Source organism: Heterodontus francisci, chromosome 17 (assembly GCF_036365525.1).
Source record: "Heterodontus francisci isolate sHetFra1 chromosome 17, sHetFra1.hap1, whole genome shotgun sequence".
NCBI classification, from domain to species: Eukaryota; Metazoa; Chordata; class Chondrichthyes; order Heterodontiformes; family Heterodontidae; genus Heterodontus; species Heterodontus francisci.
In genome coordinates, this window is record NC_090387.1 from 33,862,781 (window position 1) to 34,006,959 (window position 144,179).

Below are 144,179 nucleotides of genomic sequence, written 5' to 3' on the forward strand. Positions count from 1 at the left end.
GACATCTGGCAAGTGGGAGGCTTTTAAAAGTGAGATAGGAAGAGTTCAGGGCCGGCAGGTTCCTGTTAGTTGGAAGGGCAAGGCTGGCAAGTTTGGGGAACCTTGGTTGACGAGGGATATTGAGGGTCTGGTCAGGACAAAGAAGGAGGCATATGTCAGGTATAGGCAGCTGGGATCGAGGGAGTCCCTCGAGGAATATAGGGGATGCTGGACTACACTTAAGAAGGAAATTAGGAGGGCGAAAAGGGGCCATGAGATTTCCCTGGCAGATAAGATAAAGGAAAATCTTAAAAGATTCTATAAGTATATTAAGAGTAAAAGGGTAGCTAGGGAGATAGTAGGTCCCCTTAAGGATCAGTGTGGCAGTCTATATGTGGAGCCACGGGAAATGGGCGAGGTCTTAAATGAATATTTCACGTCCATATTTACCGTGGAGAAGGTCATGGAAGCTAGTGAGTTCAAGGGAGGGAACAGCGATATCCTGGAGCATATCAACATTACAAAGGAGGAGGTGTTGGAGGTCTTGAAGCGCATTAAGGTGGATAAATCCCCAGGGCCTGACCAGGTGTATCCTAGGATGCTCTGGGAAGCAAGGGAGGAGATTGCTGGGGCCCTGGCAGAGATGTTTGTATCATCGTTAGCCACGGGTGAGGTACCGGAAGACTGGAGGATAGCTAATATTCTGCCTTTATTTAAGAAGGGCAGCAGGGATAAGCCAGGGAACTACAGGCCGGTGAGCCTTACATCAGTGGTGGGAAAGTTATTGGAAGGGATTCTGAGAGACAGGATTTATATGCATCTGGAAAGGCATGGTCTGATTAAGAATAGTCAGCATGGCTTTGTGCGTGGGAAATCATGTCTCACGAATTTGATTGAGTTTTTCGAGGAGGTGACCAAGAGGATTGATGAGGGCAAGGCAATGGACGTTGTCTACATGGACTTTAGCAAGGCCTTTGACAAGGTCCCACATGGTAGGCTGGTCCAGAAGGTTCAAACACATGATATCCAGGGTGAGCTAGCAAATTGGTACAAAATTGGCTTGGTGATAAGAGGCAGAGGGTGGTAGTGGAGGGTTGGTTTTCAGATTGGAGGCCGGTGACCAGTGGTGTGCCGCAGGGATCGGTGCTGGGCCCTCTGTTGTTTGTCATATATATTAATGACTTGGATGTGAATGTAAGGGGCATGATTAGTAAGTTTGCAGATGACATCAAAATTGGTGGTATATTGGACAGTGAAGAAGGTTGTCTAAGGTTACAACAGGATATAGATCAACTGGGAAAGTGGACAAGGGATTGGCAAATGGAATTTAATGCAGACAAGTGTGAAGTGATGCATTTTGGGAAGTTAAACCAGGGCAGGACATATACAGTGAATGGCAGGGCCCTGGGGAGTGTTGTTGAGCAGAGACACCTTGGGGTGAAAGTACATAGTTCCCTGAAAGTGGCAACACAGGTAGACAGGGTGGTGAAGAAGGGTTATGGCATGCTTGCCTTCGCTGGCTGAGGCATTGAGTACAAGAGTTGGGACATCATGTTACAGTTGTACATAACGTTGGTTAGGCCGCATTTGGAGTACTGTGTGCAGTTCTGGTCGCCGCATTACAGGAAAGATGTGATTAAGCTAGAGAGGGTGCAGAAGAGATTCACAAGGATGTTGCCCGGTTTGGAGGGTTTGAGTTATAAAGAGAGATTGGATAGGCTGGGTCTTTTTTCCCTGGAGTGAAGGAGGCTGAGAGGGGACATGATAGAGGTATAGAAAATTATGAGAGGCATAGATAGGGTAGATAGCCAGAGTCTGTTTCCCATGGTAGGGGTGACTAAAACTAGAGGGCATAGATTTAAGGTGAGAGGGAGGAGGTTTAAAGGGGATCAAAGGGGTAAATTTTTCACACAAAGAATAGTGGGTATCTGGAATGATCTGCCTGAGGAGGTGGTGGAGGCAGGAACAGTAGCGACATTTAAGAGGCATCTGGACAGGTACTTGAATGAGCAAGGCATAGAGGGATATGGAATTAATGCAGGCAGGTGGGATTAGTATAGATAGGCATTATGGTCGGCATGGACGCGGTGGGCCGAAGGGCCTGTTTCTATGCTGTACGATTCTATGACTCTATGACTGTAAGAGGTTCATGCACGTGTGCACCAGATTCCCTGGGAGCTGTCATGAGGATTTTATAATGTGGCAGTCCAACATTCCAGACCTTTTCATTCCAGGAAGCAGACTTAAGTGCTGGCTATTAGGAGACAAGGGATACCCCATCAAACTTGGTTCATGACCCCCTTGAGAAATCCCACCAATGAGGAGTGCTACAACAAAAGCCACATGATCATCAGGTGTGTCATCAAGCAAGCCATCAGCATGTTGAAGATGTGCTTCAGGTGCTTACATAGGTCTGGAGGTGCCCTTCAATACTCACCAAAGAGGGTGTCCTGCACGACATTACGCAGCAGAGAGGATTGCAGGTGAAGAAGGACAAAAGTGCTTATCACTCAACTTTGGATAACGAAAGCATTAATGAACATGAGCTGGAGGAATATGAAGTTGGGGCACCGATCACCAGACCAGCCATAAACATTGCTGCCAGGGATGCCAGGGATGCCCTCATAGCTCAAAAGGTTCAGCTAGTGGTGACTCACAGGAAAATATCACAAGGGTTCTGATGAAGGGTCACTGACCTGAAATGTTAACTCTGCTTCTCTCTCCACAGATGCTGCCAGACCTGCTGAGTATTTCCAGCATTTCTTGTTTTTAATTTCAGATTTCCAGCATCTGCAGTATTTTGCTTTTATTATCTATGAATGGGTCGTTTGTTTTGATTCTAAAATATAGTACGATGAGTACTATAGGAGATAGCATGTTGAAGATGTGCTTCAGGTGCTTACATGGTCTTTATTGATTTTGTTTAGAGAATGGACTCGTGTGTGATGTCTCCCAGATGGAATAGGCTGCTAATAATATTGGTTTGAATGCGCACAATAAGAATGGCACTTTGGGTGACATATGGAAAGATGGCTGGCCATCATGGGAGAGTCCCAAGCATGAGGTATGAAGGCTGATTCTACACCCCTCTGCCTAGAGTAAACAAGATGGTAGTAACCCAAAAATTGTATTGGCTAACTTACCGCTTCATATTTATGTCACTCTGGCCACTGCCAACTTGGTATGATCCCAAGAAAAAGTAGCTGCAGGCTATTTCAGGCAAGAGGCTACTTACAATATGCAAATTGGGATCCTGTACAATGCTATTGGGATCCTGTGAAATTTCAGCTTCACTCATTTGTGCTGGTGAGAGGCCAAACCAGCAATCCCTAAAGGGATCACTAGAAATTTCACACAAAACAGCTTAGAAAATTTTTAATTTTAAAATTGCTGGGACCAGGAGGAGCAGGAGTTCTCCTGTCTGCTGGCAGCCTGGCCAAGGCCCCTTTTGGGATCACTTCCTCCACCATACTCTAACTGACAGCAAGCTCGCTGTAGGAGATGGCTGATTCCATCACCTCCTACAACTCATCTCATGCCCATACCTCACTAGCGTAATGTAAATGAGGCCTAGGGACCCAGAATGGATCGGGCCTCATGCTCGTGAAAACACTCCACCTGCCACCTGCTAATCTCCACTAGCTGCTACAATTGGCTCCATGTTATAAGAGAATTTTGGGTGAGGCACTGGAAAACTGTCAACTGCCATGGACTCTGGCATAAGTTAATTACAGTTAAGAAACCTTACAAGAGTAACTAATTGGGAGGGTACCATTCATTAAAGAAGGAAACCTTGGCATTGGTACAGATTCCATTATTTCCAATGTTACCTGTACTCTAGATTGAGTCTGTAAAGCAAGGTTGGGCCTAGAAAACCACTCCCGACCTTAACTTCCCCTTCCCCACACCCTCTCCCCCGCCCCCAACCCCAGCATGCTAAACTACAAACCTACTCTCCTAGTGTGGTACACTTATTCTATAGGAATGTAATCCTTCAGAATTTAGCAAACTGTGACTGAAATGTGTTTTTTTTTTAGTTTATGGTGCTGCCTCGTACTCTTTACTCCACCATTGCCTTGTTTCCATTCTCTAAAAATAGTTCTTATTGAATTGGGATGCATGGCATCATAAGTTATCTGAAGGTGGAGGCACAAACTTTCTGCTAAATGAGGTACAACATCTGACACTAGAATGATTGAGATCAGGACCAAGGACCAGAGATCAGATTTGAGACTTTCCCGATCTGTGTGGCTCAGTTGTCATTGGGAAGTTTGACTATTATTTTTGATCTGTAAAATGAAGACCTCTATTATCCAGTGGTCAACTCACTATATAATAGTACAACAACTACAACAACATGCATTTATAAAGTGCATTTTACATAGAAAAATGTCCGAAGGCTCTTGACAGAAGAGTAATCAGAAAAAATGGATGCCAGGCCAAACAAGTAAATCACAGAATCACACAATTGTTACAGCACAGATGGTGGCCATTCCATTTGGCCCATCATGTTTGCATTGGCTCTCCGAAGGAACAATTTACCTAGTGCCACTTCCCCACCTTCTCCCCATAGCCCAGCATATTCTTCTTTTTAGATAACAATCCAATTCCCTCTTGAATGCCTTGGTTCAACTTGCCTCCACCACACTCTCTGGCAGTGCATTCCAGAGCCTAACCACTCACTGCGCAAAAAGGTTTTTCCTCATGTTGCTGTTGCTTCTTTTGCTAATTACGTTAAATCTGTGCACTCTTGATCTCGATCCTTCCACAAATGGGAACAGTTATTCCCTATCTACTCTCTACAGACCCTTCATGATTTTGAATACTTCTATCAAATCTTCACTTCTCCAAAGAAAACAGTCCCAACTTCTCCAATCTATCTAAGGATCTGAAGTTCCTCACCCCTTGAACCATTCTCGTGAATCTTTTCTGCATTCTCTCTAATGCCTTCACATCTTTCTAAAGTATGGCAGCCAGGACTGGACACAATAATCCAGTTGAAGCCAAACCAGTGTCCTATACAAGTTTAACATAACTTCCTTGCTTTTCTGCTCTATGCCCCTAATAATAAAGCCTAGGATACTGTATGCTTTATTAACCACTCTCTCAACCTGTCCTGCCATAGTCAATGATTTATGCACATACATACCCAGGTCCCTCTGCTCCTGCACCCCCTTTAGACTTGTACCCTTTATTTTATATTGTCTTTCCGCAATCTTTCTACCAAAATGAATCATTTCACACTTCTCTGCATTAAATTTCATCTGCCACTTGTCCACCAACTTGCCTATGTCCTTTTGAAGTTCTACACTATCCTCCTCACAGTTCACAATGCTTCCAAGTTACATATCATCTGCAAATTTTGACATTGTGCCCTGCACACAAAGGTCTACATCATTAATATATATCAGGAAGAGCAAGAGTCCTAAAACTGACTCCTGGGGAACTCCACGACAAACCTTCCCCCAGTCCATAAAACATTCATTAACCACTACTCTCTGTTTCCTATCACTTAGCCAATTTCATATCCATGTTGCTACTGTCCTTTTTTATTCCATGAGCTATAACTTTCCTCACAAGTCCATTGTAAGGCACTTTATCAAATGCCTTTAAGTCCATGTACACCACATCAACAGCATTACCCTCACCAACCCTCTCTATTACCTCATCAAATGCTCCAGAAAGTTAGTTAAATATGATTACCCTCACAAATCTGTGCTGGCTTTCCTTAATGAACCCGCATTTTCCCAAGTGACTATTAATTTTGTCCTGCATTATCATTTCTAGAAGCTTCCCCTTACCGAGGTTAAACTGACCAGCCTATAGTTGCTGGGCTTAACTTAACACCCTTTTTTGAATAAAGGTGTAACATTTGTAACTCTTCAGTCCTCTGGCATTACCCCTAAGTCTAAGGAAGACTGGAAAATTATGGCCAGTGCCTCTGCAATTTCCACTGTCACTTCCCTCAATATCCTTGGATACATCTCATTTGGTCCTGGTGCTTGATCAACTTTAAGTACAGACAGACGATCCAATATCTCTTCCTTATCAATTTTAAACTCTTCAATTGTCTGAATTATCTCATCTTTCACCGTGACCTGTGCAGTATCTTCTTCCTTGGTAAAGACAGATGCAAAGTATTCATTTAATACATCAGCCATACCCTCTGGCTCCATGCGTAAATCTCCCTTTTGGTCCCTAATTGGCCCCATTCCTCCTTTTAATATTTATATGTCCATAGAAGACTTTTGGATTCCCTTTTATGTAAGCCACCAGTCTTTTTCCATAATTTTTCTTTGCTTCTCTTATTTGCTTTTTCACTTTCGCTCAGAACCTTCTATATTTAGCCTGATTCTCGGTTGGATTATTCACTGACATCAGCACACTATTTCTTCTTCATCTTAACCTCTTCCGTTATCCAGGGAGCTCTTGATTTGTTTGCCCTACATTTCCCCTTCGTGGGATTATACCTCGACTGTGCCCGAACTCTCTCTTCTTTAAAGGCAGCCCATTGTTCAGTTACTATTTTGCCTGCCAACCTTTGATTCCAATTTATCTGGGTCAGATCCATTCTTACCCCATTGAAGTTGGGAGAGTTGATTAAAGCTTAGTCAAAGAGGTGAACTTGAAGAAGTCTTGATGCAGGAAGGGAGGTGGAAGTGAGAGGGGTTTAGGAAGGGAATCCCAGAGTGTGCAGCCTAAGTGATTAAAAGCACAGCCACAATAGTGAATGAAAGAAAAGAAGGATGCACAAGAGGCCAGGTTCAGAGGACAAGGCGTCTGTGGAGTGGTAGGGATATGGAGAACCAAGTCCTTGAAGACATTTAAAAACAAGGATGATAATTTTAAATTTTGTAGGACCGGGAGCCGATGTAGGTTGACAAGGACAGAGGTGATTACAAGTGGGACTTGATGCATTATAGGATACAGACAGCCATTTTTGATAAGCTGAAATTTAGTGGTTGGCGGATAGGGGACCGGCCAGGACATCATTGGAATAGTTGCGTCTGAAGATGACAAAGACATGGATGAGGTTTTCCACAGCAGAATAGATGAGGAAGGGGCAGAAGTAAGATTGTAGTGGTGGAAACAGATGGTCAGTGATGTTGCAGATATGGAGTCAGAAACTCAACTTGGTGCCGAATAGGAGGGAGAGGCTGCTAATGGTCCAAATCAACCTGAAACAGTGACCAAGAAGGGGATGGAATCAGTGTATAAGAGAATAAATTATTTTTGGTTTCATCATGTTTCAGAACTTCATAAATACTAACTAATAACTGGCTGACCAACACTCAGGTTGGGTTCTGCCAGAATCTCTTGGCTCCTGATCCAGGCAATGGACACAAGCTGAATGGCAGAGAGGTGACATTAGTTAGCCACAACATCAAGGCAGCATTCAACCAAGTAACGCACCAAGGAGTTCAAGCATAACTGTGGTCAATGAGGTTCAAAGAGTAATCCTTCCAGTGGCTGGAAACATACTTGGCACTGGCATGATGGGTTGAATGGCCTGCTTCTACACTGAAGCGTTCTATGATTCTTAAGGAAGATGGTCATGGTTTTCACAGGTTAATCATTACAGTTGTTGGATATTGTGGTTCTTCAGGACTGTGTCAAAACCAGCTGATGCTTAATCAATAACTTTCCCTCAATCACAAGGTCAGGAATGAGGATAGTTGTTGATTCAACACTCTTCAGCTCAGTTAGAACTATTGTGTCGTGAAAATGTGCTATGCCAAAGGATGATTTTTTATTCCACTGGCTGAAAACTTGAATTAAGTTTTAAAAAAGGTAAAAAGGGACAGATAAAAGGTGACTGCTAGCAGCTAAAATGGCCACTGCAATCTCGGTCAAAATACCTTACATTCCAATGCAAGGTGGAGACACAGTGTCTGCTCAGTCCCCAGCCAAAACAATGACCTGGGAATTTTGAGTGAAATACCTGTCCTGTCCCCATTAACAAGATATCAAAGGCAATCACTTCAACAACGAGACCCTGGTTGAGAGAAGGAAATTCCTAGGCATGAACTGATTAAGTTGTAAGAGGTAATACACACTGGGTGATGTTCATGTGACAGGCCCCACCATTTGTGTTTAAGCTCTGCAGGCCAGACAAGCAAGACACTAACCAGAGAAGACCCTAGTGGGGTCCCTCTCTCTCTCTAGTCCACCTTGCAAGCTTCTAACCATAAAAGAAAAGAAAAATACTGCAGATGCTGGAAATCTGAAATAAAAACAGGAAATGCTGGAGCCACTCAGCAGGTCTGGCAGCATCTGTGGAAAGAGAAGTAGAGTTTCCACAGATGCTGTCAGACCTGCTGAGTGGTTCCAGCATTTCTTGTTTTTATTTCAAGCTTCTAACCATGTCTGCTGGCCATTACCACCTAGGCCTAACATTGCTGCAGAGACCCCATGAAGGAAACCAGCTGCATCGCTTTCTACAGGAAAATCCCAAATCGACTGTCCACATCTGTAAGCTGGAAGCCTCAGGACCACTGAGTGCAGCGGAAGACCACCGAGTCACCAAACTCCACTGACTGTATAACCCTTTTTATTGCTCCGGACTCTGATCCAACCAATCTATCCTTCCCTACTCTATAACCTGTGTGTGTGTATGAACCTCAAGTGTGTGTGTGTGTGTGTGTGTGTGTGTGTGTGTGTGAGAGAAAGTTGGAATGTAGTTTATTATTTTACTTAGATTGGTTTAAGTGCAATAAAGCCAACCTCTTTCTTTGTTAAACTCAAGAAAACCTGTCAGATTGGTTCTTTTATGATCATAAAGCGTAAATAGTTAAACACTCACTGAATTGCCGCGTATATCCATTTTAAAAAAAATAAACCCTGTTCTTATTAAACAATGAGAGGGACAAGGAGACCCCTCCTCACCTGATTGTAACAACTCCAGTTAGGAAGCAGACCTAGCCAGCTTACAGCAGAGCTTGGGCAACAGTCAGGTTTGGCCTGACAAGTGACAGACAACATTTGTGCCAGGTAATTTCTAGGCAGCAAGCATACCCAGAGAGAACAGGTCAAACACCTCCATCTGATCTTCAATGGCACCACCATCAGAGTTCTTGGAGGCCATCATTAACCAGAACAGTCATGCCAACAATGTGGCTAGGTCACTCCTGACCACTCAAACTCTCTCCATGATCTAGAAGGCTCAACTCAGGAGTGATAGAATGCACACCTCTAACCTGGACAGGCACAGCCAGAATAACACACAACACTCTACACTAGGTCAAATACAAAGCTTAAATACACTTCAGTAACTGCTATTTGCATCTGTGGTCAGCAACCACGTTTTTCAGACTAATTCTTTCCTGTCCTTAAAACAGAATTACCTTCAAACTTAATTATCTAAAGACAAACTATTACACAAGCAGTTCCCTTAAAATACCTAGGGTTGGATCTTGCTGTAAAAATAAATGGTGAGACTAACAGTGCTCACACTTATTAAAATGTAAATGGAACTTGTGCAAACACAGAAATCCAAAAGCTGCTGTCCGAGATATGACATTCCTCCATAGGCTTCCCAAAAACATCTTGCCATCTGACTAACCATTCAAATACATTGAACAGCATGAAGATCCTGTTCTGACCTTAGAGCTATAGACTAAAGTTGCCATAAAAGGTTAGCACTTGTTCAATTAGAGTGTAAATAGCCTTGTAAAGGCATGATAAATCTTAATTACTGTCAAGCAACCTGTTTGGCACTGAAAATAAACTTTTACAAGTGTTGAGTGTCATTCCTTCAACTTTTAATTATTGTTGGAGATTTTTTTTAAATGTAACTAATTTCTTTAAGCTTTTTCTTTGTCTCTTTTAACTCTTTTTTAATCCAACCTTTCATTCCCTCTCTATTTTGTTTTCTGTAACAGACTTGACATTGCATTCATTATTCTAACTGACTATTCTAGTTCATCAGGAAACCAGAACATCCCATCTCTTCAAATAGTATCAATGCAATCCATTACATGCACCTGAGAGCATAGGCAAGGCACTATTTTTCATCTTATCTGAAAGACAGTACCTCCATGAATATAGTACTCCCTCAGTACTGTACTAAAGTGTCAGCCTAGATTATAGGCTCAAGTCTCTGGTATGGATTTTGAACCTACAGCCTTGACTGCGAGACAGGAGTGCTGCTATAGAATCTAGGTGGACATCCAACCCATAGACATATATCTGTTACAGCCAAATGAAGAAAAGTATTCTGGTAGCAACCTTTTTCTCTGCCCCTGAAGACAGTGACTGATGTTGGAGTATGGTTTCGTTGGTATCAACTGTGTAAGCAGTCATCATTTACATGAGCCCAAGAGAAGTATAGACAGGCTACATAAAGCTATTTTACTGTACAAATGATGACATCTCCATACAGATACACACATGGGGAATAGGACCATGAAAAATGACCAGAAAAATCATGTTAATAAAAAAGACCTTTTGGACAGGAAGACATTGGCCTGGAATTTGCAGTTATAATGATGGCAAAACAGTCAGCAATTGCCACCATCATCACTGTGCAAAACTGATGTCAACTTCTGGCGTCTGCATGTGCACAGTTAAATGTGGAAATCTGGAAGTTGCTGTCAGTGATACCCTTCTCTTCCACAGGGTGCATGCACTTTTGCAGTCTTTGCAGATGCAAGCAACGCAGAATCATTGACTTAATGGGAGCTTGTAACTTTTTTTTAAAACACGCTATTCTCACTGTAAAAACCAATGAAAATGTTAAGCCTTGTTAAGGTATAACTGAATTTTTAATGATGTACTAACTCAATTACTGTTGAACAACTTCTCTCGCCCTGAAAAACTAATTTTACAAGTGGAGTATCATTCCCTTAAAATATTTTACTACTATAATTTTAATTATTTTTAAATGTTTATGATATTCCAGCTTCTACCTTAATCCCGTATATATATCCTAATCTTCATTGCACTCGCTGTTAAATGATTAAAAAGTAATTTATAAATCAGTGCTTTTCACTTCCTGGTTTCCTGTCTATGAGAATTCTACATTTTGATTGGCTGCTGAGCCAGCTTGATGACCTCACTGCTCCTAGATGCGACAGAACCCCTGTAGATGCTGCCAGAATGAAAGCCACATCGAAACAGGGATAATTGAAACCACGAAACCCGTTAAAGCTTTGCGGACAGCTTTCTTCAAGGTCAGCGGTTAGCACTGTCCCTTCACCATTAAACATGTGGATCATTTATTTTTATTCAGTAATATAATGAAAATAACTCCTTAAAATTCTAAAAGCATATTATAAACTGTATATACACACAATCCAAATTCAGGGAAAATCTGTAGAAACAAAGCTCATCTGTTGTATAACATTTATTTTTTAAAAAACCACATACATCACTACTGTAGTCAACATAAAAATCAACTGAAATGGCCATTTAGGAAAGTCATTCCAGCACATTAGACAATTTACAGTTAATTTCAAAGTCACAAAAAAAAGGCAATAGCTTTGATTAGAGATACAGCACTGAAACAGGCCCTTCGGCCCACCGAGTCTGTGCCGAACATCAGCCACCCATTTATACTAATCCTACACTAATCCCATATTTCTACCAAACATCCCCACCTGTCCCTATATTTCCCTACCACCTACTTATACTAGTGACAATTTATAATGGCCAATTTACCTATAAACCTGCAAGTCTTTTGGCTTGTGGGAGGAAACCGGAGCACCCGGAGAAAACCCACGCAAACACAGGGAGAACTTGCTAACTCCACACAGGCAGTACCCGGAATCGAACCCGGGTCCCTGGAGCTGTGAGGCTGCGGTGCTAACCACTGCGCCACTGTGCCGCCCTTTGGTTGTCAGGAATTATTTTTCTTTGAATACTCGTCCATGCTTAATCTTTAAAATGAAAAAGTAGAAAGACTAGCAGAGTTTTGGCCTAACCCCTCACCAGCATTGAAGTATATTGAAGTATGCCTAAAACTGCACTCCACAATACCTAAATTTCTGCATTGTAATTCCCATCATACAAATTATATTCTAAACTAAAGACAACATTTAGTAAAAATTATAAAACTCTATAGTAAGGAAAATACATCTTTACAACCATGAAGAGTGCTGTGCTGAGACTGAGAGCTCGATCATGAACGATGTACAAATGGTTTATTCTTCCAGGATGATATGCAAGTGGCCACAAAGAACTTAATTGCAGGTCAGTGTGAAGTACAGACCTGAATTTAAATCCAAACTGGCCCAAATTTATGGGGTGTAGAGAAAGAGAAAGGAAAGAATCTGTCCATGTTTGAATTGCTTTTGAAGTGTAAATAAAGTGAGATTCATGCCTTCATACATAGATGGGCCTATTTTATGTTTCCAACCAAAAATGCTCATGTGCATTGAAGACTTAGTTTAAGATGGGAATGAGGCGGGGAGAATAAAAAAGAGAAAGTGGATGAAAGAAATGATGCAGATGATCTACAATAACCTGATTTCATGTGCATCAGAGTCTCTAGTACAAGCTTCTTGCTCCCATAAGTGTCTATTTCAGGTTGGAGAATCTAAAATTTGGAGAACCTGAATTTTAGATTCCCAGATGCTGTTCCAAATATATCCCATCTCCTCGCCATTGTATATAATGCTGGAGGTACAACCTGAGAATTTGGATTACAGTACCAATCATTTAAAACTATAGATTAGCAGCACAATCTATATAAAAAGTGTTTGTCTGCTCAAATATGCGTCCACCGCAACGGTTTCCAATCGATATAAAGCTGTACATTAAACAACCATTTCACACAAAATGCAGGATTTCAACTCAGTCAGGCAACTCAAAGGCTACAAAACCAGACTTCAAACGCTTGGTATAAAATAAAAACTTTATTCTTTTGCATTTTAACTACCTAAGGTGTTAGTACATAAAAAGGGGCAATAATAAATTTTTTGTAAAAAAAGTTATGCTTTTCTTAAAAGCTCATACATGAACATTTCCTGAGAATGCAGGTGCTGTCAACTTCAAGCAATCTTGGCCAGTAGCTGTGATAATTTGATTCTACAATGCCTTTAAAAGCAGTGCACACGATTCAACCAAACTCTACACATGGCTGAAATGAATTAAATATTTCAATTTAACATTGTATTGGTAAATCATTCAAAAGCAATATCACTACTTTATAATGTGTTATAGTATTCCTAAATTCTTCACAATATGTCTCTTAGGCAAAGAAAAAAGAAATGCTTCAATTTAGGATTATTTCACTCGTAGGATACTGGAACAGGAAGAAAATCTACTAAGTCTACATCAAACTGAGTAATCTTTGGCTCATTTACACTTTGGGGAAAATTCAACTGCATGAATCATGGACTAATGGAAATAAAGCACTCCAGGTTTTAGAGGCAATTTAGTAACTTGCTTTCAAACTCCGATGCAATATCAGTTGGAATGTAATTTCAGTTTGACCCCACACTGCCACCAAATAATATCCATTCCCCATTATGTGTTCCACTCATTATTAATCACTATAAATGATTAAAAGTAAAGCGAGTCTCTAAATTGGCTGTGTAATGCCATTTTCTCATTCTTCCCCACCGCCATACATCTCAGCAAGTTTCTTGAAGCGTGGGCCCCAGTTGTTCAAGTGGTCATAGTCCTGGTCTAAATCAGAGTTGTTGGACGAGTTCACTGAGCTCAAAGATTCTGCCTCTGAACCGCCACCTTCATAATCAAACACCAAAAGGGAATCATAAGGAGGTGCAGTCGGGTCATTATCAGCCGTCTTCAGGTTCTGTAATGGAGAAAAGCCAAGAAAAAATAAGTACAAATCATATTAGAGGTGCTCTCATTCAAACATACAAAATTCTTACAGGACTTGACAGAGTTGTTGCAGGAAGGATGTTTCCCCTGGCTTGGGGGTCCAGAATCAGGGGACACAGTCTCAGAAGGAGGGGCAGGCCATTTAGGACTGAGATGAGGAAGAATTTGTGAGCTTCCACAGCCCTCTGGGGCAGAGAATTCCAGTCATTAAGTATGTTCATGACTGAGATCAATAGATTTTTACATATTAAAAAGGGTTACAGGGATAGTGGAGGAAAATGGTGCTGAAGATGATCAGCCATGATCTCACTGAATGGTGGAGCAGGCTCGAAGGGCTGAATGGCCTATTCCTTTTCCTATTTATGTTCTTATTGCATTTTTAAAAAAAATTCTGTTGACAAGATTTACAGCCCTGGTTACAGGGTTAAGGTGATCGGAAGCTGATTTAACAAAACTCTTAATTCAATAATTAATTCAGGTCACTGAAAATTCAAATTTCTAGATCTATTTTCCACATATAGGTTGCACTGCATCAATAGATACAAATTCAGATTGAACACTTCAAAAAATGCTGTCCACGTCCACCATATTTTCAAGACTTGGGTTATTTTAATAATGGTTGGCGCCTTACCTCATCAATGAAGTTGCCAATCTCATCTGGGTTTGCAGGGCGTAGCCGATATTGTGGTGCCGAGTATACTGGAGGCACATCATTGCGCATAACCTCAGGTTTTGCATCTAGGCCTCTGTGCAGTTGACTGAGATCATAATCCTGTTAAACAAAAGGAACACGGTTATGGCACAATATTAGAATGGAGATATTTTTGTAGATTGTCTACTTAAAGTGGGAATAATGCATTGTGGGAAGGATTTTCATCTGTGTGCAGTAAATGGGCAGGGCAAGCATGCCAATTGCCTAAAGGGGTCAATGTAGAACCCATATGATTGGCAGTGGGCAAGCTACCAGCATATGACATGCTCCCAATGGGCAGCTCGCTGAATTGGAGGTGAGAAATCAGGTGGTGTGGCTGCTCATCTAGGGACTGAATTAGTAGCTTAAAAAGGGAGTATTTTTCAGCTGAGAAAGACAGGAGCAACACTGTGGAGCAGCAGATATCGTGTGCGAAACCTACAGCAACAACAGTGCAAGCTTTCAATTCCGTTAAGGTGGAAAACCAACAAACAATTGTCAGAACAACATTTATAAGGCTCCAACCAGATTTACCTGCCAATGGTTAAGGATCCCTTTTAATATCACTGGAAAAGGCTGGCACCTGACCTGTACCACTCATAATTGGTAGGTGGCAGCCGGAAATGATGGTAGCCAGATGGGGAAATCCAAAAAATGGCATGGGGGCAGAGGGGGGCTAACTTTTTTTTAATTCATTAGTGGGATGAGAACATTGCTGGCTAGGCCAGCATTTATTGCCCATCCTAATTAAACTTGAGAAGATGGTGATGAGTCTCCTTCTTGGACTGCTGCAATCCATGTGGTGTAGGTACATCCGCAGTGCTGTTGGGAAGGGAGTTCCAGGATTTTGACCCAGCGACAGTGAAGGAATGGCAAAATAGTTCCAAGTCAGGATGGCGTGTTGCTTGGAGGGGAACTTGCAGGTGGTGGCGTTCCCATGTATCTGCTGCCCTTGTCCTTCTATATGGTAGAGGTCATGGGTTTGGAAGATGCTGTCGAAGCAGCCTTGGTGAGTTGCTGCAGTACATCTTGTAGATGGTACATACTGCAGCCACTGTACTCTGGTGGTGGGGAGAGTGAATGTTTAACGTGCTGGATGAGGTGCCAATCAAGTGGGCTGCTTTGTCCTGAGCTTCTTGAGTGTTGTTATAGCTGCACTTATCCAGGCAAGTGGAGAGTATTCCATCACACTCCTGACTTGGACCTTGTAGATGGTGGACAGGCTTTGGGGAATCAGGAAGTGTGTTACTCACTGCAGGATTCCCAGCCTCTGACCTGAGCTTGTAGCCACAGTATTTATGTGGCTGGTCAGTTAAGTTTCTGGTTAATGGGGACACCCAGGATGTTGATGGTCAAGGAATTCAGCGATGGTAATGCCGTTAAACATCAAGGGGAGATGGTTACATTCAGTCTTGTTGGAGATCATCATTGCCTGGCACTTGTGTGACAGAAATGTTACTTGCCACTTATCAACCCAAGCCTGAATGTTCTCCAGGTCTTGCTGCATGCGGGCACGGACTGCTTTAGTATCTGAGGAGTTGCGAATGGTACCGAACATGGTGCAATCATCAGGGAACATCTCCACTTCTAAACTTTTGTTGGAGGGAAGGTCATTATTGAAGCAGCTGAAGGTGATTGGACCTTGGACACTACCCTGAGGAATTCCTGCAATGATCTCCTCTATTTGCAGTTATTCATGAGGAGCCTGATGGGAGCTTTGACTGCCAGGATTTAAGCTCGCCCAAAAATCAGAATGGACACCAAAGTAGTTGTAAGTTGATGGGACTAGCAGCCTCTCCATTTTAGTTCCATTGCCACCCAATTTGAGGAATGCGATGGTAGCAAGTTGAAAAATGACCCTATGTTTTTAAACAGTTTCAATAAAGTTTGAGATTTTACAGTCAAAGCCTGAATTAATTTAGTACCAAAACATATACATATCTGCCCATTTAACTCTTGCCATAAAATTTTATTTACAGTCACTCCCATATTATTGATGTTACATACTCCAAAACTCATGTGCAGCTTTTTGTATAAGAAAAAATGGCTTTTTTGAGAAAGTTTATTAAAGAAAATTGGATTACAAAAGAAACTATAGTGAATGAAAAATCCTTCATCCTAGAATATGAGGTGGCACAGTGGATAGCCCACTATCCCTTCACTTTTCAAATCTGCATTACAAATAACACTATATTGGCAGTCAGAAAAGCATCTGTTGTCTAATTGAAATGGAAGTGTTCACACCTCTCTGATGCATTAGGGATGCAAGTCTAATTTAATGACATTCTACATCCTGTGGTTTTTTTTTTAAGTCATTCTACAGCTGTCATTCAGTGACAAAAATTTGCAATCAATTTCTTCACAGTGGGAAATGGCTGCTTCCACTTATCAGAAACATCATTTCAAAACTACTTATTGGCTTGTGGACTTACTCGGAATTTGGTGTTCAACCAGTTCTATGCATCAATGCTTGTTTTGAGTCTGGATTTTGTTTTTCAAAAAGGTGTAAAGTTACGCAATTGTGCATAGCTTGGTGTATTCAATGATTTCACTTGCACTGTTAAATGACAGTTTCATATCAATTCCTTTGTATTCTTTCCCTCACCTTACTACACTTATACTTATGCATCATCATTGAGTTTTGTTTTTGTGCTTTTCCGGACTTTGATCACCAGCAAAGCTGCAAGTTTATTAGTGATTTATGGCTTATTATTGAATTGACACAATACCTTAGTCAAAACCTTCTGAATGTTCTTTTCATTCAGTCTAGCTCATAGTTAATCTCCCCCTCCATTTATAGATAATGCATTTACATTCTCACAGGGTATAACCATATTACCAGCTTTCATGGTAATATTCACATGTAACAATGTAGTTCTATTTGGAGGAGCACAGGTCAGCTGAGAATAGCAGAGTTCAGCGTCTTAACACGGAGGAATAAAGACAGCCTGGCTAAATGCAACTTTAGAACTAATATAACTATACAGCATAAGATACAAGTGTGTCTTCTGTGGAAAATAGATTCCAGTGTCAATGTGCAGAGTAAACTACTCAATATAGATCCTAGGTTTATAAATTACCTTTGAAAGCATAATTGAACAACTTGCTGTTCTGACACTAACCTGGTCTTCCTCACCACCACCCTCTTCATCATAATAGTAAATGTTGTCCCGAACATCCTCTTCAGGCAGTAGGGGCTCCTTTTTGGCACTTCGCCTCTTTTTTACAAATAGCAGAAGTAGCAGTACCAAGACTGAAAGAAAATTATTTTGTTTTTAACTTATGTATTTTAAGTTCCAAAAACCCAGATCCAGTATGTGCCATCAGAAATACAAAAACTTATATGAGCTTATATGTTCATGAACACAATAATGCTTACAGCAGCCCAATACATGTAGTAACTCTTCTCAGATGAAATCAGTGGCTAATTAGAAGGGCGAGCGAAAGTGCTTGGTTTCTCCATAAAGACCTTTTTTTTAATACAGTGATCAGAATGGACGGTCTTTCACCAAATTTGTCGAACGCTGAATTCCATAAGAGGGTGTCACTTTCACTTTTAAAAAGATCAGGATATATGTACAAAAAAAAAAGCAGCCAATTTTGTACTTACATTACAACAGTCATTACACATCAAAAAATTCTTCATTGGTTGTAAAGTGCTTTGGGATACCCTGAGGTCATGAAAAGTGCTATATAAGTGCAAGTCTTGCTTTTCTTTCTTTCAAACTAAATGAGAACCAAAGTCAGTTGTATTGCTCTGACTGAGATCAGTGTAGACCAGGGACTGCACTTGTGACAATCCGGGTCTGGACGGCTCAGTCATAAGGAAATTTCTTTAAAGTCCTTCTGGCCATCCTTCATAATCAGCACATGTAGCACACAAGGAAAGGTCTCCTCCAAGGCCCTGCGCATACTATGTATAGAACAGCCCCACAGCTGCACATACACCACCTTAATTATTCAGGAATGCATAGTTTGCACACTGTTTAAATTGGCACTTGTGCTAGACAAAGAGCAGAATACTTGCCCTGGACTACAGGAGATCTTGGAGGAAGGGAATTCTCCTCAAACGAGCCAAAAAGCTGTAACTCTGCTGACCACGCCTCAAAATATACAGTTTCATTTGGAGGAGCAACAGTAGGGAACAAAGCTGTGTACCAGTGTTCCCTTCAATAAGGCCATAATCAAATTATATAATGGGAAGTTATAAAAATTCATGCTGATCAATCATGACTTCACTTGAGAGGTCAGATGGGGTGAAAAGGACAACTAAAACACATTACTGGAATCTGGGGTTGCTCTTTTTAGAGCAGAGAATGTTAAGGGAAGATTTAATGATGTTCAATTTCATGGAAGGTTTTCATAGAGTAAATAAAAGGAATCTGCTTCCAGTGACAGGAGGGTTGGTAAACAGAAGACACAGATTTCAGATAATGGGCAAAAAAGAGCGAGGTGAAATCAGGAGAACTTTTTTTCGAAGCAGCGAGTAGTTATGATCTGAAATACATTGCCTGAAAGGGTAGTGGAAGCAGGATCAGCAATAACTTTCAAAAGGGAATTGGATAAATAATGAAGAGGAAAACAATTGCAGGGCTATGCAGAAAGGGCAGGGAAATGAGACTAATTGGATAGCTCTTTCAATTAGCCAGCACAGGCACGATAGGCTGGATAGCCTCGTTCAGTGCTATAGCATTCCGTGATTCTCAGATTCTATACCACCTTCATGCATTAATTTAATAGTAATTGCTCTACATCAATATTCACACGCTACAGCGCTCATGGGGAAAAACTTATTTTCTTTGGGAATCAAACAGTAAGACTAGACTTCAAAATGGAACTGTGTTAAAAAAATTGGAATGCAGATTTTATTAAGTTAACTCCTTAGCTGTAGATTTTGTTTTAAATGCGCGTAAACGATACTCACTCAGCAATGCTAAGATAGCACCCAGAATAGCCAAAATGCCTGAGATTCCAAAAGAGGCACCAGCTATCCTGTTTTTACATCCTCCATTGGCGTCACAGTCGCACACCTGCACCTGCAGCCCTGTGACCTGAGACAGTGCTGGCTGTCCACTGTCCGTTACTTTCAAAGAAACTTCATATGTGCTCGGCTCAATTGCTTTAATCAGTTGTAATATCAAATGATCTGAAAGAAAAGAAAATCTAGAGTTATGTATATTGCTTTATGAATTTTAGTCAGTATAAAAGACACATTAACTTGAGAAGTGCTAAAATACACTTATTAAACAAAAACCATGATGCAGCAATTAACAGCTCATTCCCACTGCCATGCCAATCATCAGTTTTTAACCATCCTGAAAATGGGCACCTGCATACTCACCTGATTCAAAGTAACATCCTGCCTGAAAATGTCAATTGATGTCTTGGGTCATTTTCAGCACACACTCCACCCTATGGTACCAGCATTGTCTGGAGTTCTTTAAAGGAACTGCTGCAGGCCACTCTGGAAACACAGCTCGAAATGTTGAGTACCTGAATAGTCCTCCTGACCTCCGGGTCTGGATGACTCAGTTATAAGGGCATTTCTTTAAAATCCTTTTGTCCATCCTTCATAATGAGCACACCATGGTCCTGTGCATACTATGTATAGAACAGCCCCACAGCTGCACGAACACCATCCTAATTATTCAGGAATGCATAGGGCTGAATTTCACCAGTGGTGAGCTTCAAAGATGGTGGGGCACACGCGATGACATGGAGGGGGCAGGCGCTCTGCCCCTGGCAATGGCGTCCAGCGCCATTGCGCAGGTGCCGGTGCCATTTTTAAAGGGCTTCCAGCCCTTCAATGTCAATTAAATTTTTTAAAGGGAAAGATCAAATTGATTTTTAAAAATTACATGCATGTTTCCAGCCCCTCTCCCATTCCCCCCACAATAACAATACACTCATTCCTTGTCCCCTCACCCCCAAAATACTTACCCCTCCACCAAAGCTCACTAACTTTTAACTTTACCCCTTCCCACCACCCCTCCACCAATCATATTAGTTTGAGCCCCCTCCGCCCTCTCCCCCCTGAAAACTCAACTCCTCCCCCCTCCCCATCAGCAACCAACATGGGATCTCCGCATGGAGATCCGAAGTCATGGGAGTCCTGGCAATCGACCAGAACATTGGAGCAGAATGGCCAGTGGCAGCAGGTAAGGCATTAATTCATTCATTAGCAGCCATTAACATATTTAAATTTTGGCCCCATCGCCAAGCAATGGCGGGGGGGGGGGGGGGCAGGAGGCCTCATCAGCACCAGTAATATGGGGTGGGGCCTTCCTGGTGTCGAGACCCGTGGTGGGCCTCTCAGAGATTTTCCAGGCCCCCCCACCATGACCCCAGACGTTGGGGACTGGTAAAATACAGTTTGAGCACTGCTTAAATCGGCACATGTGCAAGACAAATAGCAGAATACTTGCCCTGGACCTCAGAAGATCTTGGAGGAAAGGAATTCTCCTCAAACAAGTCAACCACTGCAGGGTACCCTACAGTTGCATACCCACCCAAAATCCATTACTACCAGCATGAGTCGCTGGAGGAGAGGCTGGATTTCCCCAATCATCCCAATCACAGAGCTTCCTGTCAGCACCAATTCATTAATCAGAAAGAAACAAGACTCTTAAAAAGGTCGAGACCCCGTGTCAAGGACATCGAGCAGTACAATCCCACCCAATGCCCACAATAAGCTAGCATTTGGTAGTTTTTTAAATTTCATCTCCCAAATCTAGGAGTTTGTGACAGGCAATTAAGTTGCCTTCACAAGCGAAAAGATTACATTCTGTTTCAGATGGTGGAGAAGAAACACAAAGCACCATATTATAAAAATTATTTCCTCGCTTTTTCATTGAAGAGTTGAGCTCAAACTGGAAAGCTTTAGACATTGACAGGTCAGTTCTCCTGATAGCTCAGTGGTAAAAATGTGCTTCCCAGGTATCACAAACTTTGCTTCTCCCCAGGCTGAACTATACAATTTGTACAAAAGCAAAATACAGTGACTGCTGGAAATCAGAAACAAAAGCAGAAAATGCTGGAAATACTCCGATCAGGCCCCATCTGTGGAAAGAGAAACGGAGTTAACGTTTCAGGTCTGTGAGATCTTTCATCAGAACTGGCAAACGTTAGAAATGGTGAAAGAGGGAGGCGGGTGAAGAAGGACAAAAGGAATGGTCTGTGTTAGGGTGGAGGGTAGGAGAAATTAAATGACAAAAGGTTTTATGGTACAAAGCCAAGGGGAGTGGTAAAGGGACAAGAAAAGAAACAAAAGTTGTGTCTGGATGAGGCGTCACCGGCAGGAGAGCAGCTGTCCGAAAACAAATTAAAGGGATTAAGAAAGAAACGACAGGGGCAGGGTGGAATAACCAGCAAAAACAAACAAAAAAACAAAATGGGTGCAGTGGTTATGATCGAAAATTATACAACTCAACGTTGAGTCTGGAAGGCTGTAAAGTGCGCAGTCGAAAGATGAGGTGCTGTTCATTGAGCTTGTGTTAAGCTTCATTGGAACACCGGAGCAGACCAAGAATAGAAAGGTCAGAGTGGGAGCAAGGTAGAGAATAAAAATAATAAGCCACAGGAAGCTCACGGTTGCACTTGTGGATTGAACAGAGATGTTCCGCAAAATGGTCACCCAGTCTGCGTTTAGTCTCCCCAAAGCAGAGACGACTGCATTGTCAGCAGCGAATAAAATATACCAAATTGAAAGTAGTACCAGTAAATCAGAGTTTCACCTGGAAGGCATGTTTGGGGCCCTGGACAGTGAGAAGGGAGGAGGTAAAAGGGCAGGTGTGGCATCTCCTGCACTTACATGGAAAGGTGCCTTAGGGAAGGGGTGAGGTGCTGGGGGTAACTGAGAAGTGGACAAGTGTGTCACGGAGGAAACTATCCCTTTGCAATGCTGAAAGGCGAGGGGAAGGGAAGATGTATTTAGTGGTGGCATCACACTGGAACTGGTGGAAATGGTGGAGGATGATCCGTTGAATACGGAGGCTGGTGGGATGGAAGGCGAGGTCAAGGGGACCACTATCATGGTGCTTGGTGGGAAGGGAAGGGGTGAGAGCAAGAGATAAGTGAAATAGATCATGGCTGAGGGCCCTGTCAACAACAGTGGGCCGGGGTGAGGGTGTGGGGTGGAATCCTTGGTTGAGGAAAAAGAAAGACATATTGGAAACTCTAGTATGGAAGGTTGCATCGCCCGAACAGATGTGACGATGAGAACAGATGAGATGGAAAAACAGAGAATGAAATCAAGTCCTAGCAGGAAGTGGGAAGTGAGGAAGTATAGTCCAGGTAGCTGTGGGAATCCATGGGCTTATAGTTAATATTTGCTGATAGCCTATCCCCAGAAATAGAGACAGAGAAGTTGACGAAGGGAAGGGGAGAGTCAAAGATGGACCACGTGAAGGTGAATGATGGGTGGAAATTGGAAACAATGTCAATGAAATTTCCAGTTCAGGGTAAGAGCAGGAAATGGCACCGATACGTTCATCAATGCACTGAAAGAAGAGGTGAGGGAGGGGGCCAGAATAGGACTGGAACAAAAAATGTTCCACATATCCCACAAAAAGGCAAGCACAGCTAGGACCCAAGCAGGTACCCATGGAAAAACCTTTTACTTGGAGGAAGTGAGTGGAGTTGAGGAGAAGTTGTTCAATGTGAGAACAAGTTCAGCCAGGTGGAGGAGGGTGGGGATGGATGGGGACTAGTTGGGCCTCCATTCAAGAAAGTACTGGAGAGCTCTCTGATCATCCTGGTGGGGATGGAAGTGTAGAAGGAGTGGACGACTGTGGTAAATAGGAGACTGTGAGGGCCAGAAAACAGGAAACTGGTGAAGTAACAGAGGGCATTGGAAAAGTCACGGCTGCAGGTGGGAAGAGACTGGACAAGGGGAGTAAAAATATAGAGTCGAGATAGGAAGAAATCAGTTCAGTGGGGCAGGAACAAGCTGAAACAATGTGTCTACCAGGTCAGTTTTGGTTGTAGATTCTGGGAAGGAGTTAGAAGCGGGGTGTACAGGGTTGAGGAACTAGGAGGTTGGAGGCTGGTGGCTGTGGAGGGAAGATCTCCAGAGGGGATGCTATATAATTTGTAGTACTGTTCAGCCTTGTGTTGAGCTTTAAATGCCGCATCTTTTCCATCACAAAGATGCTTACTTCCAGCTTAACATCACCCATTTCCATCCATGTTGAGCCCCTCTGCTTCTGAAACCCTTATACATGCCTCTGTCACAGTCTCTTCTTGACATTTTCCCAGTGGTCTCCTATTCTCCAATCCCAGCTAATTCAACTTGATCAAAGTTTTGTCACTCATGCATGTCCCAAACCAAGTTGTATTCACTCATTACCCTCTACATTGGCTTCCCAAACTCCAACACATTAAATTTAAAATCCTCAACTAAAACAATTGGGAAAGACGGGAAAAACAGGCAGGAATTTATTTCTTGAATAAGACAGTCCTTTGAAGTGTAAATTGCTTACCTCTGCCTGTACTTTTGACAGTCCAATTAAGTTCAGCTCCATGAACTGGTGTCACAAAGTAAGAGTAGGTGTTGGGGGGGATGTCTTTGTCCACAATGGTTACATTGATTGGGAGTGCATTATGGTTACACACACGATTTAGAACAGCAGTAGCAATGGGTGGATTATCATTGATGTCTTCAAGCTCCAGAAGAAGAGTCCCAGTACCAGTGGCAGATGGAGTCCCTGTGGAGATAAAATAGAATTCTGAATCCTAAAGCAAAGCTTGGTGAAAGTTTATTATTCAACGGAATCAGTCAGTGCCCTTTCATCAGATCGGTATGGATGATGGTAGCCATTCTTAGACCCTAAAGTCTCTATCACTTTATGTTCTGCAGAGAGCCAGCATGGACTCGATGGGCTGAAAGGCCTCCTTCTGTGCCATAATGACTTGATGACTCTCCATCACAGCATCAGATTTATGTCAAATTACTCTAGCGTTGTTGCCTGTACTGCTCTATCCATTCCATGCATGTCAAACAACATTCCAACATCAGCCCTAAATTTGCCTTTTACTACTTTGAGCCTCTGCTTCCTTAACCTACTTTCACAATGTAGAGTAACATTTCAGATTGACATTTCCATATTATTAATTTGGTATATTCCCACATCACTTCTCAGATGCCACCTTCTCAAGGCTGAAAAGCCAAGCTTTTCCTTTCTTATATAGTCATTGTATTAACAAATGTCAAGACCACCACCCACCAAGGGTTCTGAGTTTAAAGAAACAACAGTCAACATGGACCAAAATTCACAATTAAATGGCTTACACCTCTGTGCCATGTGCTTCATAATATCCAGTACACTCTGAAGAGAGACATCAGCAGATATTTAAGGGGATATTTCAGAATACATATTCCAAAGAGAAAGAAAAATTCCAAGGGGAGGACCCATCATCTGTGATTAACTAAAAAAGTTAAAGATAGTATTAAACTTAAAGAAAAAGCATATAATTGCACCAAGATGGGTGGCAGGTCAGATGATTGGACAGAATATAAAAAGCAGCAAAGAACAACTAAAAGATTAATAATTAGGGAAAAATTAGAGTACAAGAAAAGGCTTGCTAGAAATATAAAAACAGATAATGAGAGTTTCTATAGATATTTTTAAAAAAGAGTTAACAAAGTGAGCGTTGGTCCTATAGAAAGTGAGTCTGGGCACTTAATAAGGGAAAATAAAGAGATGGTAAAGGAATTGATCAGATATTTTGCATCATAGAGAATACAAGTAACTTTCCAGAAATAGCTGTAAATCAGGAAATGGAAGGGAGGGAGGAACTCAAGAAAATTACGATCACCATGGAAGGGGCACTGAGAAAATTGTTGGAGCTGTCGGCTGACAAGTCCCCGGATGGACTTCATCCTAGGGTCTTAAAAGAAGTGGCTTGTGAGATAGTCGATGTGTTGGTTTTAATTTTCCAAAATTCCCTTGATTCGGGGAACGTTCCACTATCTTGGAAAATAGCAATGTAACTCCATGATTCAAAAAGGGAGGGAAACAGAAAGCAGGAAACTATTGGCCAGTTAGCTTAACATCTGTCATAGGGAAAATGTTGGAAGCTATTATTAAAGACGTTATAGCAGGGCACTTAGAAAATTCAAGGTAATCAGTTAGAGTCAACACGGCTTTGTGAAAGGGAAATCATGATTAACCAATTTATTGCAGTTCTTTGAAGTAACAAGTGCTGTGGACAAAGGGGAACCGGTGGATGTACTGTACTGAGATTTCCAGAAGGCATTTGAAAAGGTGCCACATCAAAGGTTATTGTGGAAAATAAAAGCTCATGGTATAAGGGGTAACATTTTGGCATGGATAGAAGATTGGCTAGCTAATAGGAAACAGAGTTGACATAAATGGGTCATTTTCTGTTTGGCAAGTGGTGCGCCACAGGGATCTGTGCTGGGGCCTCAACTTTTTAACTTTATATAAATGACTTGGATGAAGGGACTGAAGGTATGGTTGCTAAATTTGCTGATGGCACAAAGATAGGTAGGAAAGTAAGTTGTGAAGAGGACATAAAGAGGCTACAAAGGGATATAGATAGGTTAAGTGAGTGGGCAAAGATCTGGCAAATGGAGTATAATGTGGGAAAATGTGAAATTGTCCATTTTGGCAGCAAAAAAGTTGACTCGCCAACTTTAAGGGCATTTATGTGGTCATTGGATAGACATATGGATGAAAATGGAATAGTGTAGGTCAGATGGTTTCACAGGTCGGCGCAACATCGAGGGCCGAAGGGCCTGTACTGCGCTGTAATGTTCTTCTAAAAGAAGCATATTATCTATATGGTGAGAGATTGCAGAGCTCAGAGCTCGGAGATGCAGAGGGATCTGGGCATCCTAGTGCACGAATCACACAAGGTTAGTATGCAGGTACAGCAAATAATTAGGAAAGCTAATAGAATGTTATTGTTGATTGCAAGGGGGATTGAACACAAAGGTAGGGAGGTTGTGCTTCAGTTATACAGGGCATTGGTGAGACCACATCTGGAATACTGTATACAGTATTGGTCTCCTTACTTAAATGCATTGGAAGCAGTTCAGAGAAGGTTTACTAGACTAATACCTGGAATGGGCGGGTTGTCTTATGAAGAAAGGGTGGACAGACTAGGCTTGTATCGGCTGGAGTTTAGAAGAGTAAGAGGCGACTTGATTGAAACATAAGATTCTGAAGGGACTTGACAGGAGGGATGTAGAAAGGATGTTTCCTCTTGTGGGACTATCTCAAACTAGGGGTCACTGTTTAAAAATAAGGGGTCGCCCATTTAAGACAGAGATGAGGAGAAATTTTTTCTCTGAGGGTTGAGTCTTTGGAACTCTCGACCTCAAAAGGGGGTAGAAGTAGAGTCTTTGAATATTTTTAAGGCAGAGGTAGATAGAATCTTGATAAGCAAGGGGATGAAAGGTTATTGGGGGTAGGCGGGAATGTTGACTTGAGGTTACAATCAGATCAGCCATGATCTTATTGAATGGCGGAGCAGGCTCAAGAGGCCGAGTGGCCTACACCTGCTCCTAATTCGTATGTACGTATGTTCGTATGACTAGTGGTGTTCCAGGTAAGTTCATTACTGGGACCAATCAGGCTGCCATGGCTGCAGTTTAAACCGTTGACATATATTGTTGACTTTTACAAAATTGTTGCCTACCGACAGCTACAAGTTATTCAGAGATTTCAAATGTTATACGTACAATGAAACAACGCTACTGGTCAGTAACCTACATGGGGAGAGTGAGGTTCAACTGACTTCCTAGCTTTCCTGTAAATGAAATGTAAAGTTTGGTTTTCAATGAAGCAGATTACAGCAGCTTAATTACATCTATATTAGCTTAAAGCTGTTGACCTTGGCAAAGAGGAGGAGACATGTGCACATTATTGCCAGGAACTTCCTTGGAGGTTTGAGTAGCCACGGTAACTTTGGCAGAAGATTGGAGGAAAATTTTGAAAAGATGTGTGAAGGGGATTTTTTCCATGCAAGTTGCACTGACTAATCAAAAGAATACCCAGGGTAATTCCCTTGTTCAACATTGTGAATGCTAAAGAACAATAGTAACGTAACCAATGAGAAACACAACAGAATACAACAGCTGCTGGGGAACCCTTCACTCAAAGTTGTAACAGTTTCACTTTGTTTTAATCCTGTTGCTTGCAAGTAAGGTTCTATTATGTATTATTCCAAATGGCTTTGCCCTCAACTTTCTCATTTTTTATCATAAAACCTCAACCTTTAAAGAAAATAAATGGACATCATTTACATTATCTAAATACTATAATTTAAGTCTTGTCACACATTAAACCTATGGCTGGCACAATTTGTCTGAAGCAGGTAAAAACTGTCATGCTTTTCCCATTGGGTCAAATAAGCAATTTAACTGTACTGATTAGCTAGAATATGGATCACAGAAACCAAGGAAACAATCACTTGTAAAATTGCAGAACCAGCTCCATCGGAAGTTCTTTTTCAGAATGGTTCTAGTTGCCTTTTCCATTTATAACCCAGCTCACCACAACGTTTCTAAGCTAAATATAAAGGCCTGGGATTTCCTGCTACAGCCAGCTTTCTTAATGGATCGGAGGTAGACAGGGCTAGAAATACGCTCAGCAATGGCTACACCATGTCCTTGCCTTCTTCCTTTGCGGAGGGTAGATCCGATGCCCTAAAATTCACCAGTTCATGTGAGGACAGGTGCATACTAGTGAAATTAATGTGAGATAAACACAGCATCGACTGCGTTTTCTGTATTTCTCCCCTTACTCAATCCTGGCTAGGGGTCAGATGCGTGTTCTTGGCAATTAGAATTCAATAGCTTGCATTAAAGGTTTAGTGAAATAATTAGCACACTGAGCATAGCCATGCATAGGACAAAACGTTTTTCTTAAATTAAAAAAAAAATTTCATTAAGTACCTCAGCGACTGCCTTCTGCTTCCTGTTGTAAAAACCCCCACCAAATCAGGTTTGCCACAGAAAGCCTTTGTCCCAGTCTAGAATGATTCTTATGGGAGGTTGGTGAACACACGTCCACAAGCAAATTACCGCCTGGCTGAAAATACAGCTAGAATCAAGCGGGTCATCATGGGGTGAATGGAAGTTCCCCCCGCCATCCCCACTCTCCCATATAAGAAAGCCGAGGCCAAAAAGTTGATGATTCCTTAAGTCATTTAAGTTACACATGCATATGAATTTATAGTTTGCCACATTACGACCATACATAAGAACTAGGAGCAGGAGTAGGCCATTCGACCCCCCGAGCCTGCTCCGCCATTTGATAAGATCATGGCTTTTCTGATTGCGACCTCAACTCTACTTTCCCGTCTACCCCCTGTATCCTTTGACTCCTTTATTAGTCAAGAATCTATCTGACTCAGCCTTAAAAATAATCAATGACCCAGCCTCCATTGCTCTCTGGGGAAGAGAATTCCACAGACTAACGACTTTCTGAGAGAAAAAACTTCTCCTCATCTCCATCTTAAATGGGAGACCCCTTAGTTTTAAACTGTGTCACCTAGTTATAATCTCTCTCACAAGGGGAACCATCCTCTCATCATCTACCCCATCAAGACCCCTCAGGATCTTATAGGTTTCAATGATATCACCTCTCATTCTTCTAAACTCTAATGGATATAGGCCCAACTTGTCCTACCCTTCCTCCACTACCACTTCTTTTCACAGCCCTATGCCACTCTGGTGCCCAAGACAAGAGTTCTGCTTCAAATCACAATCGCAGAGTTGGAAATTTTGCCTCAAGGGCCTCAAGTGTTGGGGATTTCCAAACACCTGTGGGCAAGATTGTGTAGGCTCAATGCATCATATTATATTTTCACCCAGGCTGTACCATCACAATTCATTACACATACCATGACAACCAAGCAGGCAATTTAGAAGCAAGGCGAGGTAGAGTGAAACATCAATACAAATTTAATTTCCCAGAGTTTTGTACTGTTTGAACTTTTAAATAAAAATTCTGATCTGAAGGTTTTACTTTTAGAAAGTTTTTTTTTCCTCCATCACTACTGCTACTGTTTGCAGTTGGGCTGGAAGGGAACGTTTACAAGATGCTTTTAAAGAGGGCTCAGACATTATGGTTCAAGTCAGCTGGCCAGGCCAAAGGCACCAGAAGTTGGAGATTCCACAGAAAAAAATCTACAGCACATAAAAATGCATTTTTAACAGAAGAATTTTCATATTACGTGCCAAATTAGCCAAAATAATTCACACTTGTGGCATAACCACTAGAGGACAAAAACTGCAACAGGTCACTGATGAAGGAAACTAGACATGAATTGTGTGGGTTTGCTCACAACAAAAAAAGGCAAGTTGTATTTACCATCATCATAAGCAAGGATTGTTGCAGTATAGATACTGTTCTTAACATATTCCGACTCTCTGTCCATATTATTAACTAGTTTAATGATGCCAGTCTCTGCCTCAATTTCATACCATCGTGCTGGGTCACTTCCTATGCGGTATCTGGAAAACACAGAGCAAAAACATTGACACAACTCGCTTTAAAATCAGAGAAAATGGGTAAATTGTTGTTAAACCCAATATACTTTCATAAAGATCTGCCCTTGTGGAGTAACCAAATACTTCAGCATAGAACTACAATTCCTATAGCAAGCTCTGCATCTGTATAATCATCACATATGTGAAAAAATTATTTGTACTTCTTTTGGGGCAACTTTTTAAAAAAAAGTAGTATTAAACATATGCAAAACATTTTGTTGGTTCAGTGAACCTTTTATACCACCAATTTTGTCTCTAGCACAGTTGGGGTAATGGTGACCCTATTTATCACTATGGCACTTGATACCTTGTCAGGCAATAGGTGGGCAGGAACATACACAATGTATCTGCTCAAGAAAAATGGCAGGCGTTCAAGAACAGCTATGACATTGATTGTCTTTTTAAGTTTACCATTTTTAGCAGGTAATAACAATTAGATAAAAGGCCTATCCTGCAGGGCACTAACAATGTTAAAAACAACGATGAATGACAAAGTGATGCCAAGTTTGTTTTTTTTAAAAAAACATTTCATCATGGTTTGTGAATGGGGGTGGGAGGAGACTGAGGGAGGTAAAGAGTTCCACCGTATAAAGGTTATGGAAAAAGAAAAGATATTGAGAAAGAGAAAGTGCAATTAGTCATCTTCAAACCAGTAGAGATACGGGGAAGCAAACGTGTGCAGAATGATGTATGTACGGTTTAAAGAGAAAAAGTACAGATTATACGAGTATCTATAGAGAGGTGACAATACACAGGAAGATACAAGATGCAAGAGCAATGCAATATATCTTGCCAAAAGCTAATAAAAATACCATAGCCTCTTTCAATTTAAAGAATGATCCAAAAATGTGCATCAATCCCAAATCTCCATTCTGTGTGCATGAATCAGTGTGAACACAAGCACATTGACTAAAGCTGTGATGCAATTCACTGGAATTAAACCTAATGTGTAACTACATGGGTAAGTGCATGAGTCAAAAACAAAGAACCGGATTTTGTGCTCAGCAGCGAAGGGACAGCACTTGCTGCTCATCTCAATAAGAAATGTCGACAAAGACATAGCAGGCGCTAGAGTGTGGATTTCCTCTACTCAGACCTAACTTTGAATTTGGCACTATCTAACTGTGGGGGCAGCAACAGTGCAGGCAGGCTGATCAGCCAATCAGATTGTAAAATTCAGACAGCAAATTGGGAAGTAAAAAGCACAGATTATAATTCACATTTTAATAATTGTACAGAAAACAAAATTAAGATTGTGACATACACATGGGATTAAGGGAGAAACTGAAATATCAAACAAACTTTAAAAAATAAATTAAATTAAAACCATGTAAATTTTAATGTCATTCAGAGGGAATGAGATTCCACACATTTAAAATTAGTTTTTCAGGAGTACTTATGACTTAGTACACCATTAAAAACTCAGTTACTCCTGATTAAACAAGGCTTAACATTTTCATTTCTTTTACAGCGAGAAAAGTGTGTAAAAAGTTGAAGTTCACATCAAATCACTGATTCTGTCCTGATTCCAGCTGTAAAGACTGCAACAGTGGGGAGCAGGGTATCACGGACAACAACTTCCACATTTCCATGTTTAACTACGCATGTGTGGATGCCAAAATTTGCGGTCAGTTTTACAGAGAAACGACGGTGAGCACTGACAATTTTGCCATCATAACAACTGCAAATTCTAAGCCAAAATGTTACATAGCGATTTTACAGGTTTTAGATTCTCAGACGAGAGTGTAGATCTCAACTATCGGCCTTGGCAAAAAATGGGCGGTTGTTAATTGATCACCCATTATATACCACACTCAATTTTCAGCCAATTCGTAACCATCTGTTTTGTGCCACCAGTAAAAGTTAGAATCTACCCTGAGATCTCAACATTTCTAGCAAAAGGGAGCATGTGACCAGGTTAATGTCCTGAATAACTCAAAGTTAACTACTTATATAGCTCCTAGTGGCAAGTGCATCATTCTCCATTGGTAGTTCTACTGAACAGACATAAAACATTTATCTGCAGTACACTTGGAAAGGGGACATTAGTACTAAATTGAAAATGTTCCCAAGAATCCATTTTATACCTAACGGTTTGATGTTGAGCAGTGTCAGGGTCCTTTGCGGTGTATGCAGTTACTGTCCTTCCTATTGGTAGATTCTCAGGCTGCTTGTCAACCTTTTGTTCTGGATCAAATATTGGTGCTTCATTAACATCATTTACATTGATGGTGACTGTAGCAGAAGAGAGTGGCAAGGTTGCGGTGAAAGGTATCTGATTCCTTACTTCAATGATCACCACATGCTGTTTGCTCTTCTCATAATCCAAGGGCTGCATAAAGAAAGACAAAAGTTCAACAAACTCATGCATGCAATATTAAAGAGGCATTATTTCCATGAAAAAGTTTGCAAACAAAAAAAGTTTACTAAAATGCACATGACAATACAAGTCACATTGAGAAGCAATGTGATCTGTACAGTATTAACAAAATGGCATGACTCGATTTTCAAAAGAAAATCTGGCAAGACATATTTTCCCAAGATGTTAGTGCAATTTGACTACAGAACACCACATCTTTGGGGCTCAGTTTCACAACCCAAACATTCTAAATGTATTGTACTCAGTTACAGCCACATGCCACTGCCCCCCTTGATTACTTTAAACAAAACATGCACACCCATGTCCCATTTTTTGTTGTGGAGAGCTCTGGCTGAGTCTTTTCTAACCCTTTGTTGTTTCTTTACAACAAAGAAGTGTTATATTGCTTTTTAGTTCACTACCATACAAATAAAACTGCATCATTGCAGTACCTGAAAGGTTTAACTCCCTCCACCTTTTGACTAAAATATCATTTTGAATACATTTCTATTAATAGCTAACATTCTCAAATAAATCTCTCAGATCATGACTGAAAATACATTGGAGGTTATTTTGGCTGTGCAATAGTGTAAAATGGGTGATAGTGAATTGATTGTTTTACATCTCGACTGATTTTTATTACCATTGTAGGCAATGAAAATAAAAATTCAAGACTTAAAACAAGCTGATTTGCTACTACCCGTTATACGCTATCACTCAAAGTCAAAATCTACCTGACTACCTTCAACCAACTGATACCATGATATGTTAACTGATATGTTAATTTGTTTGTAGAGACCTAAAAGCAAACTTTAACATTTACTGAAACATTGAGTTTTCCCCATACATTACATAAAATTTAATCTATTCCTTTAAACACCTTAAAACTAGGTTTTTAAAATCATCTTGATGATCACAATGAGAAATAAAATCGGATAGTGCCTTTCCTTAATATCTTCCTTGGATTAGTACAAACCCGGTGTTTGACCATAGTATCAATGATCATACCCATGGCCAACAGGATGGGCTGGGTTTTATGGGCCACCCTGAGGCGGACTCTCCCACAGAATCACAATGGGTAGTGGGGCAGAGGGCCCATCACTGCCCCATCGCCAGCCGGTTTTGCCTGGAAACAGGATAGGTTGACCTTCCCGCCCAGAGGCCAGTTGAGGCTCTTAAGTGGTGGATTAACAACCACTTAAGGGCCTGTTACGGCCACTGCGGTGATCTAACCAGCAGCGGAGGGTGTGCCTCAGCCACGCGGGTTTTACAAGGCACCCTCCCTGTGGGCTTGTGAAGGTTGGTGGGGGGGGAGCTGTTCCCTCCTTTGTGGGCAAGCTGTGACCCAAGGAGGACCGACACCCCCCCCCCACCTCCCGCCAAAACCTTCACCTCCATGGACCTCCCTCCCCCGGACTTCACGCCCACCCTCTCACCCCTACCCTGCCGAGGCCCTCTGAACTGGTCTCGCAGGCCCGCCTCACTTACCTAAGATCCGAGGTTCCCTGTGATTGGCTGGCAGCGCTTGGAGGCAGGATGCCCATCTTTAAACAGACAGGGATCCTGGCATGCGACACCTTGGCAACAAAACGACAGAGGATCGCTCCAGGGGACACTAAAAGGCCGAGGTGAGGATCCGCCACCCCCCCCCCCCCCCCAACCTTTTTGGCTCGGCGCTGGGAGCCCCGCCTCCTCCACAAAATCCAGCCCGATATGTGGGAAACCAACTCCGTGGCCCCATCAGTTTGGATCAATTACCAAAAATGCACAATATTTTTAATTATCTGAGACCATAAACATGCCTATAGCAGTTACAAACAGAATTGAATGCCTACCTTAACTATCTTAAGGACTCCATTATTGTTGGCGTCAGTCGTCATAGAGAACTGTTCTCTCTCATTCCCAAATATAATATTGTAATCTGCATTCCAGCCTGGTGTACCAGCCTTATCCTTGTCAGTTACAGAGAGACTTGTTACATCATAGTCTACTTCATTTTCACGAACATCAACAGTAACCTGCAAGTCAGAAAAATATAGTCATTAGGGAAAGCAGATTAGCACAATGCCCCATCTCAAGACCTGGATTCATATTCAGCCTAGGCTGATGGGATGACTACTCCCTTCTTCCAACAGCCTCCATTTCATCTCCAAATGTGTCTTTTCTCTTGAAGCTACTAACAATTTATTGCAGAATTGTTCCACAGGTCCAACTTTTTCACATTTTGCCCAAATGACTGGGAGCCTATTGTCCCTCGACAAGGATTACAAGCAATTCTGATCTTGAACCCATTCACTGCCAGTATGGGTCGCTGGATAATGATCCAGAATATCAGTGATCAGAACTGGGACCTCCTGATCTGTATGGCTTAACATACTAGATGAGGCAGTTAGTCACTAAACCATTGGATGAAGCTGGGTTTGCACAAATTAAGGTTTATCCACACAAGTCCACCGATTTCATAATGTGTACTACATTGACTGGAAACAAAAGTGCATCAATTATCATTCCCAATTCACTACTTTATTCAATTTCAGAATTATTTACAGAAAGACACAATCCATCAAAATTCAGGCAACTGTAAATTTGCAAATGGCTACATGGTAATATGTTAAAACATTGTTCTTTCACCAGTGATCTGGGTTCAAAGTCAGCCCAATTTGATTGGTCTCTATAGACACAAGGTCTCTTTGCCTCTAACCCAAGATTTGCTCGGTGTTGATAGCTCTGCTAGATGACAATCTCATTCACGAGCCGCAGAATAGCAGATGTAGGAAATGGAAAAAAGTTAGTTATGTAGTTGTCGGAGGTGCTTGCCGGAGGCACATTGTTGGACCAGAGTAGTGGGAGCCTTACTCTGAATTGAACAATGTTATAGCTGACCTGAATCTGCTCAATATTAACATTGGGTGCCCAAAAGAGAAAAATTCCATTTCCCAGCAAGGTAAATGTAAATCCTTTACCTTTGTGAACACAAATGACAAAAAGAGAAAATGAATACAATGCATCATCTATTTTAGAACACGATGATTCAAAATCCACCTCAATGAAATAATTTAGAAAGTTTACTTGCATTTCAAATTTAAAGAACCAGTTACCACATTCAGAAAGACATTTTAACTCATTTGATAAGAAAGGTTTACCGATTTTGTCACGAATTCTGGGGCATTATCATTAGTGTCAGTGACAGTGATTATTGCTGTGGCCGTGGTGGTCATACCATCTCCTTCCATATCTGCTGCTTGAACTATAAGCGTATATTGAGCCACTTTCTGTAAAAAATAAGATGGAAGAACATATATATATTAAATGTTGCTTTTGAGTACACTAATGCTCTTGTGGTCAATACAGATTGGTAGGGCCCATTGTTTTGGCACTATAGATGCATTTTGAGGACCAAAATGGCGTCTGATGTGCGTGCGCACACTTCTGCAAATCATGCCAAACACCACCTTGGTAAAGGACGAACAAGAGGCATCCTTTACCCACCTCTGAAGCAGGTGTTATCCATTAGTATATGCAAATAAAGGGCCTAACATCTGTTTCTGGTCCCTATTGCAGTTTTGATTTGCATCAAGGCAGCTATCACCAGTGTTGACTGGATCCAGGTAAACCAATGTTAAACACCATGCAAGTAAGTGATTGCCAAAAACAAACAACTTCACTTCTGAGATGTCCAAACTGACTTAGAATTCCAGACCCCGATCTCCCCCTGGTCCCAGCCCCAACATCCTAGTCCGACCCCATCCCTGACTTCCGAGGTTTGTGATTTTCCTACCCCACCACCAGCTCCCCCCACCCCTCCATCAGTACTCCCGAGATCTGCAATTTGCCTACCAGCTCTGGCAACACTTCTGACCCCACCACTCTTCCTACTTAATCTCCCACCAAACCCCGATCACTGACTCAAAGACCCACTCACTCCTCTTCTAGAACCCTGCAATAACATTGCAGTGCTGGAGAGAGAGAGGATGTTCCAGAAGGGTAAAGGACAGAATCTATTTGACTAGAGCTAAGGAAGAAAAAAGGTGCAATTACATTACTTGGTGTAGTCGATGGCCACCAACTAGTGGGAAAGATGCAGAGGAACAAATTTGCAAGGAAATTACAGAGAGGTGCAACAATTATAGAGCAAATATAATGGGGGACCTTAATTATCTGAATATAGACTGGGATTGTAGCAGTATAAATGGCAGAGAGGGGCAAGAATTCCTGGAGTGAGTTCAGGAAAATTTTCTGCAGCAGCATGTTTCCAGTCCAATGAGAAAGGAGGCACTGCTAGACCCGGTTCTTGGGAATGAGTTGGACCAAGTGGATCAATTGTCAGTAGGGGAACATTTAGGGGATAGTGATCATTGTATCATAAGGTTTAGGTTGGCTATGGAAAAGGACAAGGAACAATCCAGAGGAAGGATAATTAACTTGGGGAAAGCCAACTTCAATGGAGTAAGAGTGGATCTGACCCAGATAAATTGAAATTAAAGGTTGGCAGGCAAAATAGTAACTGAACAATGGGCTGCCTTTAAAGAAGAGATAGTTTGGGCACAGTCAAGGTATAATCCCTCGAAGGGGAAACATAGGGCAAACAAATCCAGAGCTCCCTGGATGACGAAAGGGCTAAAGATTAAGAAGAAAAAGTGTGCTTATGACAGATGTCAGGTGGATAATACAACCAAGAATCAGGCTGAATATAGAAGGCTCAGAGGGGAAGTGAAAAAGCAAAGAGGGAGTATGAAAAGAGACTGGCGACCAACATAAAAGGGAATCCCAAAGTCTTCTACAGGCATATAAATAGTAAAAATGCGGTAAAAGGTGGAATGGGCTGATTAGGGACCAAAAAGGAGATTTATGCACGGACATGGGGAGGCATGGCTGAGGTATGAAATGAATACTTTGCACCTGTCTTTACCAAGGAAGAAAATGCCACCCAGGCCACGGTGATGGAGGAGGTAATTAATACACTAGAAGGATTTAAAATTGATAAGGAGGAGGTATTGGATACTTAAAGTTGATAAGGCACCAAGACCGGATGAGACGCATCCAAGGATACTGAGGGAAGTGAGAGGGAAGGGAAAATTGTGGAAGCACTGGCCATAATTTTCCAGTCTTCCTTAGACTCAGGGTTGGTGCAAGAGGACTGGAGAATTGAAAATGTTACATCCTTGTTCAAAAAGCACCGTAAAGATAAGCCCAGCAACTGCAGGCCAATCAGTTTAATCACAGGGGTGGAGAAGCTTCTAGAAACAATAATTTGGGACAAAATTAACAGTCACTTGGACAAATGTGGGTTAATTAAGGAAAGCCAGCACAGATTTGTTAAGGGAAAATTGTGTTTAACTTGCTGGAGTTTTTTGATGAGGCAACAGAGAGGATTGATGCTGTTGATGTGGTGTACATGGACTTCCAAAAGGCATTTGATAAAGTGTCACCCAACAGACTCATGAGCAAAGTTATAACTCATGGAATAAAAGGAACAGTAGCAACATGGGTTCGCAATTGGCTGAGTGACAGGAAATGGAGAGTAGTGGTTAATGGATGATTTTTGGACTGGAGGAAGGTTTGTAATGGAGTTCCCCAGGGGGTTGGTGTTGGGACCCTTGCTCTTCCTGATATATATTTATGACCTAGATCTTGGTGTACAGGGCGTAATTTCAAAATTTGTGGATGATACGAAACTTGGAAGCACTGAACTGTGAGGAGGATAGTGTAGAACTTCAAAAGGACATAGACAAGTTGGTGGAATGAGCAGACAACTGGCAGATGAAGTTTAATGCAGAAAAGTGTGACGTGATTCATTAATAGTAGGAAGAATGCAGAGAGAGAGAATATAAAATAAAAGGGTACAATTCTAAATGGGGAGCAGGAACAGAGGGACCTGGGAGTATATATGCAAAATCACTGAAGGTGGCAGGATGGGTTGTGAGTGAGGTTAATAAAGCATACAGCATCCTAGGCTTTATTAACAAGGGCATAGAGTACAAAAGCTAAGACATTATGTTATACTTCTTAGAACATTGGTTCGGTGTTAACTGGAGTCCAGTTTTGGGCACCACACTTTAGGAAAAATGTGAAGGCTTAAAGAGAGATTGCAGAAAAGATTCATGAGAATGTTTCAGGGATGAGGAACTTCAGTTGCGTAGATGAATTGGAGAAGTTGGGACTGTTTTCCTTGGAGAAGAGACGGCTGAGAGGAGATTTGATAGAGGTATTCAAAATCATAAAGGGTAGGGACAGAGTAGATAGGGTAAAACTTCCCATTGGTAGAAGGATCAAGAACAAGAGGGCACAGATTTAAGGTAATTGGCAAAAGAAGCAATGGCGACATGAGGAAAAACATTTTCATGCAGCGAGTGGTTAGAATCTGGAATGCACTGCCTGAGTGTGTGGCGGAGGCAGGTTCAATCGAGGCACTCAAGACGGAATTGGATTGTTATCTGAAAAGGAAGAATGTGCAGGGCTACGGGGGACAGTGGGGGACAGGGACTATGTAAATTGTTTCTTCAGAGAGCCAGCACAGACACGATGGGCCAAACGGCCTCCTTCAGTACTGTAACAATTCTGTGAGCGCAATCACTTACCTAGAAATTGGTGCACTAAAGTGCGCAGGCTCCTACCCTAGCACTATCTACATTACAAAAGAAGTTTGAGGCTCCTCAGACATCTCCATTTGAGCATGGGCTGTTAACACTCTGCAGGTAAGGCACCCAAAAATTGGTATGCCTGAATTTCTAAGCCTATAAATTTACAACACAGGAGGCCTTTTGTCCTATTATGTCCATGCTGGCTGTTTGCTAGAGCAATTCTAAACAAATCCAACTCCCATACTCGCTCTCATGGCTCTGTATCTTTCCATTTCAAACTCAATTAATCCAGCTTTCACTTTAAATAGCTAATAGTCTCTCCCTCAACTGCTCCCTGTGACAAAGCATTCTATGTTCCAATAAGGTATGATTCTGTGAGTATAACGATCTACCCAGCAATGTGGAAAATTGCCCAGGTATGTCCTGTACACAAAAAGCAGGACAAATCCAACCTGGCGAATTACCGCCCCATCAGTCTACTCGCAATCAGTAAAGTGACGGAAGGTGTCATCAACAGTGCCATCAAGCAGCACTAGCTTAGAAGTAACCTGCTCAGTGACGCTCAGTTTGGGTTCCGCCAGGGCCACTCAGCTCCTGACCTCATTGCAGCCTTGGTTCAAACATGGACAAAAGAGCTGAACTCAAGAGGTGAGGTGAGAGTAACTGCCCTTAAAAGTGAAAGTGAAAAGTGAAAAACGGAAGCTAGGTTAACTGAACCTTCCGGTGGTCGGGTCAGATCATGCGCGGGAAAAAAAATTAAAGGACTTGGGCCGGGTCGGATGTGGTTCTGTCTGGCTCAGGTTGGGTTTCATTTGCAGGCCTGAGCAGGCCTTTAGCTCAAGCCAGAGATGAGGTATCAACTGCTTTCCTATAGTAAACCATTTGATCCTATATTTTGCTTGGTCCCCAAGAACATGCTTAAAGTTGGGAGATTAGCATATGGGCAAATATATTCCTGCAGCTCTATCCTATATCCTGCAGTACGGTGCACAGGGGAACAGCAACACATTTGCACCACAGTTTTGTGCAGAGCTAATTAACCTTACAAATCTCTAAGCTTTTGTTCGAAATATTATCCTGTTATGGCTGATGAGTTTAAAATTCTGCATCACCTGCAAAAAGGCTTCTAGATGACCAGACAGCATAGGATCTTGGGCTTTAGGAAAAATGATCTAGCTCCTTAAAATTCCTGCAAGCAATACATTTAAGTATGCTATTTAACCTTGAATGGAAGATATAACGGAGGAGGGTAGATCAACAGCAGTGTGGTGCAGTACTACATGCAGATCTTATGGAAGGCAATTCAAACAATGTGGCAAGAAGCCCACAGATGGACTTGTGCATCATAAGAGATGACACAGTGGCCAGTTTTTGTCCTCCCAACAGCCTCATACAATAGTATTAGGTGGCTTTTTGCTACCTCACAAAGGAATTTTTTTCTTCAACCCCTTAATCAACAGATCCTAAAGTATCAGACTGACCCTGGCATTCTTCTTAGATATTCTTTACTCCAGCCAGACAAGAACGAGGAGCTGGTCCCAGAAATATCCAGCTTGGCTGGTAAATTGAACCTATTAATATTCCTGGCAACCTGCTACCATTTAGCTTCCTGTAAACCTTATACTCAGAGGTTGTATAAAGAAAAATTACTGAATTTTGAAATGTGGTAATAGTTCACAAACCCAATTCTCAGACTTGTAATGTGGCATCTCCTAAACTTCTGGTACAGGCTCAACACAGGAGTTCATTAAATATGTACCATCCGTCTACTTTCCTTGATTCCTTAGCCCAGGTTTGAACCTGGGGAAGGACCACAGAGTATGGGATCAGGAGGGTGGGAGGGAAGCACCCATTAAAGAGCCAACATGATGTCCAGACCGTTTTAACTCCAGGGCCTTATTTAAATTTGGCAAACTGAACATCCCAATACCTGAAGCTTGTGGGAATGACACTGCAAAAGGGCAGGAGTAGGAATTTGGGCAACAGGAGGCCACTATTGGGGACCTGAGGGGACTGTCGCTGACATCTGGGTAAGTTGATCTGGTGGGGGGCAGGTGGTGGAGAAAAGCTGGTGCAGAGTAGGCATGAAAAAATTTTGCAATTAAACACTATTTTGGTCTCCTGTTGGTCTTAACCTGCATATGGCCAATTCCAGACTGTGCACGATTCAGTGTTAAAATTGTGTAGGGATCAGAATTACATCATTTGACTTTTGGATATTTATCAAGCACTTGCCTGCCTGTGGTGGGCACCTCCCTGCAACCCAAAATGCAAGGTTAATGTGGTGGCAGGCACAATCTCATAGGGAATGCAGCAAGTAAGAGATTCTGTGTGGTTGCCTCAGTCTTTGGACAAGTACAGCCCTTGGCATAAGGTTTGTAGGTTCATCTACATACTACAAAGGGATCACTAAGACACAGGTTGCTCCGGATTGGGGAGTTAATCAAAATAAGATTTTTTTTGGACATTCAGTAGTCATTCTTCAAATTGAAAGTACATTCAATGTGACATACTCCCATTTTTGTCCCATCTACACTTTTTTGTAGGATGAAGGTCAATCACTTATCTTTAGGACAGCTGATTTGTTGTGCATTATTTGAGCAGCTTTACATGTAGTGAGTTTTCCAAGCACACCTCATCTCTCCCAACTTAAAGTATTTCCAGTGGATTAATGAGTTATAGCAAGGTAATGTTCAAATATTGAAGAGAAAAGGTCACATGATTGCACCTGACAGTCTCATCAAAAGAGCAATCACATGATTTCTATCATGTTCCCCACACCTCCCGAGCACACCTTCAATCGAAGGCTGATTACACCTTAAAGCATTTCACATTTTAGTAACAAATTCTTCAGCCCTACACAACAGGCTTAGCTATTGGTCACTCACCTCCCGGTCAAGTCCAGCTTGCAGCACAGCGATTAATCCAGTTTTTGAACTAATTGTAAACATCATTGGTTGAGGTAGTTGAGGTTCTTGACTCAGAATGGAGTACCCAATTATAGAATTATCATTATCTTTTTCATCTGCGTCTGTGGCTGTTATATTCATGAATGCAGTACCTGCCAAAACAGACATTCATTAACTCACACTGACACTGGTTACAAAGGCCCCGACATATTGATTTCTCCCCAAATCTGGGTAAAATACCAGGTTTATAAATAACTTGCATTTATATAGCACCTTTCATGGCCTCAGTACGTTTCAAAACATTTACAGCTAATCAAGTGCTTTTGAAGTAGTCACTGTTGCAATGTAGGAAACATGGCAGCCAATTTGTGTATAGTCAGCTCCCACAAACAGCAATGTGATAATGACCAGATAATGTGTTTCTTTTTGTAATGTTGATTTGAGGGATAGCATAGGAACATAGGAGCAGGAGTAGGCCATTCAGCCCCTTGAACCTGCTCCACCATTCAACTAGGTCATGGTTGATCTTCTACCTCAACACCATTTGCCCACATTATCCACATATCCCTTGATATCTTTAATATCTAGAAATCTATTGATCTCTGTCTTGAATAAATTCAATAACTGAGCTTCCATAGGCCTCTGGGGTAGAGAAGTCTAAAAGTTCAGCACCCTTTGCGTGAAGAAATTCCTCCTCATCTCAGTCCTAGACAGCCTACCACTTATTCTGGGATGGTGTCCCTTGGTTCTAGAACCATAGAAAAGTTGCAGCACAGAAAGAGGCCATTCAACCTACCGTGTCTGCACCGGCTGGAAAAACTAGCCGCCCAATCTAATCCCACCTTCCAGAACCTGGTCCATGGCCTTGCAGGTTACAGCACTTCAGCTGCATGTCCAAGTACTTTTTAATGTGTTGAGTGCTTCTGTCTCCACCACCTATCCAAGCAGCGAATTCCAGACACCTACCACTCTGCAAAACTTTTTCCTCATGTACTCTCTAATCCTTCTACCAATCACCTATATCTGTGCCCCCTGGTAATTGGCCCCTCCACCAGGGGAATCAGGTCCTTCCTGTCTACTCTATCTAGGCCCCTCATAATTTTGTACACCTCAATTAAGTCACCGCTCAGCCTCCTCTGTTCAGGAAAACAACCCTAGCCTATCCAATCTTTCTTCATAGCTGCAATTATCAAACCCTGGCAACATTTTTGTAAATCTCCTCTGTACTCTCTCCAGAGCAATTATGTCCTTCCTATAATGTGGTGACCAGAACTATACACAATACTCCAGCTGTCTGGTTAACAGGTCTGTAGTTCCTCATTTTCTCTCTCCCTCCATTCTTTCCAATCTGCAAGAACCATTCCAGAATCTATAGAATTCTGGAAGATGACCACAGATGCATCCACTATCTATACAGCCACCTCTTTCAACATTCTGGGATGTAGATCATCAGGTCCAGGGGATTTATCAGCTTTCAGGCCCATTAATTTCTCCAGCACTACTTTTTACTAATATTAATTTCTTTCAGTTCCTCATTCTCACTAGTCCTTTGGTTCTCTAGTATTCCTAGGAGGTTTTTTGTATCTTCCTCTGTGGAGACGGGCACAAAGTATTTGTTTAGTTTCTCTGCCATTTCCTTACTGACATTATAAATTCTCTTGTCTCTGCCTGTAGTGGGCCCACATTTGTCTTTGCTAATCTTTTCCTTTTTATATATCTATAGAAGCTTTTACAATCTGTTTTTATGTTTCTCGTTAGAAAAAAATAGAATATGAAAGTAAACTATCAGTTTCTTGGTCCTCCTTTGCTGAATTTTAAAATGCTCCAATCCTCAGGCTTATTTTTTTGGCAACTTTATAAGCTTCTTCCTTTGATCTAACATAATCTTTAACTTCTCTTGTTAGCCATGGTTGGACTACCTTTCCTGCTGGGTTTTTGTGCCTCAAAAGGAACGTAAATTTGTTGCAAACCATGTATTAATTCTTTAAATGCTAGCCATTACCTGTCTACCATCATACCTTATAATGTAACTTCCCAAACTACTACAGCCATTTTGCCCCTCATACCTTTGTACTTTCCTTTGTTTAGATTTAAGAGCCTAGTTTCAGATTGAACTACATTACTTTCAAACAATGTAAAATTCTATCATATTATGGTCACTCTTCCCTGGAGGCTCCTTTATGAGATTATTAATTAGCCCTTTCGCATTGCACAATACTAGATCTAAAATAGCCCATTCTCCAGTTGCTTCTTCAACATATTGTTCTAGAAAACCATCTCATATACATTCCAGGAATTTGTCCTCTACAGCAGTAATACTAATTAGGTTTACCCAGTCTATATGGAGGTTGACGTTTCCCCATGATTACTGTATTACCCTTGTTACATGCACCTCTAATTTCCCCATTTCTGCCATGCCCTACATTACCATTACTGTTTGGTGGCCTATAAACAACTCCTACCAATGTTTGCTGCCCCTTACTGTTTCTTAGCTCCATCCAAACTGATTCTACATCTTGACCTTCTGATCCAAGATCCTCTCTCAGAAACATACTGACCTCATCCTTTATTAAGAGTGCTACCCCACCTTCTTTTCCTTTTTGCCTGTCCTTCCTAAATGTCAAATACCCTTGGACATCCAGTTCCCAGCATTGGTCACCCTGCAGCCACATCTCTGTAATCGCAATTAGATCATACCTGAAATACTGGCTAGGACACTAGGGATAACTCTTCTTTGAAATAGTGCCATGGGATCTTTTGCATCTACCTGAGAGGGCAGATGGGGTCTCAGTTTAATGTTTTATCAGACAATGCAACTCTCCCTCAGTAATAAACAGGAATTTCAACCTAGAATTTTGTGCTCTGGAGTTGGACTTGAATCCACTAGCCTTCTGAGTCAGAGGTGAATGTGCTACCATTTGAGCCATGCCTGACAAAGGGAGGATAACAAAGACATGTACACTTTTATACATAGTGCCACAGCAACATTCACACAAATCAGTAACATCTCAGCCTGCAGCATTGTCCACACTCCGATCATAACAAACAAGACTGCATTTTACCAAAGATCAGTTAAAGTGCAACTTTAGTGAGGGTACAATAGACAGAGCTCCAAATTCTATTATATGAAGGCAACGTATTTTTAAAAGTCAAATATATATAACAGCACCACGTTAGGCAATTTCAGCCTGGAGAAAGTCATGAGGCTGGATTTTACAGACCTCACTGCTGCAACATTCCCTATCCAGATACGTTTTCATGCTCAGAAGCAAGCTTGTACCCAGAGAAAGCAGAAATCAAGTGACTCGCAGAGCAAAGCTACACTCAACATTCCCTGTGTAAACACTAGAGGTGGGCACTGTGTTTTCTGGAGTGACCCTGATAGTCTTCTGAGTAACATTTGTGGCCCAATGTGCTTTTGAAGATTCAGAACCTCCTTTAGAGTCAAATGCAAGTATTAGGACAGGCAAATGCTTATTTTAAAAGTTATTTTAATTTTCTTCCAAAAACAATTTAGCAGATAACTATAGGCTTGCTGTTGTTTGTAGTCATTCATTTTGATGGAACAATATAGGGATATGGGCATTCATTATGACAGGATGAGATTCTGCAATGGACATCTGCTTCCTTCGCAGTTTCCCCCAAATCAAAGGACAGGATTTTACTGTGCGCATCGGGACCCAGACGGCAGGATGAAATGGGTGTCTCGAGCCTGCACGTAATGCCAGGGGGCCAGCTTAGTAATTTTACTGGAGGTAGCCTCCTAATTGACAACCTCTTGACTCACCGTCCAATTAATACCAGGGGTGGTGGTGGGGGGTGGGGGGCGCGCCCGATGTTGCCAGCCAAATCAGAAGGCTGGCAGCTGTAGAACTTCGGCAGCCCACTGGAAGAAATGTGTCCTGCTGAGGGAAGTCCGGGACTGGGAGGGTGCCCCTTCAGACGGATAAGTAAAAAAAAAATGTTTGAAGGGCTGAGGGCAGAAAGCCTGTTGGAATGGAGGGGTAAGCCACCTGGGGGCTGGGGATGGGGGTGGGGATTGTCCTAAATACAGTCCTTTCAATGGGCTATGGAACCTCTGTCTTCAATGCCTTCACCGACACCCCCCCGCCACAGGAAGGTGGCTTCCATTAAGCTGGCTGCCTTCCCGTGCCGGCACTCCACCACCAGCAAAATGTTTGCGGGCCTGAAGAATCGACCCTAACTGGGTCCACCCTCTGTGGTGCGAGCAGCCAATCTGGGTCCCAGCTTGTCACCTGGAAACATTCCCAGTGGCGCGAATGCATCGGGGAGCCATCCCAACGCAGCTTCCTGTTATTTTACCGGCACTCCTCCCCTTCTGCTCGCACGGCTGGGGGGTGGGGTGGGATTTCTGCCCTAAGACTCAGCACAAGAAATGCCCAGCATCATTCTGTGAAATTCTAAATCAGAAATTAAATGTAATACATTGCACGGAACGTTCAACTCCCGTTAAGATTAACGTATTACAGGACTGGTGTAAATTTTGTACTAGAGTCCTTCTTCATTTACATGGCTACTTGCACACAATGTTCAGCACCATTCGTGACTCCTCAGATACTGAAGCAGTCCGTGTAGAAATGCAGCAAGACCTGGATAATATCCAGGAATGGGCTGATAAGTGGCAAGTAACATTCGCGCCACACAATTGCCAGGCAATGACCATCTCCAACAAGAGAGAATCTAACCATCTCCTCTTGACATTCAATGACCCACTATCAACATCCTGGGGATTAGCATTGACCAGAAACTGAACTGGAGTAGCCATATAAATACTGTGGCTACAAGAGCAGGTCAGAGGCTAGGAATCCTGCGGTGTGTAACTCACCTCCTGACTCCCCAAAGCCTGTCCACCATCTACAAGGCACAAGTCAGGAGTGTGATGGAATGCTCTCCACTTGCCTGAATGGGTGCAGCTCCAACAACACTCAAGAAGCTCGATACCTTCCAGACAAAGCAACATGCTTGATTGACACCCCATCGACAAACATTCACTCCCTCCACCACCAACGCATAGTGGCAGCAGTGTGTACCATCTACAAGATGCACTGCAGCAACACACCAAGGCTCCTTAGACAGCACCTTCCAAACCCGTGACGTCTACCATCTAGAAGGACAAGGGCAGCAGATGCATGGGAACACTACCACCTGCAAGTTCCCCTCCAAGCCACACACCATCCTAACTTGGAACTATATCACTATTCCTTCACAGTGTATGGAAACTTGCTGTGCGCAAGTTGGCTGCATTTCCTACATTGCAACAGTGACTACATTTCAAAAAACTTTACTGGCTGTAAGGTGCTTTGGGTCATTCCAAGTTTGTGAAAGTTGCTATATAAATGCAAGTCTCTCTTTTTTTTTTTTCCAAATACCTGAACTTTGTGGTATTGCCCCATCTGATGCAGAACCATTAGAACACAAGGATAAACTGGCTTATAGAAATAAAATTGCTGGCTTATTACGGATTTAGAAATCGGATCTCAAATAGAAATCATCCACCTTACCTGGTGTAGCTCCTTCTGAAACCTGGCCATAGAATGTTGGAGAGGTAAACTGTGGTTTGTTATCATTCTGATCAATGACTTTGATATATATATCTACTGGGTCTTCAACATTTTCTCCAGCTTCATCTGTTGCAAGAGCGATCAGCTACACAGAAGGAAAGGGAAGAATGGCCATTATAGTAACCATAAAAATATAGCAGACTGAAATACAGATTTGTAAACTTTACCTGGTCAATTAGTAAATCAATTTCTCCTATCCCAGAGACAGTGTTTTAAGTGTTAAGACCGCTGAAGCAAGCAGTTGTTTTTAACCACTAACCTATACTTGTGATGGACTCCTAGGTGATAAAATATTCCTCTTAGTCCTCTTCAGCTGCTTGCAAGATCCCAGTGGCGGCAGGAAGAGACCCTTAATTGGTCGTCAACAGGCCACTTAAGAACCACAATTGGCCTCCAGGCAGGAAAGTTCTTGTTGGCCTATTCCACCCTCAGGAGAATCGGAACTGGGGATCCTGGCATCAGGTTCTGTGGTGGGTGATTGTGCGCTGATTCTCCAGCATCATCCTCCACCCTCCGCCATGAAATCCGGCCCCATAAATGGAGATAGAAGTGCAGCTATGATCTTATTGAATGAAGCAGCGGACTTGAGGGGCCATATGGACTACTCCTGCTCTTATTTATGTTTCCAATATAGAGTTACTATTATACTATACAACTGGAGTCGCAGTATAACATTGAGAATGTTGCTAGAGCTTTATATTTTGACCACCAATCCTATAGATCTCAGAAAAAGCAGCTGGCTTTCCTTTCCCCAAGCCATAACTCTAGCTATGGATGCCCATCAGAAGGGAGCTAATTGCCTAGAGGTCTGGTCAATTTCAATGTTTCAGAAAGCAGTCGCTCTTACCAGTGCTCAGAAAACATTAAAAGGTTTGGCTATAGTTTATAGATCTAATGGACTTCCAAAATACTTCTCATAGTTAGCTTGATATTACATTCCACTGTGCCAAGGCTACATAGCTCAGATAACTTTCCCAAGGGAGTCTTTTGTGCTAAAAAATAAATCTATCAGGGAGGATTAGAAGTAATGAAACTCACCTGATACTCAGCTATTTGTTCTCGGTCTAAAGGTTGATGAACCTTAACAAAACCTTTGGTCTTATCTATGGTAAAAACTCCTTTAGGTGGCTGATCAGCTCCAGGTCCCGAGACAGTATAGTACACTGTAATTTCATTTTGCCGACTGGACTTAATCTGTTAAAAAAAAAACAATTCAATGAGAACTTCACTTTGTAAGCATATCGTTCCAAGTCAGAATAATCGCATGAGTGCTGGCGAGTTTGGAGGGGGTAGGGAAGAGAGAAAATAAAAGCAGGTCATGGTTGATAAAGTGGGGTGGGGGGAAAACAGCGAGGATATCAAGGTTCCCCCTCTCAATTGTTATCCAGCAATTTCAGCTGAAATCATGGACTAGAAATTCGGGAGGGTCCAATTTGGAGGACATGGGGTCCTACCCTGCAGCAGAATGGAGGGGTCCAGAGTTCCTCAGATAGTGGGGAAAAATGGAGGTTTGGGTGTCGGCAGTGTTAGTGATTGAGAGGAGGATTAAATGTGGGGTCATTAGAAGCACTCCTCCTCCTCCTGGCTCCACATTCAGGAAGATTTCTTACCTTCTTTGTTGTAGACAATCCCTAGGGTTGGTTTCCCCGAGTGCAGTCCATATCAGCACTGGCTGCCTCAGGACAAACTCATGTTCAAGCCAGGACCTCAAGCAGGCATCAGGCCCTTTGGATGTGCAAATCAGGGGCCCAACACTTGTTTCAGGCAGGAGTAAAGGATTCTTCTTGTTTGTGCTGTCTTGTTTCAAAGGTAGGGAGAAAAGGTAAAAAAAAAAGGAGGTATAGAAATAGAAATAGGTAAACACCAGCAGTGAAAGAAACTTATAACAGGACTTCCCAGAAAGCAAAGATAAACTCAACTGGTTATATAAATAGACAATAAAAACAAGAAATGCTGGAACCACTCAGCAGGTCTGGCAGCATCTGTGGAAAGAGAAGCAGAGTTAACGTTTCGGGTCAGTGACCCTTCTTCGGAACAAGCAAATATTAGAAATGTCAAAGGTTATAACTGCTGAGTGGTTCCAGCATTTCTTGTTTTTATTTCAGATTTCCAGCGTCCGCAGTATTTTGCTTTTATATAAATAGACAAGTTGCATTAAGAGAAACCATGCATGAGAAAGTGAAATAAATTGATCTCAAAACATCACCGTTCAGTGGTGTATAAAAAAATGCTCATGTTTCCCTTGAAAAATGAAACTTGTGGCTGGATGTCTATGTACTACTGTTTGTACTGTTAAATAATTTCTATAAAGAGTAATTTGTTTCAATACCTAATGTAGAATAAAATGATGGCATAATCATCTGCATCTCTGCCTCTCAACTAAGCTACTCTGAAGTTAAAAAATGTAATTAAAAAAGCAAGCTGTTGTCATACTTGTACTCAAAAAGGGGTATTATATTTACCTTCCAGCTTTTTTTCCCAAATAATTTGTAAAAACAAAAGGAAACTCAGAAATTCCGTTACTGACATTGGCACTGAGAAAAATAAATATATTTTTGTAAAGAACGTTTTGGATTTCTCCATAGAAATAAAATGATCACGTCTTGTGATCTTCTTAGAATGAGAAAATATGGCTACAAAATAAAAAGTGTCATCCTGACACACACCAAAATGTTTCATTTACTTGGACAGTGACATCTTTGGAAAATATCAACTTCAAGCATAGGCTTTTAAGAAACACTAGGTCTCCCTAGTGTAAATCTTAAAGTATGTGGACAAACAGAGAAAAATTTTTAATCCGGTTATTGTGAAAAGTTAGAAATCTTATTTTGAATTCATGGTTGATCAGCTGAAAAGGGAAAAAGTTGACGAAAAATGATTTTTTAAAAAATGTTTTTTGAAAAGTATTTGCAAAGTTTAATTGATTGATCTCCTTTGTTTCATAGCCAGGAGAACATGCCAGTCATTCAGGATTGGTTGTTTGCTTTCATATGTCTTTAGTAATTTCCTATTGATAATTTTTTTCTATAGCTGTTTTCTTGGTTATTTGTACTTTCCTTACTTCTCAGTTCTGAATTGTTATTTGGAGCCTAAACCGACTAGAGATTGAAAGAGTTAAGTAGAAACAAGTTGAGTCTTAGGAAAGCATCTCAGCAGAATAATAGTCAGGTTGAGAAAAGAAACAGACAAGCTGCTAGGGCAAAGGTCAGGATTAAGGAGCGAAGGCTGGAGCTGGGGCCTCGAGGCCACGCAATCAACTGTTTCCGTGGATTGTTGGCGTAATGGGAAAACAAAGAGATAATAGACCCAGGATGGAGTCATCTGGTATGCATATTGATAAGGCTGAGGCTGTATGTCCATTGGAATATGTAATCAATCACCATTGTTTTAATTAAAGTGTATGATCAATCATCGGTTATTTGAACACATTGCGTGACAAAAACAGTATACAAGTGTGTGCTCTTGAATGTAAAGCCAGAGTATCATCTCGGAATACCCGAGGTGGTGCCTCTCCCTTCATAGGCTTGAATAAATCGATTGAACCTGTACCCGAGGTTCGTGTGGTGATTGAGTTGTCCCACAAGAAGATGATAACGCGATGAACACGAAACAGTTACCACCGTACCAAAGCCTTGAAATGGTACAAAGCAACGTCACCTCTATTTTTTTTTCATTGCGCGTGGCCTGTTCATTTCAGTGCACGGTACCTTTAAATTATTTTGTGCCGATGTGCATGCGCTATCTTAAAGGAGACAACTTGCGAACAACCTGTGCAGTCATTTCCAGGTTGCTGCACATGCACACAACTTAGAGGAAACACTGGTATACAGCTACAACTTAAGCACTGTAAAGACAAACCTGTACAACAGTTTTGGGGAATGGTCCTTTGTCATTTTCTGGATGATTGATGGTAGGAATCACCCACTCTCTCTTCTTGCGTCTCAACACAGAGCCAGAATAACGTGGAGGGAACATAATCAGTGTGTTGTCTGACTGACCATCAGCAGAGTCTTTCAGCTAAAACGCAAAATCAGAGGGCATATGATGAATTCACCGTTTGGTTTTTAAGATAATACTATTTCACCCAAAGAAATACTTTAATTTTAAATATTGTAAATTTATTTTACAAAGAATATATGAGAATAAAATATTAGCATTTTGCTGCTTAAGGAATGAAATGCTGCTAAAGTTGGAATGTTCCCATCAGTCTTATATCAGTTCACCAAACCTCATTAAAATTACAATATTTCTAAAACCTCTCTAAACACTGTAGTGGTAAAGTGGTAAGAGTTATTCACAAAAAATAAAAATATTACCTTTTCTCCATTTATTAGGACTTTAATAGTAGCATCCCATTCTTCTTTAGCCTCGTTGCTCGCAGTAATAAAAAAACTGGTTTGGTTTTCTGGCAGCATTGGCTTTTTGACAAGAACCCTTCCATCAGATTGCACTTGGAAACGGAGATCATCCGTATAGAAATTCAGGCCCTTCTGTCCACTGCAGTTAAAGTGAACTATAAAAATCAAAAGAAAAACTAAGTAATTTATCTGACCGAACCTCAAGCCTGCAGTGAATGAATCATTTGAAGGAGACATTTCCATGCTAACGACAGTCAAACTATGAAAGGTTCCATTCTTTAAGGTGGACTTTATACTTCGCCCTCACCCATCACAAGAGATAAATAGGATTCTCTCTATATAAATTATATTATCTCAGTAGAAATGTACAATTGGATCACTTACCTGTCAATGCCCAGGTCAAGCTTCCTGCAGTTTTAAATGCGAGAAGTTTTTGTGGTTTATTTTGCCCCCTCCTCATTTCCTGATGGTAGTGACACTTTACTGGGTTCCAGTTCCAATCACCTAGGACACCCTATAAATCCCCACCCAAATGACCAATAATATTGAGGGAGTGTCAGAGTATCATCAAACAACAAAGGATATTTTACCTGTAAAAGATGATCTTATCCTCTCTTGAAATTTAGACATAGGTGATTAGCAAGGGAAAGCTTGATCAATTTGCAACACTCCAGCTGCCAGTTAGCTGAGATTAACTCATTCAGCAAAGACGAGGAGCTGAGCTGTGAAGCTGAGTATTACAGACTTAAAGAAAACCTTGAATATTAATTTACCTCATTTATCAGTCATTATGTTTTCTAGTTTTTTTGTCTCCCTCATAATTCTCTCTCTAGTCCTTGCCAACCCTTGCTGCCTCCAGTAGCTCAATGATGTGTAATTCACATTTGAGTGTCTTGGCAGTCAGCGTCAGCAGGCTGCTCAACTGCAGGGCGCATCAGAGGCAAGCCTGATCCAATCTTCACCTGATGTCCACACGTGTACTTGCATGAGGGATTGCTATATAGTGATGAGGAGCAGCAACCCAAGGTTCATTGTTGCTCGCATACTTGAGAGGTGCAGAACCCAAATTTGGAGGCCCTACCACCATCCAGGTGGAGATCAGGTAACTCTGTATAGAAAAGATATCGAACTTGGAATCTATCTTTCTGAATGACTTGGCTTATCCAATGAAAATCTATCAGAAAAGCGGACTCTCTTTTCTTTATATTGATGGGACCAAAAGGAATCAGCTTTCTCTAGTACATCCTTGAATTTAGAATTAAAGTCAAAATGCTCAAACTTAATGTACAAGGCACAACTAAAGTAAATTGCAGAAATTGATTTTTTTTAAATAATCGATTTCATGGGATATGGGGGTCACTGGCTAGGCCAGCATTTGTTGACCATCCATAATTTCCCTTGAGAAGGAGGTGGTGAGTTGCCTTCTTGAACTGCTGCAGTCCATGTGGTGTAGGTACACCCACAGTGCTGTTAGGAAAGGAGTTCCAAGATTTTGACCCAGGGACAGTGAAGTCAGGATGGTCTGTGGCTTGGAGGGGAACTTGCAGGTGGTGGTGTTTCCATGCATCTGCTGCCCTTGTCCTCCTAGGTGGTAGAGGTCGTGGCTTTGGAAGGTGCTATTGAAGGAGACGTGATGAGTTGCTGCAGTGTGCCTTGTAGATGGTACACACTGCTGCCACTATGAGTCAGTAGTGGAGCGGATGGAGTGAATGTTTAAGGTGGTGAATGGGGTGCCGATCAAGTGAGCTGCTTTGTCCTAGATAGTGTCGAGCTTCCTGAGAGTTGTTGAAGCTGCACCCATCCAGGCAAGTGGAGCGTATTCCATTACACTCCTGACTTGTGCCTTGTAGATGGAGGCTTTGGGGAGTCAGGAGGTGGATTACTCAGCGCAGGATTCTTAGCCTCTGACCTGCCCTTATAGCCACGGTATTTATGTGGCTGTTCCAGTTCAGTTCCTGATCAATGGTAACGCCCAAGATGTTGATAGTGGGGGATTCAACAACGGTAATGCCATTGAATGTCAAGGAGAGATGGTTAGATTCTCTTGTTGGAGATCGGCATTGCCTTGGACTTGTATGGCATGCATGTTACTTGCCACTTATCAGTCCAAGCCTGAACGTTGTCCAGGTCTATGATATAGCTCTAATGTGGTGTGTAAATTGCTCCCAATCATCAGATAAATAACAGAAAAAAGGGGAAAATAAAAAGATCATATCAAATTGAGTTTTCCTACATTCTTTGGCCTCCTTGTCTCGAGATACAATGGATATGTGCCTAGAGTTGTTCAATGGTTTGTGGAGCACTGCCTGGAGTGGCTATAAAGGCCAATTCTAGAGTGACAGACTCTTACACAGGTGCTGCAGATAAAATTGGTTGTCGGGGCTGTTACACAGTTGGCTCTCTCCTTGCGCTTCTGTCTTTTTTCCTGCCAACAGCTAAGACTCTTTGACTTGCCACTTTTTCGCCCCACCTTTATGGCTGTCTGCCAACTCTGGCAATCACTGGCAACTGACTCCCACAACTTGTGGTCAATGTCACAGGACTTCATGTCACGTTTGTAGACGTCTTTAAAGCGGAGAATGGGTGGCCGGTGGGTCTGATACCAGTGACAAGCTCGCTGTACGTCCTTGGGAATCCTGTCATCTTCCATGGCCAAGCCATCTCAAGCGCCGCTGGCTCTGTAGGGCCTATAGGCTGGGGATGTTAGTCGCCTCGAGGTCTTCTGCGTTGGAGGTACAGTCCTGCCTCCTGATGCCAAGGATTCTCTGGAGGCAGCGAAGATGGAATGAGTTGAGACGTCGCTCTTGCATGACATACGTTGTCCAGGCCTCGCTGCTGTGGAGCAAGGTACTGAGGACACAGGCTTGAAACACTCGGAATTTGTGTTCCGTGTCAGTGCGCTATTTTCCCACAATCTCTTGGCCAGTCTGGACATAGCAGCGGTCGCCTTTCCCATGCGCTTGTAGATTTCTGCATCGAGAGACAGGTTACGAGTGACAGTTGAGCGCTTGAACCACTTCCAGAACGTGGTCGCCGATATCGATGGATGGAGCATTTCTGACATCCTGTCCCATGATGTTCATTTTCTTGAGGCTGATGGTTAGGCCAAATTCATTGCAGGCAGCCGCAATCCTGTCGATAAGTCCCTGCAGACCCTGTTCTGTGTGGGATGTTAATGCAGCATCATCAGCAAAGAGGAGTTCCCTTATGAGGACTTTCCGTACTTTGGTCTTCGCTCTTAGACAGGCAAGGTTGAACAACCTGCCATCTGATCTTGTGTGGAGGAAAATTCCTTCTTAAGACTTGAACACAAGCCTCTATAAACGGTGTCCAAATCACACGCAGCTTCCACAGTGCAGACCGCAACACCGACCACTCCCTGGTGTGCAGCAAAGTTAGACTCAAACCGAAGAAGCTACATCACTCCAAGCCGAAGGGCCGCACGCGCATCAACACTAACAGAATTTCTTATCGACAGCTGTTACACAAGTTTCTAAATTCACTTGAAAAAGCCCTTCAAAACACTCCTGCAGGGGATGCAGAGACGCCATCTATGACTCAGTAATGACCACCTTTGGCAAAAGCGAGAAGCAGAATGCAGACTGGTTTCAATCTCACTTTGAAGATCTGGAACTTGTCATAGCCGCTAAGCGCATTGCACTGTTGAACTACAAGAAAGCCCCCAGCGAGTTAACATCTGTAGCATTTAAAGTAGCCAGAAGCACTGTACAAAGAACAGCCAGGCACTGTGAAAATGACTACTGGCAACACCTATGCAGCTGGCCTCAGACACCGGAACACAGGAATGTATGATGGCATTAAGAGAGCTTTTGGGCCAACCATCAAGAAGATTGCACCCCCCCCACCCAGTCTAAATCAGGGGAAACGGTCACTGACCAATGCAAGCAAATAGACGGCTGGGTGCAGCATTACCTAGAACTGTACTCCAGGGAAAACGCCGTCACTGATACAACCCTCAATGCAACTCAGTCTCTGCATGGATGAGCTGGACGAACAGCCAACAAAATCGGAACTCAGTGATGCCATTGATTCTCTGGCCAGTGGAAAAGCCCCTGGAAAGGACGGCATTACCCCTGAAATAATCAAGCGTGCCAAGCCTGCTATACTCTCAGCACTCCATGAACTGCTTTGCCTGTGCTGGGATGAGGGAGCAGTACCACAGGACATGCACGATGCCAATATCATCACCCTCAACAAGAACAAGGGTAACCGTCGTGACTGCAGTCACTACCATGGAATCTCCCTGCTCAGGGGAAAGTCTTCGCTCGTGTCATTTTAAACAGACTCCAGAAGCTGGCTGAGCGTGTCTACCCTGAGGCACAGTGCGGTTTTCGAGCAGAGAGATCCACCATTGACATGCTGTTCTCCCTTCGCCAGCTACAGGAGAAATGCCGAACAACAGATGCCCCTCTATGTTGCTTTCATAGATCTCACCAAACCCTTTGACCTAGTCAGCAGACGTGGTCTCTTCAGACTACTAGCAAAGATCAGATGTCTACCAAAGCTACTAAGTATCATCACCTCATTCCATGACAATATGAAAGGCACAATTCAACATAGCGGCGCCTCATCAGACCCCTTTCCTATCCTGAGTGGTGTGAAACAGAGCTGTGTTCTCGCACCTACACTGTTTGGGATCTTCTTCTCACTGCTGCTCTCACATGCGTTTTCCTACAAACATCTGAACAATCATGAATATACTTTTCACTGCAGTTTTTGTAAATACACAGGCCCCACTAATTAGGGGTGGGGAACTTGAAGATGGTGGGAAACGAGGAAGTAGAGATAATGAGAGATCCTACTGAAATTGGGGGGGTGGGATTGTGGGTCAGTGCACAGCAGCTGGTTAGCTTGAAGGGCCTAGGGAAACCATGCCTGCTCCACCTGGGCCACAAGCAATGCGATATAAAGCACCTTCCTGATGGATCTGGCAGTTCTCTCCTCCCTTCAGCTTCCGGTTTTCCCAGGCACTTGGAAACCTAACCCGTAAACATTAAATCTCAAAGACTTCTGAAATCTGAGGCACACCATCTCATTAACATACTTAAATTACTGAGCTGCCTCTCAAGAGCAGGATTACTGGCGGGAAATCACCACCCATCCCCCATACTGGAAGTTAACGTGTTCCTGGCGGGTTTTGGTCAGGTTTCACATTTTTTAAGAAGTTAACCCCCACACCCTCCCAACCTGGGGTGTTTAAAATTCCCCTCCAAGATCATTTTAACAATCCAAACCAAAGCATAAATTTTCCTCCTCAGCAGAGTCTCAACTTGTTGCCAAGTGCCAACAAGGAACGTCGCCAGGCCTCCCAACAGATTACAAGTCAGATATTCTTATAACCATTTCTAAACCAGTGTGTAATTACATTTATTTTTTGCCACTCCCTTTGCCTCTTCGAAAATACAATAAGTAATTACAAACATGAATAAATTGGCCATTGCCAGAATGCTCTGTGGATGAACAAATCCATTGAATAGTCCAAGATGTAAATTAGTATATTTGTTTAAAGGCAGGCTTCCAGGTTCCCAGAATTCATTTCAGTTGCCGTAAGCTTTTATCACTTAATGCTTACTGGCTAACACCATACCTCAGAATAATTTACTGTGTCTCCTTTTGAATTATATTGGAGCCACATTAAAGAGCATAACTGTAAATATATATTAAATTTGCCTCGGACTAGTACATTGGACATTTGTTAGCTAGCTTGCTTGCTGTTATGTTATAATAGCTGTGCAAGTTGATCTTCATTGGCAGCAGTTTCAAGACTGGCCTCAAGGACTCAGTTAGAAGTACAAAATTATTCTCAGTGAATAAATAATACAAGCCTTTGTAAATTGGCCATAACAGCCTCCAGAGCTTGCTACCAACAGACTGCTTTGACGACCAGTGCCTCAAGCAACTCAATTTTGAAATCTGAAATTACATTACTTGCTGGAAACAGGAATTTCAAACATGGACTGGAACAGAAAAAAAAATGCAAACTGGAGCTCCCTTTGAACACCCTATCCAAAAGATATCAAAATCACCCTCGGACAAGTCAAATACTGCTTTTAAAAGAAAATCTAAACAGTTAGGATTATAATATATTAAAAAAAGGTTCACAAGAAGATTGTACTATTTAATTGTTTTAAGCACAGTGCAATTGATCCAAATCTTAGAGTTCCGTCGGCCTATGTACCGATTTTAACTCCAGGCCAGTTACAGAATTAAGCTGTGGGTTACTGAGAAACGATACGAAATGCTCAGTGTGAGACAGGACACTGAACTGCACACTACCTTGTACGCAATGTGTGAGATTGATATTAAGATGCTGCCCAAGTAGGTGATTTTGGCGTTAGGCAGTTAATATTGCTCAAGTTATTTGCTTGTCCTGGAGTCACCAGGAGCTGACTGTTCTTTATTTATTAATTTTAACCTGCTCAACTAATCAGATACTAGGTCCCCCACCCAAAACCAGCTGGGTCCTGACATCATCAGGCCATATATCATAGACTTAATGGTCCAGATTTTGTGATCGGAATAAGAGTGAGGCTTTCAGCGCTGACCATTATTATGAAGTAAATCAGACAGCAACCTCTAGCATCCACACATGCACAGTTCAACACGGAAATCAAGAAGCTGTTGTCCGACTTTCCCTGCTCCTCTACAAGCTTCACTGCATTGGTACCTCACAGAGATTCACATTGAAATATGAAGGACGTGAAACTACAGTATTTAACCACTAGATACACCAGAAAATGTTAGGGCTGGTACATTCAGCTGCAACTGCAATAAGTCTTAATTACTACCAAGTAACTTCTCTGACCCTGAAACTTAATTTTATAAGTGCAGCCACCCATTCCTTCAGATTTTAATTATTGTTGGAGATTTTTTTTTAATGTGAAAATAATGTTTAACTTTTTGTCTCATCTCTCTCTCAATTCCATCTTTCTTTCCCCTGATTTATTTTGCTTTTTGTACTTGATCTGACAATGCGCCCTAATAAATACTTCCTGGTTTACACTCTCCGTGCCTCAGTAAGAATTCTGCAATCTAATTGCTTCAAGAGTCTTGCTGTTGCTGTCTTTGCTCACATGTCACAGATCTCCTGTAGAGGGCGCCATGCTGAAAAGAATCTCCAGAAACTACAAGGTTCCACTCAAATGCCCTTGAAAGGTCTATGGGCAGCTGTAGGCATAGTGAAATAAAAACAAAAAATGCTGGAAATACTCAGCAGGTCTGGCAACATCTGTGGAGAGAGAAGCACAGTTAACATTTCAGATCAGTGACCCTTCATCAGAACTGGCAAAGGTTAGAAATGTAATAGGTTTAAAGCAAATAAAGCAGGGGTGGCGCAAAAGATAACACAAGGGACAGTATTGATAGGACAGAGGGCCATAGAGAATAACTGACAAGAAGGTCATGGAGCAAAGGCAAAGGGAGTGTTAATGGTGTGGTGAAAAACAAAGTGTTAATGCAGAGAGGGTGTTAAATGACAGAATAATGAACAGCCCTGGCCAAAAGCACAAACATGCAAAAAGTGGGCAAGCACCATGGTAAAAAAATGAATGATGAAACAAACTAAAATAAAGAAAAAATGAAAAATAAAAAATAAAAATGGGGGGGGGGCCAGTCAAGCTCTGAAATTACTGAACTCAATGTTCAGTCCGGTAGGCCGTAGTGTGCCTAATCGGTAAATGAGATGCTGTTCCTCGAGCTTGCGTTGATGTTCACTGGAACACTGCAGCATGCCCAGGACAGAGATATGGGCATGAGAGGAGGGGGTGTGTTGAAATGGCAAGTGGAAGCTCGGGGTCATGTTTTCGGACTGAGCGAAGGTGTTCCGCAAAGCGGTCACCCAATCTGGGGAGACCAAACACAATGTAGAGACGACCACATTGTGAGCAGCGAATACAGTATACTAAATTGAAAGAAGTACAAGTAAATTGCTGCTTCACCTGAAAGGAGTGTTTGGGGCCTTGGATAGTGAGGAGAGGGGAGGTAAAAAGGCAGGTATTACACCTCCTGTGATTGCATGGGAAGGTGCCATGGGACGGGGACGAGTTGTCAGGGGTAATGGAGAGGAGAGGACCAGGCTGTCGCAGAGGGGACGATCCCTTCAGAATGCTGACAGGGGAGGGGAAGATGCGTTTAGTAGTGGCATCATGCTGGACGTGGCGGAAATGGTGGAGGATGATCCTTTGGATGTGGAGGCTGTTGGGGTGGAAAGTGAGGACTAGAACCCTGTCGCGGTTCTGGGAGGGAGGGAGGGGAAGGGATGAGGATAGAGGTGTGAGATAAAAACAAGAAATGCTGGAAATATTCAGCAGGTCTGGCAGCATCTGTGGAGAGAGAAGCAAAGTTAACTTTCCAGCATTTCTTGATCTTATTTCAGATTTACAACACCCGCAGTATTTTGCCTTTATTATCGCAGAAGCGTGGGAAATGGGCCAGACACAGTTGGGGCCCTATCAACCACAGTGGGGCGGAGGGGGGTGGGGGGAATCCTCGGTTGAGGAAAAATGAAGACACATCAGAAGTGCTGTTGTGGAAGTTTGCACCGATTAGATACGCTACGGCCTATCAGACTGAACATGGAGTTCAATAATTTCAGAGCATGACTGGCCCCCCTTTTTTATTTTTTATTTTCTTTTCTTTTTCATTTTTTCTTTATTTTAGTTTGTTTCATCATTCACTTTTTTACCATGGTGCTTGCCCACTTTTTTCATGTTTGTGCTTTTGGTCATTATTCTGTCATTTAACACCCTCTCTGCACTAATGATTTGTCTTTCACAACACCATTAACACACCCTTTGCCTTTACTGCATGAACTTATTGTCAGTTATTCTCTGTCCTTTCAAAACTGTCCCTTTTGGTTTTTTTTGCACCACCCCTGCTTTATTTGCTTAAAACCTATTACATTTCTAACCTTTGCCAGTTCTGATAAAGGTCACTGACCTGAAACGTTAACTTTGCTTCTCTCTCTACAGATGCTGCCAGACCTGCAGAGTATTTCCACCATTTTTTGTTGCTTTTTCAAATTTCCAGCATTTGCAATATTTTGCTTTTAATGTCGGCATAGTGAACGCTGAGCACCATTCCTTCACCACTGACCACAAAATCCAGGCCATTGTATTAGAACTTCCGTACTTAAGATTTAAAATAGTCTTCAATAACTCTTGATGTGGAATTACCAAATTCAAATACAAAAACACACGTGTTAGACACCTTGCTTTCTAAAGGTTAACATGACTCATTAATTAGAAACATTTGAGCAGCTTTTATCCAAAATGGAACAGTCTCAGTCCCAATTCAATCATTGCCCTCGTCATGCAGACCCCCACCTTCCAAGAATGAGGCATATTAATTTTGTCATATGAACATTGACTTTAAAATGTTACTGGGGTGAAGAAGTGACTTGTTTGAAGCTCATCAGACACTGGGTTGAAAGGATATTTACATACTAAGAGATGCTGCTTGTGGAGACAAAGGGCTATTCCCTGCTCCAATTAACCCAAATGGATTTTGATCACCAGACATTGAAGGTGTAAGGAAGTGCATTCCAAGCCCTGCTATGATGATACAATCCACAGAGCCAAGACTGGTTAAACCAGCTGGTCACATGACTAACTGGCTGAACCAGGTTTTTTGAACTAGCCATAGGACAGTTTGAATTCAGAAGGCACTGTGCAACTGAAGCTGGAACAAGGGAGCCTCTCTCTCTCTCTCTCATTTTCTCCCAAGCCACCGAACCCACGGAAGACACGTAAACCTCGAGAGAAAAGACTCCTACAGCGGAATAAGTTGAAGCGTGAACTGAGCCCCAATGAATTGCAAGACTTAGCAGCAACCAAAGACTCAACATTGAACTTAAAGGACTGTAACTACCAGATATTGCCTCAAACTTTTCCCCTTTATTCCTTCTACTTTTTCTGTCTCTATCTGCACGTGTGTTTATCACGTATGCATGCTAGCGTGGTGACGTCGCATGTTCGTAGTCGTTAACCGGATTAGAGTTTAAGATTAATAAACTTCTACCTTTCTTATTTAAATCTAAGGAAACCTGTTTGATTTCTTTGCCTTACAATTGGAGCAGTGAACAAGGATTCACTAAGGGGGAGCTAAAAACACAGTGTTTTACAATTAAACCCTGTTGCGGTTAAACCAAGCAAAGGCTGAGGGAGAACCCCTAGACCCCTTCTCACCTGGTTGCAACAATCTGTTAGATGAGATTTTAACTTATTCAAACCCATCCACTTAGAGTTAAAATCAGGCCCAATATTTCTAAATCGTTACACAGATCTGTTGAACTACTGTTACCGGAATATAAAGGGCAAGTTGGTATCCATCCTGCTCATTTTCCCTCTGCTAGTGCAGCAAGTTCTCTACAAGTTTTTGAAGAATGTAACCGAGACATTGAGGAATTGGGGAATCTCCAATATATATGCCAAGATTATCTACAAATGTTTAAATATACCATGGTGATATGTGACTTAAATTTTTTTTCCAACTAGACACAATCAATAATGTGCCATTATGTTGTTTATCATGCCATTGCACCAACACTACTTCATGGCAACAGTACTTTGGTTACTTTGCATCTAATATTTATAATAAAAACAAAAAGTGCTGGAAATACTCAGGTCAGACAGCATCTGTGGAGAGAGAAGCAGAGTTACCTTTCAGGTTTGTGAACTGGCAAAGGTTAGAAACATATTAGCTTTTAAGCAAGTGAAGCGGGGTGGGTGGTGGGGAAGAGAGCAAAAGGGAAGGTCTGTGATAGGGCGGGAGAGATTAAATGACAAAGATGTCATGGGACAAAGGCAAAGAGATTGTTAATGGTTGTGATGAAAGACAAAAATATTAGTCCAGAGAGAGTGTTAATGGCAGAATAATGAGCAGCTCCGTCCAAAAGCGCATGAAGAAAGGCCTGGCATGTTCTGAAATTGTTCAACTCAATGTTGAGTCTGCAAGGCTGTAGTGTGCCTAATCAAAAGATTGAAGTGCAGCTTCTCGAGCTAGCATTGACGTTCACTGGAACACTGCAGCAGCCCAAGAACAGAAATGTAGGCATGACAGCAGGGTGGGGTGTTGAACTGCCAAGCAACCAAAAGTTCAAGGTGATGCCTTCGGACTGAGTGGAGGCATTCTGCAAAGTGGTCACCCAATCTATGTTTGGTCTCCCCAATGTAGAGGCGACCACATTGTGAGCAGCGAATACAGTATACTAAATTGAAGGAAGTACAAGTAAATCACTGCTTCACCTGGAACGAGTGTTTGGGGCCTTGGATGGTGAGGAGAGAGGAGGTAAAAGTGCAGGTATTACACCTCCTGTGACTGCATGGGAAGGTGTCGGGGGAGATGAAGGAGTGGACCAGGGTGTCGCGGAGAGCACGATCCCTTCGGAATGCAGTATTTTGCTTTTATCTAACATTTGGATGTTGGCAAAGTCAAAAAGTCATAATATTTAATCAGGTACAGTAAGTACTTGTAAATAGACAGCATTGAATTTGTATGAAGGTGATGCAGTTGATTTGGATTTTTATACATTAGGCTGCTCATTATTAGCACTGACTCTTTCCCAAGAACAGATTTTCCAATTGCATCTGGTCTACTTCTAGATAACAATTATTCTGATTTATCTTTTAGCTACTGAAGGCTTTGGAGGAGGAGGTGATAGTGACGAGAGTTTCACAGAAGTGGTGTACTGGAATTGTTCATCGTACATTTGAACACTGTTCGGCTCACTCGGTTCCCACTTCAACACTACAATACACATACTTAAGGCATATGGAAAATGGAGACCGAGATTGAAACATAATTAGATTTCTGATACAGCAGCCATAGTTTCAGCTACAAAAACAGGAAAAGGAGCAATTCCATTGCAAAATGAGATGATACGCAGTGGACTTAATCACGTCAATCTTAGTTCACAGGTTTAGTTAGTTATGTTGAGTTTCAACGTGAATGGGAGGAGAGATCTGTTAAGTAATGCTTACTGATTTTAAAATGTTTTTCAGGAAATAGAAGAAAATATTAATAGTACATGTGGGCAAGTCAAAAGCAAGATAATTTTTACATCCAAATATTGCATGTGAATGGATTAAAAAGCTACAATTGCATGATTTTGAAAGGCAAGAGAATTCATAATGCACAAGCCATAAGCCCCAACCTCAAAGTAGGTTTTAGAATTATAGAGGTAATTCAAAGAAACTAAGAAAAGAGCGGAACTTCAAAACTTAAAAAGGTGAATGATGCCTTTTTGAAATCTCATCTCATCAAGGGCCACAGAATGAGTACAAAGAGATGACTAACTACAGGAGCGCAATATGACACTCAAACCAAGTCTGAACACAAACAGGGTATGTTGAGAAAACATTGAAAAGACTGCACCTGCAGAGTAACCCTTTGCTAACCTGTAGTTATCCCTCAATTCAGATTTTTTTTTGAAAAAAGTGCACTAATTGAATGCTCCTTCCTGTAAATTCTCCGAGAAAGTTGTAGAAATGCACACGTTGCAAAACAGTAAGATCAGTGGGTCATATGGATATTTACCCAAGAAATGCCAGTAGAAATTCCCTGCCTACACTGTACAACTACATAATAAAAACAGAAAGTGCTGGAAATACTCAGCAGGTCTGGTAGCATCTGTGGAGAGAGAAACAGTTAACGACCTGATCTTTTGTTCTGACTTGTTTTATCAAAATATACCATTTTGCACTGAATACTGTTCATTTACCCATCTTATGCCAAGTAAATTTCCTGTAAAATATGTCATAAAACTCAAGAACACAAGTCATAAATTAATAACAAAGTACAGTAGCCTAGTGGTTATGGTCCTGGACTAACACTAGAGGTCATTAGTAAATAATCATGGCAAGTTGAGCTAGCGTGCACACACAAAAGGTGACTATGAAAGCTGCCAGCTTATTCTAAAACCTCAACTGGCCTGTTCCTGTCCTTCTACCTCAGTGCAGTCTGGCCGACGTGCAACTCTAATTCCATATGACATGTATGACTAGAGATGAGCAGTAAATACTGCATTTCCAGTGTCACCCACATCCCAAAGACAATTTTTTTTGTTTTAAAAAGTTGCGTATCTGATACCCATCCCATGTCACACATTTGTCTCCAAGCCCCTTTTGAATTGCTTCATGGGTTGCAGCTACTTTTGTTCAGCACGGCCTCCCATTCCAGACAACACTTCAGCCTTTATAACATCAAGCTGGCACCGAATCTGCGCCAAGATCGGAACACCAGTATTTCTTTGTGAAACATCAACCTCTGAACGGCTGCTAATTAGATCTATGAAGTAGTCTCGCCGCACACTTGCCCTATAATCAGTCCAAGCACAACAAAAGGTGCTGACAAAATGCCAGTTCCATTCACATTTTACAACAGAAGTTCACACCAAAAGAATTAACTGGTCTCTCTTAACAGCTTCACTGCTGCACTGTATAAAACATTTGGCGGAATAATCATTACAGCTGTTCGTATTGATATGGTGGACTTTCCCTCATACATTTTGTAATTGGTTAAATGAATAGAATGGGCTTTGTACAGATACAGCTGGCCTCGATTCTTAATCCTGAGCAGGAATGCAGCAGCGGGCAGGCATGGCCCATTTTAAACAGCCGACTCTTAAAATCATGTCGGTCAGAGGCAGCCACTGCAGACCAGAGAGAATGGTCCCTGGAACTAAGGTCAGTGAATAGGCAGAATCAAGACACAATGGAGGCCCAAGGTTTCCTTGTGGGGCTTGGAGGAGCACTCTGGCTCCTTCTAGCCCATGAGGAAACTAGAAAGAAAATTACTTTGCTGTGCCTCTTTTAGGCCTGTTCTCAGCAGGTCTGGTCTGGTGGGGAAGCCATTATCGATCCCATTCAGGCCTCAGGTTGAAATCGGAGGCCAGGCCCTGATGATGTTTTTGGAGCCCAATATGCATATTTTAAAGAGGTCGGTGTCCTTGCCATCTACAATTTAGGAAGGCCATACACAGATATGAACTTGTGTTAAACTTGTGTCATTTGTGCAAGGACCAGCAGGCAGGCTAACTACTAGCTTTGTTTCTAAACATTGTGATCCATAACAACAACAACTTATATTTATATAATGCCTTTAATGTAATAGGAGAAGGAGCATTATAAAACGAAATATGACACTGCAAAAAGATCTAACCTATGCAAGTGTTGGAGGTAAACATAGCTATTCTGACAAAATAATTGTAAAACTGCAGTCAGTCAAATCCTGGAAAGGTGTTAAGTCTCCACTTCATTCTACCTCCACTGTCCTCCACTGCCACCCACCCCACCCCCCCCCCCCCCCCCCCACCCCACCCCACCCATCAACTCCTACACTTATCTGGTTTCTGCTAGGTGATGGGAGTTTTAAAAAACCAAGGTAAATTCAACACTGAGAAGGTTGGAAGACAAGGGATAAAGAATGAACAAATATCATCTCCTACAATGGTACATCAGCACTAGGCAGACTTCAACACCACAGAAGTCAAGTGAAGGAAAATGGCACTCTGGCTTTTTCAGCAGTGGCAGCTCAAGGACTCAAAACGGAATATAGGAAACTTCAAACCAACAGGACAAGGTACCCAGCACAAATTTCAAGATTTAAAATGAGTTTCCTAGATTTTCCTTCAATTGAAATGTTTGTTGATTCAGATTATGTAAACCAAGAAGTGGCACAGTGGTTAGCACTGCAGCCTCACAGCTCCAGGGACCCGGGTTCAATTCCGGGTACTGCCTGTGTGGAGTTTGCAAGTTCTCCCTGTGTCTGTGTGGGTTTCCTCCGGGTGCTCCGGTTTCCTCCCGCATGCCAAAGACTTGCAGGTTGATAGGTAAATTGGCCATTAGCAATTGCCCCTAGTATAGGTAGGTGGCAGGGAAAAATATAGGGACAGGTGGGGATGTGGTAGGAGTATGAAATTAGTGTAGGATTAGTATAAATGGGTGGTTGATGGTCGGCACAGACTCGGTGGGCTGAAGGGCCTGTTTCAGTGCTGTATCTCTAAACTAAACTAAAGATTAAAAACAGGTAATTTATTGGTTCTGTTTGTATGGGCGGGGAGAGTCAAAGAAAAGGAATAGTCAACGAAGATAATAAGCAGAAGTTCTAAAATGATGGTCGATCACATCTGAAGAAAAGTTTGCTTAATATTGTTGGAAATGGTTAAAACTGCTATGTGTTTTAAACTATCGTATGATCCCCAATTAAGATTCAGCAAGCAAGAGAAGGTGGGTGGGAGAGAAAGAGTGAGAGCAAGCGAGAAAATTCAGTTATTATTGTGACTGGTGTATCCAGACTAGCAAAAAAAAACACAAAAGCACATGGGGAAATTCATTTATAAAGTGGGCTCTATGTTCTACTGTTGTTAAGAGATACATCAGCTGACAAAACTTTCGCTGTGAACAGAAAGGAATCAATCGAACATATTCATCAGTGAGCAGCTCAACAGGATTACAGCAAAGTCTTTAAAGTTAAATCCTCTCTCCTTTTCTTTCCACATCACAGGCAGGTTATTAAACCTGTAGGCACTGAAACGTATAGGAGAGCAATTATTTTGCCTCACCCTAACTTACAACAACCGAAACTGGTTTTTCAGCCCGAGGCGTTCTGTTTACACAGCATGACATTCCAGCCTGGGCACGCCCAGGATTACAGGAATCTGCAGCAGAAGCCAGCATTTCGTATGCCTAAATGATGAGCTCATTTCACAACCTCAAATCAACCAAAGTCATTTATCATCAGGTGGCAATAGCTAATGGTCAACAGCAAAGTCAGAGTCAATAGTCGGGAATTATTGCTGACTTTCAGTAACCATGCATTAAGGACTGAATGAAGTTTGTCCACTCCAGTAACAAAGTTGTCATTACTGCTGTGTTTTGTTTCATTTACAGGGGGTGGGGGGCAGGGGAAGAAAAAAAAAAAAGAGGCAATAGGGTATTACTTTAATAAATTTCACAACATTTAAACTACCAATGTTTCTTCCACAGGAGAGGGGACACTGGAAAAAAAAAGAGAGAGTAGACTAGGCAAAATAGGCACTGATAATGCCAGTCATTCTTCATCTTCCAATCTCACTGCAAGTTTACTCCAGCTCACAGCTGAAAGCTGAATCGCCAATATCCAAGCCTCAAAACACGCAAGGAGAAGAACACAATTTTCTGTTTTCAACAATGTTTCAATGCATGCAGCTAATGTTATCCCATTCAATTGTTCCCATGCAAATGTTCTCTTTTTTATGAATTCTGAGTTACCCAAGAGAAGTAATGTTAGTGCTGGGGAATTAAACACGACCAATTTTCATGCCAGAATGGGTTCTTCTCTTCCATGCTGGCCAGGAATGATGATCAACTGAGTTTGGTCGAGAGCTCCTATCATACCAGCTTTTGAAAACTGGAAACTTTTTTTTTAAATTAATGGAAACTTTCTAAACTGTAAAATCAGGTTTGCCTTTTCAAACAGAAACTTGTGTTTCCAGCCCCTCATTGACAGACAGTTGCATTTCCTTTCACAACCTCAGAATGTCCAACATCTGTGAAGAAGTGAACTCTTAATTAAGGTTTTGGGTACATTATCAACAGATAAGAAATTATCTAAACTGAAGCCAAAGTCTGAGCTCCTGTTCGATTTTATATTTTTCAAGACATGTCTACTCTGGGCAGGCTTCCCTAGTCCTTTGCATCCTTTTCTAATCTATCTAGAAGTGATGGAGGAGGAGCACTGAGTCTATAGTTATTCTTTAAAAGAGACAGAGGTGGAAAGAAGAAAAATACTCAAAGCGCCCATTTTCCTTGGGAACCTGCCCTGGCTTTCCTCAATGGGAATAGAGTGTACTTGGAGGTATTGAATATGTCCACTGTCTTCTGTTCTTAAATCCACTATGGTGCAAAATTAATTGTACAAATAAAATTTGATACCATCCTTTCTGGTGGCTTCCACCTTCCAAACAGAAATAAACCCTAGGTAAATATTTTAAATGTTGCCAATGGCCCTCAAGTGCTAAAAAGACCAGTTTGACATTTCAATCATTAAGTTTGATCAAGGCTGAAGCTGTTCCCTTGATGACACAACCGTTATAGATTGGTTTAAAAATAATTGTTGCCTCAGGCATCCACTCCATTCAAAAATATTGAACTTCGTTGAAGCAAAGATTTTCCAGGTACTTGATAAAGTTCTGCTATCTACCTCCAACATGCCCCATGCCCATCTCCCCCCCCACCGAAACCATTTCTGATAAATCATCGCTCAGAAACAATGATGTAATGCATCATCTGATATGACAACATTCAAATAAACGAACTTCTTGGAAAAAATATGAATCATATTTGAGAGACACTGCCTCTAGTTAAGAGTTTAAGAGGTTACAAAGGAAGTTGGAGTCTGGAAATAAACTTTCCCTGTCAACTTAATACAAACAACAGCTTTTCATTTTATGGTGTCTTTAATGTAGAAAACTGCCCCTAGACACTTCACAGAAGCATAATCAAAACAAAAAAAATGGACACTAGGACAAAGACCGAGATAATAGGAGGAGTTTTTAAAGCAGGGTTTAAAGGAGCATACGGAGTTGCAAAGATAGTGATTGAGAGGAGATTTCTAGTGCCTGGTGGGTGATGGTACAGCCATTGGGATAGCAAAGGCAGGGAATCTGCAGAAGCATGGGTGGGAGGAATGGAGTGCTCTGGGGGAAGGGAAAAAAGTTACAGAGCCAGTGGAAGGTACAGATATAGGAAGCAATAAAGCCCCCAGGCATTTAAATACAACAATGAAAATTTTAAATGAGGCATTGGAGAACCAGGAGCCAATGTAGGTCAGCAACAACAGGGGTGATGGATGAGCAGGACTTAGTGTGGTACAGGATAGAGAGAGCAAAGTTTGCAGAAGGTGGAAGGTGGGATGCTGACCAGGACAGCAAAGGAAGAGCTGAGTCTGGAGGCGAGAAAAGCATGAATGAGGGTTTCATCAGCAGATAGGGTGAGGTAGGGGTAGAGGCTGGCAATGTTACAGGGGTGCAAGCAAGCGATCTTTGTGATTCAAAGGATATGGGGTTGGGAATTCAGCTCAGGGTCAAGCATGATGCCAAAAGTTTAGTTCAGAGTCAGTGGCGATGTTATGGAGTATGTGGCAGGCAAAGGCAATCGCTTTGACCTTAATGTTCTAACCAGAGAAAACTGCAGCTCACGTAAAATTTGATGTCTGTCAAGCATTCTGCCATCACGGAAGCAGCGGAACAGTTGAGAGAGGTGATGGAGAAGTAGAGCTGGGTGTCATTAGCATACATGTGGAACCTGACCCTCTGTAAATAATGTTGTGAAGGGGCAACATGCAGATAACAGAAAGAGAACAAGGATTAATCTTTGTGGGGCTAGGAGGAAGGAGGTAGCAGAGATAAGAGTGTGTGGGCAGAAAAAGAAGCCATTGCTGGAGATGCTTTAGCTATGACTGGATATGCAATAGTGGAACCTAGTGAGGATAGTCCCACTGAGCTGAACAACAGAGGAAAGGCAGTTTTGAAAAGAGGAAGAACAGTATCTGAGGCCTGAGAGCCATGTAGAATATGGAGTCCAGATTTTAATTCCACTAAATTTGGTGGCTAGAATTAATTACTTAGTACCTAGTGTATTTAGGTAATTCTTCATATGCACAGAATATCCTGGATATATCTGAAAAACAAGCTGATTTTTGGAGGGGCATCTAAGGTGTTCAAATGCAGCCAAACAAGTCAAATAGAAATACTTAAGCAAACATTTTAGATTAATATTGTTCAAGCACAAATTAAATTTAGTTTTGGTTAGTGATTTATCTTTATGGCTGACCAAGTCAACCAAAATGAGAACAGTTTCTATCACCCAATGCTTTTGCTTCCTTTCAGGTACAATGAGTTGCTGTTTGTAGAGACTTAGCTAAAGCTACACAACTAAATAAGACAGGTACTCTTGTTCTTTTGAAATAATTATAAATACCTAAAGCAAAATAGCAATTACATAGCCCTGGCAAAAAGGATAACTGTATTGTGAAAAACAAGGCAAAGCAATCAAGAAAAGACTTTGCACCCTAAAATGGGTACAAAGGGCAACTCAGTGGGCAATATATTAGGGCTGGTGAAACGGAAGAGAATCTGTAACCACGTAAAAAGATTGTAATTACAGGGAAATTTTTCTAATCATTTAACCATTAAACAATGCACTAATGGAACCAGGACACTTTTAGAACAGGAACATGGCTTTTAACATTGAAAAGGCTACAACCTCATTTGACAAATCACATGCCAATTTCAAAAATAGGTCTCTCTCAGACGGAGTAATTCACAAATCTAACCGTTTGCAAAATGAAACTGTAGACAGTTACCACAACAGAGTCTTTTAGTGTTTATGGTATATATTGTCATTTGTGTGGCAGTGTTACATTATATCATGTCATTATCTTAAAAGAAAGTTTTCTTAAAAACTTGAATTCTATTCGTCATACAGAGCAGGAAGATCTCAAGTGTTATTTCTGGTCTATGCTAGTTTAGCTGATTTGAGCCTGGCGGCCTTTATGGTACTAAAATGAGCTTTAGTGCCCCAGGGATATTGAGGAAATCACCCAGGGCTCCCCATATCTGATCTCGACTCTAAACCCAAATGGAAAGTGTAACTGGGCTTAGAGCAAGAATAGGATCAAACTTTATTCCCTATAGCAGAATAACCTGCCAACACTCACTGACTATGTTCAGACATGAAGAACAGAGGGGAGAGAAAGAGAGGAAATAGGGAAAAAGTTATAACAGCTAATTTTCATCTCAAAAGGGAATTTCTTGCTTTAAATAGGTACAAAAGCTTCCATTCACGCAACAAGGCAAAACATGGCAGATTTGTTCTTCTGTTGGGTTTAATGGATAGCATTACAAATGGTACATAAATAATTTGTGCTCAATGGTGAACAGCAATTTCTAAAACCTCCAGTATCCTGAATTTTCCCTGTTTCCACATTCATGAAACATTAGAGTTTAAGGCCAGCTAATTTTCTTTTTCTTTGATACAATTCAGGTGGCAGCAATTCTCACATCGAGGAAGTTGCCTCGTCTGCTCAAGAGTAAATCTGGGTGGGGAGGGTGGACGATGGAGTGTTGGAGTGGGCAATGGAGCGAGGCAATAGTGCCAAATATAGGTGGTCAGGCAAACACTCCTGCTCTTTCTTGTTCCACAGTGATTATTTTAAAATGTAATTTTAAAAGCACTGATCTTTCATGGGCGGGTGCTGAAGATTCCTGGGTGAAGCAGGACTGGCACCTGCTCTGCCAATTGGAAACAATTTTAACAGCAGTTTTTAAATAGATGTTAAGTCCTTAATTAATATATGCAAGGGATAGCTGCTTTAGGCTGCTGCCTGGGACACCTTAAAAAAAGGGCTTATATTTAGCATTGCATGCATCTTACAATCTAAGACGTGCAAATCTGCTCATTGTCGGTAAAACCTGGACTTATAAAGGCCACAGATATTGGCTTCACTGCATGCATAAGGAATGGACTGTGAGCATACTTAAACACAAATACATTCAGTGCGGTGCACATGCGTGTACAGACACACAGATTAAATAAACATGAATAGTCAACTAGCTTTACTGCTAACACCACATCAAGATATCCAAATCAGAACAATGGCTAAAGAGGCTATTGGGCAGGGCACCATTGGATTAATTGTTTCTACAATTTTACAAAGGCTTCAAGATTGCCATAGACTCCACCTTCTGCTTGTGTGCTGAAAGCAACAATTGAGAGTAGGGTCAAAATTATGAGCACTCATTAGTGAATTGTAAATAAATTAAACAAGTACAGACTAACTACAGGTTGTCCTATTTCTCTGAAGGAGGGTGGATCCTATCATTTGGATTGAATCATGGTATTTCTTTCTCCCTGCCACCACCCGCCAGGAGGTAGAAAGAGCCTAGAGCAGAGTTCTTTTGGGTGGAGGAGAGGGAATCAAGGCTACATAAGGGAAAACATACACACACACACGCAATAAGCAAAAGCAACTAAGAGAAAAAAAACAAACAAGGTTATTTTTATTTTATTTGGTTAATCTTCATTTTCCCTTGGAAATAGTACAAACTGTAAAGGATTAACTTATAACAGATACACATTTATTTTTAATTTGGGGAGGGAACAGACTTTATTCCAATTTGTTTCAGGTGATAAAGTAATTCACAACATCGGTGCAGTCAGGTATTTGTAAACAAAAGAAGGTTTTACTAGAATCTTTTTCCTAATGACTGTAGCCCTTAAAATGAATTAGGCAAACAACCTATGTGATGTTCAAGCAATAAATAAACTGTTCTCATTACATTGGTTCTCTTTTGAATTCAGTAAGCCCACTGAACTTCGAAATGACAAACTGCACCCCATATGCTTTTTGTTGTATGTTGTGGGGTGAAAGGCCCATAACATTGATAAAACTTCAAAGAAGAACTTACTTTCTTATTTTTAGCAATTTTAAAACCATAGGATGTTTTTCTTTTTTTCACTAACCCCACATCTACTGAGTGTTATTGCTGGGAAAAGTCTCTAGAATATCTTGTATTAGATGACGAGATAGAATATTCAGCACAGAAACAGGCCATTTGGCCCAACCAGTCCATGCCAGCATTTATGCTCCACTCTAATCTCCTCCCATTCTTCCTCATCTAACTGGATCAACATAATCCTGAATACTCAATATTGTGAGAACTTACTTGAGCAGGTATCTGAGTTATTGGCAGATAAAAATGGCAGTAAATTATTTTATCCAGGCATTCAACAAGCAGATTTGCCTATTGATACTGATGGCATAGTACAATCCATGATGATTACGAAAATGTAACTTGTCCAGCTGAAGTCTCCATTACACTATTAAACGGCACAATGTTGTAGCTTTTGTATTTTTTTCTCTGCACTCGAACGTATGTCATTTGTGCAGAGATATGATTCAAAATAGAAATCAAAAATTGCACAGCATGTTACAGTCATAGCAGAAATACAACAAGGAGACCTTGGTTCTTCTCTTCAGGCAATGAATAAACAGCTTGCCAAACAAACAATTTCTCAAAGTTTTTTTTAAAAGAAAGAAACCAGTCAATACAAAGAAACATACAAATGTTACAACACGGAAGCAAGCCATTCAGCCTAATCAGCCTGCATCGGCTTTTATCCTGCACACGAGCAAATAGTTTTAATCACATTTGCCTGCCCTGTTCCAATAGCTCTTATCTCCTTTTCCACCATCCATCTATGCAATCTAGTCGTTGACATTTGCAAGTTCTCCCTGTGTCTGCGTGGGTTTCCGACCACATCCAAAAGACAGTTTCTGCCTCAACCACTAAACCTTGAAGTGAATTCCACTGCCTCAAAGCTCAGCATGAAATTTCTCTTGCTCACTATTCTAGAACTCTAACAACCTTTAGCTACGGTTCTTCATTCTAGACCATTCAACCATTGAAGCAATCTGGTTCTAACTATCTTGTCCCATAACGTTCATAACTTTAAACATCTCTATCATATTGCCCTGAAATCTGCATTGTTCTAATGCAAAACGCCCCAATTTTTCAAGTCATATTTGTATTTTCTGATACAAGGCTGCATCCTACTGAATAATCTATGTTGTACCCACTTTGAAGCCTCAATATCCTTCTAAAGTGTAGAGTCCAATATTGCACACAGTACTTGACTGAGGTTTAGCAAGGTTTTGTATAGGCTCATTTTTTTTGGCTTTTATGGTCTATGGACTAGTGCCAAAACCTAGAATACCATTCTGTTTCTACAGCCTCCTCAGCTTAAGGTGCTGTCTCTGGTATCCTGTAAACCTGTCCAAGGCATCATCCACCAGTGGATAAAAATATTTAATGGCACAACTCGAAGTGCAGGAAGTTCTTCTGGTGCCTTGATCAACATTCCCATCTCAGTCTACATTATTATTGGTTAACTAGTTATTCATCTTATTTGTCGGATCTTGCTGTGCACCATTGGCTGTCAGGTTTGCTTAGCAAACAGCAACTGCACTTTAAATGTAACTCAGTGGCTATGACGTGCTTTTAACACATATGGAGAGCAATCCTTCTTTCTATAAATGAGGATTACATTAGATCAGATTGGAGTGGAGAATTTATTTTCATTGCTCAATGAAAAGCTAAGTCTGATTGACCAAAAGATACCAGTTGTGATCGCCTCTCTACTGTGTTAACTAATCTCAACCAGAGCAGTGGTACAGGTCATAAAATTGACATCGGTTCTACTTAGTTCAGAGAGGGGGAGCAAAAAAAAAAATCAAGATGTACGTATGGACTTCAGATAATGACAAGGTGTGAGGTTGAAAATAGAGGCGAATAACAAAACAGCAATCTCCAAGAAATTGAGGTTGTGGCCCAGATTATGTAATTGTAAGTGAATTGGTAGAAAGGATTTCTAGAATGGAGCATCTCCTCAAATTCTGTTATCATTAGATATGCATGTGTCATAGGCATGAGTCATGCGAAACTTAATTAATTCACAGATAATCAACCAATACTCAGTCGGTGAGTGACATAAAACAAAAGGAATGCAGAGCAATATGATGTGGCTGGATTCTGTTAATAATGCACAATATATATGAACTAGCTACCATACATTACATCACGAACATTGCTTCTCCAGGAAACAAAGTCCACTTGTTTCTAATGCTAAAAGGCACGGTTGTGGTAAACAGAAAGGAATGATTTTCCTTGTGATGCTGCTCTTCACACCTCCATGCTATTATCCTATTCACAGTGTAAGTGTGAATGTAATAAAAATATACATTCTCGTAAAATAAACAGCAGGTAGGGAGAAAGAGAGAGAACCAAAATGCAGGATTGAGCACATTATGTTGTCATGTGTTCAGAAAATCATTACAGCATTTTGTTGAACTACCCAATTTATGGGTAGGAATGAAACACTTCATCTCACACAAAAAACCCTCTTGACAATGGACCGCTTCATCTTCTCCTTTGTGCTTTATCTATAGACCAATATTACACAGTCATGTGGGTGTTTCAATTATATCTACCCTGACAACACAAGCAAGGCATGAACATAAACCCTGCTAAATATAGATCAAACCTCAGGGGCATGTTCGTACTGTGGCAACTGCTGGAGGGGATAATGGTCCTAAAAAGATCTTTTCTGCTAATTTGGACTTGTACAACTAAAATGTTGTAATGCAAAAACTGTGAATTTGATCAATGTTGCATTAAATCCATGTTGTATTAAATTAAACCATTAATGAGATGGCAGTGCCCTTTTTTCGAATACAAATTTTTAAAAAAAACTTTGGTAGACCTGAGAATGAAAATTATACAGCAATCAGGGGCCTCAAAAAAATTTGTAAAACAAATCTCAACTGAAATGGAAGGACTTCAAGAGTCAGTTCTTCTAAAGCTACTCAATTAATTTCAGTCCAGCATATAGAAAAATACAGCACTTTTATGGAAAGCAACCATTTTAACAGCTCTTTTCACCTACTGGCAAAAATATGTATTGCTGTTGGAGAAGACATTTTCAGGTGAGCTGGACTACGTCGGGAAATTTGGATGGCATCCATTTTGTAAAATTAGATCCAAATCAAACACACACATGGGAGTTCAACAAGCAGGTAAAACACACACAATAATGAATACAACAAACAATCCAGTTCCTTTGAATGAAGTAATGTTAAGAAATTTATAAATTGAAAGGGCAGCTGATTAAAGCACAAGGGAAGTTCTCAGTGTCGTCAGGTGGAACCTACTCAACAAAAGCATTAAAGGCTGGTTAGGGAGTGTTTGGAAGTTGAATCACTAAATGTTCTGGGGCTTTTTTTCCTGAATAAAGTTTCATTTTGTTCATCGGTTATTTTTTTCTGGGGCTGATTTTAAAATTTGCATTTCTCAGAATTAGCTGGTTACACAATGTTAGTAGCAGCTGGTTAGTCAAACATTCTAAATTTGTCATACACTTGAACACCATAGTTGGTTAGAAAACTAAAGAAAAAAAATACAACCAGACAATATCACACAGTCAAGACCCTGGCGACTGACATTAGATCTGACAGATCCAGATAATGTTATCTCAAGAATTGCACACACACCTGCACTCCAATGTCCTTTCACTACACTCGAAACACAAAGAACTGACTGACAAACAGATAAGGCACCCAATCAATTCCCAAAACATTACATTTTCTGGACAAGTGTACAGGGTTTCAGATAGAAAATACGCACCTGTATTCCACAGATACTCCCAAGAGGAAGTTAAATACAAGGGCAGATTTTAGAATCGAAAGTCCGGCCACCGCCCACAGTACAAGAGCAGTAGTCCTTTCCCGTCAACTTATCACAAATTCTGAATGTGAAAGGGAGGACAATTGAGGAAAAAAAGCGATCTCGGCTTCCTCTCCATTCTAGCGCACCTTTTACTTTCAATTCCATCTCCCTGGATAATTCCCCTCCTGCTCCAAGTTATTCCAGGATTACTCCTGATCCCGACTAAACTCTTTTCTGACTCCTTTCCCGTGGTGAATCCCCTGCTCTATTTCCCCATGTTATTCCCCCACGCTGAGATTCAGGTACTTTCCAGCACTCTCACCTCTGCCAATAACTTGTCCCTCCTCCAGTGACTGCACCGTGAAAATGTACGTGTTTTTGTCGAACCCCTGACATCGCGTCGAAGCTTCGCCGCTCCAGAGCTGTGAATTAGGAGAGAGTTAAAACACTAAAGAGAGAGAAATGTGTGTGTTTGCCGTTTTCCTCAGGTTACAAACTCCCGAGCCGAAACCCAAATCCCTTCCACACGCTGTAACCAGGCTAATTCGCGCTCCAAATGAAAGCTCGGCCAATATAAATGTGAGGAGAAAGTGGACCTTTCAGAGCGGGACCGGGGCCACCGCGTGGATCCGGAAATCGCTACAATAAAAGAGCTTCAAAAGGTGTGGGTCAGGCGGGTTGGCAGAATTAAAGTGATGTGTTTAAGGTTAATGCGATGCTGACTCTTAACGAATGAGGCTATTGAGAAGGGGGCTCACCTGGACCAAGAAGACGAGAATTCCCAGATAGAAGCTGAAATTCCTCATTGGAATGGGAGTGAGTTTCCAAAGCGCTACAGCTGCTGATCACTGCTCTCCTGTTTCTGTATTCTGTCTCCTTGTTCCTGCTTCTCTCTGACTTCCCCTTCTCTCGTTTCAATAACTCTTTCAATGTGTAGGTGTTTCTCTCTCTCGCCAGGTGAGTTTCTCATTGGCTGGCGCCCGGATGTTTGTTTCCAATTTTGGCCAAATCTTACCTGGCGACAGGTAAACGGAAACAGCGCCTCAAGGCTTTGCGATCCCAGCCGTTCAGGCTCGTCCAAAAAATTCCCCCACTCCCAGTTTCACTTGAAAGGTGACGGAAATCACACCGCTTCACTGGCGGAAAATTGGGCATCCACGCGAAAGTTTGCAAGTGTTAAACCGTGTGACCACCAAGCTCCTGTAAATCTCATTGCAGCATCTGGATTTCATATCCCAATAAGCAATATGAAGTTGTGGCTGGGGCGGAGCCTGCAGTAATATAGAGCTTTCGGAAGACAAACAGAAAAATCGTCGCCTGTTAAACAAGAAGATCCATTTTCCACAGAGATTACCACCGTTCCTGCGAATTTATACAGTTCCCCAATAACCAGCTTACAAGTTTCAAATGAGCGGGGTTTGTGCGGATTCGAGGCAATTGTACCAACATGTAAGAGAGTTAAGACGAATCGAGTGCCCACTGTAATTTAAAAAGCATTCGATTGTGTATTGTCTGTACATGGACCTAAAGCGATTCTAGCTGATGTAATCTGTGATCTTTTTGAACCAGAATTCCTACTGAGTGGGATATACTCTGCTGAAATGTACGTGTTTCATTTGCCTTCCAATTCTGGCCTCTTCAGCATCCTTTATTTTCATCACTCCACCATGGGCAGCACTTGATTTCCCTCTCTAAACCCCTCCGCCTGTCTTTCCTCCTTTAAGACACTCTTTAAAACCTACTACTTCTTTGACCAAGCTTTTGGCCATCTACCCTCATATCTCCTTGTGTGACTTGGTGTCAAATTTTGTTTTATAATGCTACTGTGAAGCACATTAGGACCATTAATAACGTTAAAGGTGCTACATAAATACAAGTTGTTGTTTGAAATGCAGGAAGTATTGTGTAGAATTCTTGCTTTTCCACCCATCACACTATAACGCACTATTTGGCTACTGTGTCTGTATATATAATCTCTTGCTTTTAGCACATATCTGTCAGTTCAAAATATCAAAAGTTTAAAAAGGAAAAAATGTCTAATTTCTTCCTGGTTTTAATGACCTACAATAGGTTGCCCTGTCCCTGAAGGGCAGAAGCCTAGGATTTATAAATTGCCAATCTACAGAAAATTCTCTCAATTTTATAAATTACCTTAAATTGACCTTCAGATGCATCTATTTAGACCACTTTCCTACTGGGAGTTCCTGGGCAGTGACGTTAAGGAGATAGGCCATGTTAAATATGTTTAAACAATGTGCTGACTACAGCAGTGGGCCAATACCCTGGCAGAGAGGCAGTGGGGAAGGTTAGAACAATCAACTGTATGAGATGGTGAGGAAAATAAAGAGGGATAATGCATCATAGCCACCACATAAAGTATGTAATTGGTTATTTTGACCAGAGCAGTCTTAATCCTGTGGGCAAGATTTTGGGCAGGAAGTGGTGGGATGAGGCTGGAGCTGAGTGGTGATGATGCAATTAAAACTCCTGTGGTCAATTCATGCGTCTGTGAAGATCACAGCCAAGAAATTAGATCATGCCTGAATTGAGGCATGATCCAGGTGCAGCACAGGCTGCATGCAACTAAAGAACCAGGTGGCAGGATCACAGAAAATTGGTCTCTTGGCCTCATTAGTATATTAGTGGTGAGCTGCAAGCACCAGTCATGGATGAAAAATGTGTGCTGCACAAGTTAATTTCTGGGCTTTCTGCTGTGTACTATTTGGAGTGAATTAATAAACATTTTTTTTCAGTGTGTTTACAATTTTACTAGAAATAGTGACCAGAAGAAATCTTCACCCATGTATTTTGATGTCACTACACACTGCAACAAGAGGTATCATACCCCAAAGTATTTCACCATGTGAGAAAAGTAAACCTGAGTCAGTCACTGCATCTGATCCAGAAAAGTGAGAGAAGTGACACTTTTATAGCAATGCTGATTAGAAAGCTAATCACCAGGGCATTGTTTTTCTGTCTTTGCACATTATCTCCTATTTGCTTTTGTCCATATGTTATTTTCTCCTTCATGGTTATCTTTACCCAAAGTTACAACTAAGTTACTCTGAGTTACTTACACAGTGTTGTCATAAAATAGACGCACTTGCCTAAAATAAACCCAAGAATCTTTGCACTGCCAAAAACACCAGTGCTGCACAACAGTTCATTGATTACATTGTGGAGGTAACATAAACATGAAAGTGTGCAGGGGTACCTCGAATTTTAGATTGTTACGACCAGGTGAGAAAGAGGTCTAGGGGTTCGCTTTCAGTCTTCACCTGGTCTTATCGTAACAGGGTTTAATTTTAAACACACCTTGTTTTTTTAGCACCCCCTCTCCCCCACCCCGGTGAATCCTTGTTCACTGCTGTCCAATTATAAGGCAAAGAAATGAGCACAAACAGGCTTTCTTAGGTTTAAAGAAGAAAAGTTTAAATTTATTAAACTTAAACTCTAATTCGGTTAATGCCTATGGATACATGGCGCACCCCACACTAGCATGTATACGCAATACACATATATAGATAGAGACAGAAAGAAAACAGAAGAAATAAAGTGGAAAAATTTGAGTCAATATCTGAAGAGTTTTTGTTACGGTTCTTCGAGCTCACTGTAGAGTCCTTGATTGTAGGTCATTCTTGCTTTTCGTTGGGGTCCAGTACTCTTCTTAAACCTTGTTCACTGTAGGAGACTTTTCTCTCTTGGGGTTCATGTATCTTCAGTGGATGCAGAGGCTTGTGAGAGAGAGAGATGGGAGCAGGCAGACAGGAGAGGCTGTGGCGAGCCAGCCAGGAGAGATCTTCTCAGTCCAGGGGCATTCTGCTTTCTGCCCAAACTGTTTGTACAAATTCAACAAACTCAGGTTGCCCAGCAGTTTAGTCATGTGACTAGCTGGTTTGACCATGTCTGTTTGAGTATTGATCACCATTGATCAGCAGCTGAAGATGACAACTCAAGTCAGAAGCCATATCTGAAGAACTACAACCGGATCGCAACTTTCACATTGGGAGAGCAACGGTGCGAGTAGAGATCGAAGGTGATTTGAGTACACTCCCGAATGTGTCCCAAGCCAGCAAGAAAAATTATCAGTAGTTTCAGCCGCAGAGATCAGTGCAACAACGTGTTTTGACACAGATCCCTTCCCACTGTCACCGCACTGTTGCACCATTAGCCGACCTCAATGCCAGAGCCCCTCCTGCCTACAAGCTCACAAGCCCATGCTGCAACAATACAGCTCAGGGGGTGGCTCCTGCTCAGCTCTGTACTTGTCGCAGCTTGCTGCAACTTTTAAAGCAAGGTTTGCTCCTCGGGGGAAGAAAAGAGCAGAAGGCTTAGGCAAGGCATCCAGATTTCCAGTGATGGACTGGAAAGCATCTGATGTCCCAGGCAAGTTCAAAGAGTTTAAGCAGAGGATTGAACTATGTTTCCTAGACCATGAAGTTGTGGATGCAGAGAAGCAGGCTATAAAAATCAGGATTGCCATAGGAAACAAAGGTCAGCGCAGAATCAATATCTCTGGTTTATCTAATGCTGACCAGAAGGACCCATCAAGGCTACGGGCAACATTAGAAAAACAGCTTAAGATTAAAGTCAATTTCAGAGTAATTCATGCGGTATAGATAGAAAGCCGACGAGAGCTTGGATGGCTTTGTTAACTGATGCAGAGAGAAAGCACGAATGAGACTTCTCTGATACTGGACTCTTGGAACGAATTATTGAGGCCTTCCAGAAAGACATGCTCCAAAAGCCAAAAGGACACAGCGTGGAGAGCATGCTACAGGACAGAGGCAGAGACGAGGCAATTATCGCAGGGGGACGGTGTTTACAAGCCTTAGGGTCTGAAATGCCTGTCAGTACAATATCCAAGGCACCCAGCCAGAACAAGGAATGCAATAACTGCGGGCTCTCCCACCAACTGCGTAGATGGCCAGTATTCGCAGACATGTGCAAGGCATGTGGGCTTCGAGGGCATTGGGCCAAACTTTGCAGAAAGTCCAGCAGCAGGAACACAGGAGAGGCCAGAGCGGGCAGTGCTCACACTGCAGAAGTACGCCATCTAGAGGTGAAGGGAGGCGAGACACTTCCAGGCATCGCCAAAAGCATAGACCCATCCGTGAAATAGGGAACACCTAACCAAAATGGATGAGGTGGATTGAGGTGAAGACACGACAGGTGAACAGCTATTTCACACAGTCACCTTAGTGGAACAGGTCCATTCTGTCAACAAAACGGAAGCTTTTGCAACACTCCAGATCATCTTCCTTGTGTAATGAAAGTTTTTTTTTATTTTTTGAGGACTCGTGCTTTAGAATTGTGGAGATGGATTCATCAGCGAACTAAAGAGATTCCATGGATGTGTTTTTTTTAAAGGACACTTTGGATTTTTTAAAAAACAATTGTAAGAGTCAAGAAGTGCTAAATAAACATCAGAAGCCTTGCTGGTTATTGGAGATGTTTACAGAGAAGCCACATGTCTTGCTTTATGGTGGTCAGGAGGTTTTGACTTTCAGGTTGGGGTGTGGACTGTTTTGAATACTGTTTTGAGTCAGATGGATGTAAGCCTGCGAAGGGAGAAGCACCCAGTACATCTTTTCTCCACCTCTCTGAGAAACCCTACAAAATCCTGTGTGTGATAACTAAAACCCCTGATGCTGCAGTTCTCCTGAGAAGCTTCTGGAAGACTTCCTCTCGACTTCTCCTGAATGAACTGCTTCTGAAAAGATCCCAGTGACCCGTCTATATGTACTCGGATGCCAGATTGTATGCCATCTGGAGCGTCTGATCTTATCCTTTTCTTCAAGAATTAACAGGTACTTTGGCCAAAGCATCTTTATTTTTCCTTTAACTGGTGTGTGTGTGTGCGTGTATGTGTGTGTGTGTGCGTGTGCATGTGTGCACGTGCGTGGGTGTATGCGTGTGTGGTGGGTATGCAGAAGGGAATATATATATTTACTGTCATATTTCCAACTGTGTTAAAGCTTTGCATCTTTATTGACTAAGTCTTGTTTCATAATAAGTTAATACTTTTGATGTTTATTAAAGAAACCTGAGTGGTGGATTTTATTCTGAAATAAAAATGGAGTATATAATTGGCTATATGAGTAACTGGGTGAACATTTAAATATATGTTGTGACCTGTGGTGAAGTGGAACTAGAGAAAGACAGTGCACTCCTCCCGCCTTGGTTATAATGCCTGATAAGGCTGGATGGCATTGAGAGTGAAGTTTGACACAAGTGCAAGTGCCAACACTTTATCTTTCTGCATGGAACAAGGCATGGAAATCTGTGGTCCAACCCACAAGTGTGAAGCTTACGGCATACAATGGCTTGACAATTAAGTGCCTAGATTCCCTAGACCTGGAATGCAGGTTCAAAGAGTCAACATGGTCTACTCAGATGTTACACATGGTGGATGTGTCAGGACCAGCAGTAGCAGGGCTGCCGGCATGCAACAAACTTAACATGGTCACCATCCATTAGCGGACCCAGTCAGAAGACCACAGCAGTCAAAACAGGTCGACACCTATTGGATAGGTACAAAACCTCCAGAGGTTGTACTTGGACTGGTTTCACATGGTTGGGAATTTCAACGGGGACAAAGTCCTACACCTTAAAGAAGGTGCAATGCTATCAATTGACCTGATGCAAAAATGTAGCGTGCACTTTCGAAAAAAGTTAAAGATGGAACTGGATGGAATGGAAAAACAAAGGCAGCGAGGGCAAAATCACAAAGACTGGTGCAGTTCCATCACTACTGCAATCAAGAAGGATGGATCAATTTGATTATTTTTAAACCCAAGGAGACTAACTAAAGCCTTAAAGAGATGTCCTCATAAGATACCAATGCTAGAAGAGGTAAACCCAACGTTTGCTGGAGTGGAACACTTTTCCAAATTAGACGCAAAAAAGCAGCTATCGGTTGGTACACCTGTCAAGAGAGTTGCAAGAGCTAACAATGTTCAGAACTCCTTTTGACAAGTACTGTTTCCTCTGTATACCATTTGGACTGTCAGTCAGCCAGAATATATTTCAACAGCATATGGGCCGAATAATGGAACAGGCCCCAGGCTGTGTGTGTATTGTGGATGACATCGCCGTAGTAGGACGCATGGAAGAAGAGCATGACAGAAACCTACACTTGTTAATGGAGATGACCAGATGCGAAGGTTTGGATTTCAACAGCAAAAAGTGCTGCATTAAGGCAGATCACATAAATTTCTTCAGTGCCATTTACTCAGGCTCAGGTATCTGCCCAGATCCTGGGAAGATCATACATCCAGTCAACGCCAACACAGCAGGACAAAGACAACCTATAGCAATCTTATGGCAGGATGATCACCAACGTGTTGAAACAAGCACCATCAGCTGAGTCTTCAATGCTATGACCCTTGGAAGGCAACAACATTAGAAGTGGATGCATTGCAGAAAGGTCTCAGAGCATGTCTTCTTCAAGATGGAAAGCCTGTCACATTTTTTTCAAAAAGTCTGTTGCCAGCACAAACAAATTACTCCAATATCGAACAAGAAACTCTCGCTCTTGTCTTCGGGATCACCAGGTTCCACACATGCATATTCAAGAAAGAGTTCACAGTTAAGACAGATCATAAGCCTTTGGGTATGATTTAGAGAAAACCACTCAAGATGCACCACCTCGACTCCAGAGGTTGCTCATCAAGATTCAGGGCTACAACTGTGATGTCAGATACAAACCTGGTAGTCAGATGATCCTATCAGACACTCTAAATAGACTGCCCAACCCTATATTGTCTGTGTAAGTTTAGAATGTCTACAACATTGATCTCATATGCTTAGATTAAAACAAGAGAGGAACTCCAGAGGAAAACTTCTCAAGATTCCAAACTCTGAGCTCTATGGCAAATTGTTATAAAAGATTGGCCTGAGACCTTTCAGGAGATCCCTATGGATCTAAGAATGTATTGGTTATATAGAGACAATCAGTATATCCAATCGAGTACTATTCAAAGAACGCCAAGTATTCATCCCAGCGACACTTCAGTCTGACATACTTGGACAGCTCCACCAGGATACATGGAAATAGAAAGAACAAGATGACTCACCCACGAGTCAGTGTTCTGGCCTGGCATCAGCAAGGACATTGACCAGATGGTGAGATCTTGTGATGCGTATCAGGAACAGCAGGCTAGTCCACAAAAAGAGCCTCTCCAACCACATGACATACCATCATCACCATGGACCAAAATAGCAACAAATTTGTGCTCTGTGGGCGGAGAAGACTATCTGCTAGTGACTGACTATCATTCCAAATTTCCTACTGTGCAGAAGCTTTGAGACGCATCAAGTACAGCAGTGGCCAACACTGTTAGTGCCATCTTTAGTCTTTTTGGTGCCCTGGTACGAATGGTGTCCACCCACAATACACTGGAAAACCGTTCCACGATATGCGAAACAACCATGTCACATCATCACCTTGATATCCTTGTTTAACTGATCAAAAAGTGTTTGGAAACTGGGCAAGATATCCAAATTGCGTTATTGCATCTTCGCACATTTCCATTAGACTCCAGATTGCTATCACCTGCTGAGGTTCTGTTTGGTCGACCGGTGAGAACCACACTATCAAATTAACATCTCACCAAATCATCCTAGATCATAGACTGGTTACGTCAGAAACAAGACAAGATGAAAGGCTGGCATGACATGCATGCAGCTGCAGAATTACCGCCACTATACTTTGGCCAGAAGGTGAGGGTCCTACACCAGCAAGAACAGACATGGATCCCAGGAGAGGTGTCCAAGAGCGACGTTCGTATGAGGTGACAACATCAAATGGTGCAGTACTGCAAAGGAATCGATCTCACCTCAGGGGACTCTGCTAGCCATGCACAAGGCGACCAACCACTATCGCCTACACGTACTCCCATATGTTTGAAGATGAAGAGGCAACAAGCAACACACTGACAACTGAGTGACCCTAGAAATAGTGGATGCGTTGGTGGTCATCTTCCAAGATTCTATAGACTCTGGAACAGTTCCTACAGATTGGGGGGTAGCTAATGTAACCCCACTATTTAAAACGGGAGGTAGAGAGAAAGCAGGGAATTAAAGACCAGTCAACCTGACGTCGGTAGTAGGGAAAATTCTAGAGTCCATTATCAAAGATTTTATAGCAGAGCACTTGGAGAACAGTGGTAGAATTGGGCAGAGTCAGCATGGATTTACGAAAGGGAAATCCTGCTTGACAAATCTACTAGAATTCTTCGAGGATGTAACTGGTAGAGTTAATGAGGGGGAGCTAGTGGATGTGGTTTATTTGGACTTTCAGAAGGTTTTCAACAAAGTCCCACGTAAGAGATTAGCATGTAAAATTAAAGCGCATGGGATTGGGGGTAGTGTAATGCGATGGATAGAAAATTGGTTGGCAGACAGGAAACAAAGAGTAGGGATAAATGGGTCTTTTTCCGAATGGCAGGCAGAGACTAGTGGGGTACCGCAGGGATCGGTGCTAGGACCCCAGTTATTCACAATATACATTAATGATTTAGATGAGGGAACGAAATGTAATATCTCCAAATTTGCAGATGACACAAAACTGAGTGGGAGGGTGAGTTGTGAGGAGATGCAGAGAGACTTCAGGGTGATTTGGACAAGTTGAGTGAGTGGGCTAATGCATGGCAGATGCAGTATAATGTGGATAAATGTGAGGTTATCCACTTTGGTAGCAAAAACAGGAAGGCAGATTATTATCTGAACAGCTATACACTGAGAGAGGGGAATATGTTTTCGTACACCGGTCGCTGAAGATAAGCATGCAGGTGCAACAGGCGGTAAAAAAGGCAAATGGTATGTTGGCCTTCATAGCGAGAGGATTCGAGTACAGGAGCAAGGATGTCTTGTTGCAATTATACAGGGCCTTGGTGAGGCCACACCTGGAATATTGTGTGCAGTTTTGGTCTCCTTATCTGAGAAAGGATGTTCTTGCTATAGAGGGAGTGCAGCGAAGGTTTACCAGACTGATTCCTGGGATGGCGGGACTGACATATGAGGAGAGATTGAGTCAGTTAGGATTATATTCGCTGGAGTTCAGAAGAGTGAGGGGGAATCTCATAGAAACCTATAAAATTCTAACAGGACTTGACAGGGTAGATGCAGGAAGGATGTTCCCGATGGTGGGGGAGTCCAGAACCAGGGGTCATAGTCTAAGGATACGGGGTAAACCTTTCAGGACTGAGATGAGGAGAAATTTCTTCACCCGGAGAGTGGTGAGCCTGTGGAATTTGCTACCACAGAAAGCAGTTGAGGCCAAAACATTGTATGTTTTCAAGAAGAAGTTAGATATAGCTCTTGGGTAAAAAGGGATCAAAGGGTATGGGGCGAAAGCGGGAACAGGTTACTGAGTTGGATGATCAGCAATGGTCATAAGGAATGGCGGAGCAGGCTCGAAGGGCCGAATGGCCTACTCCTGCTCCTATTTTCTATGTTTCTAACTGAGGACAATCCTGCCAAACACAATCTTCAGGAGGAGAGGACGGACAGTTCGAGAACACACCCACATGTCCTTGTCACAGGGTCTAAGTGAGTCACCCAACGACCAGTACACTTCCAAACATAGACAACACCTTAAAGTGGAGTGTTCCAAATGTTTTATGTAAGTAGTGTTATAGTCAAATTTCCTATATCTCATAAGGGTGGCTTATTCATATACATATTTATGCTATACTATATGGGGTTGTCATTTAAGGGAAAGGGGATGTTGTGATAGTATAGTTGTTAGTATGTTAAATATAATCATTTCAATATATTTTATGCTAATATGTATGTCATCACAGGAAGTGATGCTACATCATGTGATTCAGCTGTCTAGCATGTGTAAGTTGAAGCAACGGCAAGTCTCCATTAAAGCTCTGCATTCAAGCCTTTATGCCTGCCCTTCAGCTTTGTTTGTATTAGTCTAAAAAGAGATAATACAACACACTATTTGTGTCAATACTTTGAAAGTCTCTACAGCTTACCACATCCCCATATGGAATCAACTATAGCTAGTTGAGTAGGTTAAGAAAAGTCTAGGGGGAGTATCTTCTTATTACAAAATATTCCTTTTACAGAAGAAAATATTAACCTCAATAGAGTTTTAATTGAGAATTTTCTTTTGAAAAATATCAATTCTCTTACTGATATGGGATGGGTGGGGTTCAGGGAATATTTCCTCCATGTGCTATATGTGGTGAAATTGTACACATAGGCATAAAGACCACCTTTACTATTTTGCTACTTGTAGTTAATGGAAGAAACATTCCTCCTGGATACTCTTGAGTTGGATCATCCTCTCCGCTGTACTACTGTAGTAACACTTGACCTCAAGAAATCTTGTCACAGGCTAGTGATGCAGATTTTCCAGTCTGTCAGATGAATTCTCACTCAACACCGGAGTACTGCTTGGCCTACTTTGATGCAGTTCAGACTCTTTCCCAACACCTTTGTTTTGTGTTCTCGACAAAGAGGTGGTTTCTTTACATGGGCTGAGTCTCCCATAAACTAAAATCTGCAGGTCTATACATGCAGTGTGTGAATAAGCATGGCCAGGTTTGAGAATGAGCATATAATATTGCAAAATATTGTTCAAATCAAGAATGGGGCACAAAATACAAACCGACACTTCAATGTAATAGTGAGGTTCTGCATTTTCAGAGTCATACCATTCAAATGAGATATGTAACTGTATTCTGCCTGTTCCAGAATGTTCGCATGACACTATTTCACGAGCAGGAGCTCTCTGGTGTTGTGGCTAGCATTCCCCTCTCAACTAATACCACCAAAACAAATTGACTGATACCTTGTAAGATGGTTGTTGTGAACACTCGCATGAGAGCAATGACCATTAGTTAAAGCAATTTATTGGCTGTGGGATGTTTGATGGAAGAGATTAGCTTCTACATAAATGTAAGTCTAATTTCTTTCACTGAAATGATGAAAAATAATTCAACCACACACCAGTGGATATAGGCTAAAATAGTCAGATTTAAACAGAAGCAAAATCTTACCATAAGATCCTAAATCATTACAATACATCAAAATAACAGAGTTGAATTTCCATAGGGGTTCTCCCACTGCCTGCTGTAATTCTCAAGGAAGAATGGTGGAAACCCTAGGAAAAATGGGGTATATGCTGTTCTTTTGGGTATCAGTGACTGTTCGAAGGCAAAGTTCACCCCCAATAAAACTGGAATGAGTCCAAAACAGGTTAATGTAACATTTTTGAAAGTTATTTCATATCGAACATGATATGCAATAGAATTTTGGGATGAAACAAAAATCATACCATTTCTTAGACTAAGATTTGTCTCTTGCTAGGCCTTCCTGATACAATATTGCATATTTGATCCAAATCTTAATTCAGCTACAGAGTTTGGATCTCCTGTCTGAATAAAACTGAGCAACTAGTGCGTGGTATATGCTTGGAATTTAAAAATGATCTTGGCTTCTTTTCTCCACTACCCACCATCTCCTTCATCCTGTTTCATTTTTTCCTTCTACCCTCACACCTTGAGCCTATTCCCACTATGCTGCTGACTACCCAACTTCCCTTCCTGGCCCCATGCTAGTCAATATTGTAATGGTTCCCTCTCCTCAGGTACTCCCCTCACCCTTTCAAATTTGCCATTATCACCTCTCCTCAAAGAATTCCAGCCTTGATACCTTTGTCCTTCCAAACAATCGTCCCACCTCCAACCTCTTTCCTCTCCAAAACTCTTGAACGTGTTGTCTCCCAAATCTGTGCCTATCTTTCCTGCAACTGTAGCTTGAACCTCTCTAATCAGGTTTCTTCCCCTGCCACAGCACTGAACAGCTCTAACTAAAGTCTCAAATGGTATACTCCCGACCCACCAACAACTCAATTTTAAAATTCTCATCCCTGTGTTCAAATTCCTCCATGGCCTTGTCCCTTGTTATCTCTGTAACCTCCTCCAGCCCTACAACCCACCCAGAATTCTACATTCCTCCAACTTTGGACTGTCCTTAAAATTTACCCCTTTGACCAAGCTTTTAATCACCTGCTCTACCATCTCCTTCTTCAACTCAGTGTCACTCTCTCTTGTTATGCATCTGCAAAGTGCCTTGGGACAATTCCCTACCTTGAAGGCACTATACAAATGCAGGTTGTTATTGTAAGCCTCTCATGTTAGAAACATTTCCTTGATGTAAACAGACTATGACAGATCTCATACTTTGGTGGAAGTGTTAATGTCCGGATGTTTGCCTCTTTCACCAAACATTTCCCTTACTAGGCAACAATTAGAGAAATTAAAATTTCTTTTTCCACTATCTTGTCATTACAAATATTTTTAACATTTCAAAAGAGTTATTCCAAAGTTAATTAGTTTCTGAGCAAAGGTACAGAAGCAAACAAAGAAAACCCATTTAGGGCAGATGTGCAAGCTGTTGACGTCTGATGGCTGCAGGCAGACATTTACATGTACTGCTCACCAATGTCATAGAAGAATAAGATCCTATAGACATAGCTGAACAAAGCCAATTATTAAATCAAGTATACTCTAACTACCTGACATCACACAAAATAAAGAAATCTTCCTATTTATCACAGTCATATATGGTTTTTAATGAAGAAGCAGCTGCAGAATACTTCTCCTCAGTGATATCCTGAGCACTCAGCAAGGAGAGAGATCAATTCTCATGTATCTACATTGGTAAGAAAATTGATACTTCTAAAAAAAAAATCTTTCAAAATTTACTGAGGCTAAAGGAGCTTTTTTAGCCCCGCCTGGAGGGAACAATATGGGTAGGGAAACAATAAGGTGTGGGGGGGGGCGCACATAGGGGTTTGTGTCGTGTTCCCAATGAATTCTGATCCTCCACCATTTTCACTAGCCTGATTTCGGGCATAGGAATGCTGTCCGTCGCAGTGGAACTCGGCCCTAATTTAAATAGCAAAGCTGCACCCCGAAGATGTAATTAGAACATGCGCACCATTTCAATTGCAGGCCTGACTCATGCCTGCACCGTCTCCAACCCACTAGCAAAATTTGGTGTCAGCAAAGTTCCCGACCATAGGTGGCCCAGATAAGTTCTTTTTTAAAAATGTTATGATTCCCTGTGAGCCAGGAGGTCCCAGTGGTGACTTGATCCCCATCAATTTTGATTCCCAGCCTCCAGTTTTGGGTGGGAGTCAGTGTCAGAGCATGTAAGTGAGACCTAGAAGTTAAAATCAGCCCTTAATATTTATTTAAATAGGAAGGTACTTTGATCTTTCTTCCCTTTTAGGAAATGTGAGTTCCCTTAAAATGTTACTGCACTGTAGGCATTTTTATATCAGCATTTATATTTCATTCAGTTTCAGGAGAGCAACATACATGTCCCACTCTCCCATATTTATTTATGCACTGTTGAAAATAAGAAAGTGATTCGATACTGTAGATACAGAAAAGCTAGTTCTTCTGGTGGGCGATCCATAGCAAGGGGACACAACATTATAATTAGGGCTAGCCTATTCAGGAGTGAAATCAGGAAGCACTTTTTCACACAAAGGACAGTAAAAATCCAGAATTCTTTGCCCCCCGAAGAAATGTTCAAGACTGAGATAAATAGATTTTTATTAGGTAAGGGAATCAAGGGATAAGAATCAAAGCTGGGTAAATGGAGTAAAGGTACAATCCTGATCTAATTGAATGGCAGAACAGGCTGAAGCAGCTGCTCCTGTTCCTACAAAAACCTCAAAGCCTGTATTCTTTTTTACCAATATAAGTAACAGTTCTGTTTGGTTCTTAAATATATGCACAAGGAATTTTTTAATACCTAACCACACCATGTGACACTTATTCCTGTTGTTGGAGTCCTTTCTGTGATATATGCAAATTAATCAGTTAGTTTTACAGATTCTGCATTGCTTACAACCTCAAACGATAGGCACTGGAGTTTTGCAACACATGCGATTTGTGACTTCATTCAATAATATAGGAAATTGCAGTGACAGTAATACTGCAAATCTGATATGATGTCAAAGATACTTACTGTCCTTTTCTTAGCCAAGTTTCCATGCATAGCAAAAGACTAGAGTAGAATTTCATGCTGTTGGCAGGGGTCTCGATGCTGGGGGAAGCCAAATCTGTGATCCCCATGTCGCCTCTTGTACGGAAGGCCCACTGAATTAAGTGCCAATCAGGCATTTAACTTGACAGCAGCAGGCCTTCCGTAGATTTTAAGACCCAATCGCCAGAAGTCCCAGCCTTGCAGAGCTGCCAGCCAATCAGACGCCAGCAGCTGCAGCGCCACCGAGGAGCAGCGCTGGAACCAGGCTTAAGGTAGGTCAGGGCGGGAGGGGTCTTGCGGGGTGGGGGTGGGGGTGGGAGGCAGGGGTATCGGCAGCAAGGAGAGACGGGTGGCCCTCAGCGGCCCCCCTCGCCACACCCCCACCCCCCCGCCACTTACCGATGCCAGGTCCCTCATTTAGGCACTAAGTGCCTTTGAACGAGGGACCCACACCCCCCCACAGCTGGGCGCAACCCACATGGTTGTTCGTGCTGTGCTTCCCATGCAGCAATAGGGCTGCCTGCCGCACAGGCAATTGCAGCTGTGTTGGGAAGAGGCCCTTAATTAGGGATTAATTACCCAGTTAAGGGCCTTCCCGCCCCGGACTAAATTTCAGTGGAGGCGGGATGGTGGTAGGGCTCTCCCCCCATCCCGGCCACCATCCCACCTGATTTTATGCTCTCCCCGCCTCCAAACCCTCTGCGGGGAGAACATAAAATTCCACCCAATGTTTAAGGATGTAACTTTACTGATCATTTCAGTGAGTATATAGTCATAGGGAATTTCCTTCTGATCAACTTGTGTAGGTGGTTACCTCAGGCATGAGAACCAGCATTTCGGCATTTGTTTGTGAGTTATTGACACAAAACCAGACAGGAGCATATTTGAATTGATAGAATTTTCCTTGGTACAATTCCAAAAGGGGGAACATTTTGGTACAATAGCATAGTGGTTATGTTACTGGACTAGTAATCCAGAGGCCTTGTCTAATGATCAGGAGATATAAGTTCAAATCCCACCATGGAAGCTGGGGAATTTAAATTTAGTTAATTAAATAAATCTGGAATAAAAAGCTAATATCAGTAATGGTGACGATGTAACCACTGGACTGTTGCAAAAACCCAACTGATTCTCTAATGTCCTTTAGGGGAGGAAATTTGGTGTCCTTAACCCAGTCTGGCCTATATGTAATTCCAGACTCAAAGCAATGTGGTTGATTCTTACCTGCCCTTTGAAATGGCCTAGCCATCCAGACAGACCATCTGGCATGAACCTGGCTACCTAGTTACCAGAGAAGACAAAGGCACACACTGCCCGTCGACCCTGCAAAGTCCTCCTCATTAACATCTGGGGACTTGTGCCAAAATTGGGAGAGCTGTTCCACAGACTTGTCAAGCAACAGACTGACATTGTCATATTCACAGATACATACCTTACAGCCAATGCCCCAGACTCCTCCATCACCATTCTTGTCCTGTCCTAGAGGTGGTGGCACAGTGGTATACAGTTGGTAGGGAGTGGTTCTGGAAGTCAGCAATATTGACTCTGGACCCAATGAAGTCTCATGGCATCAGGTCAAGCATGGACAAGGAACCCTCCTGCTGATTACCACCTACTGCCCTCCCTCAGTACTCCTCCGTGTTGAACACCACTTGGAAGAAGCACTGAAGGTAGCATGGCCACTGAATGTACTGTGGGTGGGGGACTTCAATGTCTGTTACCAAGAGTGGCTCAGTAGCATCACTATTGAGAGAGCTGGCTGAGCCTTGAAGGATATAGTTACCAGACTGGACCTATGGTAGGTGGTGAGGAAACAATGACCTTTCCTCCACCACAAAGTCAGAAGTGGAGATGTTCACTGATGATTTGCACAGTGTTCAGTTCCATTTGCAAATCCTCAGATAATGAAGCAGTCCATGCCCATATGCAGCAAAACCTGGGCAACATCCAAGCTTGGGCTGATAAGTGGCAAGTAATATTGGCATCACACAAGTGCAGGCAATGACCATCTCCAAAAAAAGAGAATTATAACCATCTCCCTTGAGATTCAGCAGCATTACCATTGCTAAACCCTCACCATTAACATCCTGGGGATTTCCATTGACCAGAAACTTAACTGCACCAGCCATATTAATATTGTGGCTACAAGAGCAGGTCAGAGGCTGGGTATTCTGTGTCGAGTGACTCACCTCCTTACTGCCCAAAACTTTACCACCATCAACATGGCACAAATCCATAGTGTGATGGAATACTCTCCACTTGCCTTTGGAGTGCAACTCCAATAACACTCAAGAGGCTTGACAGCATCCAGGACAAAGCAGCCTTCTTGGTTGGTACTGCATCCATCACCTCAAACATTCATTTCCTCTACCACCAGCACACAGTAGCAGCAGTGTGTTATCTACAAGATGTACTGTAGCAACTCGCCAAGGCTTCTTCAGCAACACCTCCCAAACCCACAAGCTCTACTACCTAGAAAGACAAAAGCAGCAAGCAAATCATCACTCCTCATCCTTACTTGGAACTATATTGTTGATCCTTCCTTGTTGCTGGGTCAATATCCTGGAATTCTCTCCTAACAGCGCTGTGGGTGTACCTTCAGCACATGGCAGTTCAAAGAGGTAACACACCACCACCTTTTCAAGGGCAATTAGGGATTGGCAATAAATGTTGGTCTTGTCAACAATTCCCACATCCTGTGAACAAGTAATAAAATAAAATTGATTTTTTGCAAGATGAAACTTGTTAAGGAGAACTGCTATTGACTGAAAATTATCAGTACCATCACAACTTAACAACTTCCTGAAAAGCATGTTCAAAACACAAAAATGAGTTCCCCCTAATGACTCAGTTTGTAAAGGTACGGCATTACAGGTGCTGGGTTCAATTCCTGACCCCTACTAAGATGGTTGATTCCTCAGTTACTCTGTCGTGTGGGGAAAGGGGTTATCTGCCAAGGTCCTTAAAGGCCTGCTCGGGTATAAAATTGAAAACCGACCCAGGCCCGACCCGACCACATCCAACCAGAACCCGACCCGGGCCCGAGTCCTTTAATTTTTTTCCGCGCCTGTCACGACCTGATCCGACTACCGTAATAAAGTTAATGATATCAAACAGGTTATTGTGCTCTAACTTGTCCAAATGTTGTGATCCTGTTCATTGTTCCAGCAGCAGGCTATTCCTGCAGAATCGGGCAGATGGAGTTGGGAATCTGAGCTTGACTCGTCACCAGGAACCAATGGCACGCTGCCCTCTCCCTTCCCCAACTTTCACACATGAGCATCCATAGTGCACTGTAATGTAGAATCACGTTTGGATGCATGGAAGCTACAGCATGTTGATGTCATAGAGACGCTCACTCGCTCACTGAAGAGTGTGGAGTCCGGACTGCACGTTTCCCACCTTGGCCTGACTGTTCAATTGAAGATTACTTCCTGGATCAAGGCAGCACTGTCCACGTCCAGCCTGACCCAAGCCCAAATGCTGGACTCGGAAGAGAGACCCAACCTGACCCGAACTCGACACGTTGTCGGGTCTAGTCGGGTTCGGGTCGGGTAGCTATGCTTTAAAGGTCCTTACTCCGAATCATTATGCAGTGGCCACTACTGAATTTTACCCTGGCCAACAGAGCCTTCCTCCAGCAAAGAATTAATCATGTCAGAGAGGCAGGGAAGAAATTTGCTGATTGAAAAATAACCAGAGCATATGAATTGCTGTTTGGTAAATATTTCTTAGCCGTAAGCAAAATGTTATGTTGAACTGATCCCCTGAAAGGGAACTTTAACTTGTCTTCCTCTTTGCTGGGTGTGCCCCTGCTGTGCATTTCCATCATGTTCTGTTTTCTTTCAGATTTTTTTTCAGATGAATAAAAATTGTACTATGCAATAATAGCAGCAAATGCGATGATGTGTTCATATGAAATTCTTATAACCATTGAACCAACCGTTGAAGGTTAAGAGTTAGACGTGGGAGTGAATTTTCCATGACTGAGTTAAAAACATGAGTGCAAGAAAATAAAAACAAAATCCCACACCATAGTGGTTGGACATGCTGAAAAACCATCAGCTGTCTTCTAGGAAATGATTTTTGGGATTTTCTATGACTCATTTTTATAGGACGTTAGCAGTGAGAATCAGACTTCATTGGTTGTAAAGTGTTTTGGGACATCCTAAAATTGGGGAAAGCACTATTTAACTGCAAGCCTTTCTGTAAGGCAAAGTATGGAAGTCTAGAGTCAGGACTAATTGATAGGGGGAGGTAGAAATAATGATTAGTATTTACATGCTTTTATTTTATGTTAGTTCATCATGATAACTAGAATAAAAATGTTTCAGGTCATTGACCTTTTGTCAGAACTGGCTTTGAGGAGTTACTGAGCCCGAGAACAAATAGCTGAATTTGTTGCAGTCGAGATACAGGGGCCAAATCCGTTTTATACTCCCATTTACAATTTTGGGACCATTAGCAATCAGAAGAAAATGTATCCAACCCATTCTTTAAACCAGTCTGTTCAGTTGTGTCATTTCAAATGTTTTGTACCATCAGGCTTAGTCAATCCTCTATAACCACTGACCCTGGAGTGATCAGTGTTTACAGTAAATTATTCAAAAAAAATTACCAGGAATAGATATTGAAGTTGATTACAATTGATTGTAACTATTTGATTTCTAAAAGGGACACTGTTGTTGAGACTTTTGTTAAGATCAGTTATTTTACTGACTCATTTGATCTCCAGCAGCGAGTAATAGTAGGGGATTGGGTATACCTTGTCCTTTATTCATAATAGATGAAGCCTTCTGGACAGACAGCACAATTCTATTCTGTCCTTACACTTGAACAATAAAAGCTCATGGGGAGCAGAACTGCATTGTTTTGGGAGATTGTGGTATCTTTTCAACTAAATTTTGCATAAACTGATAACATATCCATAAATTTGAGTGAAAACATGAATCACAAATGCAATAATGAAGTTACAGTTATTTTCAGTGCAGTGCAGAGGCCACTCTATAATCAAATTAGATTTATAGATAAATTGTTAATCTTATTATTTTACTAAATCACCCTGCTATTTCATTTTTATGGTAAGGATGTGAATCCTTCTATTTTCTTCCTCAATCCCACTAGTCTTTCCAGGCTACAGATCTACTGCTGGGAATAGTGATGGATGTTTACCTGAACCAGTTACTAGCAGGCAAGAAATAGTGGCATGAGGAGGTTTTCTTTCCATTTCACACTAAGCCTCCGTCAGCCCCTCCCTGCAGCACCACTGTTCCGTTCAGGATCTCAGTGCTGTGGGAAATGAAGCCTGCAGCTTTCTCTGTATCAATTCAACATTTAAATTATTTTAAACCACAACTTCAGCATTTATGGATTGTGTCCTGTACATAAATGTGAGCTGTTTTATATTGCCTTTAAAAATTACATTGTTTTATGTGTTGTCTGCCAGCTCAGATGGACATAAAAGATCCCATGACAGTATTTCAAAGAAGTGCATGGGAATTATCCCTGCATCCTGGCCAATATTTATCCCTTAACCAAAATCATTAAAACGGATTATCTGGTAATTATCACATTGCCGTTTGTGGGAGCTTGCTATGCATAAATAGGCTGCACATTCTCCACATTACAACAGCGATTACACTTCAAAAGTGCTTCACTGGATGTAAAGTGCTTTGGGACATCATGAAAAGTGCAATATAAATGCAAATCTTTTGTTTTCTAATGTTCCTGTGAGTTTAGCAGGAAGTGTATGTCTGATCTCACCAGAAATCAAACTGGAATGTGTGCACCAACTTTCATTGACAGCTTAGTGGGATTTGGTGTTGCATTATTTCCAATAATTGAGTAGAATTCCTCTCTCAACTTTGGAGGCAGAACATCTAAAGTTAAAAGTCCTAATCCACCTTTTTCCAAACAAGAATGTTCATCCCTACTGGCTTTCTTCCAGAATAACTATGTGAACAGAAAAATGCTGAATCAGTATATCACTCTCTCTCATATATAAATATATAACACGAGCCTTTGCAGCTTCCTGATACTGGAGAATTAATATCAGCACTTTTTTTCCATGATGTAAATCTTCAACACAACACCAGATGTAAGACTTCTGAGACTCCAGTGTCAACATGGCAGCCCTAATAACTCAATGTGTATGCCTGTAATGCATACCAAGTAGATTAGAGATACAGCACTGAAACAGGCCCTTCGGCCCACCGAGTCTGTGCCGAACATCAACCACCCATTTATACTAATCCTACATTCCTACCAAACATCCCCACCTGTCCCTATATTTCCCTACCACCTACCTATACTAGTGACAATTTATAATGGCCAATTTACCTATCAACCTGCAAGTCTTTTTTGGCTTGTGGGAGGAAACCGGAGCACCCGGAGAAAACCCACGCAGACACAGGGAGAACTTGCAAACTCCACACAGGCAGTACCCGGAATCGAACCCGGGTCCCTGGAACTGTGAGGCTGCGGTGCTAACCACTGCGCCACTGCGCCGCCCTAAGTACTGACCAGACATTCGGTTTTGGGGGAAGTTGATTGTGGATATCGCTATGCAGTAACCTTCATGTGCAAAAAGTGATTTAGGATGAAGATCGTCAGTTTATGTGATTACTGATACTGGATGGGAGAAGGCTGTAATAGTTAGGATGCGGTAGGCAAGAACTGCAAGTACGGTACAGCATATGCTAATAGAAAGATGCTAGCAAAAAGAAGAGTATAATGGGAATCTGAACTCGTGATACCAAATCTAGAGGTTAAGACAGAGTGGATTGTTACAGACAAATTTGGGATGGGAAAACAAATAGAAAATAGTTTCAGCATCATAAGCTACATAAAGAAAAGGACAGTGGAAATGATCCCAATAATTGGGAACAGCAAAAAGCTCAGAAGACATGCTTGCCATTAAAACTTTAGCAGATGAGCAGAATAACAGAGAGGTGAAAAGAATTTAAACTTACTGTTACGACCGACCGCTCCTGTCAAAGCCCCCAATCAAAATATACGATTTTGATTGTGGTGGAACCAACGCACTAATTCAATCCCGTCACTCCACAGATCGGCTAACATATCATTTTAAACTTTCCAAATTAAAGAAAGATCCAGCCAAATTGTACCATCTATTAACCCCCAAATGAGGCTAACCAAACCAGGTGTCATTAAATCAACAAGTTAACTCTTTAATTAGAAGAACTAAATTCTTGAACACTATGAAGATATAAACAACATTTAAAATAGAAAAAATTAGAGTCCTTGCAAATTTACAGTCCAATGTTGCTTGAAGTCCTCACAGAATGTTGCTTGAAGTCCTCACAGAATGTTACTTTCCTTCTCCAGCGAATTTCAACAATTAATGACTTGCAAACACTTTCAACAGAATCAATCTGACTTTAGAGTTTTTGAGGGATAAAAGATTGTCACAGTCTAACTTCCCTCTCTTCAATTTAAATTACCAGAGATCTCTGTTTTGGCTTGACTTTATTTTAGAATTTTGAGAGATAATAATAAACAGACTAAAATCCTATTCCTTCAGTTTAAATGGTTGAGAGTTCTTTCTTCAGGTGCCAACACCAGCTGTGTCTGTATGTCTCTGTCTGTGTGTTCTGTTAGAACAAACTGTCTTCAACTAAAAGCCAGTTCAAAACTGAATTGTAACAAATGTATCACATGAGACTCACTCCCAGTGGCTATATCTATGGTAACGAAAATGCACCCTTTGGATCACAGTCTGCAAATGCCTGTTTCTAAGGCATCAAAAATGCACCTTCCTATAATTCCTGAGGCTTGCTGGTTCTTAAAGCAATACTGATCCCTTGCAAACCTTAAAGGTAAACTGCATATTCCAAAAAAAAACGACAGGACCATGACATTATCTGGACTTTATCTGGCCCCAATTCTGCTTTCAGCTCTGGGACTTATTTTTATTTGTTTCATGGGATGTGGACATTGCTGGCAAGGCCAGTATTTGTGACCAATCCTGAATTGCCCTTGAGAAAGTGGTGGTGAGCTGCCTTCTTAAACCACTGCAGTCCATTTGGTGGACTGTATAAAATACATATTTCACAGTTAATTTCGCGGCAGAGGCCGAAATATGTCACTGTACCCTGATATTTAAATATTCATGAGGTTCCTGCCTACCTCTGCGGGTGGCCTTGATGCTCCCTAAGTTCATGAGTTAAAATAATAGAACATGCCAATGCTGCCGGGAAGTCAGGATTAACATTGAGGCTATTCCGTGTGACAGATAGCTTTTCATAGATAAGGAGTAACAGTAGGCATTGTAAAATACATCTAACAAAATGATCCTTAACTGTAGGACAACAGGCAATAGAGATCATTACAGATCATTAAGCAAATATCATGAAGTATGAGGATAAAGCTCAACTCCTCAATGGACCAGTTTGGCTTAGTGAGAGCAGGCATGCCTCATTTCAAAGGTCATGGGTTCAAGCTCCACTCCAGGACTTGAGCAGACAAATCTAGACTAGCACTTCTGAATTGCAGCTGGGCGTTATGTATGTCATTGGATCCTGATTTGCAGAGATTAATGAGACTTCTCCCTGATTTAGGTGGGAGCCTGAGCTGCCCAGCAGGAGGTCTGAATTAACATGATGGGGGAGTGAGATTGGTAAATTGACCACCTCAACTTTAACTTGTTGGCTATCCCATTTCCTTTTGGTGTAGGAAGTCAACACCTCTTATTTAACGCTCCGGTAAAAAGAATAGCATAATTTCTGTGCATTATAGGATAAATTCTGTAACTGCACTCCAATTGGGGACCCACATCTGAAGGAAGCACGTCAGAATATAACTGCTGCAGTGTTGTAGCCCTGTCTCCAACTTCCATCCTGTTACCTAATGAAAGTACTGAATTTATCCTTATGTGCTCATCTAGGATATACTCTTGAGTAAACTGTACTGGAGATACTCAAGGGAGCTGTGTAAATACATCTTTGCTCAACTTTCATAGAAATTTCACATGGTGTATGTTAAACATGTAACAAAAAATGCAAAATGAAATAAACATAGAAAATGTTGGACACGCTAACAGCACTATCGGTGTACCTACCCCCATGGACTGCAGCGGTTCAAGAAGGCAGTTCACCACCTCCGTCTCAAGGGCAATTAGGGATGGGCAATAAATGCTGTCCTAGCCAGTGATGCCCACATCCCATGAATGAATAAAAAAACTTACCAAAGCAGGAAAAGGGTGAAACAGAGTTAATGGCCCCAATATTTACAGGAATGCAGTGGGAGACAGAAACTGGCCAAAGAATCTGGCAAGGCCGGAGACACAGAGGTCCCGCCAAACTTAACAGCAAGATCTCATTATTGTTCCTGGATCCATTTCCTGCCCAGAAACCAGTCAAATAGACAGCCTGGCTAATGGCCAGGAGGGGAACCAGCAGCAGCAGCCTGCAGCTAGGGCTCCTTGGGAAGGGTCCCTGCCAATTGGAAAGTGGGGGAACAGGGAGTGAAGGTCAGCTATCACAGTGGGGAGGGGAAGAGAGATATCATGTCGGGATGAAGAGAGGACCTTACTGCAGGGTGGAGGGAAGAGCGAAGAGAGATCATTGGGACTGGGGGTGGGGTTGGCAATCGAGAGTGAGGAGAGAGAGGTCAGCGATTGTAAGTGGGAGACCAAAGGCTTGCTTGAGGGGCCTGGTGAGCACTTCTGCTCCTCCTGACTCACATGGAGTGCTGGAAAAGTAGGTAACTTGTGGAGTCATGAGGTGCCACCTCCCTTTCCCAGTTTCGAGACCCCCAGGCCCTGCAGCAGCAGTTAATTATAAATTGGGCTCCCAATTGCTCTGTGGAAGTCTGATTGAAACATGTAAATGAGGTGTCCCACCATTCCATGGTTACGAAACCTGCAGCTATAGAAATGGTACTAGGCATGTACGCGGTGGCTTATGGTCATGCTTTTGCGCGTTTAACAGTTTAGCCTCCACCCCAAACCCACTAACATCAGCCGCCTGCCCCCCATCCCCGACCATCTCCTGCCATAGGGAAGTTATGGGGAGGCGGTGGCGTATTGGTATTGTCACTGGACTAGTAACCCAGAGACCCAGGGTATTGCTCTGGGGACATGGGTTCAAATCCCACCACAGCAGAAGGTGGAATTTGAATTCAATTAATAAATCTGGAATTAAAAGCTAGTCTAATGATGGCCATGAAACCATTGTCGATTGTTGTAAAAACCCATCTTGTTCACTAATGTCCTTTAGGGAAGGAAATCTGTTGTCCTTACCTGGTCTGGCCTACATGTGACTCCAGATCAATGTGGTTGAATCTTACATGCCCTCTGAAATGGAAGAGCAAGCCACTCAGTTGTATCTACCCGCTACAAAGTCAATAAAAAGTAATGAAACTGGACAGACCACCCGGCATCGACCTAGGCACCGGAAATTTCAATGGCAAATTCAGCCCTGTCGACCCTGCAAAGTCCTCCTTACTAACATCTAGGGGTTTGTGCCAAAATTGGGAGAGCTGTCCTACAGACTAGTCAAGCAACAGCCTGACATAGTCATACTCATGGAATCATACCTGACAGACAATTTCCCAGACACTGCCATCACCATCCCCGGGTATGTCCTGTCCCACTGGCAGGACAGACCCACCAGAGGTGGTGGCACAGTGGTACACAGTAGGGAGGGAGTTGCCCTGGGAATCCTCAACATCGACTCTGGACCCCATGAAGTCTCATGGCATCAGATCAAACATGGACAAGGAAACCTCCTGCTGATTACCACCTACCGCCCTCCCTCATCTGATGAATCAGTACTCCTCCATGTTGAACAGCACTTGGAGGAAGCACTGAGGGTGGCAAGGGCACAAAATGTACTCTGGTTGGGGGACTTCAATGTCCATCACCAACAGTGGCTCGGTAGTACCACTACTGACCAAGCTGGCCGAGTCCTAAAGTACATATCTGCTAGACTGGGTATGTGGTAGGTGGTGAGGGAACCAACACGAGGGAAAAACATACTTGACCTTGTCCGCACCAATCTGCTTGCCGCAGATGCATCTGTCCATGATAGTATTGGTAGGAGTGACCACCGCACAGTCCTTGTGGAGACGAAGTCCCTCCTTCACATTGAGGATACCCTCCAACAAATTGTGTGGCACTACCACCGTGCTAAATGGGATAGATTTTGAACAGAACTAGGAATGCAAAACTGGGCATCCATGAGGTGCTGTGGGCCATCAGCAGCAGCAGAATTGTAGTCAACCACAATCTGTAACCTCATGGCCCGGCATATCCCCCACTCTAGCATTACCATCAAGCCAGGAGACCAACCCTGGTTCAATGAAAAGTGCAGGAGGGCATGCCAGGAGCAGCACCAGGCATACCTCAAAATCAGGTGTCAACCTGGTGAAGTTACAACACAGGACTATCTGCATGCCAAACTGCGTAAGCAGCATGCGATAGACAGAGCTAAGCAATCCCATAACCAATGGATCAGATCTAAGCTCTGCAGTCCTGCCACATCCAGCTGTGAATGGTGGTGAACAATTAAACAACTAACTGGAGGAGGTGGCTCCACAAATATCCCCATCCTCAATGATGGGGGAGCCCAGCACATCAGTGCGAAAGATAAGGCTGAAGCATTTGCAACAACCTTCAGCCAGATGTGGCAAGGTGATGATCCATCTCGGCCTCTTCCTGAAGTCCCCAGCATCACAGATGCCAGACTTCAGCCAAATCGATTCACTCCGCGTGATATCATGAAACGACTGAAGGCACTGGATACTGCAAAAGCTATGGGCCCTGACAATATTCCGGCAATAGTACTGAAGACCTGTGCTCCAGAACTTGCCGCACCCCTAGCCAAGCTGTTCCAGTACAGCTACAACACTGGCATCTACCCTGCAATGTGGAATATTGCCCAGGTATGTCCTGTCAGACCAAAGAAGTTGCATCATTCCAAGCAGAAGGGCCACCCGCGCATCAACACGAGCAGAATTTCTCACCCACAGCTGTTACAAAAATTTCTAAATTCACTTGTAACAGCCCTTCAAAACACTCCCACAGGGGATGCTGAGACCAAGTGGGCCCACATCAGAGACGCCATCTATGAGTCAGCTTTGACCACCTACGGCAAAAGTGCGAAGAGAAATGCAGACTGGTTTCAATCTCATAATGAAGAGATGGAACCTGTCATAGCCGCTAAGCGCATTGCACTTTTGAACTACAAGAAAGCCCCCAGCGATTTAACATCCGCAGCACTTAAAGCAGCCAGAAGTACTGCACAAAGAACAGCTAGGCGTTGCGCAAACGACTACTGGCAACACCTATGCAGTCATATTCAGCTGGCCTCAGACACCGGAAACATCAGAGGAATGTATGATGGCATGAAGAGAGCTCTTGGGCCAACCATCAAGAAGATCACCCCCCTCAAATCTAAATCGGGGGACATAATCACTGACCAACGCAAACAGATGGACCGCTGGGTTGAGCACTACCTAGAACTGTACTCCAGGGAGAATGCTGTCACTGAGACTGCCCTCAATGCAGCCCAGCCTCTACCAGTCATGGATGAGCTGGACATACAGCCAACCAAATCGGAACTCAGTGATGCCATTGATTCCCTAGCCAGCGGAAAAGCCCCTGGGAAGGACAGCATTACCCCTGAAATAATCAAGAGTGCCAAGCCTGCTATACTCTCAGCACTACATGAACTGCTATGCCTGTGCTGGGACGAGGGAGCAGTACCCCAGGACATGCGCGATGCCAACATCATCACCCTCTATAAAAACAAAGGTGACCGCGGTGACTGCAACAACTACCGTGGGATCTCCCTGCTCAGCATAGTGGGGAAAGTCTTTGCTCGAGTCGCTCTGAACAGGCTCCAGAAGCTGGCCGAGCGCGTCTACCCTGAGGCACAGTGTGGCTTTCGTGCAGAGAGATCGACTATTGACATGCTGTTCTCCCTTCGTCAGATACAGGAGAAATGCCGTGAACAACAGATGCCCCTCTACATTGCTTTCATTGATCTCACCAAAGCCTTTGACCTCGTCAGCAGACGTGGTCTCTTCAGACTACTAGAAAAGATCGGATGTCCACCAAAGCTACTAAGTATCATCACCTCATTCCATGACAATATGAAAGGCACAATTCAACATGGTGGCTCCTCATCAGAGCCCTTTCCTATCCTGAGTGGTGTGAAACAGGGCTGTGTTCTCGCACCCACACTTTTTGGGATTTTCTTCTCCCTGCTGCTTTCACATGCGTTCAAATCCTCTGAAGAAGGAATTTTCCTCCACACAAGATCAGGGGGCAGGTTGTTCAACCTTGCCCGTCTAAGAGCGAAGTCCAAAGTACGGAAAGTCCTCATCAGAGAACTCCTCTTTGCTGACGATGCTGCTTTAACATCTCACACTGAAGAATGCCTGCAGAGTCTCATCGACAGGTTTGCGTCTGCCTGCAATGAATTTGGCCTAACCATCAGCCTCAAGAAAACGAACATCATGGGGCAGGATGTCAGAAATGCTCCATCCATCAATATTGGCGACCACGCTCTGGAAGTGGTTCAAGAGTTCACCTACCTAGGCTCAACTATCACCAGTAACCTGTCTCTAGATGCAGAAATCAACAAGCGCATGGGTAAGGCTTCCACTGCTATGTCCAGACTGGCCAAGAGAGTGTGGGAAAATGGCGCACTGACACGGAACACAAAAGTCCGAGTGTATCAGGCCTGTGTCCTCAGTACCTTGCTCTACGGCAGCGAGGCCTGGACAACGTATGCCAGCCAAGAGCGTCGTCTCAATTCATTCCATCTTCGCTGCCTTCGGAGAATACTTGGCATCAGGTGGCAGGACTATATCTCCAACACAGAAGTCCTTGAAGCGGCCAACACCCCCAGCTTATACACACTACTGAGTCAGCGGCGTTTGAGATGGCTTGGCCATGTGAGCCGCATGGAAGATGGCAGGATCCCCAAAGACACATTGTACAGCGAGCTCGCCACTGGTATCAGACCCACCGGCCGTCCATGTCTCCGTTATAAAGACGTCTGCAAACGCGACATGAAATCGTGTGACATTGATCACAAGTCGTGGGAGTCAGTTGCCAGCATTCGCCAGAGCTGGCGGGCAGCCATAAAGACAGGGCTAAATTGTGGCGAGTCGAAGAGACTTAGTAGTTGGCAGGAAAAAAGACAGAGGCGCAAGGGGAGAGCCAACTGTGCAACAGCCCCAACAAACAAATTTCTCTGCAGCACCTGTGGAAGAGCCTGTCACTCCAGAATTGGCCTTTATAGCCACTCCAGGCGCTGCTTCACAAACCACTGACCACCTCCAGGCGCGTATCCATTGTCTCTCGAGATAAGGAGGCCCAAAAGAAAAAAGAAAGAATGTCCTGTACACAATAAGCAGGACAAATCCAACCCAGCCAATTACCTCCCCATCAGCCTACTCTCAATCATCAGTAAAGTGACGGAAGGTGTCATCAACAGTGCCATCAAGCAGCACTTGCTTAGCAATAACTGCTCAGTGACGCTCAGTTTGGGTTCCGCCAGGGCCACTCAGCTCCTGTCCTCATTACAGCCTTGGTTCAAACATGGACAAAAGAGCTGAACTCAAGAGGTGAGGTGAGAGTGACTGCCATTGACATCAAGGCAGCATTTGACCGAGTATGGCATGAAGGAGCCCTCGCAAAACTGAGGTCAATGGGAGTCAAGGGGAAAACCCTCCACTGGCTGGAGTCATACCTAACGCAAAGGAAGATGGTTGTGGTTGTTGGAGGTCAATCATCTGAGCTCCAGGACATCACTGCAGGAGTTCCTCAGGGTAGTCCTAGGCCCAACCATCTTCAGCTGCTTCATCAATGACCTTCCTTCAATCATAAGGTCAGAAGTGGGGATGTTCACTGATGATTGCACGATGTTCAGCACCATTCGTGACTCCTCAGATACTGAAGCTGTCCATACAGAAATGCAGCAAGACCTGGACGATATCCAGGCTTGGGCTGATAAGTGGCAAGTAACATTTGCGCCACACAAGTGCCAGGCAATGACCATCTCCAACAAGAGAGAATCTCACCATCTCCCCTTGACATTCAATGGCATTACCATCGCTGAATCCCCCACTATCAACATCCTAGGGGCTACCATTGACCAGAAACTGAACTGGAGTAGCCACATAAATACCGTGGCTACAAGAGCAGGTCAGAGGCTAGGAATCCTGAGGCGAGTAGCTCACCTACTGACTCCCCAAATCCTGTCTACCATCTACAAGGCAAAAGTCAGGATTGTGATGGAATACTCTCCACTTGCCTGGATGGGTGCAGCTCCAACAACACTCAAGAAGCTCGACACCATCCAGGACAAAGCAGCCCGCTTGATTGGCACCCCATCTACAAACATTCACTCCCTCCACCACCAACGCACAGTGGCAGCAGTATGTACCATCTATGAGATGCACTGCAGTATGCACCAAGGCTCCTTAGAAAGCACCTTCCAAACCTGCGACCTCTACTAACTAGAAGGACAAGGGCAGAAAATGCATGGGAGCACCACCACCTGCAAGTTCCCCTCCAAGTCACACACCATCCTGACTTGGAACTATATCGCCGTTCCGTCACTGTCGCTGGGTCAAAATCCTGGAACTCCCTTCCGAACAGCACTGTGGGTGTACCTACCGCAAATGGACTGCAGCGGTTCAAGAAGGCAGCTCACCGCCACCTTCTCACGGGAAATTAGGGATGGGCAATAAATGCTGGCATAGCCAGCGACGCCCACATCCCATGAGGCCAAAGTTTCAGGTTAAACATAAAACATAAAATGAAACACATTTCAATGCATTTCCATGAAATCTAAAACAGATGTGCAACTGAAATGAAAGTTCCTAGGGCTGAATTTTCCTGGCCCATTGCAGATGGGCTGGGAAGCAGGAGGGCTGGCAATATGGCAGAGGAAGACGTCAGGAAGGAGGCTCACGTCTTCCCGCTGCCATTTCATATTGCCAGTGGCGGGAACCTAGGCAGCCAATTGAGCCACTTAAATGGTCAAGTAAGGGCTACTTCCCACCCAGCAGGATCCGAGGGTGGGGGTGGGGAGACCCCTCCTTGATTGCCGCTTCATGGCCTATGGAAGGGACCACCGGCAGCAATGGCCACCCCAACACCAACAGTGCCACCTCTACACCACAACCCTTTGATTGGGCCAGCAGCTCTTGGGGGCAGTCCGCTATCCCCAATTGGACGGCGGCCCTGGCGGTGCCCTGTTAATTGGCCACCACCAGAAAAATGCTGCCCCAGGGTTTCGCTGCCCGCTGAAGCTGGTTCACCTCCTGCTTTTGTCCCTGGCAGCGGGAGTTCCAGGTAAGGCAAAAAATTCAGCCTCCAAATGTCTGAAGCCTAGCCTATCTTCATGGAGACTACAGCTGTCAACCTACAAGTCTGGACGAAGCTCACAGCTGTTGTTTGCAGTTCAAAGTGTCTGCCAGTCAGATCTTTGGAATACCTGAACTGGCGTCTGGGGAACTGTTGTAACAGGTTTTCTGCAGAAAAGTACAATTGCCAGTCTGGGTAAAATTAATATGTAGTTTCGCAGATGGATTTGAGCTTAACAAAGGAAGTTGATTTTTTAAAAAATTCTAATCAGGATAAGGCAAAGTTCTAGTACTTCCAAACCATGAAGAATTACTCTAAATCCCAATACTCTAGGTGAAAAATGTAGTCTTTATTTTCTACAACAAAGAAATTTAAGTGACTGACTTTAACTCACCAACCGGGTGTCATGTGGGCGGGGGCCAACGCAGACAGCATGGATCCTGTCTGTTTACAACAACAACTTGTATTTACAGCATATTTATAGCATCTTGCACCTTAGACGTAGTAAAACATCCCAAGGTGCTTCATGGGACTTATTGTCAAACAAAATTTGACACCAAGGCTAGTGTTGCCATCCCATGTTGGATGCATGTCTGGAGATTTCATCATTTGACCTCTGACCTCCCACTGCTCCACACCCACGCTCCCACCATTGGTCATCCATGCTGATGACTCAACCCCATTCACACCAAATGGAAGGCAAGAAGACTGTTGCTTACTCTTTAAGATGTTTCTTGACTGTCAGTCAAATAGCCTTTTCTCTCAACTCCAGAATTCCTTCTCAGTTATAAACAGAAGTGTTCAAAAGAAATGAAAAAAATACACAACTTTTTTTAATGCCCAACAATTTTTCTCCAGGCTGGCTCACAGCACTTTCCTGGGGATTAATCTTTAAATGCTCGAGTCTCGAAGCTGGAGGGTTGGCAACCATATATGAGATAAGGAGATATTAGGACGACAACAAAAAGAACACCTTGCATTTATATAGCACATCTAATATAGCTAAATGTCCCAAAGCCCTTCACAGGAGTGTTAACAAACAAAATCTGACACCAAGCCAAATAAAAAGATATAAGGCCAGATGACAAAAAGCTTGGTTAAAGAAACAGGCTTGAAGGAGCATCTTAAAGGAGGAAGAGAGGTAGGGAGGGAATTCCAGAGCTAAGGGCCTCAGCAGCTGCAGGCACAGCTGCCAATGGTGGTGAGCTGCATCTTGAACAGCTGCAGTCCATGTGGGGAAGGTACACCCACAGTGCTGCTAGGAAGGGATTTCGAGGATTTTGACCCAGCAACAGTGAAGGAACGGGGATATAGTTCCAAGTCAGGATGGGTGTATGGCTTGGAGGGGAACTTGCAGGTGGTGCTGTTCCAATCCATCTGCTGCCCTTGACCTTTTAGGTGGTAGAGGTCATGGGTTTGGAATAGTTAAGTCAAGGTAACAAGGCATGGATGGGGGTTTCAGCAGCAGATGAGATCAGGCACGCCAGAAAAATAGGTGATCTTGGTGATGTCATGGATATGTGATCGGTAGCTCCTTTCAGGGACCAAAGACAATGGCCATGACAAGTGACAAAGGCTTGATCAAAGAGGTACGTTTTATGAAGTGTCTTAAAGGAGGAGAGGGAGAGAGGCAGAGAAATTTGGGGACAGAATTCCAGAGCTTAGAGCCTGTGCGGTTGAAGGCAGTGTCAATGGCAGAACAAAGAAAATCGGGGATGCAGATGAGACCAAAATTGGAGGAGCGCAGAGATCTTGGAGGGTTATGGGGCTGGAGGAGGTTACAAAGATAGGAAGGAGCGAGGCTATGGAGGGATTTAAAAACAAAGATAAGAATTTTAAAACTGAGATATTGCTGGACGAGGAGGAGGAGCCTCCTGACGTCTACCACCTGAACCCAGTGGAAAGCCGTAGTTGGTCAGTGGGCAGGAAAGGGATTTAGCGCACTGGAAGCCACCATCACAGACTTGAAGGAACAGTCCCCAGAATGCAAGTAAGTGGTTGCGAGGAGGTTGGGAGGACCTTGCAATCAGAAGATGGGAAGGGGAATCCAGGACAATGGAGGCCTAAGGTTTCCTTCTGCTCCTCTGGCTCACGACAAAACTAAACATGTAAAATTAAATCATTTTTCTAGTCCTCACTGCTCACTGCTAGATTGGCTTAAAGGGGAAGTCACAATAGCTTCCCTGTACAGGTCTCCGGTTAAAATTACAGTCGGGCCCTGTCTTTGGAGCCTGATCTACATATTTAAAGAAGAACCCCACTGCCTTCCTTTCACCTGATCAGAGGACCACATTAAAATTGCAGGAAGGCAGTACTAAAATGAGCCACTAGTGTCTGTTTACCACTTTCTTTTCAAGCCACGTGTTTATACACAAAGTATTGTTTGTCCAGCACTTTGTATCCCAAGCTTGATCTAAATCAATCATTTTGTGTGAATGGATCCCCCTGCAAATATTGATACTTCTGTGGATCTATATTGTAACTTCTAATTGAATGGAAATCTAATAGGAAATATTGTAAAAATACTTTTATTAGTATTAAGTAGCTGCTACAAAGTGAGTCTTATGCTAGTTATCTCTTTGGGTCAGTTTCACTGGACAATTCCATAAGTAAAAGCCTAAAGAACATTGATCTGAAATATTAATTCTACCTTCTTCTCTCCAGAGGTGTTGCCTGACCTGGTGCATGTTTCCGTCATTTTCCGTTTTTATTTCAGATTTCTGGCCTCTGCAGTATTGTGCTTGGCTCCCTCTTTAAATAAGAACTGTCGATGCGTGGGGTAAGTGTGGGGAAACAAGGGGGAAGTGGTTAATTTCCCGGTTCCATCCCACCCCCAGGCCATTTTCCCAGTGGGGTTCAGAAGCCTGCAGGGAAAATCTTGCCCAAGCTTTCATGATTTAATTAATCCACAATGGGTATTCCACTCACATTCACTGAAAACAAAGGAAAACACCTATATTGATGGTTGAAGATGTTTTCAGAATAATGTGACCATTTTAGCTAATTGAGCCCAGCAATCCTTCCCATTGACTCAAAACTACGATAACATGCAAAAACGTACAGTCTTCAGACTGTCATATCTCACTTTGGGTTGCTTTTAACAGTTGAAATCACTTTAATTGATGTGAACTGGTTATTTTAAGTCAAAAAATAGTGTCTTTAACATATAAGAAATATTTAAAAATAGCAAAATTCTGCTTAGGCAATCATAATGAAAGCCAAATGCTACAGTAACAAATACAAAATTCCAGTCAACAAATATAGAAAAAAACAATAGAGTACAGAATTCTCTAGACTTTACACTTGATGTGTACGGTATGCCCAGCCCCAGATGGACAGATATCTGACCATTTAGAGTCAATAATTTCCAGTTTGAAATCCTATAATGTACAGTGAATAGAAGAGGAAAATGACACAGAATTTTTGTAAATGTTGTCATGCATGAGCAATGTGACAGCATGTTGCAGTGATGTTTCTCAAAACGAATAATGATACAAGTCTAGTATAATGTGTTGACAACTAGCAGACATGCTATTTTAGATCTAGTATTATGTAATGAAACTGTGAAACTTGGGTAATTAGTTTCCTTATAGTAAACGATGGTATCGGGAAGAGTGATCATAATATGAAAGAATTTCAATTAAGTTTGCAAGTGATGTGGTTAAGTCCAAAACTAGGGTCTTATATTTATCAAAGCCAATTATGAAAGTATGAGCGGCAGGTTGGCTGAGGTAAATTAGAAAATTAAAATATTAAATGATAATGGCGAACATTTAAAGAGTTCATTATTATCAATGAATATACATTCCCTGAAAAAGTGGTACAACCATGGCTAACAAGAGAAGTTAAGGAAAAAATTTGATTAGAAGAAGAGCTTACAATGTTGCCAGGAAGTGTAGTAACCCTGATGATTGGGAGGATTTTAAAATTAACAAAAGATGACCAAGAAATTGATAGAGGGTAAAAGTAGAATAGGAGAGTAAAATAACAAGAAATTTAAAAACAGATTGTAAGAGTATTCACAAGTATTTAAAAAGGAAGAGATTAGCAAAAGTAAATGTGGGTCTCTTAGAGGCAGACATGAGAAATTATAATGGAGAATAAGGGAATGGCAACAATGTTAAACAAATATTTTGTGTCTGTCTTCAGGGAGAAAAGAACATACTGGAATTTTAGGGTCTAATGACAGTGAGGAACTTATAATAATTAATATTAGTAAAGAAAAAGTACTAGAAAAATTAATGGGACTAAAAGTCATCAAATCCCCTAGACCTGATGGTTGACATCCTTGGGTTTTAAAACAGTTAGCTGCAGAGATAGTGGATATATTGATATTGATCTTCCGGAAGTCCCTAGATGCTAGTGTTACAACCGGGTGAGGAAGGGGTCTTCGGTTCCCCTCTTGCACCTTTCCTGGTTTGGCCATAACAGAATTTATCTTTTAAGACACAGTGATTTTAGCTTACCACCTCAGTGAGCCCATGCTCTTTGCATTCTCATTGCAATTGCAAATGAACCAATCAGACAGGTTTTCTTGAGTTTAAACAAGAAAGATATAAGTTTATTAGCCTTATCACTCTAACCTGGTTAAAATTACTAAAATACGAGATGCAACCATGCTCTCATGCATATGAGAGGCACACACACACAAATAGATACAGAGAGAAAGAAAGAATTGGGGGTGGTGTCTGAAGTCGAGTTTGTGATAAATAGAATTCAGTTACTGCGTGGTAATATCCTTGATACAATGTCCTTAATTGAAGTTAAGGTCTTGGAATCCTCACTGGGCCTCAGTGCACAATTTCAAACTTGCTTCTCTGGTACCAGAAAGCCGAAGAGAGGCTTTGTCTTTAGTTCTTGAAGCATAGAAACTGCCACCATGGTTTTCCTGGGACTTCCTGGGACAGAGAGAGAGAAGTCTTCTCCTTGATGTTTAAATTGCAGTCTGTTTCCTTTCTGTGAGGCACAATTCAAAAAACCCCAGTCTGAGCAGCAGGTAGGTCATGTGACCATCTCTTTGTTTGAAACAGCCACTTCTTGGAGGATGTTTGGATTTCAGAGCCTCCCAGAAATACCCAGTGGGAGGTGGAATTTTGCCTCTTATAAAGTCAAAAGCTGTTGCTGTCTTTTGATCAACACTATTGTCCAAAGCAATCTTGTTAACTGAATCAAGGAGCACCCCCATTGTCTCTCCATTCATGTCTCTCAGAATGCAACTGTGCAACCATGTTTTCAGCCGCTCAGCTCTGCTTTTCTTTTTAAACAAGTTCTTTGCAATGTTGGTTTCAAGTAGTGTCCCATGTGACAAAATTAATATGTTTCCATTTGGCAGGTGTGATTTCCATCACATCTCCGCCCCTCACCGAATGAAATGCGATATTGGGAGCATTTCATTATAAGTTAGAAGGAAGAGAAAATACAGGAAAGTACATGTGCATTTCTCTCATTCACTCTCATCCATTCAGAAATCTTAAAAGTTGTTTCAGTTGTCTTTTTCTTTGTAGCAGTACTGCTTTAAACTATTCCTTTCCCATGAGTTGGGGCTGAGATAGTTATGTGTTGCCTAAGGGGTTTAAAGTTTCTTTAATATCAGCTTGCAACAAATTGGGAATGGGCATCCCAATAAACATGTGATGTTTGGGAAGCTTTGATGTTTGCATTTTTCCCTAATTGTCCAGGGTGCCTTTGTTCCTGTTGGGGTCTGCAGGAAAATTGTTAGATTGCATTAGCTCTGAATTTGAGCTCTGATCATGGGAGTCTGCAGTGGATGGATCCACTCTGACCTCACTTTCAGTGCTTTGGTGAGTCATGCAAGTCCTCTTCACTTCAGGGTATTTTTGGTTCCCTTTGCTCCTGATTGTGGGGGACAATTCTTTGCTAATTGTCCCTTTGTCCTCTGGGACACTCCTGCTTACAGATGTTTGTCCAAGTTCCACTGCACTCCCCTGCGGCACGTCAACTAGATGAAGCATCACCCTCACTGTTTCTCTGCCTTAATGAGGACTTTCTTTGTCCCTGCAGGTTTCTGCAAATGTTGTTAGCAGCCCTGGTAGGGTGCTTTTGTTGTCTGCATTTACATAGGAGGATGTAGGGTCTAGTTTTTCCAATCTTTCAGGGTTGGCTGACTGGGGGGAGGAGTTTTGTCTCTTATAAAGTCAAAAGCTGTTGGTGTCTTTGGATCATCACTACTGTCCAGACCAATCTTGTTAATTGAATCAAGGAGCACTGTCTCTCCATTCATGTCTCTCGGAATGCAAATGAGCAAACATGTTTTCAGCCATGTTTTCAGCCGCTCAGCTCTGTTTTTGTTTAAAGTAAGTTCCAGTAAAATGGTTTTAAGCAGTGCCCCATATGAAAAAATTAATATGTTTCCATTTGGCAGGTGTGATTTCCTTCACATTAGAATGGTCGCCATGGATTGGAGGTAGAATGTAAACCCTCTCTTCAAGAAAAGAGGGAGGGAGAAAACAGGGAACTAGAGGCCAGTAAGCCCACGTGAGTAATAGGGGAAATACTAGAATCTATTATTAAGTATGGCATAACAGGGATCTTGGAAAATCACAATATGATTATGCAGAGTCAACACATTTTTATGAAAGGAAATTCACATTTGACAAATCTATTAGAGTTTTTTGAGGGTGTAACCAGCAGCGTTGATAAAGAGGGACAATGGGGGTGTAGTACATTTGAATTGTTAGAAGGTATTCAATAAGGTGGCTGTTACAGCCAGGTGAGGAGAGTGTCTCAGGCTCCCCCTTTCCACCCTTCTCTGGTTTGACCACAACAGAGTTTATCCTTTTTTTAACACAGTGATTGAACCTACCACCTCATTGAGCGCTTGTCCCTGTTCCTCTAATGTAATTGCAAAAGAACCAATCAGACAGGTTTTCTTGAGAGTTTAAACACGAAAGATGTAAGTTTATTATTCTTGACACTCTAAACCGTTTAAAATTACTAAAAATACGCTACGCATTCATGCACACCTTCACACGAGAGTCACACACACACAAATAGATTACAGAGGGAAAACAGTTTTGGTGGTTGGAGTAGCATCCGGAATAAATGGAGTTGAAATCCAGTTTATCAGTTCCAGAGTCCTCAGTTGAAATTGTAGTTCTAAAGTCCTGGCGGGGCCACATGCACGGTTGCGGGCTTGCTTATCAGGGCTCCGGAAGGCAGAAGAAGGGGTTCAATCCTTGCCCCCTGGTTTTTGGCTGTGGTGGTCTGTAAGCTTGAAGCTTTAACAGTTGCAGCCGTGTCTTCTCTGGATCTTTACTGGAGAGAGAGAGAGAGAGAGAGAGAGAGTTGCACTGTGGATAGCTTTTCAGTTACTCCTCTCTGCTTTCTGTCTGACAAAGCTTACAGTTTTCCCAGAACTGTACAAGCAGTCACATGACATTACCAAAACCTCTTTATAGTTTTAATGAGGTCCTTCTGGAATCTTCTCTTAGATTCAAGGCTCTACCCCTCAAGCTGTCCAGTCAAACTTGGGGGGGGGGGGGGGGAGGTTGCTGGTGGTTGGCTCTTTCAAAGCCAATGGGAGTCAATAGCCACTGATGATGGTGTTGATAAGGCCATTTCAGGTAATTTAATCAGAGAGCACCACATTGTCTGGCTAGGCTGAGTCAGTCGTGTTGTCTCCAGTCTAATCTTTTGGTGTTTCAAATGTAAATTGCAGTGACCATATTTTAAAAAGTTATTTGTAAGTATTTCCAGTAAGTCTAAGGCAAAGTTCCAACCGATGAAATTAATATTTGCCATTTGGCATGTAGGGTTTTCATGACATGCCACACAAGTGGTTGTTACAGAACATTCAGGCTCATGGGATTGAGGTTAATATATTAGCATGGATAGAGGTTTGGTTAATCGACAGAAAATGGAGAGTAGAAATAAATGGTCCATATTTTTTGGGATGGCAGGATGTAGCTAGTGGAGTACTGCAAGGATCAGCGCTTGGGCCTCAACTGTTTGCAATCTATATCAATGACTTAGATAAAAGGACTGAATGTAATATATCCAAGTTTGAAGATGATACGAAGCAAGGTGGAAAAATAAATTGTGAGGCAGGTGTAAAAAGGCTGCAAAGGGATACAGACTGATTAAGGGATTGGGCAAGAGGGTGGTAGATGTGGGAAAATGTGAAATTATCCATCTTGGTAGGAAGAATGGAAAAGCAGAATATTTTTTAAAAGGTGAGAGACTGGTAAATGTTGGTGTTTAGAGGGACTTGGGTGTCCTTGTACACAAATCACAGAAAGTTAACATGCAGGTATAGGAAGCAATTTGGGAGGCAAATAGTATGTTAACCTTTATTTCAAGGGAATTGGAGTACAGGAGTAAGGAAGTCTTGTTGCAATTATACAGGGCTTTGTTGAGACCAAACCTGGAGCACCGTGACAGTTTTGGTCTCCTTACCTAAGAAAAGCTATACTTTTCTTAGAAGGGGTGCAACTGGGTTGATTCCCGGCGTGAGAGGGCTGACCGATAAGGAGAAAAGGGCCTAAATTCGCTGGAGTTTAGAAAAATGAGAGGTGATCTCATTGAAGTGTTTAAAATTCTTAGAGGGCTTGACAGGGTAGATGCTGAGAGGTTGTTTCCCCTGGCTGAAGATGGGGAGGTAGTGGCGTAGTGGTAATGTCACTGGACTAATAATTCAGAGCCCAGGTTAATGCTCTGGTGACATGGGCTCGAATCCCACCATGGCAGATGGTGAAATTTGAATTCAATTAATCAAAAAAACTGGAATTTTTATTTAGAGATACAACACTGAAACAGGCCCTGTGCCGACCAACAACCACCCATTTATACTAACCCTACAGTATTCCCATATTCCCTACCACCTACCTACACTAGGGGCAATTTACAATGGCCAATTTACCTATCACCTGCAAGTCTTTGGCGATGGGAGGAAACCGGAGCACCCGGCAAAAACCCATGCGGTCACAGGGAGAAGTTGCAAACTCCACACAGGCAGTACCCAGAATTGAACCCGGGTCCCTGGAGTTGTGAGGCTGTGGTGCCAACCATTGCACCACTGGGCAGCACAGTCTCAGGATATGGGGCTAGCCATTTAGGACGGAGATGTGGAGAATTTCTTTTCACTCAGAGGATTGTGCATCTTTGGCATTCTCTACTCCAGAATGAAGATCTTTCATAGGTAGTGGGCGCATCAAGGTAAACTAGCTGGATATTTTTAAACCATCACTATTAGACCTATTTTTCACTATGTCTTTCTGTCTCCTATTAGTCTTAATGGAACTATTGGCTGAGCAGAAGCATGTTTCTATAATGTCATTTCATTGTATCAGGACTTCATCATGTGCAAATATATTATTATGTTTGTACTGACATAACTACAAATTTAGTATTACATATGTGTGATGGTCAAAATGTTATAGTCAATCTGTGCATCCACACCACTTTCTCTTTGGCACCAGTTCACAAGGCATTGGAGACTGATTGCATAATTTGAAAGTAATTTTCTGAGAGTGGTCCTGTTAATCTGGGCTCCCAAGACATAGTCTATAATGTAAAAGGCCTTATTGTCCCTTTCAACTCATTAATGCAACTCAAAGCCAAACTCATAAGAATACTCTTTAATGCGCTCAATGTGAGATCCAATTTCTGATATTCCCTATCTTGATGAACTCTCACAGAATGATTGATGAATTACTATCAATTAGAGTTGAATTTGATTCTTTAAAAACTGATTTGAAACTGTTTTAGACCCATTTCCTGCAATCTCATTTTTTTTTAGCAGTGAATTTCTATATTAACTGTTAATGCATTATCAATGCTACTTTGAATGAAGAGTGAAGTATTAAATGCTAAAACCTTTCAAATTATAATCTTTTCCATTCCTACAACCCTCCTAGAACTCTGCACTCCTCTAACTCTAGCCTACTCCATTCCCCCTTCCTTCAGACCACCACTGGTGGCTGAGCCTTCAGATGTCTCGGCCCTTACCTCTGAAATTCCCTCTCTAACCTTTCAACTTTCCCACCCCTATCTCCTCCTTTAAGACTTTCTTTAAACTTACCTCTTTGACCAAGCATTTAGTCACTCATCCTAATGACATTGAATTTCCCCACCCAGAGTACATTCTGCATCTTTGCCATGATCAGTGCTTTCTCCAAGTGCTGTTCAACATGGAGGAGTACTGATTCATCAGTTCAGGAGAGGCAGTAGGTTGTAATCAGCAGGAGTTTTCCTTGCCCCTGTTTGACCTGATGCCATGAAACTTCAGGAGTCCTGAGTTGATGTTGAGGACTCCCAGGGCAACTCCCTCCCGACTGTATATCACTGTGCCGCCACATCTGCTGGGTCTGTCCTGCCGGTGGGACAGGACATACCCGGGGATGGTGATGGCGGTGTCTGGGACATTGTCAGTAAGGTATTATTCCGTGATTATGACTATGTCAGGCTGTTGCTTATTTAAGGAAGGATGTGAATACGTTGGAGGCATTTCAGAGGAGGTTTACAAGGTTGATACCTGGAATGAGCGGGTTGTCTTATGAGGAAAGGTTGGACAGACTGGGCTTGTTTTCACTGGAGTTTAGAAGAGTGAAGGGAGACTTGATTGAAGTTTATAAGATCCTGAACGGTCTTGACAAAGTGGATGTGGAAAGGATGATTCATCTTGTGGGTGAGTCCAGAACTAGGGGACACTGTTTTAAAATTAGGGATTTCCCTTTTAGGACAGAGATGAGGAGAAATTTTTTCTCTGAGGGTTGTGCGACTTTTGAACTCTCTGCCTCAGCAGGTGGTGGAGGCGGGGTCATTGAATATTTTTAAGGCGGAGGTAGATAGATTCTTGTTAGACAAGGGAATCAAAGGTTTTCGGGGTAGATGGGAGTGTGGAATTCGAAACACAAACCGATCAGTCATGATCTTACTGAATGATGGAGCAGGTTCGAGGGGCCGAATGGCCTACTTCTGCTCTTAATTCATTTGCTCATATATCTTTCTTTGTTTCGCTGCCAATTTTATGCAATTATGTTTCCCTGATGCATCTTGGGATGTTTCCCTACATTAAGAGTGCTATACAAATACAGGTTGTTGTAGTTGTCTATCCTCACACATAAAAGATGGCGTCCATCGCAAAGGTGAACATTTCAGAGGAACTACACCTTTAGCAATCAGTCAGGAAAGAAGGGGAGAAACGGATAGAAGACTAGGGACAAGTTGTCAGTCATCTCATTAAGGTCTGGAATGCACTGCCTGAGAACGTGGTGGAGGCAGGTCCAATTGAAGCATTCAAAATGGAATTAGACAGTTACATGAAAAAGAAGAATGTGCAGGGTTATGGGGAGAAGGCAGGGGAATGGAACTGAGGGAGTTGCTCTTTCAGAGAGCTGGTGTGGACACAATGGGCTGAATGGCCTCCTTCTACGCTATAATGATTCTGTGACACTGATCTACAAGCCAAATCGACATTTTTCCACAGACTTTTATGATGCAGTACCATCGTATCAAAATATAAACAGTAGCAGAAACTTTTCAGTCAGAGGAAGTAACTGATGAAAGGTCACAGACCTGAAACGTTAACTCTGCTTCTCTCTCCACACATGCTGCCAGACGTGCTATTTCCAACACTTTCTGGCTTTAAATCATACTTTGAATGAACTATACCAGTGTTTTTATACCGACTGCCAGTGTATGGATCCTCTCAACATTTGTTTATGGAAGGACCTTGAATGTTAAGGTTTTTGAATTAAAAGATTGCCTAAAATGAGTGAGCTTCCCAAGACAGCTCCATGCTAATTTGTGGATCAGAAGGCAAATGAATGGTAATGACAATGTGAGATCGGAAGTTCTCTCAGAGACTGACTAATAGTCAATTTTCTAGCTATTTCTGATTATTCAAAAGGGCACTTCATGCCTTGCTTTTTTTGTTTCATTAATGGCTGCTTTTTAACTTATGTAATGTAATTTAACCTTGCTGGCTGTCTGCCAATTTTACAGAGTGGGGTCCCTGGGGCAGGTGCTTCACTCAGAAGTGGTTTAAAATGTCATCAGATCCCGTGCGTGCCAAGGAATCTGAAATCTGCATTCCGACATGAACCTCATCTGCTGTCAAAACCAGTGGCGTAAAAATCGCAGGCTGGTGTGAATGGAATGGGAAATGGAGCCTCACCATTTTAACTATTCCCCTGCTCCTTTCCCACTACTGGGGGACAGTCAGAGCTCCTTTGCACAAGTCAGTAGAGCACAAAAAGGCTGCAAAGGGAACAGACTGCTGTCCTGGGTGGCAGAACAGGTCACAGGGATCTTGCTTTTGAGTCAGACACCCACTTAAATGGACTAGTGTGTGTCCTTTGTTTTTGTAACAATACACAAATGTATTATGCCAAGTGAATTTAATCACTCTTAGTTTTTTGGATGGCTTGCTTACTGTGGATGAAGTAGTTTACAAATCAGAATGAAACAACGTCTCACGCAGCCCCCAACTTGGTTCGCCTTCAGAAAGATGGAAGGGCTCCATGGCTGTGAATGAGTGACAGAAGTCCAGTCCAGACCACAAGGAAGTTTCATTGTTACACTCAAGTGTCCTGGTACTGCTCATGCATAGAGAACAGTGGGAGTCGGTTCCCATAGAAAGCAGGCAATCAGGCCTCTTAAGGGAGTGGCTAATTCTACTGAACTTGTGTAGATCTCTGTGAAAGACCTGACTTTTTTTTAAACAGAGAAACTCTGAATTATCCTCACCTTAAAAATCACAGAGCCTTATTCCATCTAATAGTAGCTCTATTAAATGTGATATTTTATATCACTATTATGACGGATGTTGGTATTTAATTTTTTTGCAATACCATGTAGTTTAGTTACGCTGTGACTTGTGACTGTGAGAATCTGCAGTCATCAAGGTGAACAGTACTACATTCTTCCACTTTGCCCCCAGTAACAATGTTAAGCATTGCCAGGTCAGGTAGATAAAGTTAGAACTGTGCTATTATGCTACCCTAGCAACAAGGATGGATTTTCCTGTTGTCAGTTATTCTTTAAAAATAAATCTTAACACTAATTAACATATAGTTAATGATCAAAGGATCTTTTGTAAGGGCAACCTTCATAATTCAATGAATAAATGCACCATATTTTATGGTACTGAGACGTTATCCATGCTGAGTAAACGCATCTCAGCCAGGGTGACAGTGTGGCAATTACATTAAGCCCCCTTGCCCCTGGTCAGGATAGGGGGTGTGGGCAAGGGCGGGTGCAATTCAGAAGTCCCGTTGCTGATTGCTATTCAATGACGCTAATGGAAATGTGCTTGTGCATGTTGAAGTTAGCAAGGACAGCAACTAACTGAGCTATAATGGCCCTAACAGACTACCTTTAGTCACTAGGCTCAAATTATAGAAAGTTTAGAATCATAGAAAGTTTAAGGCACAGAAAGAGGCCGCTTGGCCCCTCATGTCTGTGTCGTCTGAATGTGAAGAATGACAAATTGACAGAGATACCAGCGGGCAATCAGCACCCATGGAATTGTACCCAGCAAGGAGGGAATGCCCTAAGAGAGATGGGGAAAACATCTCCCTGCCAACTTCCCTCTGTATTTGGGGATGCATGCCTAGACTATCAGGTGAAGAAGAACAAAGAACAGTACAGCACAGGAACAGGCCATTCGGCCCTCCAAGCCTGCACCGATCTTGTTGCCTGTAAACTAAAACCTTCTGCACTTCCGGGGGTCCGTATCCCTCTATTCCCATCCTATTCATGTATTTGTCAAGATGCCTCTTAAACGTCGCTATCGTACCTGCTTCCACCACCTCCCCCGGCAGCAAGTTCCAGGCACTCACCACCCTTTGTGTAAAAAACTTGCCTCGCACATCCCCTCTAAACTTTGCCCCTCGCACTTTAAACCTATGTCCCCTAGTAACTGACTCTTACACCCTGGGAAAAAGCTTCTGACTATCCACTCTGTTCGTGCCACTCATAACTTTGTAAACCTCTATCAGGTCGCCCCTCCACCTCTGTCGTTCCAGTGAAAACAATGCGAGTTTGTTCAACCTCTCCTCATAGCTAATACCCTCTAGACCAGGCAACATCCTGGTAAACCTCTTCTGTGCCCTCTCCAAAGCCTCCACATCCTTCTGGTAATGTGGCGACCAGAATTGCATGCAATATTCTAAGTGTGGCCTAAATAAGGTTCTGTACAGCTGCAGCATGACTTGCCAATTTTTATACTCTATGCCCCAACCGATGAAGGCAAGCATGCCGTATGCCTTCTTGTCTCAGGCTCCCCCTTTCGCCCCTTCTCTGGTTTGACTGCAACAGGTTTATCCTTTTTTTAACAGTGGTTGAACTTAGCACCTCAGTGAGCACTTTAGTTTAGTTTAGAGATACAGCACGGAAACTTGCTCCTGTTCCTCTAAGGTAATTGCAAAAGAACCAATCAGACAGGTTTTCTTCAGTTTAAACAAAAAAGATGTAAATTTAGTAATCTTACACTCTAAACCGGTTAAAATTGCTAAAATACACTACGCATTCACACACACATTCACACGAGAGTCACACACACACACACACACACACACACGCACACACACACAAATAGATTACAGAGGGAAAACAGATTTGGTTGTTGGAGTAGAGTCAGGAATAAATGGAATTTAAATACAGTATATTCGTCCCAGAGTCCTCAGTTGAAATTGTAGTCCTGAAGTCCTCGCTGAGCCACGTGCACTGTTGCGGGCTTGCTTCTCAGGCTCTGGAAGGCAGAAAAGGAGGTTTGATCCTTGTCCCCTAGTTGTTGGTTGTTGCAGTCTGCAGGCTTGAGGCTTTACTAGTTGCAGCTGGGTCTTTTCTGGATTTTTACTGGAGAGAGAGAGAGCTGCTCCGTGGATGGCTTTTCAGTTATTCCTCTCTGCTTTCTGTCTGACAAAGCTTACAGTCTCCCCAGAGATGCACAAGCAGTCACATGACATTACCAAAACTCATTCTGGTGTTAATGAGGTCCTTCTGGAATCTTCTCTGAGATTCAAGGCTCTACCCCTCAAGTTGTCCAGTCATACTTGGTGGGGGTTGGCTCTTTCAAAATCAATGGGTGCCAATTGCCCCTGATGACTGTACTGATAAAGCCATTTCAGGTAATTTAATCAGAGAGCACTCCATTGTTCTGGCTAGGTTGCGTCAGTCATGTTGTCTTTAGTCTAATTGTTTGGTGTTTCAAATATAAATTTCAGAAGTCATCTTGACTGCCAGGTTACTTTTTAAACAAGTTATTTGTAAGAATTTCCAGTAAAAGTCTCAGACAGGGTTCCAACCAATGAAATTAATATTTCCCATTTGGCATGTAGGTGACTTCTCTGCTTGCTGTTTCAATTTTCCTGCAGTGCCATTTTCAACTTCTTTGAAGATGAGGTGAAATGATATTAAATATTACTTCCACTCTTTTACTTTCACTTTCAAGATGGTCGCTTTCATTTTCAAGTGATCCCATCGCTGTTTCATTCGTCAATCTCCTACAGGATTGCAAACAGGAGGTTGAATTTTGTGGTGCCAGCAGGGTTTGGGCGCCTGGCTGTAAAGGCGGGGCCAGCCCCACCTCGGCCATTTGAAGACCCCCATTGCGATTGTATAGCACTCGGGCAATTAACTGTGCAGCACTGGGATCCCTGTCCCTTTAAAGACGCCTCTAAGAGCTGCTGGCCAATCATAGGGCCAGCAGCTCAGGAGTATCGGTAGCTCTACTGGAAGTGGTGGCCACTGCGGTACTGCAGAAGCCTTGGACCCAGGCCCAGTGCTGGAGACCCAGAACTCAAGTAAGTCAGGCAAGGTTGTCAGGGCCAGTCCAGAAAGCCATGGCTATTGGGGAGGGAGGAAGGGGTGCATTGAGTACAGTATGTGGGGGGGGAGGGGGGGGGGGGTCCAGAGAGGTGGGTTGATTGATTGCCCAGGGAAGAAGGCTCCCACCCCAAGCCTCGTTTTACTGGGTGACCTCCCCGTGTGGTGAAGTTCCCCCACACCCCCACCAAATGCCAGCGGCGGGGGGTGGGGAAGAGACTCAAGTGGCCTCTGGGTGGGAAGGCCATCTTCCCTGTCAAAATTGTGGGCCCTCCACTGCCCACATCTCATTGCAATTCTATGGCCCCACCACCCCCACTGCCCCCCGCCTCCTAGCATGTCAGCTGTGGGAGTTAAGACCAAGTATAGTCTTCAGGTGAAGCAGGGCTAATGGCTGGAGGAGGATTGGACCAGGATCATGCTATCTGAATTTATATTTATATTCCATTATAAATTCCTATGTTCATATTTGTGATAGAAACTAACCGGGGCATGGAGGCTTAATGTAGCCACACAGCCATCCTGGCTAAGATATGTTAGCTCAGGGCCAATCAGGTCTCAGTGCCACGTAATTTGGTGCATCTACTCATTGAATCATTTAGGTTGCCTTTACATAGGTACTATGATGACTAACTACTTGTTGTTTTCATGTCTGCACACTATTCCCAAAATCTTGAAAAGTTTTGATAGAGTAAATGAGGAGAGACTTCCAGTGGCAGAACGGCTGGTAACCAGAGGACACAGATTTAACACAATTGGCAAAAGAACCATAGGTGAGGAGAGGAGAATTTTGTTTTTTTACGCAGCAGGTTGTTATGATATGGAATGCCTGAAAGGGTGGTGGAGCCAGGTTCAATAAAAACTTCCAAAAGGGAATTAGATAAATACTTAAAGGGAAAATACTTGGGAAAGGCCAGGAAAATGGAATTAATTGTGTAATTCTTTCAAAGAGCCTACTCAGCCATGATGGGCTGAATGACCTACTGTATCATTTTATGATTCTAATAGTGTGGGGCAGTGGAAGGAGTTGCAAGCTGGATAACAGTCTGAGAGGCTGTGACCGGAATGCTGCTTCCATGGCTTTAACTATTTTATACCAGCTAACAGGAGTCTAGTCTTAGAAAGCAGGAGAGTTTTATAGGTTCCAACAACCCATACAAAGGGGAGCAGGGTTACCCACATACACTGCATGCAAGTATGTCAGATGTCCATACATCTCAAAGTTCAGGGCTAGGGCTAGGGCTCTGGGGCTGAATGGAGGCGGGGGGACCCGAAAATACTGGTGCTGGGCGGCTTGTCAATTTCAAAATTTCGTTCCTGACGCCGGCAATAATCACCAGGGTGGGGTGGGGGGGGGCGGTAGGGGGTGAGCAGGACAGGAATCCCGCACTCCTTCCAATTGAGGCCAATTAAAACTGTTTAAAAGCTCATTAAGAGTCTGTCAAGGTTTGAGCTTTACATTTTTAAAGGGATGCTTGGGTTACCCGTGCCTTCAGAAACTGGTCACTTGAAGGAAGGCTGGTAAAGAATGGTGGGCTGGATATTAAGAGCCTGCCGCCTATCTCGGCAGCGAGCTCAGAAAATGGTGGCCCACATGCGCGGGCCGCATGCCAAAGAGTCGCCGTGATCTCATGCACAGTGGCTCATTTAAATAGCTGGGGCAGCCCATCCCCCAATCTCGTGGAGGGGGCTGGCTCTCCGTCCCCAGCAATGGTGTCAGCTGCCTACGCTCAGGCACTGGCTCCATTTTTAAAGGGCTGTCGGCAGACCTGCAGTAAAACACTAGGGCAAGCAAAGCAATGCCAGTGGTTTGGTAGATCACTTCAGCCTAAAAATGTTGTACCTCAGGCTCATTTCAGCCAACCACATGGCACATCAGCAGCAAATAGATGAATAAAGCAGATGACTGATGAATTGTTTGTCTGAGCTACAACCACTTCATGGACAACTGGCAGCAGGATGAGAGGATACTGCATTTCTCCCAATCACAGAATTCCTCCAAATCCAGAGAATCATTGACTGAACCCCTGCAGCATTACGTGCCCTGTATTCATACATAGTTGTGCACGCATGAATCACATGGACTACCATTCCATCAGTGTGAAGCTGGTCTGTGGCCATCATGCAAGATAATATTTACTTTCCAGGAAGCAATCATTTTAAGTCATTCCTCCATTTGAACCACAAAGAAAAATGCACAATTGGTTCTTCTGCAGTTAGAACATACAGCATAGAACATAGAACAGTACAGCACAGTACAGGCCCTTCGGCCCACGATGTTGTGCCGAACCTTTAACCTACTCTAAGATCTAAGTAACTACCTACCCTTCATTCTACTATCATCCATGTACCTATCCAAGAGTCGCTTAAATGCCCCTAATGTATCTGCTTCTACTACCACCGCTGGCAGCGCATTCCACGCACCCACCACTCTCTGTGTAAAGAACCTACCTCTGACATCTCCCCGAAACCTTCCTCCAATCACCTTAAAATTATGCCCCCTGGTGATAGCCCTTTCCACCCTGGGAAAAAGTCTCTGGCTATCCACTCTATCTATGCCTCTCATCATCTTGTACCCCTCTATCAAGTCACCTCTCATCCTTCTTCGCTCCAATGAGAAAAGCCCTAGCTCCCTCAATCTTTCTTCGTAGGACATGCCCTCCAGTCCAGGCAGCATCCTGGTAAATCTCCTCTGCACCCTCTCTAAAGCTTCCACATCCTTCCTATAATGAGGCGACCAGAACTGAACACAATATTCCAAGTGTGGTCGAACCAGGGCCTTATAGAGCTGCAGCATAACCTCGCGGCTCTTAAACTCAATCCCCCTGTTAATGAAAGCCAACACACCATACGCCTTCTTAACAACCCTATCAACTTGGGTGGCAACTTTGAGCGACCTATGGACATGGACCCCAAGATCCCTCTGTTCCTCCACACTACCAAGAATCCTGTCTTTAAGCCTGTATTCCGCATTCAAATTCGACCTTCCAAAATGAATCACTTCACACTTTTCCAGGTTGAACTCCATCTGCCACTCCTCAGCCCAGCTCTGCATCCTGTCAATGTCCCGTTGCAACCTACAACAGCCTTCCACACTATCCACAACTCCAGCAACCTTCGTGTCATCGGCAAACTTGCTAACCCAGCCTTCCACTTCCTCATCCAAGTCATTTATAATAATCACAAAGAGCAGAGGTCCCAGAACAGATCCTTGTGGAACACCACTGGTCACCGAGCTCCATGCTGAATACTTTCCATCTACTACCACCCTCTGTCTTCTATGGGCCAGCCAATTTTGTATCCAGCCAGCCAACTTCCCCTGTATCCGATGCCTCCTCACTTTCTGAATGAGCCTACCATGGGGAACCTTATCAAACGCCTTGCTAAAATCCATATACACCACATCCACTGCTCTTCCTTCATCAATGTGTTTTGTCACATCTTCAAAGAATTCAATAAGGCTTGTGAGGCATGACCTGCTCCTCACAAAGCCATGCTGACTGTCTCTAATCAAACCATGCTTTTCCAAGTAATCATAAATCCTGTCTCTCAGAATCCTCTCCAATAATTTGCCCACTACCGACGTAAGACTGACTGGTCTAGAATTCCCAGTGTTATCCCTATTCCCTTTCTTGAACAAGGGAACAACATTTGCCACCCTCCAATCATCCGGTACTACTCCAGTGGACAGTGAAGACGCAAAGATCATCGCCAAAGGCGCAGCAATCTCCTCCCTCGCTTCCCGTAATATCCTTGGGTATATCCCGTCTGGCCCTGGGGACTTATCTGTCCTCATATCATTCAAAATTTCCAGCACATCCTCCCTCTTAACATCAACCTGTTCAAGCATATCAGCCTGTTTCCCGCTGTCCTCACAAACGACCAGGTTCCTCTCACTAGTGAATACTGAAGCAAAGTATTCATTTAGGACCTCCCCTACCTCCTCCGACTCCAGGCACAAGTTCCCTCCACTATCCCTGATCGGCCCTACCCTCACTCTGGCCATCCTCTTGTTCCTCACATAAGTGTAGAACGCCTTGGGATTTTCCTTAATCCTACCCGCCAAGACTTTTTCATGTCCCCTTCTAGCTCTCCTAAGTCCATTCTTCAGTTCCTTCCTGGCTACCTTGTAACCCTCTAGAGCCCTGTCTGATCCTTGCTTCCTCAACCTTAAGTAAGCTTCCTTCTTCCTCTTGACTAGCTGTTCCACATCTCTTGTCATCCAAGGTTCCTTCACCCTACCATCCCTTCCCTGCCTCATCAGGACAAACCTATCCAGCAGTCGCAGCAAGTGCTCCCTAAACAACCTCCACATTTCTGTCGTGCATTTCCCTGAGAACATCTGTTCCCAAGTTATGCTCCCCAGTTCCTGCCTAATAGCATTGTAATTCCCCCTCCCCCAATTAAATATTTTCCCATCCCGTCTGCTCCTGTCCCTCTCCATGACTATAGTAAAAGTCAGGGAATTGTGATCACTATCAACGAAATGCTCTCCCACCGAGAGATCTGCCACTTGGCCTGGTTCGTTGCCAAGCACCAAGTCCAACATAGCCTCCCCTCTAGTCGGCCTATCTACATATTGAGTCAGGAAACCTTCCTGGACACACCTGACAAAGACTGCTCCATCCAAACTATTTGCACTAAGGAGGTTCCAATCAATCTTAGGGAAGTTGAAGTCACCCATGACAACAACCCAGTTACTTCTGCACCTTTCCAAAATCTGCCTCCCAATCTGTTCCTCCCTGTCTCTGCTGCTATTGGGGGGTCTATAGAAAACTCCCAATAAAGTGACTGCTCCTTTCCTGTTTCTGACTTCCACCCATAATAACTCAGTAGACAAACCCTCCTCGACGACCTCCCTTTCTGCAGCTGTGATACTATCCCTGATTAACAATGCCACTCCCCCACCTCTTTTACCTCCCTCCCTATTCCTTTTGAAACACCTAAACCCTGTTCTGGCTCATGACTCCTCTATAATGGCTACTTACACATGGCAAGGGGCATGCATTATTGAACACATCATAGTAATGTTAAAGCAGAGCTTCAGGTACCTAGACAGATTAGGGTTAATTGCAATATGGCCAGCCAAAGTCTCCCACACCACTATAATATAGTATATGCAATCCAATAAGGCATCACCATGGAGCATTCAGAGAAGGAAGACAATGAAAAATAAACAACGCAAAGGAGGTGAAGAAGCTGAAGTTGTGGCTGCTGAACTTTCAATAAGAGGCATTATTGCTGTCTGAGCTCATCCACAGGTGAACAATTAGGCTGAACCCAGAACAGAGGCAGCCTCAGCACACTAATTATTAGGCTGAGGTCAAGAATGCAGTGCCCAATATGCACCAAACAATCACCTTGGACAAAAGTCAGGATTGATGCGTTTCCTTTAGTCTAAATGGTGTGAGGACATTTACATTTTCTATATCACAGTAAAGATCAACTCATTAGAATGCTGCATAGTTGAAAGACAACAGGACAGATTTTTTGGCCTGTTATGCCCTGTCAAAACCCTAGGCAAAACAAAGCACGGAGTAGGGGAGTTGGTCAGGCTGGGGGTGGGGGTTTGGGGGGGTGTTGGGTGGTGGGTGCAGGTGAGGGTAATAAACTGTGAAATTGAACGGGAAACAGTTCCACTTGATTCCTGTCCATTTCATACCTCTCAGATCTGGGGCAGATGATAAAAGTTCCCATCCAGTGCGGGTGGGAGTTTCTTTATTGTTTTAAAAAGGGTTTGTGAAAGACTCCCATTTTAGTTCCTGCTTCAGAGCTGCCAGACAGCAGGTTCTACAGACACCCAGAAAATGTGGCACTGGGCAGTTGCTAGGAATGCACCTTCAGGTGGGAGATCATTTAAAGGGCAGGCAAATCTTTCAAATGTCTTTGTGCCAATTTCCATTAAATTTCCTTTATTTGCTTCCAGCTACTTTTGCTGGAATCAACTGATACCGTGTAAAATAAAGCTGGCCACACCAATCAAGATGCTACCATTTCTTCATGCCCTGGCACATACACCTACCATTGATTATAGAGTCATAGAGAGATACAGCACTGAAACAGGCCCTTTGGCCCACCAAGTCTGTGCCAACCATCAACCACCCAATTATATTAATCTTACATTAATCCCATATTCCCTACCACATCCCCACCTTCCCTCAACTCTCCTACCACCTACCTACACTAGGGGAAAATTACAATGGCCAATTTACCTATCAACCTTCAAGTCACGCAGTCACAGGGAGAACTTGCAAACTTCACACAGGCAGTACCCAGAGCCGAACCTGAGTCACTGGAGCTGTGAGGCTGTGGTGCTAACCGCTGTGCCACTGACCTATCTTCTCAAGAGCTTCTGTATGTCTGAGACCTGAGTGGAGAGAGATGCAAAGCTGTACCATCTGCTCCAGAGACGACCATGCAGCATAAAGTTGGCACATGTAATGACAGCACCAGGCACATATAGCCTGAAATGTGGCTGTACCTTCTTGTAGGCATGCTGCCATATTGAACTATGAAGATAGTGTGTAATGCCACAAAGAGCAACTTTCCTCGCAACCATCTCAACTTCAGCAGCTATCAACCATCCACCGCTCATGTCCTTTTTGTACCCATCCAAGTCTATAACTGGTACTGTGAATAATTATACAAAAGAGCATCCATCAGGCAGCTGAGTGAATTTTACACATGATTTTTGGACTAGACTTGCCCCGTTTCTTAACCATTTTAGATGACCAATATAAAGATGAAAAAAAAGCCTCAACAGCTCAACAGCCTTGCTTTCCAAAATGCTGGAGGGCAAATATGTCCAAACTCTCTGTAGGAAAAAAATCTTATGCCGTCAGAGGTGTCTACAATCCCATACAGCTGGTTTTAAAAGCTGAATAGAACAACCCCCATCAAATTGCTTATTAATAATCAATTTTTAACATTTTTCTCCTCTTTCCTCAGAGTCTGTACCATCCCCCTTTGCTGGTCAAAAGAGTACTTCTGTTAACTGCTGCTACGCCCGTGGCAATGCTTTGAAATGTTCTCATTCATTCAGCTCAGTAATACCAGGCCTGATGTAAAAATAGTCACTTTTTGATGTGCCTTCAGTGGTATAAAATTGTGCACAAGCCTCCTCTTGTTTCATCTATAAAAATCCAAAATAAAGTAGAAAACAACATTTCCACTAAGATTTGCTAATCCATTGTCGGTTTGATATGTATCTCAGAGAAGTGCGAAATATTTTGTTCATGTTTTCTCCCTAGATGTTACCACTTTTAACAACCATCTCCTGTTCTGAAATATATATCTGACCCATTCCAGCCCAATGAATTTTATTTTCATTGGGATTTCCCCACACCAGTATTAGAAATTTGGGTAACATACAAAGGCAGCAATGAGAGGTTCAGATAAAATTATACAATGTGGAAAGCAAAGTGAATGGTTTTATTATTATCTGAATCCTTGAAACACACTCCACCTTAAGCTCTAAAATGTATTATTTAAAAGAGGGATACTATGCATTTCATGCCATTTTCCATTTTTTGCTGCAGCGTCTATTAAAGACAGAAATGGACGGCAGATTTCTGCAGTCCAGCCAACCGATCAGATCAAAGCTTCGCAGACCTATCACATCCAGTTGTGAATGGCGGTGGACAATTAAACAACTAAAGGGAGGAGGAGGAGGCTCCTGGAGCAACATCCCCATCTCCAATGATGGTGGAGCCCAGCATATGAATGAAAAAGAATGGCTGAAGCTTTCACGAACCATTTTCAGCCAGAAATGCTGAGTGGATGATTCATCTCAGCCTCCTCCTGAGGTCCCCAGCAGAACAGAAGACAGTCTTTAGTACATTCAATTCATTCCATGTGATATCAAAAAAATAGCTAAGCCCACTGGATACAGCAAAGCCTATGGGTCCTGACAGCATCCCAGTTGTAGTGCTGAAGACTTGTGCTCCAGAACTAGCCGCGTCTCTAGCCAAGCTGATCCAGTACAGCTACGACACTGGCATTTACCTGACAAAGTGTAAAATTGCCCAGGTATGTCCTGTCCACAAAATGCAGAACAAGTCCAATCTGGCTAATTAATGTTCCATCAGTCTACTTTCAATTATCACCAAAGTGCTATCGAGCAACACTTATTCACGAATAACCTGCTCTCAGGAGTTCTGTTTGGGTTCTGCCAGGACAACTTGCCCAATAGGGTGAGAGCCCAAAATTCCTTGAGAGTTCCATTAGTCTCCCTCTGTAACTCTGGCAAAACCATTTGATAAAAATACACTTTTGTTCAGCAGTATTTGATGGAATGCTACTGCACACATGCTTTCCAACGAATGTTTTTCTGAATAATCAATTTAGGCAAAAGCACAAATTAACTGTTTTTGCTTTTTTTCCAGAAGTGTTTGTGTTTGTGTCTTGTGAGTTTAGTGAAACAACAGACAATGACCAGGATTTTGCAGCCAGAGGTGAAGGTACGGCACTCGTCATTCAACTCAAGAAATGCTACCCTCAAAGTTTTAGTGGGCTCTAGAGAGCAGACTTCCTTGTTTCTGACCACAGTTTGTATTTCGCGTCTACTACAGGGCATCCAAGAACTAGGTAGGCAGCAGGGAGGCTGATCAACCAATTAGATTGAAGTATCTTCATAGGTGGCAAAGCAAGAAGTTAAAAAGCAGGAAATATAAATTACATTTAAATACAGAAAGCGAAACAAAAATTGGGACAGACATGTGGGATTAAGGGAAAACTTTAATAGAAATACACAAAATAAAAAAATTACTTTAACTTTTTAAAAAAATCTTCAACATTTTAATTTTCTTCTGAGGGAATGATAGTTCACACTTGTGAAATGAATTTTTCAGGACCAGAGAGTTCAGCTGTAATTAAGACTTACTATGCTGTTAAAAATCAATTACTCTTAATTCAACAAGGCTGAAGATTTTCATCAGTTTTTAGTGCAATAATAATAGGTAATTAGTTTAAGTTCATGCTTTAACAGTGATTTCTATGTAGATTCGATCAGTGAAGACTACAACATTCCCCCTATTGGACGAACTTCCAAATTTCCATGTTTAACTGCCCATGTGTGGACACCAGAAGTCGCCATCAGTTTTACTCAGAATAAGAGTGAGCACTGACTGCTTTGCCATTATAACTACAACAAATTATGGGTCATTGTCATTCAAATTCTGGAAGGTGCTGTAGCTTTATAAAAACAGAAATTTAATCTAGAAATCGAGAAGGTTAATAACCTGTACGTGAAGAAAATAGACAGCTGTCATATTCTGTTTAATGAAATTACAGAAAAATACAAATAATGTACAAAAATAGGAAGGTTTTGTTGCCTTAGAATGTGGCATTTCCTGAAATAAATCTCCAGTTGTTTGATAAATAATATTTTTTTGAAAATTCAATAGAAATAATGGATCTAGCCCACATCATAAGACATCACACTTAAAATGTTTGCATAGGGCAAAGAGTCCTGACTGGCTCACATATGCCATTGATAAAAAACAATGAATAAAAAAATTCTTCATTAAAACAAAGCCGATCAACAACCAGCAGCAACATCCAAGTCCAACAAATGGGAGGCTGAAAGCCTAGAGGGAGAACAGACTAAGGAGGAAGAAACACCATCACTCGATCCAACACTTGTAGCTCAGATATTGGCAATGTCTGAACTTTAGAAGATAGCATAGAGCTGGGATCTGCACGTGGTGAGTCATGGGGCATGAATAGGCTGCAGCCAGGGCAGGGGAAAAGGATTGAGTGGGTGCCAGACACCAGAGGGCAAGGTCTCACACGAGTTCTACTTTGGAGCGCTTCGATGGGGCAGCGTACATAAAAAGGGCTGATGGGCATGCATACAGAACTGTTTGGTGCATTGGCTGGCCTAGCAGAGAGCCTGTTGTCACTGTCAAAGAGCATGAAGGAGTCTGGCACAAACGAGGCACAGGGCTTAGCACAGAATTTTCCAGTGTGGAAGTGGTGACCAACTCCATGAGAACACTTGTGGATCTGACCATGCTGCATCATCTGGTGGCTGATATCTCAGCTTCCATTGCAACACAAGCAGAAGCAACCCAACATCTCAGTGTTGTAGTGGAAACTCCAACTGAGATCATGAAATCTCAGCTTGTTGCCATGCAGCCTCAAATGGCTGCTATCATGACTGTGGATGCCAATGTTCAAACTGGCTTTCTGGCTCTCATTGCAGTCCAGTAATCTGTACTTCAACACAATACTAGGATTGCTGAAGTGCTGCCCTGGGGGAATGGCAGTGGCTTTGTGGAGCCCAAACCTGTTGTCCTATCTCAAGATGACAGCAATCGTGTTCTCACCACTGCCCCTCCCTGCCAGTGCCCCTGCTGTTGCCTCTCAGTCAGCCATCCCAGACTACTGCCAGCCATGATGAGATGGTGCAGTCCAAAAACGGGCCTTCAAGGTCCAGAGCTGCTCAAGGACTTCCTGCACCAACATCTTCAGTCTCAACGAAAGGTCAGCAACCTTCTGCTTGCCATGCTGCAGCCACTGCGATGGCACTGCATAGGGAAGGCAGGCAAAAGCACCTGTAAGACAGAGATTAAGGGAATGCAGAAGGGTGATTTGTTCAGTTTCGTATGGATTATTGGATGTTTTGTTGCATAAAGTTGGTATTGAATGGCTGCTTTGGGAGAAGGCAGGGGAACGGAACTGAGTGAATTGCTCTTCTGGAGAGCCAGTGCAGACACGATGGGCTGAATGGTCTCCTTCTGCACAGCAACAATTCTGTGATTCTGTGAATTCTGTGATTTGTGCTCTATTTCAATACTTGGACCAAGAAGACGCTGCGATGGTTCGTAACTGAGGGATGGGAAGGAACTGTGGACAGTGCAGATCTGTGGTTTTGTTCAGGGGAACTGGACTCAAATTACACAGTCACGGACAACCTGTCCAAAATGTGGATGTGTCGCCTGTCTCCTCCTCCTCCTCCTTCTTCTCTTCCTGTGGTCATCGCTGAATCTGTGGTGGCATGGGCTGTGCCCTCATGATTGTCAGGTTGTGGAGAATATCACCACGAATCAGGACACTCGTTCTGGCAAGTACTGGAGGGCTCCTCTAGAGGAACCTTTGCTTCAGCAGCCCAATCGTCAGCTTACGAACAAAAGAACATACGAATTAGGAGCAGGAGTAGGCCACTTGGCCCATCGAGCCTGCTCCACCATTCAATAAGTTCATGGCTGAACTGATTACTCCACATTTCCACCTACCCCCGATAACCTTCCACCCACTTGCTTATCAAGAATCTATCTACATCTGCCTTAAAAATATTCAAAGACTCTGCTTCCGCCACCTTTTGAGGAAGAGAATTCCAAAGACTCATGACCCTCTGCGAAAAAAATTTCTCCTCATCTCTGTCTTAAATGGGTGACCCCTTATTTTTAAACAGTGACCCCTAGTTCCACATTCTCCCACAAGGGGAAACATCCTTTCCACATCCACCCTGTCAAGTCCCCTCAGGATCTTATATGTTTCACTCAAGTCACCTCTTACTCTTCTAAATTCCAGTGGATACAAGCCTAGCCTGTCCAATCTTTCCTCATAAGACAGCCTGCCCATTCCAGGTATTAGTCTAGTAAGCCTTCTCTGTACTGCCTCCAATGCATTTACATCCTTCCTTAAATAAGGAGACCAGTACTGTACACAATACTCCAGATGTTGTCTCACCAACGCCCTGTATAGCTGAAGCATAACCTCGCTGATGTTTCTTGTGGCAGCATGACTCTTATTATATGAGTGCTATCACGAGTGGTCGGGCTGGGTAGGGAAGTCATCAGTCAGATGTAGAGTGGATAGCACTTGTGGCTGAGCAGCCACCCTCTGGTTTAACATGGTAGCTGAAAGATGGCTGGAACAATGGACTGGCGCAGGATGAAAACATCATGATTGCTGCTAGGATAATGGTCACACACCAACTGCACATTGAGCGAATGGTAACCTTTGCAGTTACAGTACATCTCAGCATTGAGATGCAGTGTTTGTAAAGCCAAGTGTGCCACAGGGAAGCCTGCTATCCTGGCAAAGCCATGTGCATGCTCAACCTGCTTCTGTCTGTTCAGAGAGAAGATAATAAAGTTCCTTGTCCTAGCGAACAGGGCTTCTATCACCTTTCAGATGCAGCGATGTATAGTGAACCATGAGAGGTTAATGTTGCCTGTTCCAGCCCGGAAAGATCCAACGCTTGGAGCTTGAGAGCCACAGCCACTTTCACGGCCACTGGGGGTTTTAGAAAGGCTGGCTGTACTTAAAGTTGATAAGTCATCAAGACCGGATGGGATGCAACCAAAGATGTTAAGGGAAGTAACAGTGGAAATTGCAGAGGAACTGGCCATAATCTTCCAATCCTCCTTGGATACAGGGCTGGTGCCAGAGTTCTGGAGAATTGCAAAAGTTACACCCATGCTCAAAAAAGGATGTAAGGATAAACCCAGCAACTACAGGCCAGTAATTTTAACCTCAGTGGTAGGAAAGCATTTAGAAACGTTAATCCAAGCCAAAATGAACAGTCACTTGGACAAGTGTGGATTAATTAAGGAAATCCAGCATGGATTTGTTAAAGGCAAATTGTGTTTAATTAACTTGATGGAGCTTTTTTTTTGTTGAGGTAACAGAGAGGGTTGATGAGGGTTATACAGTTGATGCAGTGTATATAGAACTTCCAAAAGGCATTTGATAAAGTGCCACATAATCGGCTTGCCAGTAAAGTTGAAGCCCATGGAATAAAAGGGACAGTGATAGCATGGATATAAAGTTGGCTGAGTGACAGGAGGTAGAGAGTAGTGGTGAACGGTTGTTTTCCAGTCTGAAGGAAGGTATATAGTAGGGTTCCCCAGGGGCCGGTACTAAGACAACTGATTTTCTTGATAAATATAAATGACCTAGACTTGGATGTACAGGTTACGATCTCAAAATTTGCAGATGACAGGAGATTTGGAAGTATTATGAACTGTGAGGAGGATAGCAATCGACTTCAAGAGGTCATAGAGAGGCTGGTGGAATAGGTGGACACATGGCAGATGAAATTTAATGCAGAGAAGTGTGAAGTGACGTATTTTGATATGAAGAATGAGAAGAGGCAATATGAACTAAAGGGTACAATTCTAAAGGCAGTACAGGAGCAGAGAGACCTGGGGGTATATGTGCACAAATCACTTAAGGTGACAGGGCAGGCTGAGAAAGTGGTTAAAAAGGCACATGGGATCCTGGGCTTTATAAATGGAGGTATAGGCTACAAAAGCAAGGAAATTATTATGATCCTTTATAAAACAGTGGTCAGTCTCAATGGAGTATTGTGTCCAATTCTGGGCACTACATTGACGAATGATATGAAGGCCTTGGAGAGGGTGCAGAAAAGATTTATGAGAATGGTTCCAGGGATTTAAGGATTTCAGTTACATGGATAGATTGGAGAAGCTGGGGTTGTTCTCTTAAGAGAAGAGAAGGTTCAGAGCAGATTTGATAGAGGTGTTCAAAATCATTAGGGGTCTAGGCAGAGTAGATGGAGAGAAACTGTTCCCATTGGCAGAAGGATCGAGAACCAGAGGATACTGATTTAAGGTGATTGGCAAAAAAACTAAAGGTGACATGAGGAAAAACTTTTTTACATAGTGAATGGTTATAATCTGGAATGCACTACCTAAAAGGATCATGGAGGCAGAGTCAATTGCAGATTCAATTTCAAAAGGAAATTAGTTAAGTACATGAAGGGAATAAAATTGCAGGGCTATGGGCAAAGGACAGAGGACTGGGGTTAGCTGGATTGCTCTTGCAGAGAGCCAGCACAGACAATATGGGCTGAATGGCCTCCTTCTGTGGTGTTATGATTCTATGGCAGCGCTCTCCTCGCACGGATCTGAGGCTGCCTCTCTGGTTCCACGTGGTGGCAGAGTTCAGTGAGCACCTCCTTGGTGAATTGCAACCACCGAATACACTGCCCCTGGCTTAGGTGAAGTTAGGAGAAGTGCCCCTGGAATGCTCTAGGTCTCTAAGGCCTCCTACTGAGAGCCCTTCTCCCGCTCCAGCTTCTCCTTCTGCGAGCAGCTTCTCATCTTTGCTCCCTCTGCACCATCTCCCTCTCATGCTGCAGCCCAAGGAGGACTGCTAATATGGCACCCATTAATGGAAGCAGGTGGTGTGCCCAGAGCCCTTGCAGTAGCAACCAACACCTTCCCTACATACAGCACCACTGCCTGCTGTCTTCCCCAATGCCTTGAAACACTTCCAAAAACTCAAACAGAGCCAGTAGGTAGTGAAAAGTAATTAACCTGCAAGTAGCTGACAATCTCTTTAAATAGTGCTAGTTGCAAGGTAGCGGGGGGTCCTTCCTGTTGCTGAACACATGGTCAGCTCTGTATGTTTAAGAGAGGGTGTATTTAGAATGACGAGGTCAATAAAGGCAGCAGTGGTGTCAAATCAGTTTCACACGCTCATTGACCTTACAATCTGACTACCTTGCCTACTCTGCATACTTTCGGTGTACACACGTAATGCCTGTTTTAACACTCTCTCCAGGATGGCTTTCAGCACGGATCACGCCAGAGGTGGGTTGAAGTGGCACTGACACCATTTTGCATCTAAACCAGCACTCATAGTGCCGGAATACTTGTGCTATGGAGCCAAATTTTGCAGCCTAGAGGTTTTGGGACAGAAGAAAAGTTACCTGCATTTTTAAAAATTAATTCTTGGGATCTCAGCATTGCTGGCAGAGCCAGCATTTATTGTCTCTACTTAATTGCCCTTTAAACAAGTTTAGTAAAAATTATAGATAAGTAGAATTACAAATGCTTCTGTAAGACCCTGTATCTTTCAATATCAAGGTACTTAACAATCTCACTTATGTCAGTCATTTGATTGCCACAGAAAATCTTTTGCATTACAAAGATATGAAAGCCATGTTTGTACCCTAAATATCAGGAACTGTTCTCTGAATGTTTAACTAGCCATAAGCAGCATCAATGCAAGAAGTACCAGCCCATATTTTAAAGTGCAAAACATATACTTTATAAATTTGTCGCTTCCCTTATATTGGTATTCTTGCAAATTGCCCTGATGAGTGCAGAATGAAAAGCTTCGACAAAATGTCTCTGTTTTCAGCAATACTCAAGTTCTGTACTGCCTAACAACTACTTATATGCAAAACTGTTTCAGAATTTCCTTTTCCATTGTTCCTTTAGCTTGAATTTTAATTTTTAATGTTTATAATTTATTTATTGGAAGACATTAGTTATTCCTTTTAAAGAAAATCAATTTACATTAAAATTATAGCTCACAATACTACTGCAGAAACTAATGTGATCCACATCCATTTAATGTTTCAACATTTATCGCCAATTATATCTAAGATAACATACCATGCACACCATTCTTTTAGGGCCCAAGAAAGTGGGAAGGGTGGGGTGGGGGGGGGGGGGGGGAGGTGAAAATCGCAATGCGTGACTATCCCTTGCCCATTCATTACAATGTAGGCAGCATGCCAACTTAGTGATGCCTGCTGATTTGAACAATTTCAGCATCTATCTGGCACTAACGGCACTGCATCAGCAGGGGAGCAGTATCATGAGTAGCCAGCACCAGTTAAAGTTAGTCCGCACTGCTTAAAGCTAGCCTGTACCTCTTAAAGGGGAGGTGCATTGTGGCTGGACCAGGTGCCTGCAGTTGTGTAGAAAGGAAATCTGACCTGGGAAACATTGAATAATGGCACAACATGGAAGAGAGTGGTCTCCAAGTTTTTTGGATGCTGCACTAGGCCATGCTGGATGAGGTAAAAAGGAGGAGAGATGTCTTGTATCTGTACAAGGCCAGGAGGACCTCCAGACACATACTTAGAAGACAGTGGGAGCAGATAGCTATGGAGTCCAGCCCCTAGGACATGGATGCAATGCTGCAATAAGTTCAAAGACCTCACACAAGTGGTCAAGGTCAGTGAATGCATCTTCATATGCCATATGAAAGCCATATTCCATTAATTGCATCATTACCCTCACACATTGCTTAATTCACCACATCCTCATCACTCACCTAACAACAATCTCCATTAATCAGGGCTCTTATCTGAAATTCATATGCTTCGCCACACCTTCACATACTTTCTTTTGGGCCTCCTTATCTCGAGAGACAATGGATATGCGCCTGGAGGTGGTCAGTGGTTTGTGAAGCAGCGCCTGGAGTGGCTATAAAGGCCAATTCTGGAGTGACAGACTCTTCCACAGGTGCTGCAGAGAAATTTGTTTGTCGGGGCTGTTGCACAGTTGGCTCTCCCCTTGCACCTCTGTCTTTTTTCCTGCCAACTACTAAGTCTCTTCGACTCGCCACAATTTAGCCCTGTCTTTATGGCTGCCCGCCAGCTCTGGCGAATGCTGGCAACTGACTCCCACGACTTGTGATCAATGTCACACGATTTCATGTCGCGTTTGCAGACGTCTTTATAGCAGAGACATGGACGGCCGGTGGGTCTGATACCAGTGGCGAGCTCGCTGTACAATGTGTCTTTGGGGATCCTGCCATCTTCCATGCGGCTCACATGGCCAAGCCATCTCAAGCGCCGCTGACTCAGTAGTGTGTATAAGCTGGGGGTGTTGGCCGCTTCAAGGACTTCTGTGTTGGAGATATAGTCCTGCCACCTGATGCCAAGTATTCTCCGAAGGCAGCGAAGATGGAATGAATTGAGACGTCGCTCTTGGCTGGCATACGTTGTCCAGGCCTCGCTGCCGTAGAGCAAGGTACTGAGGACACAGGCCTGATACACTCGGACTTTTGTGTTCCGTGTCAGTGCGCCATTTTCCCACACTCTCTTGGCCAGTCTGGACATAGCAGTGGAAGCCTTACCCATGCGCTTGTTGATTTCTGCATCTAGAGACAGGTTACTGGTGATAGTTGAGCCTAGGTAGGTGAACTCTTGAACCACTTCCAGAGCGTGGTCGCCAATATTGATGGATGGAGTATTTCTGACGTCCTGCCCCATGATGTTTGTTTTCTTGAGGCTGATGGTTAGGCCAAATTCATTGCAGGCAGACGCAAACCTGTCGATGAGACTCTGCAGGCACTCTTCAGTGTGAGATGTTAAAGCAGCATCGTCAGCAAAGAGGAGTTCTCTGATGAGGACTTTCCGTACTTTGGACTTCGCTCTTAGACAGGCAAGGTTGAACAACCTGCCCCCTGATCTTGTGTGGAGGAAAATTCCTTCTTCAGAGGATTTGAACGCATCTGAAAGCAGCAGGGAGAAGAAAATCCCAAAAAGTGTGGGTGCGAGAACACAGCCCTGTTTCACACCACTCAGGATAGGAAAGGGCTCTGATGAGGAGCCACCATGTTGAATTGTGCCTTTCATATTGTCATGGAATGAGGTGATGATACTTAGTAGCTTTGGTGGACATCCGATCTTTTCTAGTAGTACTACTAGAAGTAGTAGTTCTACTTAGTACTACTGCAAGCCTCACACCCACATCTCACAGCTTGCACAAACTGCCAGCCATTCAATCATGATAGCCACATCACTCAAACAGATTGCACCACACTGACTGATACACTTCCCTCCCTCTTGCAGGACAAGATGGCGCACAACATGAAACAGCAACAAATGCTAACCAGAGGGGGTCAGGCCTACCTGCATGTCCTGACCCCATGGAGGCGACAGTCTGGCCATTACTGAGATGCCCATTGCTGAGGTCGTGACCAATGATGGGGCTGAACCCAACAAAGATGACGGTATCCTCATACATAATCATCCTTCTTATATACCATCTCACACTCATCCCGTAATCCCTTCTGATTAACACATTGCAGGTGGTGTAAACATCCACCTCTTTCTTTTCCACCTCACTGCACCACAGTCATTTGTGAAGACAGATGCAAAGGACTCATTCAGCACCTCAGTCATGCCCTCTGCCCCCACAAGAAGATTTATTTTCTTCTGCCTAATTGGCCCACCATTCCTCTAATTATCCTTTTACTTTTTATATGTTGATAAAAGATTTTTGGGTTACCTTTTATATTATCTGCTAACCTTTTCTCATAATTTTTTTTTCTTATATCCTTTTACAAATTCCCTCTGCACTCCATATATTCTGCCTGGTTTTCTATTATATTCTAAAAGCGACATTTGCCATAAAACTCATTTTTCTGTATTATTTTAACCTCTATATCTGTCATCATCCAGGGATCTCCGGCTTTGAATACCCCACCTTTCCTCTTTATGGGAATATGCTTGGTTTTTACCTCAAGTATCCCTGTCTTGAAGACCTGCCATTGCGCATTAACTGTTTTACTGGCCAATTTATGTTTCTGACCCATTTATGCTAGATCCCATCTGAAATCACTGAAATTGACTCTCTTCCATTTGGATATTTTCACTTTAGATTTTTCTTTGTTCTTTCCCATAACTGCTTTAGAACTAATTATATTATGGTCACTATTACCCAGATGTTCTCCACTGCAACACATTGCCCTTGCCCTACTTCATTCCCCAGAACCAGATACAGTATTGCTTGCTTCCTCATTAGGCTAGTAACATACTGATTGACGATGTTCTGCAATACATATTTTAGGAATTCTTCACCCACCTTGCCCTTTACTCTGTTTATTTCTCTGGCCCATGTTAGGGTAATTGAGGTCCCCTACTGCTCTATTATTTGTACATTTCTCTGACATTTGCCTGCAGATTTTCTCCTCTATCTCCTTATCACTATTTGGGGGTCCATAATAAATAATCAGCAGTGTAATAGCTCCTTTACTGTTCCCTAACTCTAAACAGATTCAGTTTTTGAACACTCTAGTATATTGCCCCTCTGTTGAACCGTAATATTACCCTTGATCAATCCTGGCACCACCCTGGCACCTCCACCCTCCCCCAGTCCTGTCTATTTTCTTTCCTTATGTCCCCTAGAATCACAGATCGATTCCAGCACAGAAGGAAGCCAGTTGGCCCATCGAGTCAAGAGCAATCCAGCTAGTCCCACTATCCTGTCCTTTCCACAAAACTCTGCAATTTTTTTCCCTTCATGTCATTATCTAATTCCTGTTTCAGCACATCAATTGAATCTGCCTCCATCATCCTTTCAGGCAGTGCATTCCAGATCCTAACCACTCACTGAGTAAAAACTATTTTCCTCATGTCGCCTTTGGTTCTTTTGCTTTAAATCAGTGTCCTCTGATTCTCAACCCTTCCACCAATAGGAACAGTTTCTCCCTATCTATTCTGTCTAGACCTCTTGTGATTTTGAACACTTCTATCAAATCTCCTCTCACCCTTCTCTGCTCAAAGGAGAACAACCCCAGCTTCTCCATATAACTGAAGTTCCTCATCCCTGGAGCTATTCTAGTAAATCTTTTCTGCATCCTCTCTAAGGCTTTCACATCCTTCTTTAAGTTTTGTGCCCATAATTGGACACAGTACTCCAGTTGTGGCTGAACCAGTGTTTTATAGAGGTTCATCGTAACATTCTTGCTTTTGTATTCTATGCCTCTGTTTAGAAGTCCCAGGACACAATATGTTTTTTCAATTGCTTTCTCCGTCAGCCCTGCCACCTTCAACAATTTGTGCACATATACCCGCAGGTCTCTCTGTTCTGGCGCCCCTTTTAGATTTGTACCCTTTACTTTATATTGCTTCTCTTCCTTCTTCCTATCAAAATGTAACACTTCACTCTTTTCTGCGTTAAATTTCATGTCAGCAGCCTGCCCATGTCCTCTTGAAGTCTATCACCATCCTCCTCACTATTCATACATTTCCCAGTTTTGTGTCCTGTTTACCCAAGTGCAAGTCATTAATATATATCACGAAAGCAGTGGTCGTAGTAGCAACCCCTGGGGAATACTACTGTATACCTCCAGTCCAAAAAACAACCATTCACCACTATTCTCTGTTCCCTGTCTCAGCCAATTTCATATCCAAGCTGCCACTGTCCCTTTTATTCCATGGACTTCAAATTTGCTGGCAAGCATATTATGT

At 42.7% G+C, this 144,179-nt stretch overlaps 1 protein-coding gene across 1 annotated transcript; it reads right to left on the bottom strand.

Moving 5' to 3' along the window:
• Positions 1–12,813: 12,813 nt before the first annotated feature.
• On the bottom strand, positions 12,814–78,302 carry cdh31 (cadherin 31). Its single transcript, XM_068049244.1, has 16 exons — positions 77,808–78,302; positions 77,372–77,471; positions 51,726–51,922; positions 51,268–51,426; positions 48,448–48,603; positions 47,350–47,494; positions 41,807–41,979; positions 35,481–35,609; positions 34,173–34,355; positions 32,066–32,310; positions 29,800–29,942; positions 23,938–24,162; positions 19,383–19,604; positions 17,581–17,711; positions 14,399–14,539; positions 12,814–13,738 (listed from the first exon to the last, which is right to left on the bottom strand). The coding sequence occupies exons 1-16, from the start codon at positions 77,853–77,855 to the stop codon at positions 13,529–13,531; spliced, it is 2,607 nt and encodes an 868-aa protein (XP_067905345.1). The 5' UTR covers positions 77,856–78,302; the 3' UTR covers positions 12,814–13,528.
• Positions 78,303–144,179: the final 65,877 nt, after the last annotated feature.

Excerpts from the sequence above, each read along its gene's own strand:
- cdh31 (XM_068049244.1), bottom strand. The coding sequence starts at position 77,855 with ATGAGGAATTTCAGCTTCTATCTGGGAATTCTCGTCTTCTTGGTCCAG. Across the intron at positions 29,943-32,065 it reads GCTCAACATCAAACCGTTAG|ATACCGCATAGGAAGTGACC; the intron begins GTATAAAATGGA and ends TGTGTTTTCCAG. Across the intron at positions 24,163-29,799 it reads AATCCTTGCTTATGATGATG|GGACTCCATCTGCCACTGGT; the intron begins GTAAATACAACT and ends TTATCTCCACAG.